This window comes from Trichosurus vulpecula, chromosome 7 (assembly GCF_011100635.1).
Source record: "Trichosurus vulpecula isolate mTriVul1 chromosome 7, mTriVul1.pri, whole genome shotgun sequence".
Lineage (NCBI taxonomy): Eukaryota > Metazoa > Chordata > Mammalia > Diprotodontia > Phalangeridae > Trichosurus > Trichosurus vulpecula.
This window is the reverse complement of record NC_050579.1, coordinates 128483829-128613079: the sequence shown is the minus strand read 5'-3', so window position 1 is coordinate 128613079 and position 129251 is coordinate 128483829. Positions and strand designations below refer to the sequence as shown.

The following is a 129251-nucleotide window of genomic DNA, read 5'->3' as shown; positions in this document are numbered from 1 at the left end:
TTTGACCTTATCTTGGTTTATGGTATGAGATATTGGACTATGCCTAGTTTCTGCCAAATTGCTTTCCAGTTTTCCCAGCTTTTTTTTTTTGTCAAATTGTGAGTTCTTACCCAAAAGCTTGGACCTTTGGGTTTATCAAAGACTAGATTACTATGGTCATTTGCTACTGTGTCTTATGTACCTAATCTGTTCCATTGATCAACCACTCTTTTTTAGCCAGTAACAGATTATTTTGATGATTACCACTTAGTAACATAGTTTGAAATCTGGTGTTGCTAGGGGCGGAGCCAAGATGTCAACTGGAAAGCAGGGACTAGCATGAGCTCCCTGCTGAGCCCCTCCAAAAACCTATTAAAAATGGCTCTGAACCAATTCTAGAACTGCAGGACCCAGAAAATAGCAGAGGGAAGCAGGGCTCCAGCCCAGGACAGCCTGGATAGTCTCTGGGTGAGGTCTATCCTGAACGGAGCTGGGAGCGGAGTGGAGCAGAGCCCAGTGTGGGCGGCACAGACCAACCAGACCAGGAGCTGGGTGGAGTGGGCCCTAGCGCCCTGAATCAGTGAGCTGCAGCAGTTACCAGACTTCTCAACCCACAAACACCAAAGACAACAGAGAAGGTTAGTGGGAAAAGCTGCTGGGGACAGAGTTATAAAGGAGTTTGCAGTTGGGCCACTGCCTGGGGGGCAGCAGAGGTGGGTCGGCTACAGAACTACAGCTGCAGTTGCTTCCAGCCCCAGGCCCACCTGGTGGGAGGAATTAAGTGGCGGATCAGAGCAGGAGTGAAGAGCCTGCTGAAGATCTAAGCCCAGTCCAGGTTGGGGGTTCTTGGGGAAGGAGGGGTGCTGGTGTGGCAGAGCTGGTGCATCCCCCCAGGCTCGGAACATAGTTCTCTTAACTCTACAAGCAGTTGTACTCCGCTGAAAAATTCAAGGGTCAATTTAGTTGGCTGGGAATATGGCCAGGCAGCAAAAACACACTCAGATTCAGTCTCAGACTCTGGAATCTTTCTTTGGTGACGAAGAAGACCAAAACATACAGCCAGAAGAAGTCAACCAAGTCAAAGAGACTACAACAAAAGCCTCCAAGAAAAACATGAACTGGTCTCAGGCCATGGAAGAGCTCAAAAAGGATTTGGAAAAGCAAGTTAGAGAAGTAGAGGAAAAATTGGGAAGAGAAATGAGAAGGATATGAGAAAACCATGAAAAACAAGTCAATGACTTGCTAAAGGAGACCCAAAAAAATACTGAAAAATGTACTGAAGAAAATAACACCTTAAAAAAATAGACTAACTCAAATGGCAAAAGAGCTCCAAAAAGCCAATGAGGAGAAGAATGCCTTGAAAGGCAGAATTAGCCAAATGGAAAAGGAGGTCCAAAAGACCACTGAAGAAAATACTACCTAAAAATTAGACTGGGGCAAGTGGAAGCTAGTGGCTTTATGAGAAATCAAGATATTATAAAACAGAACCAAAGGAATGAAAAAAATGGAAGACAATGTGAAATATCTCGTTGGAAAAACCACTGACCTGGAAAATAGATCCAGGAGAGATAATTTAAAAATTATTGGACTACCTGAAAGCCATGATCAAAAAAAGAGCCTAGATATCATCTTTCAAGAAATTATCAAGGAGAACTGCCCTGATATTCTAGAGCCACAGGGCAAAATAGAAATTGAAAGAATCCACCGATCGCCTCCTCAAATAGATCCCAAAAAGAAATCTCCTAGGAATATTATTGCCAAATTCCAGAGCTCCCAGATCAAGGAGAAAATATTCCAAGCAGCCAGAAAGAAACAATTTGAGTATTGTGGAAACACAATCAGAATAATGCAAGATCTAGCAGCTTCCACATTAAGAGATCAAAGGGCTTGGAATATGATATTCTGGAGGTCAATGGAACTAGGATTAAAACCAAGAATCACCTACCCAGCAAAACTGAGTATCATGCTCCAAGGCAAAATATGGATTTTTAATAAAATAGAGGACTTTCAAGCTTTCTCAGTGAAAAGAACAGAACTGAATAGAAAATTTGACTTTCAAATACAAGAATCAAGAGAAGCATGAAAAGGTAATCAAGAAACAGAAATTGCAAGGGACTTACTAAAGTTGAACTGTTTTGTTTACATTCCTACATGGAAAGATGATGTGTATGATTCATGAGACCTCAGTATTAGGGTAGCTGAAGGGAATATGCATACATACATACATACATACATACATATATATATACATATATATATATGTATGTATATATACGTATATGTGAGTGTGTATGTATGTATATATGTATGTGTATATATATATATATCTAGATATATATATCTAGATATATCTAGATATATATATATATATATATATATATGAGAGAGAGAGAGAGAGAGGGCACAGGGTGAGTTGAAGATGAAGGGATGATATCTAAAAGAAATAAAATCAAATTAAAGGATGAGAGAGGAATGCATTGAGAGAGGGAGACAGGGAGAGATAGAATGGGGTAAATTATCTCACATAAAAGTGGCAAGAAAAAGCAGTTCTGTAGGAAGGGAAGAGAAGGCAGGTGAGGGGGAATGAGTGAATCTTGCTCTCATCAAATTTGACCTGAGAAGGGAATACCATACACACTCAATTGGGTATCTTACCCCACAGGAAAGGAGGAAGAAGATAAAAAAGGAGGGATGATAGAAGGGAGGGCAGATGGGGGTGGAGGTAATCAAAAACAAACACTTTCGAAAGGGGACAGGGCCAAGGGAGAAAATTCAATAAACGGGGATAGGTTAGGAAGGAGCAAAATATAGTTAGTCTTTCACAACGTGAGTATTGTGGAAGGGTTATACATAATGATGCACATGTGGCCTATATTGAATTGCTTGACTTCTTAGGGAGGGTGGGTGGGAAGGGAAGAGGGGAGAGAATTTGGAACTCAAAGTTTTAAAAATAGATGTTCAAAAACAAACAAAAAAAGTTTTTGCATGCAACTAGAAAATAAGATACACAGGCAATGGGGCGTAGAAATTTATCTTGCCCTACAAGAAAGGAAGGGAAAAGGGGATGGGAGGGGAGTGGGGTGACAGAAGGGAGGGCTGACTGGGGAACAGGGCAACCAGAATATATGCCATCTTGGAGTGGGGGGGAGGGTAGAAATGGGGAGAAAATTTGTAATTCAAACTCTTGTGAAAATCAATGCTGAAAACTAAATAAAAAACAACAAAAAAAAATAAATCTGGTGTTGCTAGGCCACCTTCATTCACATTTTTTTCATTGAGCCCCTCAATGTTCTTGACCTTTTTTTCTTCCAGACGAATTTTGTTATTATTTTTTCTAGCTCTATGTAATAATTCTTTGGCAGTTTAATTAATATGACACTGAATAAATAACAGATAAAATTATCTCATTTTTAATATATTGGCTTAGAATACTCACGAGCAATTAGTATTTCTCCAGTTGTTTATATTTGTCTTTATTTGTGTGAAAAATATTTTGTAATCGTGTTAATATAGTTCCTGCATTTGTCTTGGCACATATTTTTTAATATATTTTTATATTGTCTGAAGTTATTTTAAATGGAATTTCTTGTGCTATCTCTTGCTGCTTGGTTTTGTTGGTAGCATAGGGAAATGATGATGATTTGTGTAAGTTGATTTTATATCCTGCAATTTTGCTAAAGTTGTTCATTGTTTCAACTAGGTTTTCAGTTCATCTTTGGTGATTTCAAATGTGGCCTGAAAAATCACAGTTTGAAGAAGGACTCTTTTAACTTTCAGCCAAAGGCTGAACTTTTTCTTATTAGTATTGTCAGACCAAATGGAACAGTTAGTACATGTTTTACAATCTACAATTATATATCAGAAACTAGAGATTGTTGTTTTTTTTTTCTTTTGAGGATACTGGTACTTAAATTTTATTGAGCTCCATTCTCTTCTTGTGAGAGGAGATCAAGCAGTCATAAACTCCTTTGAGAGTTTACACAGAGTTTTCTTGGGGGCCAGAAATGTGTGAGCGTATCAGGAAGGAGTATGTGGATGGTAATCTCTTCATTCCACACCTATAATTTAAGACACCAGACCTCTCTTTTCTACAAACTTTTTTTCTGCATACAGGTTTTTTGTTCAGGTTCTATGTGGCCAGAAAAATTCAAGTGATTCTTCTGTTATGGAAAGAAAAAAAGCCTCCAAGTGTATTCATGCTTCTGTATACTTTTATCTGTTCTGTGGTGAGCATGTTCTCTTCTCTGGAAGGAAAACATATCTCTTATTGTTCTCCTTTTCAGAGCTACCCTTTCCTTTACTTGTGTTCTCTCATTCCCTCCTACTTCTTCCTCCAGATTGTTGCTTCATGAACTAGCTAGCTATTCCTGTAGCTTCAAAATTTCCCACTCCTTTCCCTCTGTCCAAACAAACGCACATATGTATGTGTATGTGTATGTGTATATGTATATGTATATGTATATGTGTGTGCATATGTATATCATTTTTCTTTATCTTAAAACTAGAAAGGTGTTCCAGATCCTATTAATCTCTCGGCTATCATCCCATCTCTTGCCTCTCTTTACAGAACAACTTTTTGAACAACTATTTTATGCCTAATGCCTCCACTTCCTGACATACTCCCTACACTCCTCAAACCCTTATCATCTGGCTTCTACTACTCTACCCGTTCCTTAACCCCTCCCCCGCCCCCCACTGCACTGAAACAAAGCTCAAAGGTCACAAAACCATTTTCCTAGTCCTCAATCTTTTTGGACACTTTTAAAAAATTTGATATTGATTATTCCTTTCCTTGAACCTCTTCCACTGAATTCTTGATGAAATTGTTGTTATTGTTTATCCTTCTTTCTGGAAGTGGACCATGACAACATAGAGGTAATGCCATGGCATGCAAGTAAATTGGATTGAAGTGAAGGAGGGCTGTGCAAAGTCACAAACCTTACTTTCTCCTCCAGAGCCGTTTGGATCCAGTGGCAAGATATCAATCAGGATGACTGGAGACGGCCCTGGATACAGTGAGAGACCTAGGCCTTTTTAAGCTAAGGTCTTTAACAGGTCTCAGTGTTCAATGTTCATTGAGTGATGAAGGCTAGGTAAGAAATGAGGCAGAGAATGGCCTCTTTACCTAGTCAAAAAAATTCAATCTGGGAGGAGAAGACCCTCAGGGTTTCTGGCCAAAACAGAAACAATTTCTATTTGTATTTACCCTGAACCAGTCAGGGACCAAACAATGGTCAAGTGGGGCTTGGCCTGGGGACAAATAGCCTTTATGAGTGGGTCAAATAACTCTTAAGAAATATGACAGATGAAAGGTGAAAGGTCTTGACCAAACAAGGTGTAAAGAAAATCATAAGAGTTAGGATCACATAAAATTGAAATGCTTTTACACAAACATTAATGCAATTAGAATCCAAAGGGAAACAAACAATCAAATGGAAAAAAAAATTCTTTGTAGCAAATTTATTTGATAAACATCTGATATCCAAGATATTTTAGGAATGGATACACACACACACACATACATATATAATGGTTGTTATTATAAATATATGTATTCATGATAACAACTGGTCAAAGTCTATGAAAAAGGATATCTCCAAAGAAAAATGCAAATAATAAATAACCACATAAAAACCATGTTCCAAGACACTATAAGAGACATGCAAATTCAAATGATTATGAAGTTCTACAACATACCATCAAATTACCAAAAATGAGCAGGAAAAAGGGAAAATGACAATTGTTGGAGGACTTATGAACAGGCAGAAACACTGATGCACTGCTGGTGCAGCTTTGACTTGGCCCAAACATTCTGGTGAACAATCTGAACTATACCCTGAAAGCCATTAAATTGTGTATATACTTTGATCCAATGATATTAATACCAGAGATCAAAAACAGAGTGAAAGAATCTGTATGTACCAAAATACTTATGGCAGAACTTTTTATTATATCAAAGACTTGGAAACTAAATGAGTATGCCTATCAACTGAGGAATGGATAAACAAGTTATAGAGTAAGAATACAATGGAATATTATTATGCTATAAGAATGAAAGAAACAGATTCAGAGAAAAGTGGGAAAGCCTTCATGAAATGACAGAGTAAAGTGAACAGCACCAGGCAAATAATTTATGCAATAGCTTCCATATTTTAAAGTAAAACAACTTTGAAATACTTAAGAACTCTGAGGATTCAATGATTAATCACAACTCAAGAAGGCTCATGATGAAGCATGTTTTCCACCTCTTGGCAGAGAAGTGATGGGCTAAAAGTGCAGAAGGAGATTAAAGATGTTCAGACATGGCCAATATGTGAATTTGTTTTGCTTGGCCACAATTATTTGTTGTCATAAAGGGCTTTCTTTTGTTTTCTTTTTTGGATTTTTTTTGGAAGGAAAGAGAGTTGAGTAGGAGAATTAGAGGATATTGATAGTGATACCAAAGAAAAAAGAAGGAAAAAATTAAAATGCATCAATGAAACACTTAAAAACAGAGGGGACCAGAAGGAAGCTTGGAAGGGGAAACAGACAAGTGGAGCAATATAGGCAGCACTGTATTAAATTTACTATATACAACGTGTTCCAAAAACCTTAGTTCAATTTCAAAGTCTAATAGCTTAAATTTATTATCTTTATATTTATTTTAAAAACCAAGCTATACAAAATAGAGGAACACAGTTTGATTATAGCAAGCCTCTTTTTCTGTTCTTTTCATGTAGAATGATCATGGTTGCTGGTGTTTGTCAAGTTTATAATATTTTTTAAAAATAGTTTATTTTCCCTTAGATTCTAGGACAATATTCTCTTCTGGTTCTCCTCCCACTTGTTGCCATCATCATCATCATCATCATCATAGCTAAAATTTTTTTGGCACCCTAAGATTTCCAAAACAATTTCATGTAATCTCTTTAAGCCCTTACAACAACCCTGTGAGATAGGTACTATTACTATTTGCATTTCACAGGTGAAGAAATTGATGGTAAGAAAGGCGAAATGACATGACCTGAGTTGTACGGATAGCAAATGTCTGAGACTGAATTCAAATTCAGGTCATCCTGACTCCCAATTCAGGACTCTATACAGTATGCCAAGCTTTCTCAATAATTCCTTGTCTTTTCACTGATTTTTCTTCCTCCTCCCACAACCTAAATGTCTAAATGTTGGCTTCCCCTGCATTCTGTTCTTGTCTGTTTTCCCTCCACACTACTCCCCACCCCCTCTCTGGCTCTCCCTTTCTGTCTGCCTCTATGTCTTTCATGGTCTCTCTATCTCTGTGTGTTTCTCTCTCTCTTATTCCTTCCTTTTCCCTTGTCCTCCTTCTCTTATTGCTCTCAAAATAATTGTTCTAGAAGCATTACCCTTTACAAGAAGTAAAGGAGCTTTACACTTTGGAAGAAAATCATGAGGAGTCCCAATCCATTGGATGGTAGCAACAGAGGCAGGAAGAAAGAGAGCCTAAGATTCACCACTCCTGGTAGATTCAACTATAAGTCCTAAGTGCCACAAAGATTACTGGATGGGTCGTAGGAAGGATCATTTTTTTCCCCCTTTAAAGGTTGCAGGGAAGAAGAAAGAAAAGAGTCACTGAACCCTGAAGAACCAAAAGAGGAAAAACAGTCACATAGAAAGCTACATGCTAGGTATAGGTTAAAACATGCCTTGGATATTCAATTGTCACTCCAAATTCTGCATTCTGGCTTAAGTGGAAAATTGTAATACAAAGAAAAAGTAAGACTGCTCCAGTTCCTGCGCTTAGAGATTATGTTTCCATTCATTAGAATTACTGGCCATAAATTGAACTGGAAGAGAAACAGAATTAATAAAGGAATAATATTGGAGTCAGTGAGATGTGAGATCAAGTCTTACTTTTGGTAAATAATAGTTGTGTGATGTTGAGTAAGTCATATGCATTCTTAGCGGCCCCAAGCAATTATTTAACACTGTAAATTAGAGATGAGTTGGCACTCTGTTTTATCATGATTAGTAGAAGTTTTCCACAACAACAAAACAACTATTTCCTACTCCTAAAATGAAATAAGTTAGCAATGTTAAACTTTCCTTTTTTATGTCATCCATTTCAGTCTAGCAAATCTCTGCATTCAAATTTTATTCACTTATTATGAATTGTAGCATCATCACTATTTTCATTTAGTTTATAACTGTTATCTTTTGCACTGCTCCCATTAAAAAAAAATCTTTTTGGTTAATTTTAGCATTCTTGAGCAAGTTACCTAACATCTGCAGGCCTCAGTTTCTTCATGTATAAAATGAACTTATCGCACTAGAAGACCTGTGAGTTCCCTGCTACCTCTGAATTTCTGATCCATGTATTTCTTGGGAAAAAATCTGAACTGAAATATGAGAGAGAATGATGGTTTGTTTATTCTATGCATATGGATTCATTTATGGTGCTGATTGTCGAGCTTTGAAAAAAACATAATTGAAGCAAAGTAATATGAACATGTACTACAGTTTATATAAATGTTTGTGGGTCTCGTTATATTCATTAAAACAATCGACAGTACATTTTCTTCAACGTAAACAAAATTGGTTTTCCAATGTCAAATGTTGCTCTGACTTAGTCATCATAGCCATTCAAAGGGAGTTAGACCCTCTGATCCATCAGTCACTATTGTGCAATGTTGTTCTGAACTTAGTATTATGCGACAATTTCCAACAGATGTTTTCCCATTAGTTCTTCTTTTCATTAAAGATTACATTTCAAAAGGCTTCAAAGACAAGTTTGAAATTTTCCAGGTTGGTTTTTTTTTTGGTCCATTTTTATTTATCTTATTGCAGGCACTTGGCATTTTGCAACTCTTCTATGTTAACCCAATGACTATAAATAAATTTACATACATACGTATATACATTGCAGGGATGTACACACATACGCATACAGATAGATAGATAGATCCCTGCAAAGCTTAGATGATTTTGTAGATTAAATCTATATAATTTTTTCTACAAAACATGTTTTTGTTAAGGGTTTTTTCACTTAATTCAAGTTTGATAGTAACTAATATTAAGTTTTTACCTCAAAATGAAAGAAAAAGCATTTAAGATTGATAACCAGAAAAGGAAAATTTAGCTCACCATTCAAGTTTTCAAGTTTTGTTTTCAGGAGGAAAGAAAAGATCACTTTATGTTTAAAGTAAACTTTGTACCAACTTCTCTAATAAGTTTATTCTAGTTTTCCTAAGCAAGTTCAATTCTGTAAATCACCTTGGTCCCTGAGAAGAATGGACTCAGACTTAAAATGGTTTCTATGCACCATTGTTCCCACAAAGTTCATGTTCAAATATGACCTTGTGGTTAGAAGAATCTTTTCTCAGCTACCATTGGTTTGGGCCTCAAAGGTCAAAGATCACTCCGCCAGTGGAGTCAAACTAAGAGAATATACCCAACCAAGAAAAGAGGCTAAGAGTGACTAAGACCTTTTGAGGTGACTCTCCAAAAAAAAATTCTTATTTAGTATGCATCCACGGCTATGAGGCTGAGTCAACAAAATATTGCAAAATGTCCTAGGTTAAGATTAAGCCAATTTTTTAAAATTTATTTTTATTTTTAGTTTACAACAGACGGTTCTACATAATTTTGAGTTCCAGATTTTCTCCCCTCCCTCCCCCCTCCCTCCCCCCTCCCTCCCCAAGATAGCATGGAATCTCATATAACTATCACGAATGACTTCGCATTGAATTAATTTATACACTAGTCAAGTTGCGGAGAAGAATTATGACCAATGGAATGAATAATGAGAAAGAAAAAACAGAACCAAAAAAAAAAAAACCAAAAACAAAAAAAACAACCCAAAAACAAAAACAAAAGAAAAGAGAAAAAGGCTAGCATGAAGTATGCCTCAATCTGCATTCAAACTTCTTAGTTCTTTCTCTGGATGTAGATAGCATTCTCCATCGTGAGTTCTTTGGAGTTGTGCCTGCACCTTGTGTTGCTGAGAAAAGCGAAGTCTGTCAGGGTTGGTCCTCACAGAATCCATATATCTGTGGTTGTGTACAGTGTTCTCCTGGCTCTGCTCCGCTCACTCAGCATTATGTCGTGTAGGTTTTTCCAGGTTGTTATGAAGTCCGTATCATCCCCATTTCTTATGGCACAATAGTATTCCATTACCTTCATTTACCACAGCTTGTTCAGCCATTCCCCAATTGATGGGCATCCTTTTGATTTCCAATTCTTGGCTACCACAAAAAGAGCCGCTATAAATATCCTTGTACATATGGGTCCTTTTCCCGCTTGTGTGATTTCTTTGGGATACAACCCTAGAAGTGGTATTACTGGGTCAAAGGATATGAACATTTTTATAGCCCTTTGGGCATAGTTCCAAATTGCTCTCCAAAATGGCTGGATCAGCTCACAACTCCACCAGCAATGTAACAATGTTCCAATTTTCCCACATCCTTTCCAGCATTTATCATTTTCCTGTTTTGTTATTTTAGCCAGTCTGACAGGAGAGATGTGGTATCTAAGAGTTGTTTTGATTTGCATTTCTCTAATCAGTAGTGATTTTGAGCATTTTTTCATATGCCTATAGATAGCTTTAATTTTTTCCTGTGAAAACTGCCTGTTCATATCCTTTGACCATTTCTCAATTGGGGAATGGCTTGTATTCCTATATATAAAAAACTAGCAGAAACCATATGATCATCTCAATAGACGCAGAAAAAGTCTTTGACAAAATACAACACCCATTCCTATTAAAAACACTATAAAGCATAGGAATAAATGGAACCTTCCTTAAAATTGTAAATAGCATCTACCTAAAACCATCAACAAGCATTATTTGTAATGGGGATAAGCTAAATGCATTCCCAATAAGATCGGGGTGAAACAAGGATGTCCGTTATCACCCCTACTATTCAATTTGGTACTAGAAATGTTAGCTGTAGCAATAAGAGAAGAAAAAGAAATTGAAGGAACTAGATTAGGAAAAGAAGAAACTAAATTATCACTTTTTGCAGATGATATGATGATTTATTTAGAGAATCAAGTAAAAAACTACTTGAAATAATAAACAACTTTAGCAGAGTTGCAGGATATAAAATAAACCCACATAAATCCTCAGCATTCCTATACATTACTGACAAAGCCCAACAGCAAGAGATAGAAAGAGAAATTCTATTCAAAGTTACTGTAGACACTATAAAATATTTGGGAGTCTATTTGCCAAGACAAACCCAGGGCCTATATGAACATAACTATGAAACACTTTTCACGCGAATAAAGTCAGATCTGAATAAATGGAAAAATATCAGTTGCTCATGGTTAGGCCAAGCTAATATAATAAAAATGTCAATTTTACCTAAATTAATCTATCTATTCAGTGCCATACCAATTGAACTACCAAAAAATTATTTTACTGAGCTGGACAAAATTATAACAAAATTCATCTGGAAAAACAAGAGGTCTAGAATATCTAGGGTATTAATGAAAAGACATGCTAGAGAAGGTGGCCTAGCCATACCGGACATTAAACTGTATTACAGAGCAGCAGTCATCAAAACTACCTGGTACTGGCTAAGAAACAGAGGTGTGGATCAGTGGAATAGGATAAGAATACAAGATGGAGAAGTCAACAACCATAGCAATCTACTCTTTGATAAACCCAAAGAGGCCAGCTTCTGGGCTAATAATTCACTATTTCACAAAAACTGTTGGGAAAATTGGAAAATGGTAGGACAGAAACTGGGCATAGACCAATATCTTACACCATATACCAAAATAAAAGTCAAAATGGGCTCATGACTTAGGAGTAAAGGCTGATACTATAAGTAATTTGGGAGAGCAAGGAATAGTTTACTTATCAGATTTATGGAAAAGAAAAGAATTCATGAACCAACAAGAGATAGAGCATTACAAAATGCAAAATGGACAATTTTGATTATGTTAAATTGAAATGTTTTTGTACAAAAAAAGCCAATGCAACAAAAATTAGGAGGGAAGCAGAAAATTGGGAGAAAATCTTTACAACTAGTATCTCTGATAAAGGCCTCATTTCTAAAATATACTGGGAACTGATCCAAATATATAGGATTAAGCCAATTTTTAAAACTGCTTTTGTCTAGTGCTGATTCAAGGTGCATGAACTTTGGGACTTTGAGTTAAAAAATTCCTTGGAATCCCTTCAAATTCCTCTCTCTTTTCATCTGTCTTTTGCCAACTCTAGCTTCCTTCAAATCCTAAATGAAAGCCCACCCTCTAAAAAAAAGTCGTTCCTGCTCTTCCATAAGCATAATGCCTTCCTCTCTGTTGATTATTCTTGTATGTATTTTGTTTGCATGCTGTCTCTCTAATTAGACTGTGAGCTCCTAAAGATCAAGGACTGGTTTGTTTTTTGGTTTTTGTTTTTGCCTTTCTTTGTATCAGTTAGCATAATTCCTGTGACATAGTAGTCACTTAACAGATGTTTGTTCATTGACTGACTGACTTACTCCATCCCAAAAACTTATTTCAAGCACTTTATCTAGAAAACACTCCTAAATATCTGAGTGGAGCATGGGGCACAGTTGTAGGCTTTGCTATCAAGATACTCTGATAATTTTGCAAATGAAGCCTAGAGAAGCCAAGTTCATATTCCTATCTGAAATGGGTGTATGTATCAGCAACAAAATCTCCTTTTGAGTGTGGTGCTTTGGGCAGCTCCAAACCTGGCCATCTCCATCTTATTTCAGTTTTCTTATTTGGTCTTTCAAATACATTTTCATAAACATGTTGACTGCAACTTTCAACTTCAAAATATGGCAAAAGAACTTCTTAAGAACAACATAGAGGATTTTAGAAAATAGAAAAGGTGAACAATGCCATTCTTTTTTTCTTTTGGAGAGCCCTTAAAGGTAACAACCAATGTCAGGCATGGAAAATATAGTTACCATTCAGTTTTAAATCAACATTTTCAGAAAATATAGTTACTATATTGTTACTTCTAAAAATATAGTTACCATTCAGTTTTAAACCAATACTTTCAGATAGATAGAGATAGAGAGATGATAGATAGAAAGAAAGAATGCATTATATGTTATATATTATTAATGGAGGATGAGAAGCTTTTTGTTTTGCATATCTTTTTTTTAAGACATAAGACTAAATTGAGTATTTAATTTGAGTTTTCAAGTCCTCGGATGATTGCTGTCCTGTGCCTCGGGGAGAAAAACATGTCAAGGCATTTGTCATGCCTGGAATGTGACTAAGGTTGTCTTGCTAGTGAAAAACACAAACGTTCTGGCAAGGAATTAATGTGTACAAGTGATTGTGGGAGGTAGTCAACTAATATGGAAAAAAGCCTGAATGCTTCCCTTTGTAGGTAGAGATGATGCTACTGATCTTTCTATAGCAGATCGTATGCTTTTAATTACTTTTTAAAAGGTGATGATGGATTTCTGTCATTTCGCTTAAATGCCAAACCCACATCCGTATTTATAATTTGGCCAGTTGAAGCTAAGGATACAAGCAGTCATAAAACCAGGTTAAGCCATCTCTCTCCACTGAGAATCAGCTTGTGACTTTAGTATTATTAACACCAATCTCCAACTAAGCAAATAATTGCCCATAGCCTAGAAATTAATTTACTCTTCATCTCACTTTGCTTTCAAAATGTTGATTTCCCTTGCACTAGGGCTGATTTGCCAGGAAGACACACCCTTGCCTAGTCATTCATGTATTAAGTTTGGTAAAACTTATAACTTTTTTTCTTTTATTTATTGAATTTATTTAATATATTTAGTTTTCAGCATTGATTTTCACAAGAGTTTGAATTACAAATTGTCTCCCCATTTCTACCCACCCCCCCCACTCCAAGATGGCATATATTCTGGTGGTCCCGTTCCCCAGGCAGCCCTCCCTTCTGTCACCCCATTCCCCTCCCATCCCCTTTTCCCTTCCTTTCTTGTAGGGCAAAATAAATTTCTATGCCCCATTGCCTGTGTATCTTATTTTCTAGTTGCATGCAAAAAAATTTTTTTTTGTTTTTGAACATCTGTTTTTAAAACTTTGAGTTCCAAATTCTCTCCCCTCTTCCCTTCCCACCCACCATCCCTAAGAAGTCAAGCAATTCAACATAGGCCACATGCATATCATTATGTAAAACCCTTCCACAATACTCATATTGTGAAAGACTAACTATATTTTGCTCCTTCCTAACCTATGCCCCTTTATTGAATTTTCTCCCTTGACCCTGTCCCTTTTCAAAAGTGTTTGTTTTTGATTACCTCCTCTCCCATCTGCCCTCACTTATATCAGCCCCCCTTTTTTATCTTCTTCCTCCTTCTTTCCTGTGAGGTAAGATACCCAATTGAGTGTGTATGCTATTCTCTCCTCAGGTCAAATCTGATGAGAGCAAGATTCACTCATTCCCCCTCCCCTGCCTTCTCTTCCCTTCCTACAGAACTGCTTTTTCTTGCCACTTTTATGCGAGATAATTTACCCCATTCTGTCTCTCCCTATCTCCCTCTCTCAATATATTCCTTTCTCATCCCTTAATTTGATTTTATTTTTTTTAGATATCATCCCTTCATATTCAACTCACCCTGTGCCCTCCATCTATACACACACACACACATATACATACATATACACACACACATACATATATGTATTCATATATATACATACACACACATATACATATGCATATGCCCTTCAGCTACCCTAATACTGAGGTCTCATGAATCATACACATCATCTTTCCATGTAGGAATGTAAACAAAACAGTTCAACTTTAGTAAGTCCCTTGCAATTTCTTTTTCTTGTTCTTTTTCTTGATTACCTTTTCATGCTTCTCTTGATTCTTGTGTTGGAAAGTCAAATTTTCTATTCAGCTCTGGTCTTTTCACCATGAAAGCTTGAAAGTCCTCTATTTTATTGAAAATCCATATTTTGCCTTGGAGCATGATACTCAGTTTTGCTGGGTAGGTGATTCTTGGTTTTAAGCCTAGCTCCATTGACCTCCAGCATATTGTATTCCAAGCCCTTTGATCTCTTAATGTATGTTAACCTGGATGTTGGTTAAAGGAAACAACGGACTAGATAATAAAAAAAAATTGTATTACATATATATTAATTCCCATAAGCATAGCCAACAGACATACATGTATGAGATTGAGCCAGAGAATGTCTGACTGACTTGTACAGAAACATGAACAGGTTTTATATTCATTAGAACAATCACAATTCAGCATGTTACTTAAATTTATGATTCTCAGGTATGTTTGACCATAAGACAAGGATTTTCCTTAATTGAATAGAGTTGTAAAGGATGTTGACAAAAGTCAGTTGAAACTACAACCTAGCATCTCTGTGTCTCATTACATTCCATAACATAGTATATACCAATAGAATATTAAGCAAGGTGATATCTCTTGGGATTAGGGTCTCATCCTTGATGACTAACGAGGGTCAGCCTAGTCTGGCTTTGTTGACAGAGATAAGGGTATTTCCTGAGCAAACTTTTAGAGAGAACAAAGAAGCCCAGGTCCTGGATCTTCATCCAGTTACTCATTAATTCAGGCTCTGGGTCTACTTGAAATTAAAAATGATATAAAATAGTATAATATTTTCCACATGTAGAAGCTGCTAGATCTTGGATTATTCTGATTATGTTTCCATAATACTCAAATTGTTTCTTTCTGGCTGCTTGCAGTATTTTCTCCTTGATCTGGGAGCTCTGGAATTTGGTGGCAATATTCGTAGGAGCTTTCTTTTTGGGATCTATTTGAAGAGGTGATCTGTGGATTCTTTCAATTTCTATTTTGCCCTGTGGCTCTAGAATATCAGGGCAGTTCTCCTTGATAATTTCTTGAAAGATGATATCTAGGCTCTTTTTTGATCATGGCTTTCAGGTAGTCCAATAATTTTTAAATTATCTCTCCTGGATCTATTTTCCAGGTCAGTGGTTTGTCCAATGAGATATTTCGCATTGTCTTCCACTTTTTCATTCCTTTGGCTCTGTTTTATAATATCTTGATTTCTCATAAAGTCACTAGCTTCCAATTGCTCCAATATAACTTTAAAGGTAGTATTTTCTTCAGTGGCCTTTGGACCTCCTTTTCCATTTGGCTAATTCTGCCTTTCAAGGCATTCTTCTCCTCATTGGCTTTTTGGAGCTCTTTTGCCATTTGAGTTAGTCTATTTTTTAAGGTGTTGTTTTTTTCAGTATTTTTTTGGGTCTTCTTTAGCAAGTCATTGACTTGTTTTTCATGGTTTTCTCACATCATTCTCATTTCTCTTCCTAATTTTTCCTCTACTTCTCTAACTTGCTTTTCCAAATCCTTTTTGAGCTCTTCCATGGCCTGAGACCAGTTCATGTTTTTCTTGGAGGCTTTTGATGTAAGCTCTTTGACTTTGTTGACTTCTTCTGGCTGTATGTTTTGGTCTTCTTTGTCACCAAAGAAAGATTCCAAAGTCTGAGACTGAATCTGAGTGCATTTTTGCTGCCTGGCCATGTTCCCAGCCAACTTACTTGACCCTCGAGTTTTTCATCAGGGTATGACTGCTTGTAGAGTAAAAAGTACTTTGTTCCAAGCTTGAGGGGATGCGCTGTTGTTTTCAGAGCTACTGCAGCCAGGTCTGCCACATCAGCACTCTTCCTTCCCCAAGAACCCCCAACCCAGACTGGACTCAGATCTTATGCAGGCTCTGCACTTCTGCTCTGAATTGCCACTGAATTCCTCCCACCAGGTGGGCCTGGGGCCAGAAGCAACTGCAGCTGTAGTTCTGTAGCTGCACCACCTCTTCTGTCCCAGGGGTGGTGGCCAAACAGTGAAGTCCTTCCACTCCCCACAGCTTTTCCCACTAACCTTCTCTGTTGTCTTTGGTGCTTGTTTGAGAAGTCTGGTAACTGACACAGCTCACTGATTCAGGGCGCTAGGGCCTGTACCACCTGGCTCCTGGTCTGGTTGGTCCACGCGGCCCAACCAAAAGCTGACATTTAATCACCATTTATGGTTAAAAAACACTTTAAGAAAATACATTCTCTTACTTAAGACCCACAATATCTCTTTGATGTATTTAGGTAGAGTATTATTAAACTCCATTGTACAAGTGAGGAAACCAAGTCTTAAAGAAATTAAGTGACCTATTCTAGGTCACACCGTGAACAAGCATTCAAGCCAAAACTCCACTTAAATCTTCTGAATCCAAGTCTTGGCCTCTTTCCATTACTTAATACTATCTCCATAAGATAGTAGAGAGGCAGATAAACCATCTAGGTGGTATAGTGGATAGAGCATACGGCCTGGAGTCAGGAAGACCTGAGTTCAATTGTAGCCTCAGACACTAGCTTATGTGACACCTTGGAAAAGTCATTTAATCCTGTTTGCTTCAGTTTCCTCAGTTGTAAAGTGAGTTGGAGAAGGAAATGCTAAAACCATTCCAGTATCTTTGCAAGAAAACCCCAAATGGGGCCACAAAGAGTTGGACATGACTGATCATGCTTTCAGGATCTATAAGTCTATGAAACTAAATATTCTATGAAGCCAAGATTCTAAATTATGATTTGGTTAGTACATTAACATATCTTTATTGATGAAGTCAAGGAACTATGTTTTTAGGGGTGCTCAAGACCCCAAAATACCAACACACTGGGTCCTGCTTGAATGAATTGGACTCAAGCCTTCTCACAGCCAAAGAGAAAAAGAGTTTATTACAGATTTGCCATATTGGATTGTCTTAAGAAATCTCACCATTTGTAATGCTCCTTTCCACAAGTGGGTTAGATTCCATCTGAGGTAGATGGAATCTGAGCACTTTCATAGGGGCAAGATGAAACTTATATACAAAAGATTGTGGGAGGATCTAGGGTGGTCCTGGGATGATGGGAGGAGGGGTTTAGGGAGGGTCTTGAGGAAGAGCTTGATGGGACCTGGGTGAGGTCAGACTCCTGCAACCAAGAGAATGGGATTAAGGGTGGCAAGTAGCTGAAGGCTACCTGGAGATAACAGACAATGTAGGGCTAGGCTAGTTTAAGGGTAATCTAGCCTAGAGATTTGGGCCTAGAAATAATGAAAGGCTTATGGCCTCAAGACAAACACCTCATCTAGTGGGAAGATTCAAGGGGAGTTCAAGGGGGCTACCATAGTCTAAACCCCATCAAGGAAAAAACAAGAATATCAAAGACCTATGTAACTTGCAAATAGAGATGTCCAGGAAGAAAGATGAAGAATACTGAATGAAATGTTCCACTTATCCCACTTTCCCCATTTTCCATTTATATTGGCAAATTACAGCCCCCACAGGAAAAAAAAGTCTATATCTTACTGGTACAGAAACTGGAAACAGAGATGGCTAAGACTCTAAGATTCTGACTGGTTTCCTTATAGTTATTGACGTACCAAAAAGGACAGCTCAGTGAGAACAAGAAGTGTGTGCCTGACCTTTCTTTAAGAAAAAATACTTCTTAGCTAGGATATGTAACTCTAAAGCAACCTTGTCCACTCTTGGTTCAATTTGAATGGTGATTTATTTCTAAATCATCTGACCCTTCACATTAATCCTAGCTCTGACTTCTGGAACATTCAGAACAAGCATATTCCCTCTTCCTCATGATAACCCTTAAAAATTTGAAGATGGCTGTCACATTCCTCCTGTCTTCTTCTCTCTAAACTAAATATCCCTCCTTTCTTCAATCATTTTTCCTATGTAGTGAACTCCAACACCTTTATCCCATTTTATTTCCCTCTTCTGGACACCATCTTCTTAGCTTCTTTTTGTGTTATCTTCCCTCAGTGGACTATAATCTCCTTGAGGTCAAGTACCATGTTTCTTTTTTTAAATATTATTATTTAGTGCAGTGATAGTACAACGACTCATTGTTGGACAAAAACTGTTGGGAAAATTACATAGTAGTACAAATGGACTTGAGGACATCAAAAATCAACAATTGATAAAAATTCTCTAATCATGAAATAAAAAAAAATGTCTCACATGATTTTTAAAAGAGGCATACTTACAGTAGAATTGCAAAGAAAAAATGCTTTTGAATTTGACAGCAAAATAAAACTATTAAAAAACTATACCAAAATTATCTGTATCAGTGGCCTCCAAACTTTTTTGATCAAACATACCCCATCAATAAAATATTTTTGAGTACATGTTCCATACATGCAAATATATTTATAAATTATATACATGTACTATTCTAATACATTTTACACATTTAAAAATGTATACAAAATGGAATTTTAAAAGGATGAGATAAATCTTAAAACATTTGAACATTTCTTTAAAAATCGCTTATTAATAGTACAAGAAATCTTTTTTAGCTCCCACTAAAGTGCCAAAAAGATCAATTAATCAGCAAATATTTATTAAGTGCCTACTTAATGATGGGCAGCTAGGTGGCACAGTGGATAGATTGCTGGGCTTGGAATTAGGAAGACTCATTTTCATCAGTTCAAGTCTGGCTTCATGCATTTACTACCTGTGTGGCTCTGGGCAGTAATTTAACCCTGTCTATCTCAATTTTTTCACCTTTAAAATAAGCTGGAGAAGGAAATGGTAAACCACTTCAGTATCTTCACCAAGAAACTCCCAAAATGGCATCAGAAAGAGTCAGACATGACTGAAACAACTTAACAACAATAACAAAAAGCACCTACTGTGAGCCAGGTGTTCTGCTAAGGGCTAGAGATTCAAAAAGAAGCAAAAGACCATTCCTGCCCTCAAGGAGCTTACAATGTGATGGAGGAGACAACATGCAAATAAATGCATACAAAGTCAGCTACACACAGGACAAATAGGAAATAATTAAGAGCAGAAAAGCAATAGAATTAAGAAGGACTGGGGAAGATTTTCTGCAGAGGGTGGAATCTTAACTGAGACTTAAAGGAAGCCAGGGAGGTCAACAGTAGGAGAAGAGGAGGGAGAGTATTCCAGGCATGAGGGACAGCCAGAAAGAATGCCCAGAACCAAGAGATGGAATGTCTTATTGGTGGAGGCCAGTGTCAGGGTTCAGATCGGGAATAAGGTATAAGAATACTGAAAAGGTAGGAGGGGGTTAACCTATTTTGAATGCTAAACACAGAATTTTGTATTTGCTCCCAGAGGCAATAGGAAACCACTGGAATTTGTTAAGTAGAGCAGTGACATGATTGAACCTGTGTTTTAAGGAAAATCGCTTTAGTGGCTGAATGGAAGACAGGTTAGAGTGGAGAGTCACTTGAAACAGACTAACCCACAAGCAGGCTATTGCAAAAATCAAGGTACGAGGTGATGAAGACCTGCACTAGACTGGTGGTAGTGTCAGAGGAGAGAAGGGGGCATATTGAAGACATGTTGCGAAGGTGATATCAACAGGACTTGGCAACAATTTGGATATGGTGGGTGAGAGATAGTGGAGGAATCTAGGATGACTCCTGAGCTGTGAGCCTGAGGGAATGCTTTCTACAGTAAGGCAAAAAATAGTAGGGTTGGGGGGAGGTTTTTCAGGGAAGGATAATAAGTTCTGTTTTGGATATACTAACTTTAAAATGTCTACTAGAAGTCTCATTCAAAATGTCTGAAAGGCAATTGGAGATGTGAGATTGGAGGTCAGCAGAGATTGGGGCAGGAAGGGTACATTCGAGAATAATCAGCATAGAGATGGTAATTAAATCCATGGGCGCTGATGAGATCACCAAATGAAGTAGCATAGAGGGAGAAGAGAAGAAGGCCCAGCAAAGAATCCCAAGAGACACCTATGGGTGGTGGAAGGCACCATCTGGAGAAGCCAGCAAAGGCGACAGAAAAGGATTGTTCAGAAAGGCAAGAGGAGAACCAGGGAGAGTGATGTCCTGAAAACCTAAGGAGAAAAGAGTATCAAGGAGTGATCAAGAGCCTCAAAAGCTGCAGAAAGATTGAGAATAGGGACTGAGGAAAGGTTGTTGGATTTGGCAACTAAAAGATCATTAGAAATTTTGGAGATACAGTGGAATGATAAGGTCAGAAGCCAGATTTAAGGGGTTAAGAAGAGAGTGAGAGGAAAATGGAGGCACCTATTATAGACAGCCTTTTCAAGGAAATGAATAGAGAAAAGACAGAGCCCTGCAGTATACACAGCTAGTGGATGAGATACGTAAACTGGAGAAAGTGTCAAATAGAAAGGAGGAAAATCAAGAGAGGAGTATCCCAAAAACCCAGAGAGGAGTATCCAGATGAGGGAAGTCAGCAGCGTCAAGTACAACAGAGAGGGCAGAAAGCTCCTTTCTCCTTTTTTGGAATCTTCTTAATTCAATTCAACAAGGATTTATTTAAATATCTCCTATGTGCCAGGCACTCTGCAAGGCCCTGTGAATGTGAGTACAAAGAATAAAACAAGCCCTAGTCTTGAAGAGCTTATGTTCTCCTGTCCAAAGAGGAACAATATGTATTCAAATAAACAAGGGCAAAAACATAAATAAAGTAAAAATGCAAAATACACAGAAAATAAATAGTGAAGGAGTGTAGCATAGTGGGCAAAAAGCAGGCCTCAGAGTAGGAAGGCCTTTGACACATCCCAGCTGGGTAATTCTGGGTATGGTGCTTAAATGCTCACTGCCCCAGGCAACTCTTTAAGCTTATACATTTCAGAGAAAGGGCTAATTTGCTTTGGTACAAGAAGTCCCACATTTAGAGATGCCTGAAGAAATCACAAGTTTGGTCAAAAAAAGAATTCCATAGTAGTTTTGTGGGAAAATTAAAAAATTGAGGAAATCAGGAAAAGATTCTCATAGAAGAGACATCTAAGCTGAGGCTTGACTGCAACTAGAGATTCTAAGAGGTGTTGTTGTTCAGTGATGTCTGACTCTTCATGACCCTATATGAGGTTTTCTTGGCAAAGATACTGGAATAGTTTCTCATTTCCTTCTCCAGTTCATTTTACAGATGAGGAAACTGAGGCAAACAGGGGTAAATGCCCAGGGTCACACAGCTAGTAAGTGTCTGAGGCCAGATTTGAACTCAGGTAGATGAGTCTCCCTGATTCCAAGCCTGATGCTCTATCCACTGCACCAGCTGCCCCTATTCCAAGAAGTAGCAGTGAGTTGGTATATCAGTCTAGGCACGAGGTCCAGGAGATGAGATGTGCCATATGGAGAAACTGTAAGTAGGTCAGTTTGTCTGGAACATACAGTGGGTGAGGGGAAGTAATGTAATCAGCCTGGAAAGATAGGTTGCTCTTTGATTGTGAAAGGCTTTAAATGACCAACAGAAGAATTTGTATTTTTTTTTCTGAAGGTCTTGAGGAACCACTGAAGCTTCTTGAATAGCAAAGCCGGACAGTCAGACTGGTGCTTTTGGAATATCAATTTATCTGGGGGATAAAGTTGGGGGGGAGGGGAGGATGATGAAGATAGACCAATTGGGTTTCCCTCACAGTGGCTACACCATTGTTGTACTTCTTCCTTTTTACGATGAGAGACTTCTTTCTGGAACTAGAAAAAAGTAATACCTTGAGATGATTCTGGAGTCCATCTCATGAATATTTTCTCTACTCATAAAGAATGAGCCCTCTGTTTTAAAGTTTCAATATCATTCCAAAGGAAAACAAAGAGAATTATGGGTCATGTTCTTGGCTAAGCAAAAGTTTGTTGCAACATGGGGGATTCTCAAATTACTGAGGAAAAAATTTGGGCAGAGACCAGAAAGTGGTTTGAACAAAGTAAAAAGACTACCTCTGATTTAGGACAAGACAAATCTTAACTGAAACAAAGACCAACACACAGGAAAAATGCCATAATACTTGTAAGCATATACAATTATCTTAATAAACTTCCATAAATCTCTCATAGTGAAACATTGGTGAAATATCTGAATAAGGGTTACTTTCATGGAGATTAAGAAATTTAATTTGGCGATGTGAAAATAAATGAGTTGTAGTCATACTATACATTCATTCCTTAAAATTATGCCTCACTAACTGCGGCACCTGGATCTGGGCAGGGAGAAAACAAAGTTTCCAGTTCCCCATTGAATTGTATTTTGGTTCTTTGCTCCAAATGTCAATTTTGACAAAAAGTATCTATTTTGACCTGAAAATTCTTAATAATCTGTCTTTCAACTGGTCACGTCACTTAAAAATAGTAATATATCCTACTCTTCAATTTGTATATCTATTTACACTTTCTTCAATATATTTTTCCTTTCTTCAGAAGATACATATGAATTGTTTGATGTCTTAACTTGTCATTACACAGAAAAAGGAATCAGCATTAGTGAGCCTTACTTGTAATTTAAATAATTACTCTTAAATTTTCTAGAGATGAGTCATAGGGTTTGGAGCTAGCAACTACATTTCTTACAATATTTACTGTAAACCCTTAAAAATTTGTACTTAGGGCTGGCCAAAGTGGGAATTAATACCCTTGAACATTTACTTAAAGCCCCAGTTTAGTCCTAGAAGCTCTCCTTCTAAAACAAATCAAGGTTTTCTTCACATACAGAGTGCACAGGAAATTGGGTTTACTTTCCACCACTTACGTTGGACACAAAAAATGCCTTTCCTACACAAAACCAACAAGAAGCCAACTCTCACTAATTAACTGACCAACCTCTTAAGAGTTTGCCAGGAGCAGTGGTGCCTGATTTTTCTTTTTTTAAAAGAAAGTATAGTGTGTCAGTTATTCAGTTCTAACAGTTTTTTTGGATCTACTACTAAGATTTTGTGGAGAGAGCAGTACTGATATGAAGTTAGTAGTAGATTGTAGCTGCTATTATAATTGCAAAGTGTGAAAAAAAATGTCATTTTTGGAAGGTGCAACCAAAAAATTGAATTATGTATTTTGCATTCCAAAGGGTAAGTTGATACAGTATTTAACTCTGAGCAAGATTGAATTGCCATTGGCTATCACAAATATTTATTTCATTTCATCTTGCTTAGGCAAAATGAAAATATATCTATTTATTTTAAGATGTTAGCCAAGGGGAGTTAAAATAATACTAGGTGTGTTTTGCCAACAACTTGTTCCAATTTCTCTGCCTGTATATTTTTGTGCATGTATTTCAAAATTCGATGTAGCAATGCTATTCCTGGTCCCTAATACTCTACCTACTACTCTGAAGACTCATTCGGTAAACATGGGCTCTAACCACCATGACCCTCCAAGCCTAAGTTCTGGCTCCTGCCTCTAGATAGAGCTGGAACTAATATAGAGTAGATGGCCCCTTGCCCATAAGATCCAGCATCTAAGGGGAGTATTGTTTCTTCCTTGTAGTTACTTCAGGAAAGAAATGACCATTCAGTTGTAACCCCATGCCTTTCCTCACAATTTTCTGCTGTTTGGCACAACTACCCTCCAATTCCATCACCACAGTACCTCTTTCAAGAGTACCTTATTTTCTCATTTTCCCCACACTACCCATTCCTTGGAGGGACTCTATCATTATTCACAATGTTCGTCATGCCCCACTTCCTCAACTGTTTTTCCTTAGGTAAAAATATGGTCCAAGTTATGGTCTTTGTGGTGGGTCAGTTGTTGCAGTTAGTAAGACCCAGACTTTACACGCAAATTACCATTTTAGAGAGAATTAATCAAGTCGAGGCAACAACTACATTTTGATTTGTTATATGGAGAGAATTGGGCCATCAAGGTGGCAGTAGCAGTGTGACCCTGGGCAAGTCACTTAACCCTATTTGCCTCAGTTTCCTCATCTGTAAAATGAACTGGAGAAGGAAATGACAAACCACTCCAGTACCTTTGCCGAGAAAAAGCCAAATGGGGTCACAAAGAATTGGACCTGATGGAAAAATGACTGTACAATAACAAATGCTGAGAATTAAAGCTTTTTCTGGAGAGAGGTATACAAAGGGAAGAACTTTTCACCCAAACAAGCCTCAGGTCCCAACGCTTCAAGGCCATGAATTTGCTTTGGGAAGGGGCTTTTGATTCACAGAACTATAGAAACTCAGAGCTGGAATGGACCTCAGAGGCCACTTAACTAAGCCAATGCATACTCGAACCCAATTCCCTCTACAGAATTTCCCCAAAGTAATCATCCCAGCCTTTGTTTTAATGACTGCAGGGAGGGGGGGAACCCTTTTCCTCCAAAGGCACCTCATTCTACTTTTGTATCCCTCTAATGGTGAAGAAGTTTTCCCTGGCTTCAAGATAATATTTGCCTTTTCGTAACTTTCACACATCATTCTTACTTCTGCCCTCAGGGCACAAGAAAAAATAAGTCTAATCCTTCTTCTAGATGACAGCCTTTAAATACTCGAAGACTGCTATCATGTCCCACTCTCCAGGTTAACCCTGAACTCAAAGTATAAATATTTCTCTTAATGGGAAAATTGAATTTTGATTTGGATCTCGAAGTAAAGAACATATCTTAGTTTTGGCCACATAGCTAATACAACACCATGGACTCTGTCACAGCTAACATAATTACAAAGTACGGGAAGAGGACATTAAGAAGAACAACATATCTCAAGCTATAGACTTCAAAATCTAACTCTATATGATGAAAAGATCACCTCTGGGAGAAAAGAGCGATATACAGAAAACAATTATGGAATACAAGACTGTGTCAGTCAAAGTTGGAAGGGCAGAGAATCACTTCGTCTGTTTTAGGATCTCCACGCTTCATGTATACAAATCCAGTTTCAAACACTTAATAGCTGTATAAATAAGAGAAAGTCACTTAACTTCCCTGAATTTTCTAAACCCTAAAATGATTAATTTAATACGTCCTACTTTGTAGGGTTTGTTGTAAGGTTCAAATGCATGTGAAGTGTTCTGCAAACCTTGAAGAGTTCAAAGTTGGTGACTGCAATCATGTGGGTGGATTATAGGATTTTGAAATAGAAGGCACCTTACAGATCACTAGCCCTGCTTCCTCATTTCGCCAATGAGAAAACAGACACGTACAGGTTGAAGGGCTTCCCTAAGATGACCCAGTTATTTGCACAGTAGAGACTAACACAAAGGTACAAAAGTTCTCAGATAATTTTTTTTTTCCAGGGGAGAAGGCAGGGCAATTGGGGTTAAGTGATTTGCCCAAGGTTGCACAGCTAGTAGATGTCTCAAGTGTCTGAGGCTGGATTTGAACTCAGGCACTTCTGACTCCAGGGCCAGTGCTCTACTCACTGTGCCATCTAGCTGCCCCTACTCAGAAAATTTTGAACCCAGGTACTCAAGGTATAATAGAGTTGGAGCCCTATTCTGCCACTAACTTCCTGTGTGACCTTGGACTTAATTAACCCTTCTCTTCTCACTTTATCTACAGAATAAGGGGATTGGACTAGACCAAGAGTGGGGAACCTTCAGCCTCGAGGCCACATGTGGCCCTCTAGGTCCTTGTGCGAGGCCTTTTGACTGAGTCCAAGTTTTACAGAACAAATTCTTTTACTAAGGGTTTGTTCTGTGAAGTTTGGATTCAGTCAAAGGGCAGCACTTGAGGACCTAGAGAGCCACATGTGACCTTGAGGCTGTAGGTTCCCTACCCCTGAATTATACTGAGGTGAAAGGTTCCTTCCATTTCTAAATTTTTGATCCCATGATTCTCTCATTCTAAAGTAATACTTCCTTCTACATCATATGGTGGCTGTTGTCCCAGAAGGTCCTATCCAGGACTAGAACAAGTACTTCTAGGGCCCTTAGGCATCAAGTGTTGGGGGCATCTTTTCTTGTAGTTTAGTTGCCCAGGAGCAATGGCAAAAATAGGAGAGGAGAAGGTGTAACTTCAATGAAGCAGAAAAGGGAGCTATCAAGAAAAGCATCTGTATCCATATGCAAAGAGAGTATTTTGTTAACATTTTCTTAAAATTAAAATTGCTTAATTCAAATAATGAAGAATTTATAATTTTACATGACATATTTTTAAAATTTTAATACTTTTATTTATATTACTAAGTTTAGAACTTTTAAAAATAGAGAGAAGGTAGTATCATGCTCTTTTTAACTCCTAGTCATCAAAACCCTAGGGATCACAAATCTGCATGAAAGGGAACAATGTACAATAAGACTAGAAAAGAGGGTTAGGTCCAGGTTTGAAATGCTTTAAAAGCTAAATGAATGCACTTATATTTGCTTTCAGATGCAAGAGGGAGCTACTGTAGTTTATTGATTAGGAGAATATGTTCAAACCTGTTCTTTGGGAAAAATCATTTTGGTGGATGTGTGGAGTTGGATTAAAGTGGGGAGAGATCTGAGGCAGTGAGACCAATTAGAAGAATACTGTAATAGTTCAGGCAAGAGATGATGAGAATATGAATTAGGGTGATGGCTATGTGGGTGGAAATGAGGGCATATCAGTCAATGGAAAGATAGTGGTGCTCTCAAAAGTAATAGTGAAGTTTGGAAAAGTTTTGAGGAAATGATACTGAGTTCTTCTTTAAATATGCTGAGTTGGAAGTGCCTATGTATCATCCAATTCAAAATGTCTGGTAGGCAGTTGGTGGTATAGAACTGGAGCTTAGGAGAGAAACTATATATGTGTATATGTATACATGCACACTCCCATACCCACATATATATATATAATATACATATATATGCATATAAAATAAATATCATCCAAACAGAGTGGACTAAACCCATAGGAGTTGATGAAGTTACCAAGAGAGATAGTATAGTGAAATAAGCAAAAAGGAATCAAGCTGGAGCCCTGGGGCACAGCCATAATTAGGCAGTGATAGCTATCTATGGATAGAGATAGAGAAGTCTATATCTCTATTTCTCTCTATCTATCTAATGATCAAAGAAACTGAGGAAGAGCAGTCCAGCGGTTGAGAGGAGAACCAAGAGAAAGCAGTCTTGATAGTACAGAAAAGTAACCAGGAAGTAGTCATCAGGGTTAAATGTGGCTGAGAAGTCGTGAACGACTGAGAAGTGAGAAAAAAGCCATTGGATTTGGCAATCAAGGGATCACTGGTAACTTTCAGTTGAGCGAAGAACTCAGAAGTCAGATTTCATGGTGTTGAGAAGTGAGAGGAGAGGAAAAAGAGGAAGCAAAGTATGCACAATTTTTGTTCTAGGAGTTTGACTGAGAAAGGAGGGAAACGGAGAACACTAGTTTGAAGGGCTAGTGGGGACTATTTTCTTAAGAATAAGGAAGAAAGATTGATGTGTCTGTAAACATGAGGGAATCAACAAATAGAGACGGAAAAGAGGGGGGATGATTGTGGGGGTATATGGCTGGAGTATATGGGTGTTAATGTCAATTAAGTGGGGGAAAGACAATCATCCATATGTTGTCAAATAAATAAAAAATATAAATGAAACCTCATTATTCAGAATGTCTCTGATTTAGAATTTCGTCTATCGAGGCTGGGTATTTGATCTATCTTCTACAAAGTATTTGCTACGCAAATTAATATAAAAAAAGATTTGAGATGAAAATATTTACCCAAAGAAAAGAATATTTTAAAACAATTTAACAATATTTATTCAATTCTAGGGAAAAGATATTAAATGCTCAGGGTACTGTGCTAACCACTGGGAACACAAAGATTAAAAAAGACAGTCTCCAACTTCAAAGAGATCAGAGTAGGGATGAACATACATGTATACATACACACATATACATACATATATGTGTGTATATGTATCCCTACTCTAAGAAAGCAAATTCAACATGTGTAGAAAGTAGGAACAGTTTATTCCAAGCACAGGAGAGAATTTGCACAAATATATGGGACTAGAAGAGAGCAGGAGGTGACTGGGGAATGACAAGGAGTCCAGTTTGGGTGATATAGAGTATGGGTAAAGGGGAGTTTTCCAAAATAAGGCTGAAAGTGAGATTTGTATACAATTCATTTCTGGGGACAAACTAGTTTTATTTATTAAAAGCATGTATTGTGGAACCTCTTTTGACAACACTTGGTGATTTGAGTTATTTTATTTATTGGAAAACAACTGTATTTTTTAAGAAATACTATACTTCAAATTATCTCCCCAGTTGTGAACTGCTTTACCCTTAATTAATTCAAAATAGTGAAAGGGTTTTATCATGTGCTTTAAAAAATATTTCCAGGTAAACTGAGACTATAAATAGAATTTCTATAAAATAGGAATATTATACTGCATCCATTTTATCTTTAAAGAGTAAAAGAGTTAAAAAACTGAATCCAAGACAATTTAAATTATCTTTATTTTGACTGCATAGTTACATTTCACTAAATTAGATAATTTTATTTGTTTCCAATTAAAGTCTCATAGCTTGCCATGTAAACAGTGCATTCACTATTAAACTGCTGTACAAGAACATTATAAAATACAGAATCCGAATAGAAAGAATCCACTTTACAATATTTCAGATAATTGCACTAAAACAACATTAATTAAAAAGGCTAGTGGGTTCACTGGCAAAACACCCAATCCCCATTCTAATGAAGGATGGTACAAAATGGCACAAACAAGAAAGAGCAAAACAATGAAACCAGGGCAAACTAGCCAGTGTGTTAATTAACAATGGCAATTTTGATCCATGAACATAGTGACTTCCCCATTACGAGGGAAGGTAAGTAAGAACCCACCAAAAAACTTGGGTTTCTGTTTTCAGTGTAGTCAGTCACACGAGTTAAGCTTTCTGGAATCCAAAAACTATCAGCTATAGCATTTTTATAATTTTTTCTCCAATTGCACAGTAAACATTTACAAAGATTATACTTCTCCAGATAGAATTAAGAGCTAAATACAGCCTATGTTATCACCATCACCCTTCACTGTAGAGGTATTTACCAGACACGCTACAGCAAATGCTTAATAAATACAAGTCAGAAGTATGAGACAAATTAAGATCGTGTCCATATATTGTTTTTCAGGGTTGATACAGGTATCAAAAGAAGGAATAACCCGAGAAAAAGCATATTGGCATCTTAGTCTTGAACTAAGCAGCACAGAGATCTGTTAACCAATTTTTTAAGCTGTTTGACAATATTCCCTCCACTAGCCCAAACTGAAATTAAAATCAGATATTTTCCTTGGGCCAAAAGAAAGTTAGGTACAAGTATGTACAGCAATAGAGATGCACACATGACACAAGAGTTTTTAATGACAAAAACTAAGTTAACAGTCAACAACTTAAACAACGGACCGATAGTAAATTTGAAAATGGACAAAAATTCAGTAACTGCTACATTGAAGAATATGACAAGAGCAGAAAAATTTAGAAAACATTTCAATATTAGAAAATATTGTATTTAAACCAAAGGAAGCTTCCCCTCAAATAAAAATGACAAGGTATGGAAACCATAATTTACTCAACAGCTATACAATGATAAAAACTACAATTAGAGGAATTTTCCTACATAATTTAGATGATGTAGTGCAACACTGCCTTCCTTTTAATTTCCTTTCAAAGATCCCCAAATGATGACTCCAAGAATCACCAATCCAATGACAACAATAAAAATGATGATGCACAGAGTTTTTCGGGACTTGCGCTGCAGGTAGGAAAAAAAACACAAAATGAAAATGGTCATCTTGTACTTTATCTTTGTAAACCTAGCACATAGTCCTTATATTGCAACTAACAGAAAAATAAACCTCAGATGTCGATTAAGCATATAATTCTTATGTTGTCTGACGGATAAATCTCAGATGTCAATTCTGTCTTATTTGGAAAAAAGACAACTTTTTTTTATATCTTCAAATAACATTTTGAGTAACTCTCTTCAATTTCTGTATTGCTATTGTTTTATCCAAAGAATATGCTTCAATTAAAATTATAATCAAGTTTCTAGTTTTTAACTGCAACAATTTCTTCAAATTTACTTGTATTCTAAAATTTACATGTTGGTTAAAAAACATAGGAACAGACATTTGCTTAATATAATAAATATTAGACTCTAGACTAATATTATCTGCAATGGAGAAACACTAGACCTCTCCCAAATCAGGCGCACAAAGGAAGGGTGCCCATCATCAGCATTACATTTGCTCTGGTTATAGAAATATTAACTATAGTGATAAGATAAAAGGAATAAGCATAGGCAAAGAAGAAACAAAATTACTGCCATCTGAAGACAATATAATGGTGTACTTAGAGAATCCTAGATATGAAATGAAAAAAAAAATAACTGAAAAAATAACTTCAGTACTGTAGTAGGATATAAGAGCCCCACAAAAATTGGTAGTTTTTTTTTTTGTGTGTATTACTAACAAAATGCTGGAGGGGAAATAGAAAAAAAATCCATTCAAAATTACTGCAAAATCTATAAAATAACCTAGGAAATCAACCTATTAAGGCAGATTTAGGACTTCAATGAATAGAACTACAAAAATTATAGAAGTAAGGGAAGATTTAATAGGAAAATACTATGTGGCTGGACCACATCAATATAATAAAAGATAATGCAGCTACACAAGGAGTTGCTTTAGAGAACTAGGTACAATAACCAAATTCATCTGAAAGAAAAAAAGATCAAGAATTTTTGGGGGAAGAAATAAAGTAGATCATTGGTACAGATTAGGTATGTGAAGGAAAGCAACACTGAAAACCTTCATAACTCCAATCAATGCTGTGAATAGTCAAGACTTCATTTCAAAAGATGAGTAATGAAGCGTTTCTCCCATCTTTTGGGAAAGATGTGATAGACAAAGAGTACCGAACAAGACATACATTTTTAGAAATAGCCAATGTATTCAAGGAGTTTGCTTGACTATGCTTGTTACAAGGGTGGGTTTCTCTTTGGCGTCAGGAGGTGAATTAGTAGGAAGTGATAGAGTTGCAAAGAAAAAAGATATCAATAATATGTAAAAAAAATGGGTGAAAAAGTTCAGAGGGTGACAAGATAATTTTATTACTTCCTTGTTAAATGTAATGCATACTTTTATAAAACAAAATGTGTATAATAAAGGCTCATGGTTTCATGTACAATCATTTTTATCCACATTTGTATATTGTTATGTTTCTGACTGCTAAGGGCATTTAAAAAAAGAAAATAAAAAATTAAGTGTTGTCATTAAATACTATTATAAGATCTTGTTAATTTTTAAAATTTAATGTTCTTAAGAAACTACTTGGGAAAAAGTGTTTTTCCTTAAAATATTAGCATTTCCAGAAAGGGCAGAGAGAAGGATGGAATGATAGCACCATAGTGAATCATGAGAACCCAGGGGCCTCATTTTTTTCTAATTAAGTATAACATGTTGGTCAATATCTTTCCTATCAATAGTACAGAAGCCAGGTAAAAAGTTGCAACCCCCGGATAAAAGTGTAAAACAAAAAAATTTCTGGATGATACATTAGACAGCATAAGCTGGCATTATGGGGCTGCCCTTTTCCATGTCCATGGGTTAGGAATTATGTTCCATTTCTTCAATCTAGAGTCAGAAACAGATTTACACATTTCTTCTGTCTTGAAACATCATACCAATATGGAGAAGTCATTTTTCTTATTTTTAAAAGGAATAGAAAGATTTGTTAATGTACTCCAAAGGGAACAGGAATACCACAAAGGCCAAAGATAAATCTTTAAAGTACAAGGACTTTCAGAATTCAAAAGACACAATTACTTCTCCCTTCTCCTCTGCCCCTAAAAGAACCAGAGGCATTAGATTCAGTGACATCTCCAAAATTGTGTTATTATCTTTTGTAAAATTCTATCTCTTGCTAAGATCATAGAAATGATGAGCCTATGTGAATAAACAAAAGTATTTTAGGAGATAATGGTCCTAAACTTACACTCATTTAGTCTCAGTTTCTCTCTTTCGGATCCTAAACTTATACTAAGCTTCATGACTATTGAACAAGTTTCTGTTATATTCCTAACTTCACTAGGGAAAGTCCTTGGCTACTATTGTAATAAGGATTTATAGCAAGTTCCAAATCATCTGAGAATAGCTTTCACAGCACAGTAGGTTTAAAATCAGGCTCTAATGAAAAAAAAAATGAAAAGCCTTCTCCTTCCCATGTTCAATCTACTGTAGTCACCTCTCCAGAATGTTGTTTTTTTTAACCTTCCTGATAGAGAATATCTTCCTAATATCTTCTACCTAACAAACTGCTTTACTCGAGATCACTAGAGCATGTTTGTTGTTAAATAAAAGGACAGTTAGCTTGAACCCTAGAGTTTTGAGTGAGGCATTGTAGCAGATGAACTTAAGGAGAAAACCTCCAATCAAACAAGTACGGCCTTCTTTCCAGCCACTTTTTAGAATCCTCTAGGACCAAAGCTCTCCTGTTACAAAGTAGCTCTTTGTATATGTATGGACCAGAATTCAAGCCCCTAAGTTCCAATGATTCACTGAAGTTCTATTCTTCCACCTCTGATTACACCTTCTCAGGGACTCTAGAGTCAACATAGCAGTAATTTTTTTAAGGGGGAGGTAGTGGTGGTTAAAAATGAACTAGTAAAATGTCTGCCATTCACTAACCAAACTAATAATACTTGGTTAGGTACTACAGAGCTTACCTGGCTATCTGTCTGCCAGTGAGTAACTCTAGGATAGAGAACAACAATCTCTTTAGTCCCTCAGGCTATTAAATAAAACTGTGGGTGTCATTATTAGGCCCAAGGAAACAGACAAAAAAAGAGGAAGAGAAAAAATAAAAGTAGAAAGGAAAAAGGGGAGAGAAAGGGAAGAGGAGAAAAGAGAGAAATGAAGGTGATTCATTGACAGGGAGTAGTGGAAAGCCATTTGCTATAGTTAAATGAGCTACCCTTGCCTTGAGTTATAAAGGCAGTTCAGCTTTGTATTCCAGCCAGTCTCTGATTGTTAATAACTATGCCTCTACTTTGCAGTCATGCTGATGGCATGAAAAGAAATTAGTTATGAAACTTTTTCTATCACATTAAACTCTAAATCTCCAAACCCTGCCACTCCCTTTTTTAGGATTTTTGCTTTAAAAAAGGAAACCAAAAATATAATTAGAAAGATTAATATTAGATACTATAACAGAGATATGTGAATTTGTATCATTACCTGATAATTTGCAGCCCTTGATAGCTGCTGGTTCGCCTGCTGGATATGTACCTCAGTATTTTCTACATTGGCTTCTATGCTGTCTTTAGAAAACACAGACATGTATCCGTTAATTAACATCTCCAGATGTGCATTTTCCAATTCTAGAGTGGCCCCAAGCATTCCTCTTCATTCAACCAAGGTCACTGATATCTTCAGATATACTCAAAGCTGACCTAAGTTTAAGGTGATCTGAGTTTCTGGTTTTCAAAATCTAGCCATTATGGTTTACCACTGACATGCCTCAAGGCCAATACTGAATAAAGTGAAGAATAAAAGTATGATCATTTAGCCTTGTAATGGAATCCTAGTTTTCACTCTATCACAATCTCCAATAACCCCCACAAAACAGAATACCAAATATGGTAATTAATATGAAGATTCATCACCCCGCTAGAGCCGAACAATTTATTCCCATCATTGAAGTCTTTATGGAGTAGAAATGAAATAACAATTGATCCTTCCCAAGAATGATACCTCATTTAGGACAAAGAAAATATGGATACCAAATGTTTAATTGGACCAAACAGCAAAATCTGTACCACTCCCTGGTTTTAATAACAATAATAGCTACAATAGTTAGCACATATATAGCACTTCAAGATTTGTAAAGTGCTATGCATATGTTATATGATTTTAAGGACTAAATGCCCATTAAATGTGATCTGTTTTAGATTATGTTCTATTTAGTTTTCTCTCTCTCTCTCTCTCTCTCTCTCTCTCTCTCTCTCTCTCTCACACACACACACACACACACACACACACACACGCACATATATCTTTAATAATTATTATTTAAGATAAAAGAAACAGGAAATTGTGTCATTCACCAGCCTCAGGACTAACCCTATAAATTCTTGGGATTTTTCAGTGTCCTGCTGAGGTAGCAAAAGGGAGCTAAGGTGACTAGATTTAATCTTTTTAAGTCACACAGCAAGGGTTAAAGTTGAATAATGTGACACCCAACACAAATGGGATCTGCTTTTGGATCATACATTGGATTGAAGGTTAGAACTGGAACGGACCTCAGCTCATTTAGTTTCATCCTCTCACTTTGCAGATGAGGAAACTGAGCCCCCAAGAAATAAAGAGACTTGCCAAGATCTCTCATGTAGTGGCTCCAAATCTAGTGTTCTTTCCTCCACAATCATGTTACATCTAATATATGTCTTTCATATGCTGGAAATATGCCAGTTCCAGGACTTTCACAAAAATAGCTCAATTAAAAAAAATCATTTGAAGGCAAAAAAAAATCAGTTGTTTATTTTTAAAAAGACAAATGTTACTTAAAAGAAAAAGGAAAAAAAATGCACATATATTAGAGAATCTTCTCAAAAGAAATTCTGGATTAATCTACCAAATCCCAGGTTTCCAGTAGACTCTTGGTCAGGGAGACTAGAACTAGTTGAATTCAAATTCAATAATTCAAACTGAGGTTGGGATGGGGGAAGGGGCTAGGAGAAGAACCAACTCAGAGCTACTTAAAGTCGGTTAAGATTGTGCTCTTTTAGAAGTAGCAGCAGCAAAAGGCTTCCTCACTGGGTATCCTGACATCACGATGCCTTTCACTACCGCCAGCAATAATCACTTGTGCCTCCAGCAAATGCAAGCCCAAACAAGGTCTGTCCCCATACGTGCAAAGTGCTGGAACTAAACAGCACAGTCAACATAAAGTCCTGTGAGACTGAGGAATGGTGTTGATGTATGCCCCCAAAGGAGCCAAAGGAAAGTGAAAAAGTAAAACCCCAGGGAGAAACCATTTGTGAAATCAACTTTATGTTGATGCATCTAAATTACATGTGCTTACCTATCACATCTCCTTGTTCATGGATCATCATTCCTAAATCCTTAAATATTTCATTTATATCCATAATATCAGCCTGATGGGGAAAAGAATATAGTAGTTGGTTAGTAGCAGAAACTAAGACCTCACACCACCCATTCCTACTATCTTGCCTCATCCCCATAAAATACACATAAACATACCTTTGTGCATTGGTATATACCTCAAATCTGTAATAATATAGATAATTCCAGGGGAAAGTTACTATTATACTGAATAATTGAGAAGCCACTCATCACCAGAGCCCATTCTCTAGAGGTATGGTTTATGGTTTTTACCATGTTGTACATACCATGCTACTACCTATGAAGGAAATTCTTGGGACTCTGTTTAATACCCATTGCTTCCTTCTTCTCTATCATTAAGAAGTTCTCCACTTATCTCCAAATTCCTTCCTCAGCTTGCTCACATTATGCTCTAAGTCCTACACTATTTGTTCCTCTCTTCCATTTTCCCCTTCCATTATGCTCACTGGAATGTCTATTTTGTGATAAACTAATATCACAAACTTTGTCCATGAGTTTCAACTCCATTCCTTTGCCTTAACTAAAATCTGGCCTTCAGTAAAGAAAGACACCACTCCCATCAGTCCACTCCATCCTGTCGCCGGCACAGTGGCAGAAATATAAGGTCCCACTACTCCTTTTTCTTTTATACCCCTTTTAGAACTTGTTTTTACCACTGTCATCCAACAACTTTGCCCTCTTTGGAATCCATGCTTACTTATATTAACTCTCTTTAAAACCTCACTATCAAATGACCTCCTCGAAATACCCCATTTCCTACCACCATCCTTACTGATTTCAGCAACTATGCTGATGGCTCTGATGACAAGCCTCTCTCAGTGAGGGTACATTTCTGGGACATAATAAAGAACATGACAATTTTTCTGAAATGGAATAACCAGTACCCAATTTGATGACTCACATGGGGATAAGTGATACTGCCAGAAGAAATTTGGAAAGCACTATTAAGGGATTACAAAGTTATGAGGAAGAAACCAAGATTATAAGGTCACACAGGTGGTGTTTTCTTCACCACTGCCAAATGAAGACAGAGGGTTCAAAAAAAACTTGGTACTTTATAAAGGGAACAGTTAGTTAAGAATATGTTGTCTGAGAACAAGATTTGGATTTCCTGACCAGGGTGTGTGACACATTTGGGTTAAAAACAAATCACTTGCACAGTGAGGATGGGGAAAGCACCGTCAGATGACAGTTCATGTGAAAAAGATCAAGGGTTGATTTTTTTGTTTGTTTGTTTTGGAGGCATTGTAAGCCTAGAATAAATCAATAATGTAAAAAGAGAGCTCCCCCCCAACCCCCACAAAGTGAAGTCCATCTTTGTTTCCAATCATTAAAACATAGTATCTAGAACTGAACCTCTTAACCTTTTTGGCCTCAGAATACCTTTACACTTAAAATTATTGAGGACCCCAAAGAGCTTTCCTTAATGTGGGTTATATCTATCCATGTTAACTATATTAATGCTAATGTCATATATATACTCTGCACATGTACAGCAAGGTTCTGATTAGTGTGAATAATTAATCCCCTCGAGCAGTAACATTATTTGAATTCACACTGCATATTTCCATTGGGCTTGAACCAATTGCTGTATTTTACATAATTATAACTTTAATTAATGTACATGCAATTAATGTACATGCAATTAATGTACAACCATTTCAGAGGATTCATTGTTTGCACAAATAAGGACCTATAGATATCTTGTTTGTATATAATTGTTTGTATGATTTCTCTTCCATTAGACTATGAGCTCCTTGAAGGCAGAAATTATTTTTCCTTTTCTTTGTGTCCCCAGTGGTTAGCACATGGTGGGGGTTAACAAATGTGTCTTGTCATCATTGTTGTTGGAGAGGCAAAAGCAAACAATCTAGGATATGATCTATGTGGGAATTCTCTCTAAGAACACAGGTTGTTGCTTATCTATGAATGAGATAAATCCTAGACACAAAGAGACTAAATGACACATCCAGGGTCACAAAATTAGTAACAACAGTACGATTCGAATCCAAGTCTTACTTAGTCTTAGTCCAAGTCTTAGCTGCCTCTATCATGAATTAAAAATAAAGCAATAGCATCTGTAATTATTTTAAATTAAGTGATTTTAAAGTAACTGGTATATTTAAAACATAAAAGTTCATCATAGGATCATAATAATAATGATCCTAATAGTTCAGATTTATATAGATTTACAAAATATTTTGGGTCTAAGAGGAACCTTACAGATCATTTAATTCCCCTTTGTATTTTACAAATGAAAAAAATAGAGATGCAGAAGATAAATGGTTTGCCCAAATTCACATGGGGACTAAGTGGCAGAGATGAGATTTGAGGCCATGGCCTTTGATTCAAAGTACAGTGCTCTTTCAACTATACTATCCTCTATGTAAAGTACCTTAGTTACTTATTATTAATAAAATTAAGGCACCAAAAAGTCTTTTGATCTCATCACAGAGCTATAAAACGTCCCATAGGATAATCCATTCCTTTTTAGTTGTTTAAAGTTTCCAAACAAGAATACTTATTTTAGTCCAGTAGAGGGCACCTAAGCTCACACACTGCCTTCCTTAAAAAGATTTAACTCAGATAAAAGTTCGTCCAGGAGGTTTCTCCTAAGGCAGGGGTGGGGAACCTGAGGCCTGGAGGCCACATGTGGCCTTCTAGGTCCTTGGGTGCATGTGGCCTTTTGCCTGAGTCCAAGTTTCACAGAACAAATCCTTTTATTAAGGAGATTTGTTCTGTGAAGTCTGGATTCAGTCAAAGAGCTGCACTTGAGGACCTAGAGGACCACCTATGAGCCCCCCGAGGGCCACAGGTTCTTCACCCCTGTCCTAAGTCTCTCCCTATCAGATTTTCACCTTCTCCCTCTTCAAAACTCTCATAGCATTCCCTGGAACTTTCTTCTGTCTCTATAATGTTCTACTCTGTATCACATTTATTTATATAAATGCCTTATTCTCCACCCTGCACCCCAATTTGTACTTGAAAATAAGCTTTTTGAGAATCAGAACTATGTAATTTTTCACTTCTAACTCCCCAGTACTTAGCACAGTGTTTTTTCATATAGTGAGTGATTAAAAAGTGTTTGGAAAGAATAACTGGGTCACTAGTAGAAGAAAAATAGATTCTACCAGAGGCCGCTTAGAAATTTTTATATTGTTGTACCTAGTTAAGTTATATACACATATAAGACACCATTGTACTAAATAATTTGCAGTATCATAAGGAAATACGTGTATGTGTATATATATGTATGTGTGTGTGTGTTTAGTAACAGAAGAATTATATAGTTCCAGATTGTAGGTCATGTGATACTAGGGAACCACCCAGAATCCATAGACTCTTCTTGCTTTTTATCTATTCCCCACCACAATTATTTTCTTGTGTTTCTAAATCACTAGGGGCTATTGTGCTCAGCTGACGAATATCCAATAACTGGACCCTTGCCTTTTTTCCATAAATGTCCTATGGCATTTCACCTCTTGTTTAAGTACAGCTTTCTTTTCTAAGAAAAACAGTCCATTGTTTTCCAAAAAGGAATAATTTTAATGTCTATACTTTAAAGGTGACTTGCTTATGATTTTCCCTGACATCATCCTGCATCCTTTCCTCTCAACTCACTGCTTATCTTTAAGGCAATAAACCAGCCCGGGGAAGACCTTACTTCAAGTAGATTTGGCGGGGAAGACCTTACTGCAAGTAGATTTGGCTGTTATAGATGGAGGGGATAGCAGAGCTTACTTCAAGTTGCCTAATGGAAGATTCTCTCTCTTGAATAAGGCGGAGATCATCTTCTGTAATGTCTTCATCCTGCAACTGAGCTTGGGGTTGGGTTTGACTGGAGAAAGAGGGAGGTAAAACACAGGCTGGATTTAGTAGGAAAAAACTAATTAGACTCATATTTTATGGATGAAGATTTACTGGTTTAGAATTGCTTTTGTAAACGTTTTCTTAACAGAATGTATACATTAAACATGCCAAATTAATCTCTCTACCGACAATAGATTATGCTATTTTAATCCATATTGATCTTAATCTCATTTTTACAATTCTAAGAAGTATATTTGAAAATTGAATTTTTTTTTAGGATTCAATTCATTGTAGATTTCGTATTTTTTTTATTAAAACAAAAAGACCAGTTACCAGTTGTCAACAATAATTTATTTTGGTCTCATAGATTTCCACTAAACCAAAATACTTTTCATCCAAGTGTTTTAAAGATAATTGTTCTGAATTTTTTCTCTAAGGAATGAATGTTGAACACTTGTCTTCAATTTATTATCATTTTTGAAAGATGTTACGTTGAAAGTTTTAATTTTGGCTCAAAGGGTTTCATTTCACAACAACAGTTACAAATTTGAACCTATCTTTTAATTAGTGTAATGGCAGAGCTCTTACCTACCTTTCCCAAGACACAAGATTCCCATCTTTAGAACCATCTTCAGGAAAACCACCCTATGTGATTTAATGATAAGATGGAATGTGAAGGGGAAAAAGAAGAGAAAAAAAGGAACAGGAAAGAAAAAGTTATAGTTATTTTATTAAAATTATGAAAGTTATTATAACCAGATACTTTGTATATAGACTGTTATAAACCAGAATTTGTTTTAAATTCACCATTCTATTAAAAGAAACACAAAAGGCTTAACTTAGTAATGTATTCATAACATATGCTACATAGAACAAATGAGAAATACTAATCTGCTAAATATAGAGTACTTCCTTGGAACCGTTATCATCATTGATAAAATCACTTCTATTCCTTTTCTAACGCAATTTAAAATCAGATTAACTCTGAAAAGTTTGTGGTTTTTGTGGTTTTATTTTGGATTCCCAATCTATCAAAAACATTCCTCATGATTATATTAATTTTATTTGTATCTATATAACGTCTTTACCCAATTTACTTGAAAACTTTTCATCATAATCACACAAGAGTGACGGAACCCACAGAAAGACAGAATGAAACAATCTTCTGGTCCAAGACAACTTAGAAGGTTGGCAGAAAATGTCTGTTGCACCAGGGTGAGAGTGGGAATGTCGTTCAGAGCAGGCCATGCCAGTGCAGACTGGGCCCAAGCAAAACGGGAGCAGGTTTCATGGTGACTGAATCAGTGGCAGCAGTGGCAGTTTCCAGAATTCTCAGCCAACAGATGGTAAGGGGATCAGATAATAGGTCAGAGGGAGATTTACAGGAGTCCCTTTGCTGGCACCAGGGGCAGGAGGACTCTGTTGCATTGCCTATACTTGGATCTGGGTTGCAGTCCTGGGTCTGAGTTCCAGTTCGAGGAGGAGTACTAGCACAGCAGAGTTTGCAGCCCCAAGGGAGCAGGGACCCTGGTCACAGTTCCAAGGTTGAAAACCCCACGCAAAACAAATCAGTGCACAGTACAGGAGTGTAGCAAAAACACCTCTCCCTAGATCAAACCACCTTGGAAGAGCCAAAAACTTACAGGTCCCCATAGAATGACCTCTGCAAACTCCTGCACAAAAAACCTGAAGCTCAGGACAGTGCCTCTTCCACTTGGGAAGCAGAGCCCCACTTTAGTATAGAGTTAAAGTCAAGAAATAGGCTGGAAAATGAGCAAACAGAAAAAAATTCTGTTCATAGAAAGTTACTATGGTGACAAGAGAGAGCAAAACATACACTCAGAAGAAGACAATAAAGTCAAAATTCCTGTATACAAAACCTCAAAGAATAATAAATCACATAACCAGAGAGGCAAATATTAGCATCATTAGTTACATGCAGAAAATTCCACTGTGAAATTCAAGTTTTGGGTTGGACCATTTCCAAGAAGGAGGTGCTCCATGAAGGACAGGCTATTTGAAGAATTCCAAAACATACTGACACAGGAACAGACATAGTAATTATAAAATGCATTCTATTCTCTTGATTCTATAATTAGGTAGGGAAGAAGAAAAAATAAAGGAAGATGAAAGGCTTCTACTTTCAGGATATACTTAGGCCACATCCTTCAGAATTTAACAACTTGCAAAGAATAGATTCACCAAAATCTTCACTTTGCACATGGTAGGTACTCAATAAACATTTTCTGAACAAATGAATTTTCTGTCAAACACAAAATGACTAAGAATTGATATATACACTAAGTAATCCTTCAAAAGGATCATGGTACTTTTATTCTAACCATGAATTTTCAGATACTTACTCCAGAGACTCTGGAACTGGCTCTTACTCTGGCAACAAAATCTTTCTCTTTTTCCGCAGCTTGTCTTTGGACCTTTTGGAAGTTTGTTAGTGAAGTTGTGAACTCAGCAACTAGGCGATCTTTCTGTATTTTCCTTTGACGCTGCAGAAAAGAGAAATAGGTTTGCTAGAATTAAGCTGTCCAGTCTACAAGATGTGCTAACATCTTGTTTTGTTTCATTTTTCACTTTTTCCATGTTCATATTTAGTCACCTAATGAAGCAACTTTCCATTGGCAAAAGACAAAGTAATTCTGAAGAGCATGAAGTCATTGTTTAGCTTTGAAATATCCCCAGCACCTACTATATTACTTTGCACGTAGTAAGAATTTAACTATTGAATGAAGAAATGAATGAATGGTTTTTTATTAGCATCCCCAAGTGCTATGCATTTCCAGGTTGCTGGATTTCTTACCAATGCTTACTATGCAGCTAGGTGTAACACTGGACAGAGTGCTGGGCCTGCAATCAGGAAGATTTAAGTTCAAATCTGGCCTCAGACACTTACTATCACATGACTGTGCATAAGTCATTTAACTTCATTTGCCTCAGTTTCCTCAACTGTAAAACAGGGATAATAACAGCAAGATTGTTTCAAGGATCCAATGAAATAATATTTACATAAATGCTTAGCACAGTGTCTGGCACACAGTAGGCACTCTATAAATGTTTATTCCCTTCCTGCTCCTTAGGCAGCCCAGTGGATAGAGTTCTGGACTTGGAATCAGGAAGATCTGAGTTCCAATTTTGCCTTAGACACTTACTAGCTGTTTGTTCCTGGGTAACTTACTTAACCTCTGAGGTCTCAGTTTCCTCCTCTGGAAAATGAGAATAATAATTGCATCTACCTCACAGATTTATTGTGAGGATCAAATGAGATGACTTGTAAAAACTCTGCAAACTTAAATTTTCTATGCAAAAGCTAGTTGTTAATTTCTCGACTATTACAAAATGGTTTAAGCACCTTTTTCCTAAAGATGCACACACTCAATAACTTATCATGGTGACACCTTCCAAATTCCACATTATACAGACAAAACAATATAGAAAAAAAAATTAAAGAATACCCTAATCTGTAGCGCTTGAATAACAAAGTGTTTGGAGAATCAGGAGAGGAAGCATCATGCCTATGGTTAATTATGGATTAGGGCTACTGCTTAGAAATTTTTTTTTTCTCTGTGAACTAACCTGCAACAACCTTAAAAAACTTGGTGGCCAATGTACGATTAAAATACATCACAACACAATTTAATAATTTATTTTATCGTAAACATATTACCAATATGACTAAAAGCTTAATACCTGTTCACTTGGGGTGGTGGGCAGAGATCCAAACTCTTTTATGTACTTATCTGTTTCTTTGGCAAGTTGGTTTGTATACTGTTGCTTCTGTTGCCTAGTGAGAAAACAAAATTATTATAGCCAAAGAGTCCAGGAATACATTTAAGTCAACAACTGTGCCCAAACCAACTCCAATTAATTCTTCTACAGAAGAATTGTTTAAAGATGGCCCTAAAAGACTGCAGAAAAACATACTACGAAATCTACTATATGATAATTACTGAGCGGCTATTCTGCTTAAGGTTATTAATCACTGCAAGGTGGAAATAAAAACTAATTAGTCACCTGAGGATCATAGAACACCAGAGGTGGCAGGGACCTCCGAGTTCACCTAGACCAGCTCTGCCACTTTACAGATGAAGGAACTAGGGGTCGGATAAGACAAGTGACTGACCTGAGTACAAGCATCTTGTTAGTAACAAAAACCTGGACTAAAGCTAGGCCTCATGACTCACTGTTCAATTTTCTTTTTCCTACATGATTTTCAGAGGAATTGTCTAAGTTTCCATTTTATTTGTGTAATATTTGCTAGTAACAAAGACTGCATTAATGTTATCTGCATGTAGGCATTGATAAAAGTAAAATATAACTTGTAAGGAGATGAGAATTCGGAAAAAGAGCACATGGAACTGGAGATTGGTTGTTAAAAATGCACATTTAAGTAACCTTTGGACCGTTCCTGGGAGTTTTTCTTGTAGCTGGCGAATAGTTCCTAAATCTTGGACCTCACAGTTCAATTTGCCAGAATGAAAACATGCAGGAAGTATACTGAATTTCTAAAGGCTAAATTAATTGGAATTGGACAGCAGTTCTAATGGAAATCATTATGGTACTCATGGACTCAATGTTACAACTTTCCTGCATTTCTAAAGACTAAATTATTTGAGTTAGACTGGCTCAAATGGAAACCATAATGATACTAGAAAATTCAAACTCATGAGTGCCCAGTAACTTTTCAATATGTTTAAGGCCTTAGCAGCTGTCCATGGTGCCAGGGAAGTATTCCAGTTGGCTATAACTGGTTACTTGGTGGTAGGAATGATGATAACTGACCTAAGGCATTTTAAAGTTTGCTAGAGTTTATATACATTGTCTCAATGCACCTGGGGGAGTCTGTACTATTGATATTAAACAAATGAATAAACTGAGATTCAAAGAGTCTAAATGACTTGTTCATGGTCCCACAGACAGTGTCAAAGGAAGGATTTGAATGCAGGGCTTCCTGACTCTAGGGCAGCTAGGTGACACAGTAGATAGAATGCAGAGCCTGGAGTCAGGAAGACCTGAGTTCAAATCCAGCTTCAGAGACTTACTAGTTGTGTGACCCTGGGCAAGTCACTTAACCTGATTTGCTTTAGTTTCCTCATCTGTAAAATGAGCTAGGAAGGAAATGACAAACTGATCTAGTGTCTTTGCCAAGAAAACCCCAAATGGGGTCATGAAGAGTTAGACATGACTGAAACGACACAACAACAACAGCAACTTCCTGACACCAGATCTAACAATCTATCCACTACACCACATTGCCTCCTACTTCTCAGAAGTGGCTATCCAGCTTTTGTTTAAAAACCTCCAGTGAGAGTGAAACTACTATCTCCAGGGCAGCCCACTTTTATACATCTCTGCTACTAAGTTTTTCTTTACATAGAACTAAAATATTTTTCTCCAAACTTCTATCACCTAATTGTTTCTTCTTCTGCATTCTGAGGCTAAGAACCCTCTTCCACATGACAGTTCTTTCAATACATGTAGAAAGCTGTCATGTCCCATCTTAATTTTCTCTCTTCTATTCTTCAATTAAAGAATGTCCCATTCCTTAAATTACTCCTTAGGTGGAATAATCTTGAAACAATTCGCTATTTAGACCATGCCTTAAATTATCAATTCCCACCCCGCCCCCCTCCCCCCAAATGTAGTACTCAGAATGGAACATAACACTGCAAATATAATCTGACCACAGCAGAGTCTCTATCACCTTCCCTTCCCTACCTGGATACTATTCCTCTCAATGCAGCCAAATGCAAGGTACTTTCCCTGTAAGATACTGCCTTTTTCATTTGGAATAGTTTAGTGCTAATGGGGGCAGAAAAAGTGTTTTATTAATTGCTAAAGTAGATATGTCTATCATTGCTGAATATTCTGACATCTGAAAGGAGTAGGAAAAGAATTTAGTTTAATAAAAACTATGAAATATATATATGTAAATACACACACACAAACACATATATATGAAGAAAATATTCAGAGATGATTTAAGCAGTTTTGGAAGAAAATTAACTGTGGTATAAAGATAAAGACTAAAATCACCTTGTGAAGAATGTAAGATGATGACTAATATTGTGGTTCAGGATAACAGTGGAACTATGGAGGCATGAGAGAACTCATTCCCCCTACATACACACTCTAACAACACTAGTCAGGACTATTATAAGCAAGGAAGTTTTGGTGCTTATGTAGGGCAATCAGGGTTAACTTCTCCACCACAGAGTTTGATCTCAGACCTAATTCTGGACTCGTTTGACAAAGACAGTATAAAAGTAGTTTTTGAAACATTGGCTAGGGGCACCTGAGACCCCAGCGAACCTCCTTGTTGATTGAGATAATATCAAATGCTTTACTGAAGTTTAACATTCACCTGATCTTCCAATCAAATACTCTCATCAACTCTGGAAAGGGGACAGGGTCAAGGGAGAAAATTCAATAAAGGGGGATGGGTTGGGAAGTAGCAAAATATAGTTAGTCTTTCACAACATGAGTATTGTGGAAGGGTTATACATAATGATACACATGTGGCCTATGTTGAATTGCTTGACTTCTTAGGGAGGGTGGGTGGGAAGGGAAGAGGGGAGAGAATTTGGAACTCAAAGTTTTAAAAACAGATGTTCAAAAACAAAAAAAAAAAGTTTTTGCATGCAACTAGAAAATAAGATACACAGGCAATGGGGCGTAGAAATTTATCTTGCCCTACAAGAAAGGAAGGGAAAAGGGGATGGGAGGGGAGTGGGGTGACAGAAGGGAGGGCTGACTGGGGAACAGGGCAACCAGAATATATGCCATCTTGGAGTGGGGGGGAGGGTAGAAATGGGGAGAAAATTTGTAATTCAAACTCTTGTGAAAATCAATGCTGAAAACTAAATATGTTAAATAAATAAATTTTAAAAAAAAGATAAAAAAAAAACAAATACTCTCATCAAGGGAATGGGGTTGGTCTGGCCTACCTTATTCTTGAAAAAGACTTAATATTTTCTCTAGAGGTTCATTAGCCATTGGTTCATGATTTAGGAATAAAGGCTGATACTATAAGCAATTTGGGAGAGCAAGGAACAGTTTATCTGTCAGATTTATGGGAAAGGAAAGAATTCATGACTCAACAAGAGATAGAGAGCATTACAAAATGCAAAATGGATAATTTTGATTATGGTAAATTGAAAAGCCAATGCAACAAAGATTAGGAGGGAAGCAGAAAATTGGGAGAAAATCTTTACAACCAGTGTCTCTGATAAAGGCCTCATATCCAAAATATACAGGGAACGAAGCCTAATTTATAGGAATACAAGTCATTCCCCAATTGAGAAATGGTCAAAGGATATGAACAGGCAGTTTTCAGAGGAAGAAATTAAAGATACCAATAGTCATATGAAAAAATGCTCTAGATCACTATTGATTAGAGAAATGCAAATCAAAACAACTCTTAGGTACCACATCTCTCCTGTCAGACTGGCTAACATGACAAAACAGCAAAATGATAAATGCTGGAAAGGATGTGGGCAAAATGGAACATTGTTACATTGTTGGTGGAGCTGTGAACTGATCCAGCCATTCTGGAGAGCAATTTGGAATTATGCCCAAAGGGCTATAAAAACGTGCATACCCTTTTGACCCAGCAATACCACTTCTAAGGCTATATCCCAAAGAGATCATACTAGTGGGAAAGGAATCCATATGTACAAAAATATTTACAGCAGTTCTTTTTGTGGTGGCAAAGAACTGGAAATCAAGGGAATGCCCATCAATTGGGGAATGGCTAAACAGATTGTGGTATATGAATGTAATGGAATGCTACTGAGCTATAAGAAATGAAGAACAGATTGACTTCATTATAACCTGGAATGACCTATATGAACTGATGCTGAGTGAGGGGAGCAGAACCAGGAGATCATTATATATGATTACAGAGACATAGTATCTGTAAAGACTACCTTTGATAGGCTTGACTCCTCTCATCATCTTCCTTTTCTTTGTGTCTTGCTCATTCTTGAGAGTTTCTCATTCTTCCCAAACTAACATCCCTGGCAAAAATTCAGCACAAGGTCCCTCCCTTTTCTCTATTTGAACATTTTGAAAAAAAAAACTCCCATAATCCAGGGTGAATGTAACTATATTATATCTGTTAATATTATATCTGTATATATTCTTCATCCAGCACAAATTCTAAAGTGAAATGGCCTCTTTCCTCATCTATATTGTCATTAACATCATCCCCACCAATTATTTCCTCCTTGTTGAGAATCAAACCCAGAATAAAATTACTCCTAGTAGATAATCTTCTATCTTTGGAGGGATAAAAGAATCATTCAGGAAATTCAAGTAATTATTAGCTATTCTGTTGCTGGTAATGAAAGTTTCAGTGAATTACAGGTAACTGAAAGTCTACCATCACTTACTGTCATGCCTCTCTGTTGGCCTTATGATCTGTTTCCTGAACTCACCTATTTTTTCTGTCAAGATACGTATGTGTCCAGACAAATGTGTTCATGGAATTATTGAATTTCTTGGAATTTTATTTCTATGAATTTCTAGAAATCACTAATGAATTCTCCCTACAGTTTTCTCCTTCCTCCTTTTTCAGTTTAGAAACTTTCTGATTACATTTCAAGGCCCCAGGGTAAAAATTCTTGGGAAAGATTTCCACTCATTGTCACATGCATAACTAAACACAAGACAGGTGATTGATGAATTGCTACATGAAAATGTTAATCAACTTGCTGAAGTTTTTTTTAGCATTTCCTAGTCATGCCAAGAAAGCCCAAAAAGAAAAAAAAGATGAAAGATTGCTTAAACAATGTCTAAGAAGCATATAATCAAATATTTCTTGTCACTTGAATACATTTTACTTGTGTGGTACTCCAACACCTTACAACCAGATGGTGAATTTTTCTGATCCAGCCCTAAATACTGCTTTAGACAGTAGATGTGAAAGCATTTTTAACTAGCTGGAATATATGTTCAATGTGAGTAATCCTAAGAGAGCTGCTGGGTTAATATTAGTGTTTTCAATACAGTTAATTGCATGTACAACACGAATTTTCTGATTTGAGATAGAGCACAGGGAATTTACTCTGTACATACTCATATATAATTGTTATCTTCCCCATTAGAATGTTAGTTCTTTATGGGTAGGGACTATTTCATTCATTGAATTTTTATCCTTAGTGTCTGACACACTTCTAGACACTATTCACATTAAAATTCCTGATAAAACTGAGAAATTATAAGAAAACCATCTCTCTCTAGTGATAGTTGTAGGACATAATTGGATTTGGAAGACTTTAGTCATAATCTTGGTTTTGCTACTTATTCCCTTTGTTATCTTGGACAAAGCATTTGATCTTGCTCAGTTCCCTCATCTGTAAGATGAAAAGGCTGGCCATCTTTAAAACTACACACAATAGATTTGCATATATGAATTGAATGGAAGGGGTGAAGTCTAATCTTGATTTAAATTCTGACTTCATCTTTCAATTTTTAAAAGCTACAAAATTCTGTAATTTGTTAAAGATTCCTTGGAGATCAATTCTAAACATCAAGACTGCAGTTCCTTACTAACTTCACTGAAACAGTTTTAACCATAAAATGCATCATTTCCATTAAATTTTACTCTGTTTTCATGTTGTTCAGTTGTTTCAGTCGTGTCTAACTCTGTGACCCTGTTTGTGGTTTTCTTTGGAAAGATATTGGAGTAGTTTTTGCTATTTCTTTCTCCAGCTCATTTTACAGATGAGGAAACTGAGGCAAACAGAGTTAAGTGACTTGCCTAGGCTCACACAGCTAATAAGTATCAGACGCTAGATTTGAATTCTAGTTTTCCTGACTCCAGGCCCAATGCTTCATCTAGTGTGCCACCTAGCTGCCCCTTTTTTTTCACAAGATTTCCTCTAAAACTTCAAACTTGCTTTACATTCTTTCTTTTCTGCTGTCTCCACCTCCACCTCAAAATACCTTTGTGTCTATTGTGAATATATTTCATATTTAATTTTCAACATATATTCTGTTTTCTCTCAACAAAGTTTAAGTTTCTTTTGGATGGGAATTATTTTAATTTTAATTTTTTTATTGTGATTCCAGCACCTATTATGGGCCCTGGCACAGTCACCTCTTACTAAATATTTAAGATGATAGTGTTGAAACAGGTGACGGTCAAATTGTCAAGTCACACTTGGCCCTACTGTTTATCCTCTTCTTTTTCTCTGTCTTATAGGTTTTACTTCTTTGTCTCAATGTTGGCTATGAAATGCCAAATTTACTTCCTTAAGATTGTCATTCCTCTGAAAAATCATTTCTAAAATTACCTGAACTCTATAAAATCTTATTAGAATCATGGAACATTAGAATTGGGAGGGAACACAGAGGTTAGATATTTCATTTTACAAATGAAAAAACTGAGGCCCAGAGTAGGGAAGTGATTTATCCATGGGAATTATCAAGAAAGAAAAGGGACAAGTATCTTGACTCCCAGACTTGGACCCCATCCATCAATCAATGAATAAGTAATTGTTAAGTGCCTAGTATGTGCCCACTGGGAATAAAATTACAATGAAGGACACAATCTCTACTCATAAGGACCTTACATTTGTTATGTTTAAAAATTAAGGTAAACTGAGGCAATAAAGTTCAGAGCATGTTCATTTTATTGGTAAGACTAGTAGTCAACAATAAAAGGGTCTTGGACTCCAAGTCAAGACCACAAGATGGGGCTAACTAGCCTTCATATAGTTTTTGAAAACACAACAAAGAACAGGAAGCCACAGATGGAAAACAATATGATTGGTTACAAAGTCTGAAGTGTCATAGATGATGGAAAACAATATGACTGGATGGCAGTCTGGAATGCAGGGCTAGCAATAATGCTTCCTTCTATCTTGTTATGGAAAGCTCACTGGTGGAGTCCACCTGCATGGTTGGCGTCCTAGAGATAACAGACCACGCTTTCTTGAAGGACAGCCAGTGTTGCAGAGATAATAGACCAGACTTCTTGGCATCCAACTGTACCCTTCAAGGACAACAGATTTCTTTTAGTTGTCAAGGGCAGCTAGTGGTACAGAGATAATGGTTTTCTTTCTGTTAAAGAGATTTATAGGAAAACAACTTTTAAAACTCAATTCAAGAGAGGAAAGCTGAACTTCTGGACTCATGAACTTCTGAACTTAACTCAGAGACAAAGAAACATGGCTTAGTTACAGAATAGAGAACCAATTACAGAATGGAATCAAATATAAAATCAATGTTTGATTTTCTCACATGTCAATATAGAAGACAATAAGTATGTATATGAATATATACAGAATGAATCCCCCATTATCTATCCGAAATAGTGTTCTATATATAATTCACTCTTTTGAAAACACTAATAACATTAAACCAGAAGTTCTCTTGGGATTATTCACATTTAATATGTTTCCAACTAATTAAAAATTGGGTGACTTCTAGTATGAAAAGCAACATTTTGGGGTAGATCAAACCCATGTAGTTGTAAGGTGATGTAGTATCACAATAATAAAATGTATGAAGGTGGCAAGAAATGTTTAAGGGTATAATTAGTGAGATGGCCACCAGCCACTCCCTACCCCTCTTTGGATATGAAGAGGGTAGAAGAAAGGAGCCACTTACTCGCATTATCCACTGAGTGCTGCCATTTGACCTTTAGATTCTTTCCCAGTATCTAATTTCTCCCCATCAAGTCTATAGCAGTCTACATAGATAGAGCCTCTTCAAGCATAATGGACTTCTCTGGGACCTACCAAAAGTCTTCTAGATGATTCTTCAAAGCAGTTCCAGGACTAGATGAGAACTTGCCCTGGAGGTGACCCAAGATGCCCGTGGTTCTACTATAAGAGCCTGAAACCACCTGTTTCAAAAGCAAAGGCCTGCTAAGGTCCTTGGGTATCACAATCATTTGTTAAGACTGCTTATCCTAAAACATTTCCCAAATATAAACTTTGTAACCAATTTTGGAATGATGCGATTTTAAAAAAGAGCAATATACTGCAAATAACACGCTATATTGCAAATAACACAAAATATGGATTTTTTTGGTTATTATGGAAAAAAAAAACACTTACAGTTGTTGCCTCAATTCAGGTGAGTCTTGAGGTGTTCCAAGTTGATTCAAAGATCTTTGTATTTCCCCAGCTATTAGAAAGAATGAGGGGAAAAAAATCCAAGTCAATAAATTCAATAAATTATTTTATGTAGAATATTGCTTTATTGCAGCAATAAAAAGCTTTTCGTGTAATAGTTTCAAAGTATTATATCATAGTTATCAAACAAATGACACAGTGAGCCATATGAAATATTCAGTGAAATAAATGTAGAAAGGCCATGCTGTGCTGGGAATTCTCTTTCAGGGAGGTCTCCATTTCACAAATAGTCCAGCTGCTAGTTAAGAAATGTTACTTCAGATTCGCCTGAATCAAAACTATTTTTACTAGTATTTTTAATACATGCAAATTTAGCTATGAACTATATCTCAGCAGGCAGGTTTTTATGCCTGAATCATTACTCAGAGCTAATTTTCCATTAATCCTAGATCTGTAAGCAACTCTGGAATCTATGGAGTCCACTCTCCTACTCAACTCCCCATCTAATCTCTCTGTCTACCACCTTGATTCCATTTTCTTCCACCTTTTGGGGACCTAGCTATAATACATATATTCTCATTCTCACTCTCTCTCTCTCATACACACACATACACACATATGCAAAACTTCACTCTCAATTTCCACTATTTCCTTCCTATTTTCTTATACATACACTCTTTCCTGGGATAGGGGAGAATTTTCTTCAACCATTCTATGATGTCAGTTGGCTGTCCCACTTCTTTCTTTCTATTTGATGCTTCCACATCCATACCATTCATTTAACAGTTTGACTTTCAGTCCCCTCCCCCACTCTACTGAACTTATTTTCTCAAAGATCACCAATGATTTCTTTCCAAACAAATCAATAGTCCTTTCATAGTGACCTCTCCTGTATTATTAAACACTGTTGAACAACTCTTTTTCTTCAACAATCTTTTCCTTTCTTCCTGTGACTACAAATTACCAGCTCTCACTCTACTGTCTCCAACTACCCCTTTTTTTCTCCTGTTCATTGGTTCCTCTTCCTGATTCCTTAAGTCAGGTGCTCTAAGTCAGGCTCTAATCTGAACCCTTTCCTCTTCTCTCTCTATTTTTTTTTTGGTTGCAATTTCATCTGCCAACTGCTTCAACCACTAGCAGTGCCTCAAATTTGACATCTGTACAATGGAACTTATTATGCAGAGCTAATTGTTAGGGTCCCCCTCCCACACCCCTTTCTTCAAGCCTAAATCTGTCTTTCTGGAGAGAGAATGAATCCTCTTGCATTAAACAGAATGAATCCAATTCCTTTAATGCATGAATGACAGCCCTTCAGTTACTTAAAAATAGATATCATCCTGGCTCTACCACTTACTTGATATGTGACTTGGACTTTACCTTTCTAAGCCACAATTTCTACATCTACAAACAAAGCGATACAGTAGAGCAGAAAGAACACTGGATCAGAGGCTGCAGGTTCAAATACCAGCTCTTTCATTTACTAGATATCTGACCTCGATCACACTCTCTCCATCTGATTTTGCCCCAGGTAAAAATATTCCTAGTTACTGTTCCACTGCCCTAATATTTCATTCAGTTACCAGCAGATTCACTGAGATTCCTATACTTTACAAATAGTGACCAAATGACAAGGAAAGCAGGTTTTCTTCTTCCCAGCCTGCCTCATTTCTATCACAGCTGGATTCCATTGCCCTATTTCTGTGCTGTTTTGTCATTCCATTTGTGAACTCTGTGATCCTATTTGGGGTTTTCTTGGCAAAGATACTGAGTGGTTTGCAATTTTCTTCCCTAGTGCGTTTGACAGATGAGGAAAGTGAGGCAAACTCACTTAAGTGACTTTCCCAGGGTCACACAGCTAGTAAGTATCTGAGGCTGAATTTTAACTCAGCTCCTCCTGACTGCAGGACCAGCACTTCCCTGCCCTATTTTACTAATTTTTTTAAATAATTCAGTCAGCAAAACAGGCTCCAAGGCTGCCAGTGCTCTTCCATTTATTAGCCGTGTGGCTAGTCCCTCAGCCTCAGCTTCTTCATCTCTAAAATGGGGATAATAATACTTGTGCTGCCTCATAGGGCTGTTGGAGAATCATGTAAAAAATTGTGAGTCATAAATATATTCTACCACTTAAGGTTGGACAAGACAGAGAGATGAAATTTGATTCTGTCCATTTTGCTATTTTTTAGCATCTCAATTCTTCTGTGTTATAAGGAAAGAATTTAAAACTAATGGGTAAAAGATTTTCAGGTCACTGTGGGTTCAATTTCTTTGTTATACCTCTATCCTAACAGAAATCTAAAGATGACAGATTGGAACTATGAAGACTCAGACACATTTCTTATAAACTTTCTTCATCTCTTTCACATTTTTTTTTTGCTTAAACAGAACTTAAAACAGACATTACTGGGCAGTAATGCAGAACTTATGGTAATGGGAAATTGGAATATGAATTCTGCAGCTGAGGCAAATAGTTCAATGCTTCCATAATTAATACCAAGATTACATAATATGTAAATAAGCCAATCCTACCAAAGTAGTTACTGCTTTCAATGCTTGTTTACATCCCGTGTCTTACTATGAAAGTTAAACAGGGTAAGAGAATTTAAGTTAAAAATAGCATTATGCTTAGGTACCTATAGTTTACAATAGCTCCACTAAAGACTGTTGGCTGTCCAGTAAAGGGAAAGCCTTCCAGTTTTACACGTGCATAAATAAAATGTCAAATGGAAATGAGCTGTTAAAATCATCTTCAAAATAGTGAGGTTTCACTCATTTCTAAGAGAAAAAAAGATCCTGTACCCCCTTTTCCTTTGAAATGAGTGATTTATTCAAGGGGCTTAAATATTTTGCAACAATCATCATCTATTTGTTTATTTATAGGATAGAGGGAATGATATTCTAATTCCCAAGGCAATTTTGGAAATTATTCTACAAATTATATTTCATTTCTTTATTGGCAAAAGATGATGCAGTGAGTTCTGTTTCCAAGCAAAGATTGAAAACTATGACTACTGGCAGAAAACACACACACACAGAGCTCACAGTAACTATTTCTATATTGCTCGTTTCAAAAAAAAAAAAAATCAGACCGTTTTTTATAGTTCATTTTGCTTTCCCTCTCTGAACACAGGGAAGAATTTTCTATTTTTGACCTATTTTCCCATTTTTAAAAATTAATTTACTTATTTTTAGTTTTACCATTCACTTCTATAAGACCCTGAGTCTAGAGCCTCTAGACAGAAGTTATCTGAACTAGTCTTTCATCCCCACATCATTCTTTTTCTTCTTGGCTTATAAAATAATCATTACCCACAGACAAGGCAAAGGCTATATATAATTCCTTTCCAGAAAAAAAGATTCAAAAACAATAAAGGCTAATACTTACATAGTACTTCAAAGTTTGCAAAGCATGTAACAGAACTACTTTAAAAGGATACGATGTTTCCTTTGCCACCTCAATCTTCCTTCTTGTTAACCAAAGAATAAAAGAGCTCTGTGGCAGTACACTGATCGAATCAATTTAACATTTATTAAATGGCTACTGGGGCAGCAAGGTGGTGCAGTGGATAGCGCACTGAGCCTGGAATCAGGAAGACTGATCTGGACCATAAAAAGCTACTACTACTAAGGTGCAGAGAGCACCTATTTCTGACATAGACTATTCTACCTGGACAAATCACTTAACCTCTAACTACGCCAGACAATTAACTCTTTAAGCTTATAAGGTAAAGAATACTTGCAGATAAACTTTGGTTAAAATAAGTTTCCTCACCTGAATCAACCTATACTGGTTGAAATCACAAGCCCAGGAAAAATAAATGGAAAATTACAAATAAATACATTTTAATAAAGAATGCAGAAATAATTAAATAATTGTCATGGATGAACAATTTATAAATATATTTTATAGGTACATAATTATAAACAATTTATAATTATGGAAATAAAAATAAATGGAATTTAATAAGTAAGACCACTTAGTAGTAAAAATTTGCCACAGGTCAGCACTTGACAATAGATTGGTGTTTGAAAGAGTTGGTCTATGGAAAGAAAACTGAAATTGGAATCAGAGGATGGCTCAAGATGCAAGTCTGATACTTACTAGCCACACCAACAGGAAGCAGTTATGATCCCTCCGAGCCCTGGCTTATTTATCTATAAAATGGAGCCAATAATATCTGCACTTCCCACTGGATTGTTGTGAAAAAGGTATTTTGTAAACTATGGAGTACTATGTAAACATAAGATATTATGAATTCCAGAACAGACCTGTTCAAAGTATTAGTGAAAATTCTAATGACATCTAAGAAAATACAAATTTGCAAATAAAAAAAATTCTATTTATTCCTGTGGCAACAAACAATCTTAACCTTATAGGATTTGCCATTGGATTCTTTTCATTAGGAAGCTCTTCAATGCATTTATGTAATCCTCTACAAAAACTAGGACAATAAATCTAATTTTTATAAGTCACTATTTTGTACCAGTCACATGACTACTTCCTTTCCATTAACAGGAATTTTAAGAATTTGCTTTGTAAATGGAATCACTGAAAGAACATTTTTATAATCACAAAGCATTCCAGCATTTGCTACATTTTTTTAAAACCAGCATTATCTATATGACTGGATCATTTAACTTGGGGTTCACAGATCCCTAAGCTGTATCCATGTGAAGATTTTCAGGAGTTGGTGAATTTCAATAAAAAAATACATCTTTATTTCAGTATAACTGTGTTCCTTTGTTACCCTATGTATTTTATTTTAGATATTTAAACATAATATTCTGAGAACAGATCCATAGGCTTAATCAGACTGACAAGGCAGGGCTAAGACCCCCCAAAAAGGTTAAGGCTATGTTTTAAGATATAAATTTCACTCTGATTAACTCAAATCCATATATCCAATAATCCATAAAAATATCATTTTGCCACCCTCTAATACTTTTAGTGAACATACTGTTCAATGAAGAAGAATTACATGGTTTTATACTATTGACTATTATATTATTTCATACTATTACACTATAGACTATACTATCATACCATTAGATTAATACTTTTGTGCGTGTCTTTGCTGCCACCTGGTGGCAAAACTAAAAGAAACATCATGCTGGTTGACAAAGGGACCATTTGCTACACTAATAAAGGTTACTATAGCAAAAGCCCCCAGCACATATTCCTAAAGTACATAAAATCCCTAGGGTGTATTGCCCTCATTTCCACCAAGGTCTTGCTGTAATATACATTTTGTACTGCAATATTGTAATTGTACAATTATGATGTTGTACACCAAAATGGCATTAAGTTGTAGGGGAAGTGAACAGCCCTTCCCTATAGTACCCTCCTGTTTGTACCTGACTGCCAACCAGACCAACTCTTGTATTAAGCAGACACATGCAAGCAGGATTTTGTCTTTAGAAAATTCCAAAAAAGTCTATCACAAGGTAAGAATAAGATTTCTTCAAATAACTAGGAGGGTATACTAATCATCTTATCTACCATATCTTAGAGATTTGTGAGGATCCAATGAGAAGAAACAAGCAAAGGCCCTTGGCAAACTCTCAAGTATTACAGGAATGTCAGTTATCAGCAATGCCCCTAGTCCAGAGGGAAGAGGGTTAGCCGTGCCTTGATAAGATCTCCAGCAGCTTTCAGACACTGGTATTACTACTGGTAATAACACCAAGCTAGGAGTCAAAAGACTTAGCTCCCACCATATTAATCCCCATTAAAAAATAACAATAACAGCCTCATTTTCACTTCCAGTCAGCTCTCTAGAGGCAGGTAGGTAACTCCGTGGATAGAGCGCTGGGCTTGGAGTCAGGAAGACCCAAGTACAAATTCAGCCTCAGACACTTACTAGCTGTGTGACTCTAAGCAAATCACTTAGTCTCTGTCTTCCTCAGTTTCTTCTACTGTAAAATGGGTCCCGGCTTTCACTATGAACTACATATTTTAAGTAAATCACCTGAATTCTGTTGGTTTCTTCATCACAACCCACCTTCTGTTACCTCTCTCACAGTGTTATGAAGATCAGGAGATAAATGTCCTTGAAACTACTTTGAAAAATACATAAAATGAAAAATATTAATAAATATTAATAATAAAACCAAGCATTTTATATGGCACCTACTCTGTTGTGTTAAGTGCTTTACAAATATTATCACATTTGAGCCTCACAACAACCATGACAGATGGGTTGTTTTTACTATTCCCATGACAGATGGGTTATTTTTACTATTCCCATTTTACAGTTCAGGAAACTGAGGCAAACAGAGGTTAAGTGATCTGTTAGATGGCACAGTGGATAGAATGCCAGGCCTGGAGTCAGGAAGATCTGAGCTCAAATCCAGCCTCAGATACTTATTAGCTATGTGACCCAGGGCAAGTTTTAACCCTGTTTGCCTCAGTTTCCTCATCTGTAAAATGAGTTGGAGAAGGAAGTGGCAAACCACTCCAGTATCTTTGCCAAGAAAAACCCAAATTGGGTCACAAAGAGTAGAACACGAGTGAACAGTAACAAGCTAAAATTTGAACTCAGGTCTTCCTTATTTCGGGTGCAGAGTTTTGTCCACTGTGCCACCTAGTTGCCTCAAAATACAAGTCATCCTTAAGAGTAACTTTACTAACACTAAACTTCATGAGCAAGTCCTGAGGGTTTTATCTAAGAAGAAGGGAAAGGAATAAGCACTTATATAGTGTTTACTATGTGCCAGGCATTGGCTAAGGGCTTTAATATTATTATCCTATTTGATCCTCACAACAACCTTTGAGGTTGGATGCTGTTATTATCCCCATTTTATGGTAGAGGAAACTGAGGAAGATAGAGACTAAGTGATTTGCCCAGGGTTACACAGCTGGTAAGTGTCTGAGGCTGAATTTGAACTTAGGTCTTCCTGACTCCACGCCCAGTGCTCTATCCACTGAATCACTTACCTACCTCTAAATAGCTGAAATGAAAGTGAGGCTGTTACTATTATTTTTTTAATGGGGATTAATATACACTAAGGCTATAACAACCCAAATAAAATCACCATGGAAAGGCAACAAAATTCCGGTCAAATGTAACATTAGTACAAAAGTATCAAAGTTAATGGACATGTCCGTTTTTTGTTGTTGTTGTTAACAATTAACTACACTTTTCCTGAAATATACTCCATAAAGGGTCTTGTTATTATAGTTTCTCTCTCCTCACCAGCCTCATAAAATTTCTAGCTTCCTTGAAAGCAAAGCTCTGGTGCCCACTCCAACAAAAGGCCTACGTCTACTCCCTCCCATTCCCTTATTAGTACTCTCTCCCATTTGAAATTACTTTGCATTGTTTTGTATTTACTGTCTTGTGACAGGTTGTATCCCCTGGTCCCAAAACCCTTAGAATGTAATTATCTTGAAGAAACCTAGAATAGTAACAGGCATAGTAAGTGCTTAAAAAAAAATTGAATTAAATTTGTTAAGACCTATCTATTCTATAAAAACATGTGTATCAAGTTAAAAAAACCAAATTAAATGAAGTTAGTATTTTAAAATTAAAAAAATATTCTGGAGATAAAGCTAAATTAATAATTAATTCACATGTGAATTTAAGAGAAATTCATTCCATTTTGGAAAAAAAAAACTTTACAAGTAGAAAAACTTTTCAAGACCATAGGAGCATTTGTTTAAAAAGTCTAAAAGCTTGCTATTGAAACAACAGTAATTCCTTCAATACTATCTCTATCCCATGATCGGTCTTGTGACATTATCACAGAGCAATAACTTAGCATCTTTATATCTCAAAGAACTGGCCTGACTTGCTTAGTGATTAAAAAAAAAAAAAGGAAGCTTAAATAGGGAAGAGAGTAGAGACTTGAGAAATCCCAGCATTCAAATTCACTGAATTACAGGCTCCCATCTAACATGTTAGACCTCAAAAGGAAACATCTAGCTCTTTATGGAAATAGAATACTACAATACTCCTACCTGAGCCCTGCTGTGTCCCCCCCCCCCCCCCCACTTAAGCAACTTAAATTTTGTTACAGGCTTCCAGTTTAAAGTTACTTGATTCCTTCTAGAAATTCAGGGTGGGGAAAGAGGTTACCAAAAAGGAATTTTTTTTGAGGTTTAAAGTTACTATGTGTTAAGACAAGAGGCAGTATGACATAGTGGATACAGAGTCGGCCCCTCAATCCTGTCAGGAATACCCTGGGTTCAAATCTTGCCCCTGACCCATACAAGGCAAACTGCTTAACCTCCCACTGTCCCAAAGAACTTTGTAAGGATATAAATTACAGATCTGCAGATCTGTGCTGGTACAGGGAGTTTCTTAAACCAATGGAATTACAAATCTAGGTAAAATAAACAATAAGAAAAGAACAACATGATATGGTAGGACTGAGTTCATTAGGAAGCATATGTCAGAACCCAAAATTATAGATAATTGAGGTTTCCATAGAAAAAGTCACAGAAAGCCAGACAAATTGGATGTTCATATATGATGACTGCACTTCTTTCTAGAATGGACATTCCAATTCCAATCCTGCATGAGGCCAACTTTTGGAATCTATTGCTTAGTGGAGAGGAATAATCAGGAAAGGTTCAAGAAAAGATATTGGTTGATTGTTATTAAGAGGTCACTTAGGTGACTTAAACAGATGATTTAAAGGATGAGTAGTAATGGATACATGATTTACACATAAAGAGTGATATCATAAGCAAGTTAAGAAAGCATGGAATAGTTTATCTGTCAGATTTATGGATAACAGAAGAATTTAGGACCAAAGAAAATATACAGAGCACTATAAAATGTCACATAGATAATTCTGATTATATAAAATTTGAAAGTTTTTTTGCATAAACAAAACCAATGCAACCAAAATTATAAGAAAAGCAGAAAACTGGGGGAAAAATTTTTCAACAAGTATCTCTGATAAAGCCCTAATTTCTCAAATATATAAAGAACTGAGTTAAATTTATAAAAATACAACTTATTCCTCAATTGATAAATGGCCAAAGGATATGAACAGGCAGTTTTCATACAAAGAAATTAAAGCTATCTATAGTCATATAAAAAAATGCTCTAAATCACTATAGATTAGAAAAATGCAAATTAAAACAACCCTGGGGTACCACCTCACACCTCTTAGATTGGATAACATGGCAAAAAAGGAAAATGTTGGATACTGGAAGGGATGTGCAAAAACTGGGACACTAAGACACTGTTGGTAGAGTCGTGAACTGATCCAACCATTCTGGAGAGCCATTTGGAACTATGCCCAAAGAGCTATAAAACTGCATACTTTGATCCAGCAATATTACTGCTAGGTTTATGTCCCAAATACATCAAAAAAAAAAAAGGTGAAAGGACCTATTTGTACAAAAAAACTTATAGCAGCTCTTTTTGTGCTGGCTAAGAATTGGATTGGAGGGACATCCATCAATTGGGGAATGGCTAAACAACCTGTGGTATATGATTGTGACAGAATATTATTATGTTATAAAAAATGACAAGCAGGAGGATTTCAGAAAAACCTGGAAAGACTTACATGAACTGATGCATAGTGAAGTGAACAGAACCAGAAGGACTGTATACACAGTAACAGCAATACTGTTCAAAGAAGAACTCTGAATGATTTAGCTCTTCTCAGCAATACAATAATCCAAGACAATCCTAAAGGACTAATGATGAAGCATACTATCCGCCTCCAGAGAAAGAACTGATACTGTTTGAATACAGATTGAAGCATGCTATTTTTCATTTTCTTTCATTTTTCTTTTATTTGAGTCTTCTTGCATAAAATGACTAATATGGAAATATTTTACATAATTGCACACATATGACCTCTATCTGATTGCTTACTATTTCAGGGAGGGAAGAAAGGAGGGATAGAATTTGGAACTCAAAAATTTTAAAAAAAATGTCTGACATATCTGACAGGAGGTTGTTATTTTTAGGGTTTAGTATCAAAAGCTACAGAACTAAAGTAGTAAGACAAATAGTAAAGCAAAGGAGTAGGTGTGATTTTTTGTTTCTTTGTTCATTTTAAGTGCCTGGTAACCTTCAAGACAGCATCAGGAAAAGCTGTCAGATCACAGAGGGGTTATCACCAATAGCTCTAAATAAATCAATGCTCCTATAGAACAGGTGGCCATGAAGTAATGACAGAAGGCATAAACAAGAAAGAGGGCTGCTTCAGTGAAAGAAAAGAATGAGAAAAGCTCTCATGAGGAATTTCAGGGCTTCTAGGAAGGTTTAAAACAGGAGACACCTGAAGACAGAGTCTGCAACAACAAAAGATGCTAGTGATGAAAGGAATAAGCACTAATACCTAAATTGTGGATAAACAAATTCCTCTCAGAGAGCTATGTAGTCTCCAACATGGCAAGAATGTCTCCTGGCTCTCTGTGGATTTCCATGCAATTTATTTCTATCAGTACGAATCATTTTTCTAAATCATCATTTTTATGTCAACTATTGAAGCACAAAATTTCAACAGCCTGCTACAACAAATCTAAATTCCCAAGCATGGCCACTTACTAATTATACACATCCCTTTTGCCTGACTACTATTCTTCAGTACTGTCTGCTTCTGCCAAGCATCAACACACTTAGTGCCCTTATGACCTTCTCCATCCAGCTTCAGAGGCTGACCATATGCCATCCAGTTTGTTTAAAATGCCTTCCATAGCTTACAAAATCTATGAGCTGGAAGGGAACTAAGAGTTCATCTGGTCCAACCTGTACCTGAACAAGAATACCATCTGTCACATCCCAATTACCTCCCAAGGCTACAGATACCACTTTGGAATAATTACAATTGGAAGTTTTTCCTGGCCTTCAGCCTAAATCAATTGCTGTAAAAACTCCTACCTACTGGTCTCAATTTTGCTCACTGAAACCAAGCATAACAAGTATAGTCCCTCCTCCACAAAACAAGTCTCCAAGTATCTGAAGCACCATCATCCTCAAGGCACAGCACGTGGCTATGGAAGTAATGCTAGCCTGAGAAACAAAGCACCTAAGTTCAAATCTCACTTCTAATATTTGTTAGCTATGTGACCTCGGACAAATCTTTTAGCCTTTTGGGATCTCAGTTTCCTCATCTGTGAAATTGAGAAGCTTAGGCTAGATGGCCTTTAAGGTCCCTTCCAGCTCTAAATTAATGATGCAAAGACCCTGTGATACTGTTATGTGACATTTAATCTCTATTTTGTATGAAAGCTTCCTGAGTTGTTTAAAACCCAAACATTTGTTTATATATATTCACATGGAGTTACAGTTTAGATTTAGTAATATAATCCAAATTCAGATAATTTTTAAAAGTTTCTCTACCTAATGATTGATAAGCCCAGATAAATGTATTTTTTAAATTCCATGAGACATGATCAAGCCAATCACAGGACAAAGGAAGTTCTCTTAATTCACTAGAACAATGCTTCCTAAACTTCATTCTATAAAACCCTTGTATTGTTGAACAATAGTAGGAATTATATAACTAACATTTATATAGAGCTTTAAGATTTGCAAAGTACTTTACATATTATCTCATTTGATCCTACTAATAACTCCCCTATGAGGTAAGAATTATTAATATCCCCATTTTTTTCAGGTGAGAAAATGGAAGCTGATAGCTTAATTACTGGGCCAGGTACACACAGGTAAGAAATACCTAAGGCAGAATTCAAACTCAGGTTTTCCTAACACCCAATCCAATACTCTACCCACTCTATCACCCAGGTGTCTCTGAACAATGCGAATTGTGGCTCCATGAGAAAACTATGTGAATGAAATCTTTCCCCTCTAAAATAATAAATGTAGAAATTATGCGTACATCAAAGTGTTTACTGCATACACCATTTTTGCTCAGGATAAACTTTCTTTTTTCCATAGTTTCAAATTTTCTTCACTACCCCCTCTATTCCAAGGCACATTCCATACTCTTTAGACAAGTATCTATAAGTCCTGTAAATGTTTTTTTAAGCTGAAAAAAAATATGTTCCAGAGCCAAAATGGCTTGGGAAACAATAACCTAGAATTTTCAAAGAAACGAAGTGGATAGCTCACCAGAGTTGGAGAGTAGCACAAGAAAATAGCTCTGATGAGGTAGAGATAATTTTGTTTTTTGTTTTTTCCTTGCTGGGGTGGGGAGGTTGTAAAATTTTTTAAGTCTAAAATTAAATCAGTATATAAAACTAGATTGAGGTACAATTAGACTTTCTTCTCCCATCACTTTTTAAGAGGAAAAAGGCACTGTCATTTTGAAATGTGTAATCAGATTGCCTTGCAAATCCAACATAGAAAGTATGTAACTGGCATTTTAAATAAAAAAAAAACCATCTCATTATCGCAGTGAAATTAAAATTGCATTAAGAACAGCTCATAATGCTGAGCTGTAAGCAATTTCTGAAGAACCTAAAGTATAAGGCACATTTATAGAAAATCACTCTTAAATACTCCATTTAAGTCATTTGATGAAATATCCAATTTGCTAAAAAATCAGATCACCACTTTCACTTTAAATTTTTCACAGAATTAAGATAAGAGCCATTGTTTTGAGGTGTATTACACTGATTAAAAGACATTGAACTAACTAAGCAAATAACAGGGAATCAGGATAATTGGAAGTCAAATTCTACTGGTACTCTCTCAGTATAAATGAGCTCTTTAGCCCATCGTGAAATCTACAAACTGAATCTTATTATCAATTTGCTGTTGCATTTGAGATACAATGAACAAATCAGACAAACAAAAAAAATATATTCCATGTTATTGTATATCTCCCCATTAAATTTGAGTATTTTATAAAAGTTAACATGTCAACATATCAGTGAAACCTTGGTCTCATCATACCCACTTCAATTTATGTAGAATACTACCAATCCATTTATTCTTATCCTTCATGATTCTTGTCTCATGTCTTTCTACTAATCTTGGTTCTTGGTGAATCAATTCCTTAACCACTAGACAAAAATGCACATTGCAAGTAGCAATCATTAAACCAACGGCTGTAGATGATCTAAGAACCCAGTAGTTCTTAGCATCCTGGCGCCCACACTTTCTCAATAACACTACCATAACTGCAAGACTATTAAAGAACCCTAAGAGACTGAGGGCCATTTTTTATGGTTGCCTGTTTTAGTCCTTCAATAAGTATTTAATAAGCACCTGCTGCATTCCAGATACTATGCCAGGTGTGAAGGATAGAAAGAGAGAACTGAAACTGTCCCTGATCTCAAGGAGCTTACATTCTCTTGGAGGAAGCAACATATACAAAGAAAAGCAAATAGAGTTTGGTTTTAAATGTGATATAAAAGAATTTGTATTTTATTCTAGAAGCATAAGGAAACTAATGGAAATTCTTGAACAAGGGAATGACTTGGTCAGACCTATGCTTTAGGAATACAAAGTTGGGGATATCATTTTGACAGTTATGAGAGGACGACTTAGAGAAAGGAGAAAATGGGGATGAGAAATCAATTAGGACGCTCTTGCTATAGTGCAGGCACCACATAAAGAAGACAGGCAAGTACAGGAATGAATTTAAGTCATGGTGAGAGTGAAAAGAGTTCAAGAGCTACCAAACAGTGAGAATACTTACCCCATTGTTTATCTGTCGAAGTAAAAAAATTAATGAAAGAATTAAATGCATTTATAAATAATATGTCTGCTAATATAGTTAAGATGTGATTCAACTCAAACATACGACTGCTTATACTTCACTGCTTCACAAGAATAGGTCTATTTCGTCTTCTGATAGAGAGGTGATGGACTCAGGATACAAACTGAGACGATATTTTTGGATTTTGCTAATGAGGGAATTAGTTTTGCTTACTATGTATATTTGTTACAAGGTTGTCTTTTTTTTTCCTCCCCCCAGTGGGGAGAGGAAAGGTAGAAGGAAGAGAAAATAGATTTTTTCTTAATTAAAAAAAAATAAATTTCAAAAGAATAAGTCAATTCTGTAAAGCAATATGCACCTACATAACAAATGCCTCAGTTAAAAAAACAATTCAGTTTTTAGAGAAATTATAAAACATCTAAGGTAAAACTCTCCTCTCCGACAATTCAATAACTTATGACAGTTAATACTCTTCATGAACAGGATGGACTTTGGAATGCTTTCCCCCTCCTCAAATTACCACAGATTCATTAATTTTTGTATGTTGCATTCTCTCTTCCTGCCAGTAGAATGTACTCTCCTTGATTTTGTTTTCATCTCTACAATCCCAGTATAGTGCCTTCAACATAGGAGACAATAAATGTTTGCTGAATTGAATCAGAATCTCAGAGCTGGAAGGCTTAGAAATTATTCAGCTCAACCTTTTCATTTAAGAATAAGAACCCAGAGTTTTTTCACCGTCAAGGTTAAATGCTTTTTAACAACTTAAAATAACAAAGTTCCTTGGAGGACCCAGGTTTAAATCTGGCCTTTGAGTACTTGTAGGATGTTGAACAAAACAATATACCTCCGTAGGCCCCAGTTTTCTCACCTATAAAATGAGGGGGTATGACTAAATGGACTCCAAGGTTCTTTCCAGCTCTAAATTTATGGTCCTCTTTGATCCCGTGAATGAAAGATTCTGCCACCCTTCTGGGTTGTTGTTGTTGCTATTTGTTCTTTGTTCTCAAAGAGGACCAAGACATCATAAAGGTGATGCCATAGTTTGCAAGTAAATTGAATTTAAGTGAGGAAGGGCTGTGCAAAGTAACCAGCCTCAGTTTCTCCTCCAGAGCCATCTGGGTCCAGTGGCAAGATATAGATTAGGATGACTGGAGATTCCCACCCCCACACCAGCCCAACTAGTTCACTCTTGTGGGAGATAAAGCCTATAAAGCTAGGTCGAGACTATAATCTAAAGGGAAAATTGGGGAGAGGGAGTGGTTTATATTACCTATGTTAAGAAATTTATTTTCATGCCTATCACTGATCTGAACCAGCACCTGTTATTAGTCATGAAGAAAATCCTACCCATTGAGCCAATGAAGCTGTTTAATTAATTACTGCTCCTTCCCAAAGGAGATTTAAAAATCCAACCAGTATTTTCAGAAGTAACATCCAAGGTAGGTTATTCGGAAGGAAGTAGTATATTTTTTCAAAATCCTTTACCTAACCACCTCTCTCCCACTTTTTATTACTGACCTACCCAAGGATAAACAACTCCACCTCTATGGTACATATGAAGTTTCACCAACTTTTCTAGGAGGGAGGGGGAATAGGTTCAGTTGTGTTTTTTGTGTGGTTTTGTTTTGTTAATATTATGAGAATCTGGTGACCTGAGCTTTTTTTGTGCAAATATGGAGTGAAAGACATGTTCCCTCTTCAAATAGGAGTTTTAAAAAAAATTTATATAAAGGAAGAAAAAAAGAAAAAAGGAAGGAAAGAAAGAACAACTACAGTTTTAAAGCAGCTCAATTAGTTTCTGAACTTGCTCTGTAGTCTTATGGACACAGTAGCTACATGTTAATCCCTTTATGTGCTAATCTTACATCTCAGATTTATAAGGATGATATATATATTTTAATATTGGCTAAGCAATATATAGAAATACTGACTAGTATTTTAATGCTAAGTGGGCCTAGTCATCCTAACTAATAGGCCCATGACAACTGGTCATCCTAATGTTGGAAGACCATTTCAATTCATTAGATGTCTGCAATCCACAAGAAAAAATATGTGAAAGGTAAAATATATGTTCAACACCATTTAGAAATGTAGATATTTATTATTAACTTTTAGCCTTCCCAAGATGACAACCAAAAATTGTTTTTAAAACACTAAAAATAGTTGAAGCCAAAGCAGATTACAAAGCAGAAGTGAAAAAGGAGGGTTGGGAGATATGTTTTATCACTTGAACTAAAGTGGTTTTTTTTTTTAAGCATCACACTCTACAGCAATACTTTAATGACTTCACTATGTGAAGCAGTAGAACATTATCAAGTTTCACAAGAGATGATCAGATGATCTCCAATATTCTACATGCTGAAATCCTCCTGCATACAATCTATATTATGTATTTTGTTCAGTTCACAAGAATTCCAGTATATAGCCACTTTGTTTTTTCTCTCTTTCAGCATCCACCTTCAGGAGAAGAAAGGAAAAAAGAAAGGAAAAAGGAAGGGAAGGAGGGAGAGAGGGAGGAAAGAAGGAAGGAAAGAAAGAGGGGAGGGAGACATAGACAGAGAGTATTATCTGCCTTGTGCTTTGTACACAACAGGTATTATACATGCTATTTCTTCAGGTTTCAGTGTCCAAGAAACCCAAAAATCTAATATTCTTGGACAGAAGCTCTGCTGATTTATCCCCATGCAGCCTAACTACACTATTACTTCTACATAAACCAGAGTGGACAGAAACTTGAGAAAAATGATACCAGTTGTCATATGCCTACTAAAAAGAATATGAAAAGTTAATTGGTCTAACTATAATATTTAAAATGACTGAGTTGGAGTTCATCAAAACTCTATATGATACTTAAAGGACTAAGAGGTTTTCTGTCCCATATAGTAGAATTAGGCAAGTTTGGCTCAAGGAAAAGCTTAATAATAATTCATTGGAATGATCCTTCTCAGTAGGGGGTGGGTTCCCCCTCCACTGAGCCCCCTCAGGAGGGGTGGGTTGCCCTCCACTTGATGTCTACAAACAGAGGTTGGATGGCCCTTTGGGGATATCATGGAAAGGATTTTTGATCAGTCCAGGATGGATTAGATGGCTTTAGAAACCCCTTCCCATTAAAATTCTTTGATTCACATCTCCAACCAAGAGTTCATTATAAGGATAAATAACATCCAAATGCCATTTTCTCTTCAACTTTCTTTTATAAGACTGTTAATTCACAAGGGCTCAGAAGATACCTTATGAAGGAGGCACTTTAAAAGTTCTGAGGTATTCATTATTCAAACACAGAAAGTGCTATTAGGATTTTTTTCCCCAGAAAGTGAAGTGAAAGTTCACACTTCTGTCTTTCATTTCCACAAGGTTTCTGCACTGAATTTATGCCACATGTTCGACTACTTACTATACTCCAGCAAAAAGCACAGTGCTTTGGCACACAATAATCAATTAATAAGTGATAACTGAAAGACTTATCTAAGCCTCCTTCACAGACTCAGCTCTGGTACATGTTGTAATTGAGAGGTGGTAAATAAGAGAGAAATCTCTCTTGTGGCTCCGGGTGTATCTCACAGGATATTTGGGCTTTGGTGGCTTAAAGACAGTTCTGAAACTGTTCATCTTCACTGGTTCAGAAACTTGCTTTTTCCACTTCACTAGTCAGTGAACAGGCTCTGGGCAGGGTGGGAGTGAGGGTATGAGGGGTGGGGACTGAATGATGCTAAGCAAACTCATAAAAGACAGATTTGTTACCCAGAATGCTAATGTACGATGGAGATGATAATAACAACAATTACCACTTATTTAATGATTTGAGGTTGTCGTGGCATTTTGCATGTTAGTTCATTTGATTCTCACAAAAACTCTGTGAGGTGGTTAATCTGGTTCTTATACTCATTTTACAAATGGGAAAACTGAGGCTAAAAGAGTTTATCTGCTGTACCAGTCACTAGTACTTTGGTCTACTCAGGAAACCAAAGTAGGACAGAAGTTTGCTTTGGGGAATACAGAGTTAGAACCAAGTTATAATGGATGTTACATTTTCATTGAGATAGGTAATCTGCTGAATAGCCCTCCTGTAACTCTAGGTATAGGCAGCTAGGTGGCACAGTGGATAGAATGCCAGGACTAGAATCGAATCTGGCTACAGATGCTTACTAGCTGTGTGACCCTGGGCAAGCCACTTAACCCTGTTTGCCTCATCTGTTTCCTCATCTGTGAAAATGAGCTAGAGAAGGAAATGGTAAACCACTCCAGTATCTCTGCCAAGAAAACCCTGAAAGGGAGTCACAAAGAGTTGGACACCATTGAAAAAGGACTGAAAACTCTAGGTATGTTGATGTGTAAGTTCCTTAAGGGGAAGGAACTAGCATGGTACCAGCCACTTAGTAGGCACTTAATAGATGTGTGTGAATTGATTGGATTACCAGTTCTATTGAACAGAATTGGAGCACTCTTCCCTCTGAATTACAGGATGTAGAGCTGGCAGGGACCTTAGGAATCATTGAGTCACAATCCCTCATTTTATATATGAGACAATTAAGGCCCTCAAAAGATCAAGTCACTTATCCAAGGTAACAGAAGAAGGAAATAGTAGACTGAGAAACATATAACAGTAAATATATTTAGGTGTTAAGCCATATAGTACACAGTATCTACAAAGTAATTCAATGGAAGGAAATCCACTCATTTCTGATTTCCTTTCCACTGCAGATCAGTCCTTACAATCTGGAGTTATGTTTACTCTAGACTTCTTGAAAATCATCAGTGGTATGATCTTAGCCAAGACTAAGGTTATAATTAATGAGATTACATCTTATCTTTTGCCAATTTTTTTTTCTTTTCTTTTTTTTTTTTTTGAGACTGGGGCTCCCTGAGATGATAGGTAAGCTGAGTTTGACTTGTTCAGTTTTTTACTGTGGCAGGTTCCCATCTCCTCAGGCAATCCTGTTGGCCTCCACTGCCAGAGACTCACCATACTGGTGCTTGATTTAGCATGGACACTGGATTGCCTTTGGCCCACTGCAGCTCTGAATTATGGAGCTCAAGCAATCTACCAGCCTCCGCTTCCCAGGGAGCAGAAATCAAAAATAGTATGGGGCTTGTACCATTATCACACCAGGCAGTTCATAACTTATCTTAAAATTATGAGCTTTAGAATTTGCCATAATCTTATCACCAAGAATATACTCACAAACCAATCCCTCAGGATGGGGTTGTTTCTATAGCATTTCATCCATTTTATGTTAATTTCAGTTAGTTTCAATTTCAGGAGTCTAACAGTTATCTTTCTTCAAATTCTAGGTTTTCGAAGTCATAAGCCTCTTACATAGTGATTATAGTGATAAGCACGATGGCAAATATCTTCCTAGAAACATAATTACCACCCAATTAACTCTCTCCCTTATGAATCATTATTTAATGAGAAAACTCCAAATATGCTCCTTTCTAGGACCTGCCCCATACACAATTCCAACATATTTCAATTCAATTCCAACATATTTCATATACCCAAGTGCTTTCTTTAATAATCTCATCTTATATCATACTTCCTAGGAGAACACAAATTTTCTCTCTGGGAATTCCTGAATTGGGAATTCTCCCTCCCAATATAGTCATTTTTCCACCAATAAAGAAATACCACACTTGGGAATTCCAGTTGGCTTCCCTTTTTTTCCCCACATGATTTGGGCCTCACCACTAAATTCCAATATATTACAGCTAAATAATAAAAATGATATCCTACCCCAATATCAAAATAAGCAAATATCAAAATAACTGAAGCAGTTATTTCTATTGCTAAAGAATAGAATGGAAAGTATAAGGAAGATATTTCTCTACCATCATCTACTAGACTAGACTGAAGGGTGGAAAGAGGGGATGAAATCAGGGCCAGAACACAGACTGTAAATTCAGGTCCACAAATATTTATCAAATGGTTTCTCTATGTAAGGTACTGGGTTAGATTCTAAGAATAACAAAATCAGAAAAAGAAAAAAGTTCTTATGCTTGACAAGCTTATATTCTGCTGGAGAAATGTAACATTTGCACAAATAAATACAGTACAAGGAAAACTGAAGGAGGAAAGAGCACAACTAACTTAGGAGTTTAACAAAGGCTTCAGAGAGATGGCAACTAGACTTGAAAGGAAGATAAGGATTCTGGTAGGGAGAGATGAAAGGGGGCACTGCAGCCATCACGGATGGCTTGTGTAAACGCACAAAAGCAGGTAACAATAATATCAAGTTCAGGCAACAAAAGTCACCTTCATTTAGAAGAAAGTTTGGGAAGGGTATGATATGAAAAAAGTCTGGAAAAGTAAGATTTTCAAGAGCCTTATGTGTCAGACAAAGAAGGTGCATTTGATCCCATATGCAGTACTGTGGAAGGTTTTGTGACAGGAGAATAATATGGACAAACTTGTCCTTGGAAAGATCATTTTAGCAGCTTTGTGGAAGATGGATTGGAGAGAGAGTAACCAAAGGGATAGAGAGCAGTCAGGACACTATTAAGACAGTCCAACTGAGAGGTTGGTCCCCCTGTAATACACAACACAACGAGAAAGGGGCCTGAATAGGACCAAGTCTTTTCCTACTTATCCTAAGCAGCCTATGTTTATGTCTCTGCAGTCACCAAAAGTACTAACTGCTCTATTAAATACATCCATTATCTCATCTAAATCACAGAAGCATGGCAAAAGCTAATATTGTTCACCAAGTTGAGGGTCATCATCTTTAGAAATCATTCTTTGGTAATATGAAACCTACACGTGAATAGATAATCAGGAAGTAAGTATATTAACTCTTTCCACCTACTAAAGTAACCTTTAATGAGTATTCTAGAGAACTCAAAAATGCTATTTCAGTCTCTAGGAATTAACATATCATTTAAATCCCCAAACCTTACTAGCAGAAACTAGTATACTCTTGTTAAATTCTTATCCTGAATGATTGCCCATTGAGATGGCTCAAGAGCTCTCGTCTGTTGATGCCTCCAACTGTGTCGCTCAGTTATTTTTCAGTCATGTCTGATTCTTCATGACCCCATTTGGGGTTTTCTTTGCAAAGATATTGAAGTGGTTTGCCATTTCCTTCTCCAGCTCATTTTACAGACGGGGAAACTGAGGCAAACAAGGCAAAGTGACTTACACAGAGTCACACAGCTAATAAGTGTCTGGGGCCAGATTTAAACTCAGGTCTTCCTGACTCCAGAATGAATGCTCTGTCCACTGAGCCACCTAGCTGCCCCAGCACCCTGCCTTCCCACCCCCCACATACCTTAGCCTTACTCTAAAATCCAAAGCTAGTGTCCTAGCCTCCTATTTCACTAAAATGAAAGAGGCTATCAGAAAAGTTAACTCAATCCCCTCGCATATTTCTCTACCACGCATTCTCTTCATTTTTTTCCAGTCTCTACTTATCACTAAATTAGGCTTTAACTTTAAGCTTAGCCTTAGCCCATACCACCTAAGAGCTGTATAATACTTAAATATGAGTGATTATCATAGTGATCATTACAATCCCCTCCTACAACCTCCAGGAATTTGCTCCAAAAACTACTCCTTCTCTCTCAGACATTTTCATTCTATTTCATTTCATTTCATTCACTTTCCTATGATATATAAATGTGTTCAGGTCTCCCCAACCCTGAAAAGCCTTCTTTTGACTGTTCTACCCCATCCACCATGAGCAAGAACCTCTTGGTTCTGGGCTTTTTCTCTGGTTCCCTCCCATGCCTAGAATGCTCTCCTTTCTCTCTGCTCCAACTACTGACCTCCCTGACTTCCTGAGTCCCAACTAAAATCCCACCTTCTATAGGAAGCTTTCCCTAACCCCTCTTAATTCCATTGCTTTCCCTTTTATTTCCTATTTATCCTGTATATAGCCTGCTTTGTATTTGTTTGTATGTATGTTGTCTCTCCCATTAGACTGTAGGCTCTTTGAGAAAGGGACTGTATTTTGTCTTCTTTTGTATTCCTAACACTTAACAGAGTGCCTGGCACTTAATAAATAGTGTGGTTTTTTAAAAAATTATCAACCCATCTTCTCTTGGTTCTCCATTTTCCACATGCATCTTAATTTCTTAAAAGCTGTCTACACACGAATCCTCTATTCCATACTATTTCCTTAATCACTTAATCTCAGTTACTAAATGACCCAATTAATGCCAAATCCAAGGACTTCTTTTCAATATTCATCCATATCAACTTCTCTATCATTTGGTACTGTTGAATATCCCACCCATCTGGATATTTTCTTTTCTCTTGGCTTCAGAAGATATCACCACATCCAGTTCTCCTATCTCTTTAACTGCTACTTCTTTGTCTGGTTTACTCCTTTTCCTTTTCCTAACTCTACCAGATGCATGCTTTGCAGGGTTCTTTGCCTTGGGATTCTGTTTATGTATGAGTTGGATCAGCTGGCCCCTGAGGTCCCTTACAACTCAAGTCCTAGCTAAAACTCTCCCTTTTACAAGCTTTCCTAATTCCTGCTAATGCTAGTGCCTTGGAAGGCTTAGCATAGTGCCTAGCATATAATAACCACTTACTAAACACTTATCACCCACTTGCCTTCCCTCTGTGATTATCTCCAATTTATCCTGTACATAGTACCCCATCCCCATTACCTCTTTTGTCAGGCGTGATCTTCCTAAAAGCAAAGATTGTTTTTGTCTTGTTTTGTTCTTAACCTTTCTTTATATTCCCAGCACTTAGCACAGTGCCTGGAACATAGTAGGTGCTTAATAAATACTTATGATTCACTGAACTAGATGATCTTGGAGGTCCTCAAATCTAATATTCAGTGATTCCCTCTATCTCTCTTGTCTCCCCACTATCTCACTTGGCAAACTCCTTTGCACCAACATCTTTATTTATCACCTCCTAAAAAAAATTCCTGAGCTACTGCACTAGCTTTGGCCTCTCTATTCTAGCACCAAACTCAAATCTCATATTGCTGACAGGACATCCTGCCTACTGGATATTTCACTATAATTTCCAATTACAAGGGAATACAGAACCTATTTCTGCACCTCCCTGCACCAACCCCCACCCCCTTCTTAAGCCTAATTACTTTATTGTGTAAATGGCAACATTACTTACCCAATTCCCTACTGACCTGCTTGAAAGCTTTTCTCTTACCTGTCATATCTTATTTGCTACCAAATCCTATTGATTTTCCTTATGCAATAATCCTTATATTTGTCTCTTCTCTATTTCATTATCATCACCCTAGTATAGTCCCTCTTTATGGCCTGACAGGAATATTACAATACAGTGATCCCTTCCACATCACAGAGTTGGGGGGGGGGGAGGAAGGAGTAGGGGCATGGCACCCTCTCAATCTGGAAAATCCCTGTAAAATATTTTAGCCTTCCTTTCACACTAGAGAAGAAGTCTGATTTTTTTATTCTTTTATGGGGTGTTCGCAGTACCTTATTGTAAAATCTGGGTTGATATATAATACTATACATATATTTTATGCATTTCTGAGTTTCTAAACATTTTCTGTGTTATCTGATACACTTCATGGATCATCTGCAGCTTCTGTAAAACACCCCCCCAAAATTGCTATTTAATTTCTTATGCTGACCCTTGATATACTGAAAGCACGATGGGCAAAGTCATGATGTAGAAGGGAAAACTGTATCTTTCTAATTGGCCATTGTCCATACACTCTCTTTCCTTTCCAACCATCCTTCATGTTGGTTTGTCTTCCTTATGAAGAGGTATGAATGCATTACTCCTCTGTTCACAACCTTTCCTTGATTCCTTGCGTCCTACAGGATTACTTTCATACTTCATAAACTTGGGGTTTAAGGTGATTGACAATCTGATACTGCCTAGTCTTTCCAATCTTCTTGCATAGTACTTCCAGCTAAATAGGAGTACTCCTCATACCTGGTACGTATTCCATATTTCCTTACCTTTGTGGCCCTGTTTCTGTTATTCTCTATGCTTGCAATGCCCTTTCTTCCTCCACTGCACCTCTTGACTTTCTGCTCATCCTTTTAAGCCCATTTAAATGCCATTTCCTCCAGGAAAGCTTCCCCTGAACACGTCTGTCGGTAATGCTCCTTTCCTGCCTTTTTTTCCCTCTGCTGATTTGTTCTTGAGGCCCGTTGGACCTCACCTCACATGGTACCTCCATTAGGCATTTATCCTACATTGTAGTTATATGTATCCTATCTACCCTAATAGGGTATAAGCTTCAAAGGGGCAGGGACTTTCATATTCCCAGCACACAGTAGTATGTTCTTAATGGTTGCTGGATTTTATTTTTCCATATATATGTATGCATATATGAATATACAGATATATGTGTAGGTTTACAGACATATAGAAGTTGTAAAATGATACTAAAACTACTCTTAAGAATATCAAAATGTTCTATTGAATCACTCCAATGTCAGGGACACAAGATAAAATCTGGCCTCAGACACACTAGCTGTGTGACCCTGAACAAGTCACTTAAACTCTAGTTGCTTCAGTTTCCTCATCTACAAAATGGTGATAATAATAGCACCTACATCCCAGGGTTGTTATGAGGACCGAATGAGACGGTAATTGAAAAGCATTCAGTACAGTGCCTGGCACATAGTAAGTGCTACATGCTAGCTATCATCATCATCATCATCAATATTATTATTATTATTACTTTCTGGCAGTATTGCCAAGGAATAGTTTAGTGGGAACCTTGTCTTACATTAACATCAAGGTTGATAAATAGACATAATTATATAAATATGTTTACTTCCTTCTAATAACCTTACATATCTATGATCCATGAGTTCATTAAAATGTTCCTTCAAACTCATCATACATTCTTAGTATAACTCACACAATGTATGTAGTATAACTCACAAACTCACCTAATTCTCAGTATAACGCATTTCAAATGCATACTATATCCTAAAGGAATATTTCATTGCATTTGTCCTAAACTTACTTCTTTTGAAGGGAAGCTTATAATTAAAAAATTATGATATTGAGTATATTCCATATTCATTCCATCCAGACCTTTCACAATTGATATCTATGCATTTGTATCCCTTCCTCAGATTTTATTTTTCAAGTGTGTGTAACAGATATTTTAGTATTTTTTCACATGCTACACGATACCATCCTCTCAATCATTTGTTATCCTCCTCTGAATCTCTTTCTATGTGGTTAGCAATTGAAAACAAAATGGACAGCATTTTAAAGATGAAGCCTGGAATATTACTACTGAACCATAAAAAATGACATGAGGAAATGTCGAAGAATCCTAGGTGGTAGGAACTAATGCAAAGTAAAGTAAATAGAACACTTTATATGAGGAAAGCAACAGTGTGAGGGAAAACCACTTTGCAGTGTTAACTTTTATCAATGCAATAACCATGTTTCCAGAAGACATGTGATGAAATATGTTAACTACCTTTTGACATAGTACGGAAAAAGACATACATTTTTTGGTCACGGCCGTTACATATAGATTAATTTTGCTTGACTATAATCATTTGCCACAAATACTTTTTTTTTCCTTTCTTTCTCTTGGTTTTGCATTGGATTTGAATAATGGGGAGAAGGGGTTGAGGAGGTCAGGGGAGTTATCTATAGTGATGCCAAAAACAAAGCCATTAAATGTTTTTAATATATAGAACAGAAGGACATTAGAAGGAAGCACAGATAAGCAGGACTATTTCAAAAGTAATGTGTAGAATGTATTCTATTGTAAATGGAGAATCTTCTTTTTGTATTCTTCTGCGTAAAGGGAAATGTTCCCCCTTTTTGGTGTTTAAGTTAATAATAAATGTTTTAAGTGAATTCCAAAAAAAAAATTTTGCAAATTCTAACTTACAACATTGTGTGATCTTCTGGATATTAGAAGAGATGCGTTGAGCCAACTGGGCTGGGTCACCACCAATTCCTGGAGTATAAGACATAGCTGATCTGTTCATCGACCAATCTCATCAGATGGGAGGGGAAAGATGAGAAGTTTTCTCTAAATGATCACCTAGAATAAAAACAAAACAGAGCTGCATGATTACATATGAGAATAATTCACTTAGAAATTGACATTTTAAAAGCATCAACCAGAAAAATGAAACCGATATCCTCAAATTAGCTTATAGGGCAAGTATCCAGAAATGGTGAACAGCTAATAGCCTGAACTATGCAGTCATGCCCAAGTACCAAAAAAATGTCAAAGAAGAATAAAGGATATTGGCCTTTAAAAAAAGCATCAAATGAAATATACATTCAAGCAAAAGACTTCAAACTTTTGTCCCCACTAAGTTGTGTTTAAAGACAAAGTCTTTTTAATATATAAGGTTAGTGATTCTTTATATTTGTAAGGGAAGGGTATCTAAGGCAAAGGATTCTTAGTTAACATTAGGAAATTCATACAACCCAGTCTGAATGAGCTGACCAAATATGGTCACCAATAAGCACACAAAAAGCCATCAAATCTGAGATGTTCCTCATATGCTACACTATTTCCTCAATCAATCCAGATTATTACATATGGATAGAGTGCTTAATGCAATGCTTTCTCAGCCACTCTGGTCTTGTGCTCTATGCCCCCTTGTAATCTACCTTGGTAAGACTAAATTTACTGAATTTGCATTAAGACATGAAGTGTTGGGATAAAGGTATGGACTGCAGTATTGGCAAAGATGGGACAAATTGAGACAGGACATGGTGGCTATTTCCAGGGAATGAAAGGGATGAGTCAAAGACGAATTTAAAGTTTCAAGATTGTGGATCAGGAGCCCAGTTTTGCCATTAATAGGAACAGGCAGGCTGCTAAAGGGGAAGTCTTGTTTTAGAAGAAGATAATTAATAATTTTTGACAGTCTAAGTCTGATGTTATAGCAGGCTGCTCATGGAAATGTCCTGGAAGCAGTCGGTAAAATGGTATTAGAGTAATGTCTAGGCTGGAGCAGTAGCTTTGCTACTTCCAAGTTTCAGGAAGAATTTAAAAGATCAATACCAATGGCATATAACAAAAAAATTTGAGTTTTCCCCCTTTTTTATTCTGTTTCTACGAAGAATTCTTTGAAATAATAAAAAAAAATACAAAAGACATTGGTAAAACTGGTGTTATAAATGATAATAAAAATATTCTAAGATGGAAAAATAATACACTCTAATTTGATAAATGCATGATTCAACTAGAAAGTCAAAGGGTGACTTCTGTAGATAATGGGAAGTGAAGAAGAGAAGGAGTGAAAAGTAAGGACTGGAAACATAAATACAAGTGTCATTTACACATGGGTGGTTAACTGGAGTCACACTGGATGAATGTAAATAACATGTAGAAGAATTTGAAAATAGGGATAAAGTTTTCACGTTGGGAGACATTCTAGATGAACTCTGGGAATAAAAGACCATAGGGACACATAAGTAGGAAAAACATTAGTAGATATGGCGTCCCCAAAATCAAGCTTAAAAAGAATGTTAGGAAGTGAGTTCTTGACAGTTACAAAGAAAACAAATGCTGGAAATTCTGACTAGAAAAGAAAATACTAAATTTACCCGAGGTCATCAAAACTAAAATTTTACATAAAGTCATGATGGAAGTTCATTTTTTTTCAGAGATCAAATGTTAAAAGTAAGAAGTAGCAGAGACAAGATTGTTAACAAAATAAATATTCAAAGAGTTTAGATATGAATCAAATAAAAGAGGTGAGAGTACGTTCCATCCAACCTGATCCATGGTTATTTGGGAAGAAAGTCTCTGGCTAGCATGCCTTTAGCTCCTGGGGGCATAGTTGTAATTCTCTAAGGACAAATCTACCAGGCATCTAATAAATAACAAAATCTCTGGTGGAATATAAGCATATCAAAACTGATAATTTGTACAGCATCTGAGTGAGTCAATTGTGCTCATCTCACTACATCTGCAAGGCAAATCTAAATCTTCTTCGACCCCAGGGTACTAGGCTAGTGTCAGTCCTGGCCAAAGTTCTGCAGTGTGTAGAATTTTTGTTGTAATGTGTACCAAGTTGGCTACATCATCATAGGGGCTATTTTTCTGCCTCCCCAGTGAAGCTGGTATGGGAACTATCTTGGAGATTTAGGGTGACTGCTCAGCAGGCTTAATTAGGTCTACTGTACATTCAAAAGGTATCAAATATCCCTGGCTATTTCTAGTTGAAGAACCAGAACCACTTAGAGGCAGCTGGGTCTGGAGTTGGGAAGACCTGAGTTCAAATCTAGCCTCAGCCATTTCTTAGCTGTGTGACTCTGGACTAGTCATTTAACCTCTGTCTGACTCAGTGCCTTCAACTGTAAAATGAGGATAATGATAACACAAAATCTAAAGGGCTGTTGTGTAAGGATAAAATGAAATTTTTTTTAAAGCACTTAGCACAGTATCTGGCACATAGCATGACCTTATTAAATGTTTATTCCCTTCCTTTTCCCTCCCCACTGAGGTTCAGTCAGAAGAATTCTGCTATTCCACTTCTTAAAACAGTGATAAGTTATTTCCCGAAGCCCATCCCCTTCCCAGTCATTTCTCCAGCAGTCTAGATGTAAGCTCTTTTCTTCTCCCAAATTCTTTCTATACCCTTGTCCACACATCATCAATATCTTTTCACAATCTCCTCTCCCACTTCTAACATCCACACTACTAAGACCACAGACTTGCCAATATTCTAGGCTTGTAAACTTGGAATTAAATCTCTCTTTCCTACAAATCCATTTTTTTTAAACCCACATCTCACAGAATCTCCTAAACACGATAGCATTTCTCTTAATGTACAAGCTCACAGGACAAATCTAGACATTAGCTACATCATAACCAAACTCCATTAAGGTCTTTCCTCAGCTCCTTTCAAGCAGTAGCTCTTTCCTTTGCACAGATATGTGCACAAGGTTGCTGACTTCAAAGATTCTGCCCTTCAGTTGGAGAGATAAGACTAACCAAGTAGAGAACAAAAGAGAAGACATAACTGAATGTTAATGATGTGGTGAGGCGTATACAAAACTGGATGGTTCTGGGGGAATGCCACAGTTGGAAGCTTCAAAGAGGACCTGAGATTCTAGCTTGAGACCTGAAAAATAGGCCTTCCTAAGTAGGAATTACAAAGGCAGAAAGGGGACAGAAATTGAAAAGAGCATGAGCTGGGTACGGTTCATTCTTCAGACAAAGTCTATGTTGGACAATTATGAAAAATAAGTATCATTTTACAGAGAGAATTTTATTCAAGCCCCTCTGAACCACTTGTTGGTAACCCTATGTTGATTCCCCAACAAACACATTTAACATAAAATTTCAACTCTTGACCTCAAGATCTGTATCAATTCCCTTGTCTTTACCACACCCTGTCCTTTAAAAAAAAAGTTATTTGAAGCTAATAGGACACAATGGGCTAAAACAGGGGTGGGAAACCTGCGGCCTAGAAGCTACAAGCGACCTTCTAAGTCCTTCGGTACAGCTTTTTGACTGAGTCTAAGTTTTATAGAACAAGTCCTTTTATTAAGGTGATTTGTTCTGTGAAGTTTGGATTCAGAGTCACTTTTGAGGACCTAGAAGGCCATGTGCGGCCTCAAGGCCAAGGTCACAGGTTCCTGGTCACTGGACTAAACAAAACTAACGGGATTCAGAACAAATCCATGGCTAATAGTGATACAGAATGCGAGAACACATAGCTTAGAGGATCACAGGCAAGTCATCTAAACTAACTTCATACACTTGCTTCTTTGCTTAAAAATAGGCCCCCAAACTTACATCACCATATGACACAGTCTATTATTGAATGTCTGCGTAAGTTCTCACTCCATAAAATGCAGTGGTTGGTCAGAGCAATTTTTACCTAAGACTACTTTCTGAGATTTTTTTTTAAAGCCAAATGAGCCATCAGCAGGAATTTAAAAAAAAAAAAAAGCAAAAAAGGGGTGTGTGTGTGTGTGTGTGTGTGTGTGTTTTGAACTAGAGTGAGAAACAGTACTAACAAAGAGAACAATCAAATAAAATGTGCTCTTTTCTTGATAAATATATGCGTGCATGTGAAAATTTGTATTATATTATACTATGTTAATTATTAAAGTGTGGATAGTGTATGGGAGCCAGGATGTGCAGTGTTCCAAATTGAAGCACTGAGACCATGAATAAGCAATTGTAGCAGTTGATATTTACATAGTCCTTTATGATTTTCAAAGCACTTTATGAGCATTAGCTCACTTGATCCTCACAACAACCCTGTGAGATGACTGGTAGAGGTATATGATTCCCATTTTACGGATGAGAAAACTCAAGCACAAATTGAGTGAGGATCACATAGCTAATAAATTGCTGAGTCAGGATTTGAACCCAGATATGATTCAAAGGAGGGAGATAGAGAAAAGAAAAGGAGAGGAGAGAAGGGAGGGGGGGAGGGGAAGAGAGAAGAAAGGGAGAAAGGAGAAAAGGGGGAGAGAAGAGAGAACAAGCGAAGGGGGAGAAGAGAAAGTGGAGGGGGAAACAAAAAGGGGGAGAGAGAAAGGGAGAAGGGGAGAGAGATAGACAATGACAGAAAGGACAAAAAGAATTCCATAAAACCAATGCTGCTACCATCTTCAATTAAGAAACAGGATCATTTATGTCCAGTGGCTTTTAGAACAGCAGGATGTACAAGGGTTGGTAACCATTATAAACTACTTATAAAAGTTTCTTTGGTCTATCTAGCTTGCAAATATATATTTTTTTAATTTAAAACTTTTCCACTTTTTCCTTTGTGGAAAATTTAGATGGATATGGGAGACAGAAGAGGAAGTTAGAGACCCATAAGAGACCATATTGGACAGGAGTGGAGATTGAAAAAAAATCTTTTTTTCCCTCAAATATTCTAGGCCATGTTATCCCCTAAAGTGGTTGAAACCTCAGCCAGTATGGACATCAAGAACTCTAAGCTCTTAGGATCTATTTTTCTGAGCTTACAAAAACAAGAAATTACCCATTTTTATATTCAATAGCACAATCAGTAAAGCCCCACCCCCAAGCATCTTTCCTGAGGGAATTACATATTAGAATTCCAAAGTAACAAAGTATCACATAAAAAGCACTTATCAGATAAAGCCAGTTACTGGGTGGAGGATAAAGTTACCAAATTAGTTGACAAAAGAAACAGCAGATGTAATCAATTGAGGCTTTAGTAATATGTTGTATCAAAGCTTGAGAACAAGTTTCCTCTCAGACAGTTTAACTAGGTCATATTTTTAATTTGGCTAAAGGTCAAGGTCATGAGTGATTGACTAGGTAAGCAAAAGGATGAGAAACTTGGCACTTTGTTGAGGGTCTACTGCACTAAGCTGATGTTCACAACGCATAGCATAGAATGGAGCAAAATACAAGCAGGTGCCATTTAGTTTCACCTCATTTCCTCTTTTACTGTCACTGCTAATGCAATGAATGGGGATTGTTCGTAGATCTAAGTTGTCGTTGTCGGATGTTATCTATTCCCTAGTTACTGTTCTTTGAACTGTTCTCTTTGTCTTTACAATAAAAGCAAAAAAACTGATCATCTCAAAATAAGAGTGATGGGTGGAAGAGGCAAGACCCATAAAAAAGAAAAAGGAAAAAAAAGTTTAGCACAGAGCAAGCACCTGCTCAAATAAAATTATGAAATGGTGATAAAAATCGAAAAGATCATAAATTTCTGTGAACTTGAATATTAGGAATTCAAAAAGCTGGAACAATTTCAGGGTAGAATATAAATGACAAGAAATGATTAAATATATTATATAGAGGGATTAGAGAAACAGTTACTTTTAGAGCTAGCCTAAACAAAGGACATTGTGATCAGTGCATAGAAGTCAGTACTTTGCCAGTTAACTTAAAATTATGATGACATGCATAGTATACCAAGGCTGGCACGTGAAGTTCAATTCAAAAAGCATTTACTAAGCACCAACTATGTGCTTGAGAGAAGGAAATACAATGATGGGGGTGAGGGGGGAAGCTCCTATTGTCTCAGCCACCAGAAACCTTAGGGTCATTAATTTCAGAGAGAAAAACCTTCAGACTTAGAAATTTGTTGTTATTTTTCTGAGATGACTTTTGGAAACATTTTATTTAGAAACTGGATCTCTTACGACAAATTCATCAGTTTAGGGAACAGAATTTTCTGCCCCAGACCCTATAATTAGGGACCTTGGAAGTCCTCTGATTTCATCTCTTCATTTTAAGAGATGAACATTTAAATCAAGGCCTTGGAGAGGTTAAGTAACTTGCTTAATCTGGACTGAAAAACTGGAGTCTTGAACCTAGGTCCTCTAACTCCAAATCGAGTATTTTTTTTTTTCAAACAAACTTGAGGATATAAAGATGCCAAAGAATAGACTAAAGAGGTGACAGAGGTTTCATGCTTCAAATAACAATCTTGGCTCCTTTTTTCCTTAAGTCATCTCTAAAGAGCATTTTAAAGATAAATTAAAACTAGATTTTTCAAACAAAAGGCATTTTACTAAACAGTACCCCTCAATTATTAGACATACATAGTTTTAAAGTTTGGGTAAAAGTATATTTATGGTGGGGTATAAAATTTGCATGGGTACTTCAATTCCGAAGCATTTATTGTTTACTAGGTGAAGTGCCACCGTTAGAGTCTTATTCTGAGGCATCACCATGATATCAAGATGATCCTAGGTTTTTAAAGGCCATGCCAGTATAATATCTTGAAAGGTTTTTGGAATGGGCCTGGGGACAGACTATATGTCTACTGGATGAGAAAAAGCCTATTTAGAACCTTCAGGGTTGTCACTGACATTTACTGGAGGCAGAATGGTAAATTGTTTGACGACAGAAACTCATGAAGACTACTAAGGTATAAAAGACTTGTGACCAATGACAGCAGAGAGAATTATTATACCAATAAAATTCTTGATCTTCTAAACACTGAAGCACAGCAGTGCACTAGGCTAGGTGCTCAGTTACAAACATAAAAAAATGTACTCAAAGGATCTTAAACGACAACAAATCAATCTCACTGATTTCTTAGATTCTAGCACTCTGGGGCCTGTTATTATTATTATTGTTGTTGTCATTATTCTAGTATGCTAGCACTTAATACAGGGCCTGTCACATAGTTAACACATAATAAATGCTTGTTGGTTTATTTCAAAGTCAAAACCATAATGAAGGTAGGATTTATGTGCCCCTTCCCTTTTAGGCCACTGAATTTGTAGCAATTATAGAAGGATAGCTACCAAAGCTAGGCAGCCTGGCGAAGTGGATAGAAAACTGGGCTTGGAAACAGGAAGACTCATATTGAGTTCAAATCTAGCCTATAGGTGTACATAATGGATTTGCAGTTTCATGGGCAATCATCATTTTTAAAATATCATACTGTGTTATGGAAATGCTTGTTTTATTCCACAAACTAAAAATAAACTAAATTTTAAAAAATTAAAATCAAACCCAGCCTCAGACACTTATCAGCTGTGTGACCCTGGGCAAGTCACTTAACCCTGTTTGCCTCAGTTCTTCATCTGTAAAAATAAGCTGGAGAAGGAAATGGCAAACCACTCCAGTATTTTTGCTAAGAAAACCCCAAAATAGGGTCACGAAGAATTAAACACATCTGAAATGACTCAAAAACATAGAATGACCAGAATTTAAGAATACCTTGAAGGACCAAACCCTTTTATTTGATGAATTTGGTTCTGATAAGTAGAACAACATGTTTTGTTTCTTTTGTTATTTGAAAAAGCTTTGGAATGTTAAGGAACACTGATAACAAACATAGAGAGAAAGGCATGAAGTATGATGTAGAAATACCTAAGCTTTATCAAGTTTTAAGTGTCTTTTTAAAAAGCATCAATTGTGCCTGGTTCTTCTAGTGTTTATGATGGTTGTTACTGTGGTGGCCTGGTGTAGTGGATAGACCTGGGTTCAAGTTTTGCCTCTGATATACACACCCTGAACAATTCATTTAATCTATCACTGTTTTAGGCAACTTGATAAAACTATAAGCACCTTCAGGGAAGGTGCTGATAGGCATTGGTAGAAGCAGCTTCCACATCTGGACATTCCCTGTATCAATGAAATGACAGGTTCAGTATCTATCCCTTATTGTTATTATTCAGTAACAAAAGGCACTTGACGAACTTGTTCCCCGGAATGGAAGCTATCATAGACTATTTGGGGATTTTCTCTCTAGACCTTTTTTTAAAAAACATTTACTTCAAGGCTCTTCTAGCATCCAAGTCCTTTTCAATCTCAGCTTACATTATCACAGGGATTTTTTATGTTCACCACAACCGACAAGCACCCAAATTTCGTATCAATTAGAATCCCATATTTAAGTTAACACTTACTTTTTTCACATCTGTACTACTTGTGTGCACCAATATTTGGAACTTAGAGAAAACCAAAATCTAGAGTTTATAGGATTTGTGTTATAAGGAGTAAAAGTAAAGTGACCAGAGGTGAGGAAAAAAAAATGATGGGACAGGGTATTAGTGAGTTGATATGGTCTCTTGTTAACTGATGTGGAAACTAAGAATCCAGAACATAGTCCTGCAGAGTCACAAGCTTGAAGCAACATGCTACTGATTCCATATCACAAGACATAAGTCAGGACCATTACCAATCTTTGCACAGGTGTGGCATAGGCTAGCCCAGAAGGGTTGCCTACTAAGCTATCAGGACTTTACAAAACTGAGAAGTATTTCACAAACCTGCAAAATGATTTGCTTGAGTCTACATATAGGCAGGAAATTGTTCTGAACAAGCCTAGCTGGAATATGTTGGAGGCAGTGCAAACAAAACCAATCTCAATATATTTAAGATACTATATTTCAATTTAAAATAACTTGAAAGATTAAAAAAAAAAATGTGGTCTGACCTGGACAATGGATTTTTCTATTTACAAGAAATGCAAGAAAAAAAGTGACTAGGAAGAACCTGGAAGGACTCTGTTTTCTTTGTTTGCAAAAACTCTTGTTAACTATTTTTTTAAAAAAGTAATTGAAAATTAAACATTTGAACCAAAGCCAACAAATGAACTTAACCCAATGTGTGACTTCCTGATAACATAAACTATGGTTCATTTATTTAAGTACATTATTCTATTTTTTCAGTTCCTGAATGTTCAGAAAGGATATTTTGAAACTTGTTTATTAAACACATGAGTTGAAAAGAGGAAGAGGTCAACTCCATCCCTTAGGGGCACAGTTATGAATTTCTGGTTCATCTCATCAGCTAACTCCACCGGGGTTTGGGGCACTGTTTCCCAGCAGAACTTTCAATCACTGGAAAGTACACCAAGAGCTATTTCCCTACCTCCTGACTTCACGTGTGAGTTGTCTTTGTGCATGGTGCTTATGCCCGGATGAGCTAAGAAAAAAAAAGACTCGGGAGGGCTCAGGTAGGGATAGGAGTGTTACACTATATTCATATTCCCCTGGTGCCCTCATGGGCACTGACTTTACTCTCCAGTGTCCTCTCTGAGCAACAAGTTCAGGTGGCATGGCTTTGGGAATACAGAGGCAACAGGAACGAGAAGCACACGGGGACATCTGGGAACATAATTGGGGTTAGCGCCGGCTCACCCACAGAGGGAGAGGCAAGTCGGCAGTCCCGGGGCCAGCTGAGCTCGCCGGGAATGCGGAACTAGAGGCCCCCCATCCCCCAACATACCCGGCCTTCTGTCAGGTCAGGAAAAAACGCCCCTCAGCCCCAAAACTGCTAGAAACTGCTCAGGCCTCCTCCGCCCCAGCAACCGGGAAGGGGGAAGGGAGGCGGAGAGAAGTAGCGCTCTCTCTGTGACTGCGACTCCCGGAGGCTCAGACTGCCCTTTCCGCAGCTGCGGCAAAACCCAGGGCGGCGGCCAACGGACAGAACACTACACAAACAAGGAGGAACGCTGCAGACCCCCGCAGACAGCAGGCAGGCCGCAAAGGCATCGGCACCGCTCCACGGGCGCGCTGACGGCCGAGGGGCCCCAGATGTCCTCTTACCGAGACCTCCACCTTTTCCTCCTCCTCCTCCTCCACCGGCGGCCACCCTTAAGCGTCCCGGAAGGCACCCGGCTGAATTTCTCAGCTGATGGGCGGTGGTTCGCAGCAGCCACCTCCCTGCTGCGCTTGCCCTGCTGCAGAGCCCAGGAAAAGAGGCGGGGCCCCGACCTCTCTCATTGGCCCCGAACACTGAGTGACACCCACCCTTTCCTTCCCCGCCCCTCCCTTTTTTTCTGTGCGACCAGAGGGCAGGGGAGATATATTAGCCCTTTAGTAGGTGTGTACTGTAACATATTTGCCAAAAGGAGCGAGATTACCTGTCTGTCACCTTTACCAGGTAGAAAGCCGCCGCCGCCCTAGGCGGATACAAAAGACCCTAACCCGTTTGTATTAATCTTTGGTATGATTAAATTGCGTTTCATTTCTAAAAAATCCTTTTTCCACGGACTCTTTTGATAGTTACGGCAATAAACACATATCCAGAGCTTCCATTCACAAACTCACCATTAGGTAGGAAAGACACTGAGGCCGAGGGTGGAGTCAGAACCCACCCTCTCTGCTCATTTTTCTCCGCCTATAAATGGGAAGAAAGCTGCTATTATTGTTTTTTGACTTTGTGCTGATGGAAACAAAGATTTCACAGTTTTGGCTTGAAAATGTAAGGGTACACAAGAAAAGTAATACCCAGAATGTGACGGTAGTCAGTCAATAAGCATTTATTGTGCTAAACGCTTCGGACACAAAGGCCACCCCACCCCAACCCCTCATCCCCATCCAGCAAAAAAGTTCCTGATCTAAAGGAGCTCAGTCTAAGATAAGGTGGGGTGGGGAAGACAACATGCAAATAACTAGGTAAATATAAGATATATATAGTATACATTTATACTTTGCATACAGCAGATATACAGTATATCTGTATACATCTTATGTTTATCTATATTACATATGTGTATAGACACGCATATTTACCTACTAATGGGGTGTTTGGACCCCACTTCCAACATCATCTCCCTAGCCTCAAAACACTGTCCCTAACAGTTTTCTCCTCAGTCCAAGGACACTATGCCTAGCAATAACTCATGAGTGGGCCTCAGCAAGACAAACTGTCTTTCCCAGTTACAAGAACAAGCTGACTTCTGTAGAATCGACCTTGTAAAAACAGGACTATCTTGTACCAGCAGAATTATCATGTATTGATTCCCAAAGTTATCATATACAATCCAGAGGTTAAGCTATAGACATCAACTCTCAAAGCTATCTTGCTTCAGGCCTAACAGACCAAAAATACACCCCTGAGAAACCCCTTCCCCTGGTTTCCAGTAGTGATTAAGGTTGTATGTTATCACCTAATTAGCATATCAGCCAGATAATACACTACTTTTCCTTTATAAGTTTTAGCATCATTCCTGTTAAGTGGCAAGTTCCTCAGGGAGCTCTGCCCACCATATTAGCATTACAGTAAACTTTTGCCAATTTGACTTAAAGATTGCTTGAGTTGCTGAATTCATTCCAGATGACCCTCTCCTGTTTTTAGTCCTTGAGGGGTGCCTGATCATCTCAAACTGCATCATTACAACACATATATTTACACATAAGTCTATTTACAGTATTATATTTCCATGTTACACATGTGTATATATTTACATATATGTAACCTGAAAGGATATTCTGTGTTAGCAATTGGAAGTAACACGTAAAGCCCCCCTCTAGAAAGCAGAATTTAAAATGAGTCTTGAAGAAGGAGGCGGGAAGAGGGGGAACTAAAAGATAGAAGTGAGAGGGTAGAGCATTCCAAGCATGGGGGAGACCCAGGGCAAAGGTATCAAGATGAGAAACAGAGTCTCCTACTTGAGGGTATGTAGTAGTCCAGTGTAACTGGGCCAGGATGAATGGAGAGAAGTAAAATGTCAGAAGACTAAAAAGGTATAAAGGGGTCAAATTGCAAAGGGTTTTAAATGCCTGGAGAAAAGCAAGTCTTTCTAATCCTAATGTGAAAGTATTGTAAAGTCAGAAAAGCCAGACAAACTTTTGTTGTGTTTGAGAAAGCTGTCTGAAACAGAAAGATAATAGATACTTTGCCTGAAGTAAATAGAAAGTAGATGGTTGATGAGAGGATCCACTTGGAAAGGTTACAGGGGTGAGGTCATTGTTTGGACTCATTGTGCCTGTTAGAAAAATATTTTGATTGCCTTTTTCCTTGGAAGGTAAGATATACCCCTGGACACCTTATTGTGGCCATTGATTGATAAAGGGAGCAACAAGAAACAATTTCCTGTTTGGTACCAGGCCCTCTCATCCTAAAGTACACACAGTGAGCATAAGCAAAATTAATGAATTAGAACAAACAACTCCATCATGAAGATTTGTACTAACACCTACCGTAGAAAATGAAGTAGATGAGGTGGAAATATACATGCATACATATGGTATATGCATGAAGGTGAAGAAGGGAGAAAGGGAGGGAGGGAGGGAAGGAGGGGGAGAGAGAGAAAGAGAGAGAGAGAGAGAGAGGGAGAGAGAGAGAGAGAGAGAGAGAGAGAGAGAGAGAGAGAGAGAGAGAGAGAGAGAGAGAAACAGACACAAAGACAGAGACAGAGAGAAAGAGACAGAGACAGAGACAGAGATTGTTTTGTATCAACAATGAATATATCTATGGAATGAGTCTCTGACTTCAAGACAAAAGTGGATACAACGAGAATGGTAGAATAAGATAGAGAATATTGTATAGTAATAAGAAGTCAAAAGGCACAGAGGCTCATAGACTACTCAGAAGTTTCATGCTCATATGCTAGGAACTCTTTCTTAAAGAAGCTGGAAGAATTTTTTTTTTTTGGTGAGCACCTTTTAATGGCCAATGAGGTGCCTTCCAACTCTCAAGTTCTGTAATTCTGTGAAACTGAATCTTAGCAGAAAGGAAGTGACTAGTCATTGTCACAGATTTGTTTCAGAAACAGCTGTTTCCTTTAGAACAGCTATTCTGAGTATGATGTGAGTATTCCTGCAGATCCTAAAGAGACCTTTTCAAGTGGTCTGCAATGTCAAAGCTATTTTTACAATAATACTAAGATGTTACTTGCTTTTTTCACTCTCCTTTCACAAGTGTACAGTAGAGTTTTCCATCGATATGTGAAATGAAAATTTGGTTGCAATAATAAAGACTATCTTGTCTACAGAATTGTATTTTTGTTTTACAATTGGACAAATGTATGAAGATGGCTAAACTTGATGTTTTGCTTGTATTCATCTGGTAGCAGCAAATCACTGAAGAACTTTGTGTGAATTCTTGACAAGAAACACAAATGGTGCTGATATACACAAAGTGTTGAATAACTTTTTTCAATCTCCTGATGTATCCTGGAGCAACTGTGTTGGCTTTTGTGTTGATGGTACAAAATTCTGAATAAAACTCCTAGAGCCATAGCACAAATCAAGGGATGGACTCCAAATTGTACTAGTAGTTATTGTATTTATCATCCCCATTCACTTGCAGTGGAAAAAAAAGTTTAACTTAAGAATGTCCTTGATGAAGTAATAGAAAGTATTGATTTTATTAAATCTCAACACTTCAGTAATGTCTTTTTAACTTTCTGCGTGACAAAATGGGAAGTATACATAAATCTTCTGCTGCAAACTGAAGGGTAATGGTTGTCTCCAGGAAGACTACTTGTGCAATCATGTGAGTTGCCAGATGAACTAGCACTTTTTTCATAGATTACCATCTTTACTTGAACAAATGACTGGAAGACACACTGTTATTCAGACTTGGATATTTGGTAGCAGCATTTTTTTTTAGCAAAAATACTCATTTATCCAAGTCAATAGCAAGGTAGTAATCATAGAAGGTGTGCATAGGACAATATAAGACCATACATAGTCAGCCAAGAGAGTCCTAGATCTCATTCAAAGGGGAAATTTCGCAAAGTCTCCAGTGTAGCAAGCTGGGGATAGTGAGATGATAGAGATGGCCAGATCTTATAGCAGCTTCTCCCTAGAGTCTTATTCTCTCTTTAGCAAACTGAAGTGGGGTTGACATCATCCACCTTCTCTCTAAAAGGTGGAAGCCAGTGGCACTCAAAGCATTTGCATAGATGGACAAGACAAGAGACCTGAAGAAACTGCAGAACCCGCAGGGACTGCTTAGACCAAAGAGACTTCAGAGACTGAAGAAATTCCAAGAGATTCTGAAAAGATTTAAATAACTACAGCTCTCTTTTTTTCCACTCTCTCTAATCCCAACCACTCCTCACACAGGGAAGGGCACTGATTTCCAACAAGAAGAGTTTCCTACCAATGGACTTTGGGACTCCTATTCCATTCCTCCCCTCAGCCAGAATCCCTTGCAGTCCCTCCCAAAGATCAGCTGGGGCAAGTCGAAAACCTGTACCTATAGAGATAAACACAAACATCAGCATTTTATACAACAAAGATGATTTTGCTGGTATCACAGGGAACCCCCGTTTGGTACCACTGAAACTGAAATATAACAAGGCACATTAACAGCACATGCAACACACAGCACTATACAGAGCATGACCTGCAAGGATATAACCATGTTAACATTCTTAACTATATGCAGGCCATAACACATGCAGATTTCAAAAGTACACGCACATCCATAGTACACAGCAATCAATCATTTACTAGCAAAGTAAAGCTAACCAGCTACACCAACAAGCTTATCAATAGGCTCATGAGTAAAATAAAATTTCACCACAAGCAGCGGCATAAACACAGAACAACTAACAGACATCGTCTTAGCATGAACATAATACAAAACACAGACCAATGAACGTAAGAGTAAATTAAGAAATAAGCATATTCAATATCCAGTAATTCACATGTACAGCAGTAAACACATGTAATTATATGCAAGGCATTTATCGCATGGGCATTCTCCAGTATCATTGCCTAGACAGGTATGTAACTATATTCTCAGGTTTATTTGTAACATCATAACTTAGCCTAATGACTGGTCTCATGGCCTTAGTTCTCAGGTCACTGACTAATCTCTCTGCTGCTTTTATCCCAGAGCTAGTATTGGTGTGGATTGACCATCACGATCATTATAAACTTCTTTGTCTACACCTGGGCTGGCAGCCATTAGAAAGCTTTTTATCAATATATTCCTGTTCTACAGATATGTTTGGTCAACATGGGGAAGTCCTTGAAAGGCCTTTGGAGCATGTACAGACCTGCCTGGTTGGGGCACAGTGATGACAAAGCTCCGGACCTAAAGGCAGGGGAGCTGGGTTTGGCTCCTAGTATGGTTTCATACAGCTTCTGTGACCTTTGTCAATCCCCTAACCTCTCTTCCCTCTGGGTTCTTCTCTGCAAAACAAGGGGGTTAGACTGGATGGCTTCTTCAGACCCTTACAGCTCCTTATCTGTGGTTCTCCAATATAACGGCTTCTGTCTCCTCTATCACATGGCTATTTGAGAACTTTGATTTCTCTGTAGTAGAGTTTCTTACGGCATTATGTACAGCAATATAAACCACCATCCCCAGCCAGATAGAGATAATAGTTTGATGAGGCATGAAGTATAGGGGAGACAAAATTGAGATTGGTTAGTGGTAGAGGCAGCCAGGTGGTACAGTGGATAGAGCACCAGAGTTGGAGTTAGGAAGACCTGCATTCAAATCCTGCCTCAGCTGCTTATTATCTGTGTAATCCTGGGCAAGTCACTTAACCTCTGTTTGCCTCAGTATCTTCATCTGTAAAATGGATTCCCAATTATTATCCAATAATAGCACCCACCTCCCAGGGTTGCTGTGAGGATCAGACGAGAGAATAATTGTAAATTGCTTGGCAGAGTGCCTGGCACATAGTGATATGTAATTGTTAACTGTTACTATTGTTATTAATTATTATTACCTGCAAGCAACTCTGTATATTATCTATGTGCCCAGTTTGCATATTTCCTCTCCAATTAGAATGTATTCTCTTTGGTGGAGGGACTGTTTTTCCCTCTTTTTGTGTCCAGAATTTTAGCTTGAGATAGGCTTTTTTTTTTAATTTGGCATATGGTGCACACAGCGTGTTTATTACCTAACATGGCCATCCTCTTCATATGATCTATGTAAAAATGAAATGGAATGAGACTCTCTGGGCTACTAATATATTTAAAATATTGTGGAAATAAAAATGTTTACTGAAATCATAAAAATAGCAATACTCATGAAAATTTCTCCCAGAAGTTAATACCAAATTGGGTAAAAGAAAACACAAATCCAGAACCAATAATTTTGGAGGTTTTGGAAGGAAAGTGTCCTTCAAAGTACCCAGAATTAACCTTTTCTTTTGCTACTTAGGAAGGAGATTTCAATCCTTTTTATGGCTTTTGATTGTTGATCTTTGTATTAGGGACTCTCTTCCTTTACCAAAGAGGTTATAATGCTAATTTAGAGTGGGACCTCTTCTTTTTTTATTTAATATTTTTAGTTTTCAGCATTGATTTCCACAAGATTTTGAATTACAAATTTTCTCCCCATTTCTACCCCCCCCCACCCCAAGATGGCATATATTCTGATTGCCCCACTCTCCAGTCAGCCCTCCCTTGTGTCACCCCACTCCCCCCCATCCCTTTTTCCCTTACTTTCTTGTAGGGCAAGATAGATTTCTATGCCCCATTGCCTGTATATCTTATTTCCCAGTTGCATGCAAAAACAACTTTTTTTTTTGAACATCTGCTTTTAAAACTTTGAGTTCCAATTTCTCTCCTCTCTTCCCTCCCCACCCAACCTCCCTGAGAAGGCAAGCAATTCAACATAGGCCACACATGTATCATTATGTAAAACCCTTCCACAATACTCATGTTGTGAAAGACTAACTACATTTTGCTCCCTCCTATCCTGTCCTCCTTTATTCAATTTTCTCCCTTGACCCTGTCCCTTTTCAAAAGTGCTTGCTTTTGATTACCTCCTCCTCCTTATCTGTCCTCCCTTCTATCATCCCCCCTTTTTATTCCATTCCTCCTTCTTTCCTGTGGGGTAAGATACCCAATTGAGTGTGTATGTTATGCCCTCCTCAAGTTGAATCTGATGAGAGCAAGATTCACTCATTTCCCCTCACTTGCCCCCTCTTCCCTTTCAACAGAACTGCTTTTCCTTGCCACTTTTGTGTGAGATAATTTACCCCATTCTATCTCTCCCTTTCTCCCTCTCTCAGTACATTCCTCTTTCATCCCTTCATTTAATTTTATTTTTTTAGACATCATCCCTTCATATTCAACTCACCCTGTGCCCTCTGTCTATGTATATATATTCCCTTCAGCTACCCTAATACTGATGTCTCATGAATTACATGCATCATCTTTCCATGTAGGAATGTAAACAAAACATTTCAACTTTAGTAAGTCCCTTATGATTTCTCTTTCTTGTTTACCTTTTCATGCTTCTCTTGATTCTTGTGTTTGAAAGTCAAATTTTCTATTAAGCTCTGGTCTTTTCACTGAGAAATATTGAAAGTCCTCTATTTTATTGAAAACCCATATTTTGCCTTGGATCATGATACTCAGTTTTGCTGGGTAGGTGATTCTTGGTTTTAATCTTAGCTCCATTGACCTCCGGAATATTATATTCCAAGCCCTTTGATCCCTTAATGTAGAAGCTGCTAGATCTTGTGTTATCCTGATTGTGTTTCCACAATACTCAAATTGTTTCTTTCTGGCTGCTTGCAGTATTTTCTCCTTGACCTGGGAGCTCTGGAATTTGGCGACAATATTCTTAGGAGTTTTCTTTTTGGGATCTTTTTGAGAAGGAGATCGGTGGATTGTTCCAATTTCTATTTTACCCTCTGGTTCTAGACTATCAGGGCAGTTCTCCTTGATAATTTCTTGAAAGATGATATCTAGGCTCTTTTTTTGATCATGACTTTCAGGTAGTCCAATAATTTTTATATTTTCTCTCCTGGATCTATTCTCCAGGTCAATGGTTTTCTCAATGAGATATTTCACATCATCTTCCATTTTTTCATTCCTTTGGTTCTGTTTTATAATATCTTGATTTCTCATAAAGTCACTAGCTTCCACTTGCTCCAATCTAATTTTTAAGGTAGTATTTTCTTCAGTGGACCTCCTTTTCCATTTGGCTAATTCTGCCTTTCAAGGCATTCTTCTCCTCATTGGCTTTTTGGAGCTTTTTTGCCACTTCAGTTACGCTATTTTTAAGGTGTTATTTTCTTCAGTATTTTTTTGGTTCTCCTTTAGCCAGACATTGACTTGTTTTTCATGGTTTTCTTACATCACTCTCATTTCTCTTCCCAATTTTTCTTCTACTTCTCTTACTTGCTTTTCCAAATCCTTTTTGAGTTCTTCCATGGCCTGAGCCCAATTCATATTTTTCTTGGAGGCTTTTGATGTAGTTTCTTTGACTTTGTTGACTTCTTCTCGCTGTATGTTTTGGTCTTCTTTGTCACCAAAAAGAGATTCCAAAGTCTGAGTCTGAATCTGAGACCATTTTCGATGCCTGTTCATGTTCCCAGCCAACTACTTGACTCTTGAGTTTTTTGTTGGAGTAAGACTGCTTGTAGAGTAGAGAGTACTTTGAGGGGCTGCACTGCTATTTTCAGAGCTACTTCTGCAAGGCAAGCTCTGCCACATCAGTACGCCTTCTTCCCAAAGTACCACCAACCAGGATTGTGACCCAGATTCAGGCAGGGCAAAGCAGGTTTTATACTACCCCTCTAATCCACCACTTAACTCCTCCCACCTGGTGGGCCTGGGGCCAGAGGCAACTGCAGCTGTAGCTCTGAAAGCAGCCTCAGAGCTGCACCACCTCCGAGGCCCCGGGGTTGTGGCCAACCGCAAACTCTTTTCACTCTGTCCCAGAAGATTTTCCCACTAACCTTCACTGTTGTCTTTGGCATTTGTGGGTTGAGAAGTCTGGTAACTGCCACAGCTCACTGCCTGTTCCACCCTGTTCCCAGTCTGGTTGATCCTGGCATGGCCCACACTGGGCTCTACTCTGCTCTGCTCCCAGCTCCATGAGATAGACCCTTCCCATTGATCATCCAAGCTGTCCTGGGCTGGAGCCCTGCTTCCCTTTGCTATTTTGTGGGTTCTGCAGCTCTAGAATGAGCCATTTTTTTATAGGTGTTTGGAGGGACCTGGGGGAGAGCTTAAGCAAATTGCTGCTTCCTGGCTGCCATCTTGGCTCCCGGGATCCAGCATTTTTTTTTAAATAAATGCAATGAACTGCTTACTTCAAGAAAACAATTGATAGAATTTGTTGCTAAACACAAAATTTTAAATTTCAACAACAATAGAATTTTGGAAAATATGTATCTACCACCATGACTTTGACAGTTTTCCAACACTTTAAGATTTTTCTGATGAGATCAGGGGTGATATTAATGAATGTGGTTTTTAAATGTTGTATAATGAAATGCATCAACATTTGTAAGTTATATATAATTCAGTGAATCAATATTTTCCAAATGACCAAAGCATGATGTTATAAAGCTATGCATGGGCAAAGGATCCATTCAAAGTGCAAGATGGAACAATGACTTTTAATATAATGGTATAAAAACTTTACTGATAATGTTTTAGATTCACAACTAACCTTTGTCAATTACTACTAAGTTTGTAACCACAACTCATCAAGTTTTGGGTAGCACCAAAGAAGAATGTTCGCAATTATTAAGTACTTCTCTCTTTTCCAAAAACATCTGTGTGGGGCTGAATTTTCTTCAAATGCTTCAACCAAAATAACATCTAACAATAGACTGAATCCAGAAGCAGATATGAAAATCTGCTTGTTTTCTACTAAGCCAGATATTAGAGATTTGTACAAATATAAAAAAGGAGAGAGTGGAGCCAAGATGGCAGAGTAAAGTAGGAACTAGTCTGAACTCTCCCAAATTTACCATCAAAGAACTAGAAATAACACCTCAAAACAAATTCTGGAGCAGCAGAACCAACAAAAGGACAGTGTGAAATAATTTTCCAGTGGCTGAAATCTAGCCCAAGCCAACTTAGAAGGTTGGCAGGAAAGTTCTGTCTTGTTGGGTTAAAGGGGAGCATAGTCCAGTGCAAATGAGAGCAAGCTAGCAGCAGGTCACACCCCTGCAAGCCAGTAGCAAGAACCCAAGCCCAGGGACTGGGCAACAGTGAGACCCTGTGCAGGAAGCATGGGGCAGTGCCCACCCCAAGAGTGGAGCCCAACTTTAACAGCAAGTTAAAAGTCATGAAGTAGGCTGGGAAATGAGCAACAAAACAAAAAAAACACCTTACAATAGAAAGTTATTATGGTAACAGAGAAGATCAAACACAAGCCCAGAAGGGGACAATAATGTCAAAACAGTTACATGTGAAGCTTCAAAAAAAATGTGAATTGGTTTCAGATCCAAAAAGAATTCCTGGAAGAGATCAAAAGTGATTTTAATACTCAAACAAGAGACATAGAAGAAAAATTTGGGTAAAAATGAGAGTGATACAAACAAATCATGAAAAAAGAATCAACAGCTTCATAAAGGAAGCACAGAAAATGTAAAATAAAAAAAAGTAAAAAATTCATTGAAGAAAACCATTCCTTAAAAAGTAGAATTGGCCAAACAGAAAAGGAGGTATGATATCTCACTGAAAAAAAATTCTTCTGAATTAGAATTGGGCAAGTGGAAGCCAATGACTCCATAAGACATTGAGAAAGAATAAAATAAAATCAAAAGAACAGAAAAAAAAAGAAAATGTGAAATATCTCATTGGAAAAATAACAACTAGAAAATAGATGTAGGAGAGATAATAGAAGAATTATTGGGCTACCCCTAAATTATGATTTTAAAAAAAGAGCCTGGACATCATATTTCAGGAAATTATTAAGGAAAACTGCCCTGATACCCTTGAACCAGAGGGTAAAATAGAAATTGAAAGAATCCACCTATAACAACAATTTGGCTTGAACCAGAGGGTAAAATAGAAATTGAAAGAATCCACCTATAACAACAATTTGTTGTGGGGTATAAGACCCAACAAGAACAACAACAAGAGCTGCCAGCACAGGTTATTTTGATCTTCCATAGTAAGGAAAGCAACGTTAAGGTGTTAACAATCTTACTTCAATCAAACATACAAATATCATTCACTTAGTTCAGGAGGAAAAACTGGCACCCTGAACTTCAGAGCAATTACAAATATATTACAGACATCAACAGACAGACCTTGTCTGATTCAAATCACAACTCATAGTTACCAGAGAATCACCAACATCTATCTGGGTTACAAAGCTGGCGGGCAGTTATGGCTTGCCTAGAGTCTCAACACTCCTTCCATGAGTGTGCCTCCAAAGTCAAACACCAACCTTCAGGCACTTGATTACCTCAGCGCTGAGAAGCACTCAAAGAACAGTGAAAAATCCCATTTAGGTTATGGGAAAATTAATCCCTAGTACTACCATATAGGAGTCAGTGATTCCTGATTGTTGTAGTGCTGAGAAATATCTCAAGACAAGATCCTACTTTATCTGCCCCCATTCAAACAAAGGCCAGAATCATTAAAGGCACTTAAGAGAAGAACAGCAAAAAGTCCCACCTTAATTATTATTACACCACTCAGAATGAAACCTTCCAGATATATTATAGCCAAGTTCCAGAACCCTCATGTCAAGGAGAACATACTGCAAGCATCCAGGAAGAAACATTTCAAATACCATGGAGCCTCAATCAGGCTAACACAAGATTTAGTAGCTTCTACATTAAAGGACTGGAGGGCTTGGAATATGATATTCTGGGGGGCAAAGGAGCTAGGACTACATCCAAGAATCACCTACCCAGTGAAACTGAATATAACGCTTCAGGGGGAAAATGGGTATTCAATGAAATAGAGGACTTTCAAGCATTCCTGATAAAAAGACCAGAGCTGAACAGAAAATTTGATTTTCAAATACCAGACTCAAGAGAAGAATAAAAAAAGTAAACAGGAAAGATAAAACAAGGGATTCAATAAAGTTACACTGTTTACATTCCTATATGGGAAGATTATACTTGTAACTCTTCAAAATTTTATCACTCTTAGGGCACTAAGAAGGAGATTACATAGACAGAGGGCACAGGTATAAATTGACTATAATGGGATTGAGTGAGAAGGATAATTTGTGAAGACTTCACAGGGTAAGAATATAGGGGCTACTCTTTTCTCATATTTCTGGAATGGAGAATGTCTGAGGGAGTAGGAGAGGCTTGAAGTTTAACCTTGTAGTGACTTAGCTAACTTCTAGAAAGTCAGGGCCTGAAGCTGCAGGTGCCCCTTCCCTTCCCCCTCTCTTAGTGCTAGCACAAGAATTTTACCAAATAGGGAGATAATGGACTACCTGTGAGCTGTTTGTTCTGTGCTCCAGGAAGGTGCCCCTCCCCTTCCTCATTCTTTCTCTTTAGCTGTATCATCACCACATTAGTAGCCCAATAAGGGAAGTATGTATGGATTGGCTCTATATTTTCACACCTAGACTATAATGCCACCTCCCAGCCAGTGGTGAGAAGGGATAGAGGTAGGTGGGAATCTTTGCATCAAAAGTATATCTAGTGCTGCACTTTCTTTGTACTTTGCTTCCCTCCACCAGCAACTGGTGGAGGCAACACCCAAATCTCATGAGGTTTGTAAAATAAATTCACTTTGCTTCTCCTAAAGATGTCTCTCCAATTATTTGATTTTTCCGTCCCATACAGGATGATATCCAGGAAAAAAAAAACAATTAAGGGGAGAGAAAGAGTATTTCACTGGGAGAAGAGGGAAGAGAGAGGTAGGATGGAATAAATTATCTCATGTGAAGAGGCATGAAAGACCAGTGGAGGGAAAGATGGGGAGGGGTGGTGGGCAATGCTTTACTTTACTCTCATCAGAATTGTCTCAAAGAAGGAATAACATACACACTCTGTTGTGTACAGAAATTTATCTTACCCTACAGGGAAGTAGGGGGATAAGAAAGGAAGGGATGAGTGATAGAAGGGAGAGTGAATTGGGGGAGGCACTGGTCAGAAGTAAAACTCTTGTGAGGAGGGACTGGGTGAGAGAGAGAGAGAGAGAAAGAGAGAGAGAGGATAGATGAGAAAGATAGGATGGGGGGAAATACACAATAATCATAAGTGTGAATGTGAATGGGATTGATGAGGTTTAGACTGTGGGAACCCCCTTGAACCCCACCCTGAATCTTCCCACTTAATCTGGCTTTTCAGGCCCAAATACCCTAGCCTAGCCTTCCATTGTCTGGTTACCTCTGGATTGCCTTCTGGCTGTTTCCCACCCTTGATCCTGATCAAAATATCTATATACTAGCTCTGTTACCCTAGCCCTCTATTGTCAGTCATGTCCCTGGAGTCTGACCTCACCCCAGTCCACTCTAAACCCCTCCTATAGCCATCCGAGACTACTCAAGATCACCCCTCAATCCCTCCCACAATCTTTCTGCATACGAGTTTCATCTTGCCTCCATGAAGGTGCTCACATTCAATCTAGCTAAGCTCAGATTAATCTGACCCACTGGCATTAGAATCATAAATGCTCAGGCTCCTTAAGAGTCTCCCCAATATGGCAAATCTTTATAAACTTTGTTTTTCCTTCCCTGAGAAGGCTCAAGTCAAATTCATTCAGCAGGACCCAGCATGTCAGTGCTTTGGGGTTTTGAGCACCCCTCAACCCCAAACCTCATTGGGATGAATTCACCCTAAAGTAGAAGTGGATTAAAAAACAAAATCCTGCAATATTTTGCTTACAAGAAATATATTTGAAACAAAGAGATACATACAGAGAGAGTAAAGGTAAGGGGCTGGAGCAGAATCTATTATGCTTCAGCTGAAGTAAAAAAAAAAAGCAGAGGTAGCAATCGTAATCTCAGACAAAGCAAAAGCAAAAATAGATCTAATTAAAACAGATACAGTAGGCAGTTACATCTTGCTAAAAGGTGCCATAGACAATGACATAATATTAATACTAAACATATATGTACCAAATGATACAGCATCCAAATTTTTAAAGGAGAAGTTGTGAGTTACAGGAGGAAATAGTAAAACTATAGTAGTGGGGGACCTCAACTTTCCCAACTCAGAACTAGATAAATCTAACAAAAAAAAAACAACAAGAAAGTAAGAAGGTGAATAGAATTTTAGAAAAATTAGATATGATAGATCTTTGGAGAAAATAGAATGGGAATACAAAGAGTATGCCTTTTTCTCAGTGGTACATGGCACCTACACAAAAATTGACCATATATTAGGCCATAAAAACTTAACAATCAAACAAAGAAAAGTAAAACTATTAAATGTGTGTGAGGTAAATAAAATGTGAAGACTTCACAGGGAAGATACATATATACTAAGAAATGTTTAAAAATCAAGAAAAAGGGAGGTGGAAAAATTCTGAGGCTATGAGAGTCTGATGGCTCAGCCTCTGGGAAAGTTTACCCTGAAGTTTTTGCTCTTTCTTCTGGTTCTGGTTTAAAAATTTGCTTAGTAAGAACAGGGTCATAATGACCTGTTTTTCTCTACTGTAAAGAATGGAGAGGATCTCCCCCTCCCCTTATCCTATTCTCCTTCTTTAGATTTATAGATATCACCTCAGTTGTAATCATTAACTAAGGGAATGGGAATTGGAGTTTCTGTGCCTCAGTTTCCCGGTTCTTTGTCTAGCTTTCATGCTCAGATTGTAAGCCCAACTCCAAGCCAATGGTGAGAAGGGTCAGAGGTGGGCAGGAATTCTCTTGTGTTAGGTATAATTATGGGTGCTTTGCCCCTTGTAAAGCACCTTCCTTGCTGGATTTGTTCTAGCAGGGGATGCCCAATTCTCGAGAATTGAATAAAATTTATTTCTGTTCCCACCCTGAGATGGCTCCTTATTATAAGTTTAATTGGTGAGGGTCTTTCATCCGACACAAATGCATCCTTTTCAGTTCATGATACAACAAAAATTACATGCAATAAAGGGCCATGAAAAGATAGATTAAAATAATCTAATGCTAAAAAATGAGTGGGTCAAAGAACAAATCATAGATACAATAATTTCATTAAAGATAATGACAACAATGAGACAACATACCAAAATTTGTGGGGTGCAGCCAAAGCAACAGTTAAGGGGAAATTTATATATCTACATGCTTACGTCAATAAAACAGAGAGAGAGCAGATCAATGCATTAGGTTTGCAAATTTAAAAAATAACCTAGAAAAAGAACAAATTAAAAACTTCCCATTAAACACTAGATTGGAAATCTTAAAAATCAAAGGAGAGATTAATAGAGTGGAAAGTAAGAAAATCATTGAACTAATAAATAAAACCAGATGCTGGTTTTATGAAAACACCAATAAAATAAATTAACCATCGCTTAATTTGATTTAAAAATAAAAAGGAAAGAAGAAAACTAAATTACCAGTCTCAAAAATGAAAAGGGCAAATTCACCACCAATGAAGAGGAAATTAAAGCAATTACTAAGTGCTATTTTGCCCAATTATCTGTATTGCGGTCCTGGTTGGTGGTTCTTGGGGGAGGAGGAATGCTGCTGTGACAGAGCCTGGGGTGATGGTAGAGTAGAAGTAGCTCTGAAAACAGCAGTGATTGGACCCTAAAGCTTGGGACAAAGTTCTCTCTACTCTACAAGCAGTCATACCCTGACAAAAAGCTCAAGGTCAAGTAGTTGGCTGGGAACATGAACAGGCAGTGAAAACAAACTCAGACTAAAACTCAAACTCTAGATTCCTTTTTTGGTGACAAAGAAGACCAAAACATATAGCCAGAAGAAGTCAACAAAGTCAAAGAGCCTACATCAAAAGCCTCCAAGAAAAATAAGAATTGGTCTCAGGCCATGGGAGAGCTCAAAAAGGATTTGGAAAAGCAAGTAAGAGAAGTAGAGGAAAAACTGGGAAGAGAAATGAGAGTGAAGCAAGAAAACTGTGAAAAACAAGTCAATGACTGGCTAAAGGAGACCCAAAAAATACTGAAGAAAATAACACCTCAAAAAATAGACTAACTCAAATGGCAAAAGAGCTCCAAAAAGCCAATGAGGAGAAGAATGCCTTGAAAGGCAGAATTAGCCAAATGGAAAAGGAGGTCCAAAAGACCACTGAAGAAAATACTACCTTAAAAATTAGATTGGAGCAAGTGGAAGCTAGTGACTTTATGAGAAATCAAGATATTATAAAACAGAACCAAAGGAATGAAAAAAATGGAAGACAATGTGAAATATCTCATTGGAAAAACCACTGACCTGGAGAATAGATCTAGGAGAGATAATTTAAAAATTACTGGACTACCTGAAAGCCATGATCAAAAAAAAAAAAAGAGCTTAGACATCATCATTCAAGAAGTTATCAAGGAAAACTGTCCTGATATTTCAGAACCAGAGGGTAAAATAGAAATTGAAAGAATCCACAGATCGCCTCCTGAAAAAGATCCCCAGAAGAAAATTCCTAGGAATATTGTTGCCAAATTCCAGAGCTCCCAGATCAAGGAGAAAATATTGCAAGCAGCCAGAAAGGAACAACTTGAATATTGTGGAAACACAATCAGAATAATACAAGATCTAGCAGCTTCTACATTAAGGGATGGAAGGGCTTGGAATATGATATTCCGGAGGTCAAAGGAGCTAGGATTAAAACCAAGAATCACCTACCCAGCAAAACTGAGTATCATGCTCCAAGGCAAAATATGGATTTTTAATAAAATAGCAGACTTTCAAGATTTCTCAATGAAAAGACCAGAGCTGAATAGAAAATTTGACTTTCAAACACAAGAATCAAGAGAAGCATGAAAAGGTAAACAAGAAAGAGAATTCATAAGGGACTTACAGAAGTTGAACTGTTATGTTTACATTCCTACATGGAAAGGTGATGTGTGCAATTCATGAAACCTTTCCCAGTATTAGGGGAGTTGAAGGGAATATAGACAGAGGGAACAGGGTGAGTTGAATATGAATGGATGATATCTAAAAAACTAAAATTAAATGAAGGGATGAGAGAGGAATATATTGAGAGAGAGAGAAAGGGAGAGATAGAATGGGGTAAATTATCTCACATAAAAGTGGCAAGGAAAAGCAGTTTTTTTGGAAGGGAAGAGGGGGCAGGTGAGGGGGAATGAATGAATCTTGCTCTCATTGGATTTGACTTGAGGAGGGAATAACATACACACTCAATTGGGTATCTTACCCCACAGGAAAGAAGGAGGAAGGGGATAAAAAAGGGGGGATGAAAGAAGGGAGGGCAGATAGGGGGAGGAGGTAATTGAAAGCAAACACTTTTGAAAAGGGACAGGGTCAAGGGAGAAAATTGAATAAAGGGGGACAGGATAGGAGGGAGCAAAATATAGGTAGTCTTTCACAACATGAGTACCGTGGAAGGGTTTTATATAATGATACATGTGTGGCCCATGTTGAATTGCTTTCCTTCTTAGGGAGGGTGGGTGGGGAGGGAAGAGGGGAGAGAAATTGGAACTCAAAGTTTTAAAAGCAGATGTTCAGAAAAAAAAGTTGTTTTTGCAAGGAACTGGGAAATTAGATATACAGGTAATGGGGCATAGAAATCTATCTTGCTCCACAAGAAAGTAAGGGAAAAGGGGATGGGGGGGAGTGGGGTGACAGAAGGGAGGGTTAACTGGGGAATCAGGCAATCAGAATATGTGCCATCTTGGAGTGGGGGGGAAGGTAGAAATGGGAAGAAAATTTGTAATTCAAAATCTTGTGGAAATCAATGCTGAAAACTAAAAATATTAAATAAATAATAAAAATGAATGTTAAACTTATTTTACATGGAATTGGGAAAAATAAATATTAAAAACAAATGTGAACATGGTTTAAAAACAACAACATTGGTAAAACAATACCACTCTACTTAAATTTTTTTTGTTTGAAAAATGCAGCTATTTTTATAAAAATGTTACATCACATAATGGTATTTGATTTTATTATTAATGAATCAATAAATATATTAATTATTCAGTTTTAATTTCCAATATGATAGATACTGGTAAACATAAGTTACATAAGCAAAAACTCTTTAAGGTTTTCAATAGTTTTTAACAATGCAAAGGGGTCTTGAGACCTAAAATTTCGAGAACTGCTCTGTTAGAAATGCTCTAAATCAAATTAAAAAAAGATAATGAGAAGATGGCTCCACACGATCCATTAAAAAAGCTATCAGTGTAGAAAAATGGGGAATGAATAAAGAATTGTGTTCATATACTTTTTGATTATCTTTAATTTCTTATAGGTTTTTAAATGAGCAAGACTTTATAAAAGTTATTTATAAAGTATTATAAAGGCAGCTTTGACAGAGGCACTATCACCTCACAAAACAATGTAAAGTTCTGGAGGAATATAGACCAAAATATCCACAGCAGCATTTGGGCCTCAAGGAGAGAGAGGTTGTAGAGAATAGTGATAGTAATACTAAAAAAGAACAAAATGACCAAAAAATGAATAAATTATTTAAAAGTAATAGAAGGGAACAGAAGGAGCTTATAAGTGACCAAAACAAGTTGAGCAGTATTGGAATTACCATGTTAAATATAAAATATAAAACAAAAACCCAACAAACTGTAATAGAGGGTCAATTTCATACTCAGTTTTTGTTTTTTTTCTCTACTTTTTGCTTCTATCTTCCAGTAGTCCCTCAACCAGTCAGCAGTCACATCACCCCATACATCGTACTGAAGGGCTGTTTTTGAGGGAACAATTAAACCTACCTGGGGGGGATATAGATATGCTTCACTGGCTACATAAAACATATTTGTCTATGTATACCTATGTAAATAGATGTGTGCATGTAATATACATATACACATTGTATATATCACGCATGTGTCTATACATGTGTGTATATAAATATGCATATACATGTGTATATTTGTATGCATACATGTCTATACAAATACTGAGAGAAGTGATTATTTTTCATTATATTAATAACCAATTATTAAATTAGGATTAAGGTTTTTCCTTTCTATTTTCTAACTATGGAGCAGCAGTGCCAAATCTTAATGGTTGAAATTGTAAGCCAGTTTACAAAGGGTTAAGAGTGATTGAGATGAGGGTAAATGGAAGCAGTGAAGGTAGACAGGTATTTCTAGGTGTTTGGCTGAGAAGAGAAAAATGGATAAAGGAATTCAGCTAGAGGCCTCCAGTTCTCCATTCTGCCTCAGCTATAAAATGGGGATAATAATAGCACCAATCTTGCAGGTTTGTTATGAGGATCACATGATATGTTTGCAAAAAGTGCTTAGCACAGTGCCTGACACATTGTAGATATTATATAAATACTTATTCTCTTCTCTTTCCCTCCCCTTCCCTCCCCCCCCCCGAAGTAACTGTTTCTTGGAGTAGGTAAAATGAAAAAAATTACTATAGGATAGTTATGTCTTGACATTGTTATATAGGTGTTTCATTGAAAACAGACTATATCTTTCATTAGCTCCACTTTATAATTCAGCAGCATTATAGCAAAGTAAGGACTTTGGAGCCACCAGATTAGGATTCTTTTCTCAGATTTGCCATTAACTCACTGTGTGTGTGACTTCTGGCAAACCATTTAGATTCTCTGGGTCTCTATTTCTTCATCTAGAAAATAGGAAGACTGGACTAGATAATGTAAGGTTTGTTCACTGCTCTGAGTTTTCCTTCCTTCCTTCTTTCCATCCTTCCTTCCTTCCTTCCTTCCTTCCTTCCTTCCTTCCTTCCTTCCTTCCTTCCTTCCTTTCTTCCTTCTTCCCTCCCTCCCTCTTTTTCCTTGTTCCAGCATGCTGTTTCACAGAGAACACTAAGGGGCACTAGAATATAAGGAAGTGCATGAGGAAAATGAAGTCAGTCAACAGAATTCTTATTTATCATTATTAGAATGAGAATGTGAAGTATATATTAAGCCCTGCTCTTTTAGTTTTAAAAAATAGACTATGCACAATTATCTTGCCTTCCTTGGAATAATTTTGTGCTTGTATTCTATTCTATTCTACATTATAGTTATTTTTATAGACTTGTATATTTGTGTGTGGGTCTTATCCTCCAGTAAAATATCTTTGTATCTCTCCTAGCACCTAGCCGAGTTCTTTGCAAATAATTGACACTTAGTGAATAGTATTGATTAAATGAATGAATGAGGAAATAATTTATCCACTGCTTTTGGGAAATGATCTTCAATGTCATCATGTATCACTCTACATTGCTATATAGTAATACTAAATGACATGTATTTAACACTTCATAGACAATATAGAAAAGTAGTATATAAAGGTCGGCCCTTAGACTCACATGACCTTTACCTTTATTTTTACTTCAGTCACACACAGGGATGGTGATACCCTTATTCATGTATTTGTATTCTAACTCCATGATCCAAAATTTAGAAATTCCTCCTCCTTCTTATCCTTCTCCTTCTCCTTTTTTTCCTTCTCCTTCTCCTCCTCTCCCCACTTCTCCTCCTCCTCCTTCTCTTTCTGTCTCTGTCTGCCTCTGTCTCTGAGTCTGTCTCTGTCTCTGTCTGCCTCTCTCTCTGTCTCTCTCTCTGTGTCTCTCTCTCTCTGTCTCTCTCTCTGTGTCTCTCTCTGTCTCTGTCTCTGTCTCTCTGTGTTAGTCTCTGAGTCTATCTCTGTCTCTGTCTCTCTCTCTCTCCTTCCCCCTTCTGTTTTTGTTGTCTTCCTCTGCCTCTGTCTTTTCCTCTCTGTTTCTCTTTCTGTCTCTGTTTCTTTCCTTCTCACCCCTCTTTCTCTCCTTCTACTTATCTTCTTCCTCTACTATGACCTGCAGTCATATCTTTCTATTCCTCCCTTATTCTTGCCATATTTTTCTTCCATTACTGTGACCTAATGTCACTTTTCTTTTCTCCATTTTCTCTGTCCATCCTTCTACTCTGGCCTCCTTTCATAGTCTCCAGACTCTCCAGGTAACCAGCTCAAATGTATACCCATACATTTTTTACTCCTTGAAAGCAGCTAGGTCTAGCATTGGATACAATGCCAGGCCTGGAATCAGAAATACCTGAGTTCAAATTCTGCCTCAGATACTAACTAGCTGTGTGACCCTGGGCAAGTCACTTAGCCTATGCCTTGGTTTTCTCAACTGCAAAATAAGGATAATAGCACCTACCTATTAGGGTTATTTTGAAGATCAAATGAGATAATATTTGTAAAATACTTAGGTATGTATGCCCTATGTAAATGGTTATTCCCTTTCCCCCATAGATAAGTCATTTAACATTTGTGAGTCTTGGTGTCCTCATTAGTAAGGGGAAGGGAGTAAGAGAAGGGAAATGTATTAATTAAAAAGCAAACCAGAGCTCAATGAATGTTATAGTATGTTTTGTTGATGGTTAAGCCTAGAATTAAACTTCCTTTCCGTTTGAGTTTTTTCCGCTATTATTATTTATAGATATGTCAGTTTTTAAGTTGGGATTTGACTTTAAATAAAAATACTTTTCCATACTGTTTATGTTTATTTTCATTAAATAAATTGTCTTAGATTGCTGACCTCCTTCCTTTTTTCACATGTGGAAAACCCCAAATTTCAGCAGATTATGGTCTCCTTATCCCAGACTTCCTCCTTCTTGGATTCTAGAATGATTTCTTCCTCTTTGTGAATATTTAAATCAAGGACAACATTAATTCTGCTTGATTCTTTTCTTCTAGGCTCCCCATATTTTCTGAGAACACAGTGAGCACTCAATAAATATTTCTTAAATAATGTTAAAATAAAGTTGACAGCATACGTGCCCCCAGACCAAATTGGGAAGTAGGTGAAGATTTTCCTTGGCATACCTTCTCCTATAAACTTCCACCTCTCATGCTGTCCCATGAGTTCTTGAAGCTCCCTATGCTGCCTTTCTGGAGCAAGCAACACATGTTAATCTCTTTTCCTTACCTCTCCTATTTCAGCAAAACCTAGCCATTCTATATCCCATTCCTTCAATCTCATTCTCTGCTAGCTGGTGGTGGGCTAATCACATAATCAAATCATGCTAACTTTCTCAAGCAATAACAATAGCTAACATATAACATTTTAAGTTTTGCAGACGATGCCACATATATTTGATCCTCATATTTCTGAGGTAGGTGCTACTATTATCCCAATTTTAATAGATGAGAAAACTGAGGCTGAGAAAAGTTAAATGACTTGCCCAGGGTCACATAGTAAGTGACTGAGGCAGAAACTAATATAAAATTTTCCTGCTTTGTAAGTTAGTCATTGTCAACTACGCCACCTAGCTGCATTAATTAAATAACTTAATGCCTTCATATAGTTAAAATATGTACTCTTTGAGAAAGTCAGTAACATTCAAAAATGATGAAAATTTCAGGCAGCATGACAGGCCAGGGTGGGAATATGTTTTGGGTCAGCTTGGTGTTTGACAGTTCTTCAGATTATACCACAATGCGATGGCCTTGGGAATGTGGGATCTTCTGGAGTATTTTTTTTTAGGAGATGTCTAGAGAACTAAGATTCGATAGTTGCTTCACATGTTTCATCTTGACCACTTGAGGAGAGCTCTTTGTCCTTCTGACTAGTTCTGAAAGAGGTGAGATAAGGAGGACTACACAATTCTTTAAGTTATTTTAGGTTCACTGAAGTTTAAATACCTGCCCGTGGTTTCATTTTGCAGTTGCTGTACTTTTCCTATATCTTAACCTTCTTAACTAAGTTTGGTTATGTGATAATCAAAATATTCTTTTTTATTGTAATAGTCTACAACCACAGATTCTAGATGTCAAACAACAATAGCAAAAACAAAACAAACAACACCTTTTGAATTAGCTTCCCTGTATGCATTGCTCTCAATGGGAGAGGGAAAAAATGAAGAAAATGATGTATGGGAGAAAAGAAGAAATATCAATAAACCTGAATTAATCTGAGTATAAGATAACAAAATATCCATAACTCTTTAGTATATTCAGAATAAGCTTCCTTTTTTTAGACTGGATCTGGATTTCATTGGTTTAGGGAACACCTAGTGAGGAATCCCCTATTGTTCCTACTTGATCAGTTAGGTTCCTGCTTGACAACTTATAGTTTAAAGGAGTTACTTGGGGCCACTTGGAGGAAAATGATTTCCTCAAGGTCAAACAGCCTATAAATAGTAGAGGCCACCTGTCTACTATATCTCACTGGCTCTTAAGAATCTTTAAGGAAAAAAAAAATTGGCAGAGTAAAAATAAAATCTCAGCCTATAAGTTTTCTGGTATAAAATGATTCTAGTGATCAAAAAATAAGAGAAATGGGTAGACTGTGGATATAGCAGCACGTAATGGAAAGGGAGCTGGATTTGAAATCAGAAGACCAGTGTTTGAAGTCCAGCTCTGTTATTTAGTGACCTTGTGACCTTGGGGAAATGACTTCATATTCCTGGGCCTCAATTTCCTCATCTTTAAAATAAAGGGGATATGTGTGAGGCTACAGGTGGGGAGTCAAGATGGCAGAGCAGATGTAGCAACCCAGCTGAACTCTCCCAACATTCTCCTCTAAATAACTTTAAAATAATTTCTCAAATCAAATTTTAGAACAGCAGAGTCAACAAAAGGTCAGAGTGAGATGTTTTTTTTTCCCAGCCCAAGACAACTTAGGAGGTTGGCAGGAGAGGTCAGTGACACTAGGGGCCACAGAGCACGTGTATTAGCAGCACCAGCAGGCAACACTTGGAGGTAGCTGTGACAACGGCAGCAGCAACAGCTCTGGGAGCTCTCAGGATGGAGACAGTCAGAAGGTCAGACGGTTGGTTAGAAAGAGATTATAAAGGACCCTTTGTAGGCACTAGGTGCAGCTGGCACTGACTGGCAACTTTATGGCTTATACAAAGTTCTGTGTTGCAGTACCACAGCAGAGAATAGCACTTGTGGTCAGTCAAAAGGGAGCAGGGGCCCTGGTTTCAGTTCCAAAGCAGAAAGGAGCACTAGTGCTTATGGCTGCAGGAGAGCAGGGGACCTGGATACAATTCCAGATCCAACAGGAATGCTAGCACTTGCTGCTGTGAGGGAGCAGAGGCCCTTCCTGGGTAAAGACCAGAGACCAGACCAGGAGAACAGTGACTACATACACCTCTCCCCAGAAACTACCATCTTAGAAGCACCAAAAAATGCACAGATCTCCAGAACTACCCTGAAAACAGCAAAAAAAAAAAAACTGAAGCTTGAGACAGTGCCTTTCCAAACTCAAGTGAGTAGAACCCAACTCTAACATAAGGTTCAAAGTCGAGAAATAGACTGGAAAAATAAGCAAACAACCAAAAAGGAACTTGATCACAAAAAGCTATTACAGTGGTAGAAAAGTCCAAGACATAAACTCAAAAGATAAGAATGTGAAAACAGCCACAAGCAAAGCCTCAAAGAAAAAAATGTTAACTGGATACAATTCTTGGAAAAGTTAAAGAAAGAGATGAGTGGTAGAGGAAAAAATAAGAAAAGAAATGAGATTTCAAGAAAATTATGAAAAGTGAATTAATAGCTTGGTAAAAAGAGAAACAAAATTTACAAAAGAAAAGAATTCTTTTGTAAGTAGAATTGGCCAAATGGAAAAAAAAAAGAGATACAAAAGCATATTGAAGAAAATAATTTCTTAAAAATTAGAATTGGGCAACTGGATGCTAATGGTTGCATGAGACACCAAGAAACAACAAAGCAAAGTCAAAAGAAGGAAAAAATAGAAGTAAATGTGGAATATCTCATTGGAAAATCAACTGACCTAGAAAATAGAACAAAGAGAGATAATTTAAGAATTATTGGACTACCTGAAAGCTACAATCAAAAGGAGAGCCTAGACATCATATTTCAAAAAATTATCAAGGAAAACTGTCCCAATATCTTAGATCCTGGGGATAAAAAAATCCATAGTACCTCCTGAGACTACAAAATGAAAAGTCCCAGGAATATCATAGACAAATTCCACAGCTTTCAGGTAAAGAAGAAAATAGTGTAAGCGGTCAGAAAGAAACCATTCAAATAATGTGGAGTCAGAGTCAGGATCACACAAGATTTAACAGCTTCCACATCAGAAGAGCAGAGAGCTTTGGATATGATATTCTGAAAGGCAAAGGAACTAGGATTACAACCATGAATCACCTACCCTGCAAAAATGAGTATAATCCTTCAGGGTAAAAATGTATATTTAATGAAATAGAGAACTTTCAAGAATTCCTGATGAAAGGATCAGAGCTGGATAGAAAATTAGTCATTCAAATGGAAAACTCAAGTGAAGCATAAAAAGCTAAACATGAAAGAATAATCTAAAGGCCTCAATAAAGTTAACTATTTACTTTCCTACATGAGATGATGATACATGTAACTCTTAAGAACTTTATCATCATTAGAGCATTTAGAAGAAGTCTATAAAGACAGAAGGAATGAGTGTGAATTGAATATGTTGGGTTGATCTCAAAAAAAGAAGGGCTGAGAAAGAAGGAAGCACTGGGAGAAGTCAGAAGGAAGAGAGAATGGGGAAAATTTTCTCACATAAAAGAGATACACAAGGAAGAATTTTTATAGTGTAGGAGACATGTGGGGGGTGGAGGGGGCAATGCTTGAACCTCACTCTCATTGGAATTGTTTCAAAGACTTAGTTGGGTTTAGAAAACTATCTTACTATATAGAGAAATAGGAGGGGAAGGGATAAGAGATATAGGGTGGAGGTGATAAAAGGGAAATTGGATTAAGGAAGGCAGTGGTCAGAATCAAAACAGACTTTTGAAGAGGGACAGGATAAAAAGAGAGAGAAAAGGTTAAGTAGGAGAAAATAGGATGGAAGGAAATATACAGTAGTCATATATGTGAAGGTGAATGGGATGAGCTCACACATAAAATGAATTGAGTTGACTTTTGGTCCAGGGATAAGATGTGAGTTCAAGTTCTGCCTCTGACACATAATGTCTGTGACTTTGGCCAAGTCACTAAACCTCTTAGTATCCACAGAGAGCTCCCCAAGATTACAACTTTCAGAGAAAGAATCAACCTGTATTGCTGGAGGGAGTTGTTCATTCGAGAAGTCCTTATGCCAGTGAAGTCATGCATCTGGTCTCTACCCAATTATGAGAACTAGATGGCTGCTGGGGTTTCTTTTGTGAGATTCTGAGATTTTATAGGTCTAAAAGAGAGTGACAAACATAGTGGGATGATTCAAAACCATGACAAATGAGTATAGGTTGAAGAAGGGGCTATTTAGACTGGAGAAGAGAAGATTTAGAAGGGGGCATGATAATTGTCATGGTATACTACCTGTTTATTCTCTAAACCCTTTGAAATCTAATCTCCCTGAGTCTAGGGTATATGTCAAACTATGCTCATCTTCTTTCCTTCTATATTCTATATCCTTCTATATTTCCTTCTATATTCTAATTCTAAATTCTAAGATGGAATGGCCACTACATCCAGAATCCCTACCTCCAAGGTTCCTAACATTTACACTGTAGCAAAAAGTCTCTCCTTGATTACAGAGGGTCAATAATGGACCATTTTATTCATTTTAGAGAGGTGATAGGTTTAGGGCACAGAAATACACACAGACGTTGTCTATACATATTTGTCTAAGGGAATTTTTTTTTCTCTTTTTGCCTCAATCAGGTAGAAATGTGGGAGGAAAGAGAAAACTATTTCTACATTGTCCACAGTAACAGCAACATTGTGCGATGACCAGCATTGATAGACTTAGCTTTTCTCGGCAATGCAATACCTAAGTCCTGATGGAAAATGATATCCACATCCAGAGAAAGAGCTAAGGAGTCTGAATGCAGATCAAAGCATACTATTTTCTCTCTCTCTTTTTTTTCTCATGGTTTTTCCCTTTTGTTCTGATTCTTCTTTCACAACATGACTAATGTGGAAGTATGTTTAATATGATTGTACATCTATAGCCTATATCAAATTGCCTGCCATCTTGGGGAGGAAGGAGGGGAAAGGGGGGGGGGGAATTTAGAACCCAAGATCTGATAAAAGTGAATGATGAAACTTAAAAATAAATAAATAAAAATTCTGGGTTTTCTTGTTTAATAGAGCATTGAGGAGGTGTTACCACTGGGAAATGTTTTATGACATTTTAGATGAGGTCAGTGATATTAGTACTTTTATTTAACTGTTTCACTTTGCTACAAGAAACATCTCAGAGAATGACAGTGAATTGTAAATTTTTGTGATGTTAAAAGAAAGCGCATGAATAAAACTTTAAAAAGAAAAAAAAAGTACTATTTAAGACAATTAAAAAAAAGAAGTTCCTCCTTGGTGAGAATCAGGTTCAGAATAGAATTCTCATTGACTCTTCCATCTTTTGAAGGATGAAGCCCTCTTTAAGGAAATCAACAAATTATTATTACCTCTACCCGATCATTGAAGTACCACATCATTATATGAGGAGGTGGGTATGAAGAGTCTTGTGACCCACACTTAATCCTCTTCTCAGAAACAGCAAATTTTGTCAATCAAGAGCTCAGCTCCACCTGTCATATGCACAACATAACAGCAGAGGGCACTATGGGGTAATTTTCAAGTTCAGGTATCTCAATTCTAGGCCTTCAGCAAGCTGGCTGCCTTTTAGTTGCTTAGCGCCTCTCTTTTCCTCCTATGAGTTTAGAGTTTGATGTGGATTACCTAGTCAGATCATGGAATGCCTGCCACCACTGCTATTTAGGATGAAGTCATCCTTTACCCCCTTTCCCATCATATTTCCCATACTGTTCTTTCATAGACATAAGTATACAGGTCTTACCCAGGGATAGCTCTTTGCTCATACCATTAGAAATGAATAAAAGAGAGCTAATATCAGTTCACCCAGGACACATTTTCCCTATTCTGGCATCCTTTACAGTAATGGTATCAACTACGCTGTCCCCTTCACTCCTAGGCTGGTCTGAAACTTGGAAGTTTATTTCTTCTAGCTTTTTCCAACAGTGTTTACCCAGGATTTCCCTCCTGCCCTCCCCATCCACACCCCCAATCATGGAATATTTCCACATTAGGTGAACATCTGGTCTGCTGATGTAACTGAAGGATGCATAGCAACATGCTGTCTCTCTCCAAGAATGACAGAGGCAGTTCTGTAAGCAGGCAGCATCCAGCATTAGGTGGCTCACTGGCCATTAGCGGCCTTGTTCTCTTTAGCTCTCTCAGGTGTATGCATTTAATTTGCATCTTTGTCCCTATTGTTCTGATAAGGGAAATTTCTCCACAAGATGCAAAGGGAAAAGTCATAAGGGAAAAGTGCTAGCTCTTAGCCGTGACTCATTGTTAGTTTTTCTCTCCCTTCCCATTAAAAATCAGTCATTTTGAATTGCCTATGCCCTTAGTTCTTGCTATTACCACATGGCTAAAGTTCTTCTCATTGACCCCTCTATTTTTTGAATGATGAAGCTATTAGTCAGCAAGTTATTATTGCTGTTCCACATCATTGAAGTCCCCCATCACTATGTAAAGGGGTGGGCATAGGGAGTCTTGTGACCCACACTTGATGCTATTCTCATTAAGAAACAGGGAGTATATTGTATCCCAGCTAATCTTGTGCCAAAGGATCTGTGGGAGGGACTTAAGTATTATAGCTATTATATTGTGCTCCCATGCCACACTGGTAAAATGTTTCTAGACCTCTTCTTTTTACTCTTTCTGTCCATGTTGTCTCTAGTATACCCTGATGACAATATCACTTCTCCTACATTTCAGTATCCATTATTCTTCACCCAAATGAGCTATGAAGTTTGTTGGGAAAAGGTCTGGGGATTGGTGAGAATTATAAACTTAAAATGAATCAATAGAGTCATATGGAAGCCAAGTAAAGATGTGGGATCATAGACTTCATTGAGATACATGATTTCTAGAATCATCCCATTATACTTGGTGCTAGTCAGAACACAAGTGGGTTAGTATAATTACTTTAGGGTCCCACATTTTAGGGAGGATGTTGATAAACTAGAGAGCTGCCTGGTGGGAAGGGAAAGGGCTTTTAGATTATGTCATATCAAGACTGATTAAAGAGATTAGAATTGTTAGCCTAAGAAAGTAAAGACTTGAAGGGATGGGGAGAGCTATGATATCTGGTTCAAGTATTAGAATGAGTGGTCTCTTGGAACTAGACTTATTCTAGAGAGCTGAACTAGGGACCATGGGTGGAAGTTTCAAATAGTTGAATTTAGTCTTGATATAAGGAAACATTTCGCAGTAATTCAAGATGTCCAACAATTGTATGAGAGAAAATGGGTTCTCTCTCACTCAAGACCCTTAAACAAAATTTGGGTGACTACTTAGTAAGAATGTTGCAGAAGATTGTTTAAAGATGACAATAGCATGTGACAATCTAGCAGAACCCCAAAGTACCTCTGAATTTATAAAGGGCCAGCTAGGTGGCACAGTGGATAGAGTGTCAGGTTTGGAGTCAGGAACACCTGAGTTCCAATCTGGCCTCAGACACTTACTACTGTGTGACCCTGGTGAAGTCACTTAACCCTGTTTGCCTCAGATTTGTCACCTATAAAATTATCTGGAGAATGAAATGGCAAACCTCTCCAGTATCTTTGCCACAGAAACTCCAGATGGGATCATAAAGAGTCATACGTGACTGAACAACAACAAAAATGTTCTTAAAAGGATACAGAAGGAACAATGATAAAGAAAATCCAAAACAACAAGGTTTAAACTCTTCCCATCTAGCCCAGGACTACACAAAAAGACTGCTATAATCTGGCAGAAATCCAGAGAGGAGATAAGCTGAGTTATATGGAACGTAAAGTACAAAGAAGCTTGGTCCCATATCATGAGACAGTGCCAGACTAGCATTTAGTGTGTCAAAGGACAACATAGGGGCCTCATCCACCTTTCAGGAAAGAAAAAAAAGCATGAACTAATGACTAGCACAAAAGGGAGCCCATGCCCAACCCAGCGTCCAGGCAACCCATTCTCTACAAACAACAGTTCATATCCCAACAAACATCTAGACAGGTTGGGCCTGAACCCCCACAGAAGGCAAAGTCAAGTAATACCTACAGAATGTGGGGCCTAGCCTTTGCCCAGGATCAGGTAGGGGCTACCCACACTATCCAAGAATATAGGAGCAAAATTTAAGCCAAGCACCAGCTCTCAATCCAAAGACTGAGGCTGGATACAGAAGTAAACAGAAAAAAAAAACCCAAAACACAAAACATTAAACAAAAGAACTGTCACAGAATGAGAGAAATCCAAGAGGGCTGAACCCAGAGGAAGAGAATAATTCCACAACAAGACCAAGTAGAACTTCAGAAAAAAGGAAGTCCTAGACACAAGGAATATAAATATTCCTGGCAGAAATGAAGCAGTCAGTCAATAAATATTTATTTATTAAGGGCCTAGTATATTCTAGGTGCTGTGCTAAGCTCTGGGGATACCAATAGAAATAAAAACAAAAACAATACCTGCCCTCAAGAAGCCTATAATCTAATGGTGGAAGAAAAGCTACAAAAGCAAACTGAAAGGGAGTGGTGAGGAAAAAGGAAGGTGTAAAAAAGGGTACTAAAATAACCAAAAGTAGTGTAGGGGGTAGGGAATGGGAAGAACAGTATTGAGTCCAATCTTTAACAGAGACCTGGAACCCATGTCTCTGCCTTTCCAATCAAAGAATCTAATCAGAGGGGCAAGAGGTACTGATGAAATGTGAGTACCAAGTAGATTCAATCTTGCCATATAATAAGGTTTCTCAATAATGAGACATGAAATGGAATAGCTAGGAAGAAAAAAAATGGGAAGGAAAATAAATACCTTAGAACACAAGGTGGAAAATCTTGTCAAGGAATTGAATTCCCTCAAAATTAGAATGTGACAAATAACAAGAAATATTAAAACAAAATAAAAGATTGAAACAACAGAAGAAAATGCAAAATGTATATGTATAAAAAATTAATGACCTGGAAAACAGAGAAGGAGAAATAATCTAAAAACCAGATTATCTGAAAATCATAACTCCCCCCCCCCCAAAAATATGTGGATACCACTTTTCAAGATGTTATAAACCTAGAATACCTATATGTCTTAGAACCAGGGATCAAATTGAAAATAGAAAGAATCTGCCACTAACTTCCTGAAAGAAACCCTGAAACCTGGACCTGGGCCTAGTAACAGTTTTTTTTTTTTTTTCTGTTTTGATGGTTCTTAGAAGAAGAAAGAAACAGGAAGGTTAGGGAACTATATTGAAGGATGGACGGAGGGGAGAAAAGGAAGAGGAAAAGGAAGGCATTCATCTCATATAATAGAGGTATATAAGATAAAGTGTAAACAAACAAGGAAGAAGGGATCTGTTTTTATTTACGTGGAAAGTGTTTTGTAAATATGTTTGTTTAATCCCTGACTGTCTGCACTCAAATAAAATGGAATTTCTCTTTCTGTCTCTTCTTGTTGGCTTTTGTTGGTAGCATATAGAGATGCTAATGATTTCTGTTGGTTTACTTTGTATCCTGCAACTTTGTTGAAGTTGTCAATTGTTTTAATCAGCTTTTTAGCTGATTCTCAAGGGTTCTTTAAGTATACCATCATATTATCTATAGTGACAGTTTTGTTTTCTCATTGACTATTTTTATTCCTTCAATTTCTTTTTCTTGTTTTATTTTTATAGCTAGCATTTCTAGTACAATATTGAATAATAGTGGTGATAATAAGCAATCTTGCTTGCCTCACTACTGATCTATTGGCAAGCAAGCTCAGCACTCTGCGTACTGTACTGCCTAGCTGTTCCCAGGCCTCAGATATTCTTTGTGTCTCCCTTCTAAATTTCCAACTACCAAACTGTTCTTAGTCTGTATCCATTTAGGAAAAAAAGGTTTTTAACTTGGATTTCAGGTGGTCTTTGGATTTGGATAAGAAAAAAAATGCATCTTTATTTTCACTAACCTTTAAATGAATTTAACATTTCCTTCGATTATTTAAAAAAATATTATTCTGAGAAGGTGCTCATGGGCTTTACCTGATTGCTAAAAGGATCCATGAAATAAAAAAAGAAAAAGAGAAACCTTTAAGAGTCCCTGTTTTAGAGGCAACCCTCCCAACAAATTGCCAAGGGTTCATAAACCTAGGTTCATAAACCTCCTGACCCTTCTCAGTTTCTCAACTTCTAAACTCAATCTCCTATGTAAATGAAAGAAAAGGAGAAAGCTTCAGGAACAAACACTAAGGTGGGACTGAAGCCATTTTCTCCCTGTTCGGTTATATTTTTGCCTTCATTATATAGCCAGAAAAACTTTTTAGGGCCTTGAGTATACCCTAAGCACATGTAATTTTCTTAATTACAGTCTTACCAACACTGTCAGGGGTTTATTACTTGGACGGCAGGCCCTAATAGAAGATATTCAAATGGTTATTACTAAAGCTGAGGGCTAGATGTGACATACTCTGAACCGCTGGAAAAAAAGATTATTTTATATCAAATTCATACAAGGCTTTAGACTAAAGAAATTGTCTCTTGCTGGAGAACTTGCGACTATAAAACATAGAGATTCCTCTGAGGCAGGAGTTTCAGAAAGAGGGAAAAGAAATATGAGAAGAAAGTGGCCAAACAAAGAGGTTTTTCCCAGTAATTCCATGAGAATTTGTGGACCATGTATTTCCTCCTTTCTCTTGGGCAGAGACAGATTTCGGACTCTATGCTGCCATGTGCTATTCACCCAAGTCAATCTGGCTACTGATTACTTAACAGTATGCCTGTGCTAATCAACAAATCTCATTCAAATATCAAGATAACCTTCCTGGTTATCAGTGAAGCAAGTTTTTACTCCATCATATTATGTAAACATTGGACCCACAGCAGCAGTGAGGAGTCCTGGTCAGATCACAGGACTGACTGGAATGTAGCCTGCATTAAACTGAGGACGATCAATCATTGGGAAGATGGGAGGTGATTTGATTTGGGCCATTGTCATTTAGAATCTTTTGAATGCATTTTCCTTATTTTACCCCAAGTTTTTTTTAAAGGGGAATTATACTCTTCCACCACCACAATGTAGTATCATATGATTAATAAAATGAGTAAGTCAGTAAGAAGAAATACAGAAGGGACGGAATCTTGAAACATGAATGAGAGTAGATATGAAATCAAAATGATTTGTATAGAACCTGAAACAGTGGGTTATTATAATAATAGCTAATGTATATCTATCCCTGCCTCCCTTTGCCCATTCTGTTCCCTTTGCAATAGGTACTTTCCAAAGTTATAAACGAATCATAGGACATATCAGACCAAGTTTCAGTAAAGTCTATTATATCAAATTTGTCTCCTTTTGTTGAGACCTTTAGTTCACTTTGCTTCATGCATTTGTATATTGAATGCTAACATTGATGCAGCGTTTTAAGGTTAGCAAAATGCTTTTTGCTTATTATCTCATGTGACCCTCACAGAAACCTTCTGAGGTAGGTGCTATTATTATCTTCATATTACAGATGGGGAAACTGAGACTGGGAGTTTTAGTGACTTACTCAGGATCAAATAACAAGAAGCCCTGAGATGTGATTTAAGCCCAAATATTCTTGACTCTAGGTTCAGTGCTCTGTCCCTTATGCTATGATCCCTCATGGTATATTGAGACATGTGATACCATGGGTCTTATTGTCCTTTGTCTCTTGTGGATTTCTGAGAATCTCATCTACTATTCTTTCTACGTTGTATCTATTCTCCATGGTTCTAGTTTTGTGGATACGATAGGGTGTTTTCTTCTCTCCTTTTTCTCTTTTAGTTAAAAGTCTTTTTTAAATTAGATTTGTCGTAGAGGCAACATAATACCTTGGCAAGGTCATTTAACCCCTCTGTGCTCTAGGCATCTCCCTAAACGGCAGGTTGCAGAGAAGGAACTAATCTGTATTGGTGGGGACTTTTTTCATCTAAGAATTGTCTATACCAATAAAATCAGAGGTCCAGTTCCCATCCCTTCTCCTTGTAAGACTCCAGACAAATAGATTCTTTACAGTACTACTTAGATAAATTTCATCTTTAGCAAGAATCCCATTATTCTTTTATTTTAACAATATCATACAAATTAGCAATAAAATCATCAATATAGGTAAGTTTGAGTCAGGCACTTTGATTCAGAAGGAGACAAAGCAAATGTATTATTATTTATACTTTGTTGGAATTTTGATTGCAAATGTTTTCTTCATTAATTAAAATATAAATAGTTTAATTTTTAAAATTTTCATTTGGGAATTTACTCTGTCTGGTAGTATTTATACTTAACATTATTTATGATAATTAAGATAGAGATACAATAAAATAAACCTTTTGCTTCAACATAATTATTTTCTAAGTAATGAACAAATCATATCAATTTTTAAAACCAACAAATTGAAATACATGGTACTCAAAAATTCTTGTTAGGTGTTTGCTTCTTAGCACTCACACCTCTTCCCTAAGGGAACATGTCATATGGGATGATTGTTGTCTGCTTTAAACTTTCTGGTATTATACTTTGGAGAGACAGGAAGTCCTTTGGAGAGATGAGAGGTTGTAAAAAAATAAGTTAAGCAGAAAAATATAAATACACGTAAGGTACTTTCGGTGATTAATTCAAATACTGCTTCATTGGGGAAAATAAGGTTTCATAAGACAAAAGATAAGGTGATTCAAAATGATTGACTTCTAATTGGTATATATTTTGTTTCTTTCTAGTTCCGTTTTATTTTGTTTTGTTTCTTTCTAGTCCCACAAATTATTCCTTTCTGATGATTTTGAAAGGCAGTATTTATACAGATTAGACATTCTGTATAAGTTTGGCCCTCTCAAAGCAGCATACCCAAACCCCAGGAATGGCATAGCAGGAGAAAATGGAGATTTTTCTTGTGTTAAAAAGATCTAATAATCTTATCTTAACTTTTGAGTCTTAAGTTGGACCTGGCTTATTTGTATCATTCTAGAAACTAGAGAATTTGAAATCAAGAGAATTGCAAGAGAAAAATATGGCCTCTACCAACCAACAAAGTGAAGAGGTTCAGTTCTGCTTTTACAACATCAGTGGTTCCTGTATGAAGACTCCATGGTCTCTTGGCATTCAGACCAGTCTCTATTGCATCTTGGGCTTCATCACAATCCTTACAGTAGGTGGAAACCTTCTGGTAATTTTTTCAATTATGTATTTCAAACAACTTCATTCTCCTTCCAATTTCTTGGTTGTGTCCTTGGCCTTTGCTGATTGTTCTTTGGGATTGACTGTTCTTCCCTTCAGCACAGTAAGGTCTGTTGAAACATGTTGGTACTTTGGGGACAGATTCTGCAAGTTTCACTCTAGTTTAGATATCTGTTTTTGTTTAGCATCTATGTTTAACTTGTGCTTTATCTCTGTTGATCGATATGTGGCCATTACTGACCCTTTGCTTTATCCAATCAGATTCACAGTATCTATGTCAAGGGTGTTCATAGCTCTTAGCTGGACATCTGCCTTCTTGTACAGTTTCTCCTTACTGTACACTGGTGCAAATGAAGAAGGACTGGAGGAAGTAGTGCATGCTCTCCATTGTGAAGGAAGTTGTCAAATAATGTTTAACAAAACTTGGGTAATTATATCTTCTCTGCTTTACTTTATACCTTTCCTTATCATGATATGTTTGAATAGCAAGATTTTTGCTGTAGCTAAACAACAAGCTAGAAAGATTGAACAAATGGGTAACAAAATGTCTTCAGAGGGTGACAAGGTATCGAAAAGAGAGAGAAAAGCAGCTGTGACTCTCGGAATAGCAGTAATGGCTTTCTTGGTATTCTGGTCCCCTTACTTTATCACTGGAACGATTGATACTTTTTTCGGTTACATAACCCCACCTCTTGCTTTTGACATTATGATTTGGTTTGCATACTCGAACTCTGCCATCAACCCTCTGATATATGCTTTCTTTTACCCTTGGTTTCGGAAAGCCATCAAAGTGGTCTTAAGTGGCAAAGTTATCTGGATAAATTGTTCCTCCATGAACTTATTTTCAGAATGAAAAATTGACTTCACTTGAAAAAGTCCTGGATTTGGAGTCAGGAAAGCTGGGTTCCTTGCTATGCCTCTTACTAGCTGAGTGAGCACAGACAAGTCATTTAAATTCTCCATGTCGGTTTCCTCACCTATAATATGAGCGAGTTGGATTATATGATCTCCAAGGTTCTTTACTGCTGTAACATTCTATAATTCAGTGTATATCTCATGTACAATTTTTTCTTTTGTTTTGTTTTTCGAAACCTGAGACTTTAATAGTATCGGTAACTCCTACTGAGATCGCAAATCAGCAGCTATTCCAAAGTTTATAGTCTTGTAGTATTGAGAGGCTAAGTGATTGACTCATGATCATACAGTCAATATGTATCAGATGTGGGACTTGAACTCAGACCTTCCTGACTCTGAGGGCAGTTCATTATCCACCACAGCATACTGAGTTTTCTTAGCATATGTTTTTATTTTATTTTATTTTTTTGAGGCAATCAAGGTTAAGTGACTTGTCAGGGTCACAGAGCTAATAAGTGTCTGAGGCCACATTTGAACTCAAGTTCTCCTGACTCCAGTGCCAGTGCACTGCACCACCTAGCTGCCCCATAGATGTTATAATAATATCTGCCCTACCCACCTCACAGGGTTGTTGTGAGATAATCTACATGAACACACTTTGTAAATTTTGAATCACTATGAATATTATGATTTTATATTACTATTATTACAGATATTTCCAATAACTTTGGCAACAATTATCAGCACTGTTTCTTTTGTATATACAATGTTGAAATATTTACTGTATCATATCATTTATTATCTCTATCCTATTTATTCATTGTTACCAAATGTCATTTTTAAAGCATTAATTATGGTTTTTGATGTATTCTGTAAAATGTCAGTGAATAAAGTCAAGAAAAAAGTGAAATTTCTCTTCATGTACTTTATTACAGTAAGGTTAATGCTAATAAAGTTAATTTGATATTTTTAGTCACAAAATGAGTGTCTTTAAATTTTAGTTCGCTTTTCAGATCAAAGAGTAACACAACTGTTAAAAGAATCAAGTGAGGTCATGGAGGTAAACATGTTTTGAAAAGTATAATACAAAGTGTAAGAGTATATAAAAAGTAGAAAACAAAGTATTATCATTATCATTAAATTGATAAGCATCTTCTTCAGTTTTTCCCTTTACTTCCCATTATACAAAATGAAATCTTCCTGTCCCCATCTTGCCGAACTCCTCTCTCTTCCTACACACACAGGTAAATATGTGTGCATGTGTATATACTCACACACATACGTATATATAATTTATGAAACTGATTACTAATGGTTACTATTAAATAACTCAGTTCATCTATTTTTCCACATAAGAGGATTGACTGCTTTATTATGAATGAAAAGACTATCCTGCTACATTCCCATCTTCAGCAATTTCACAAACCTATGTTAATTTGGATTCCTGCACACAGAATTTGATAGCAATGAAGCCAAAGCATGCATTAATCTAGTAAAGATTTTCAAGTTATTTTTTTTTCCCTGTTCCAAGTTCCCTGACCTCTCTGCACAAAAAAGGGTCAAATGACATAGTGGGAAAGAGTCATGGGTTTAGTGTCAGAAAATCAATTAAAGATTTAAATGTATCCTAGTATATCAGTGAGCAAAATCAGAAACGAAGTTCTTTCTTCATTTAGAATCCTGTCTATGCCACTTATTACCTGTGTAGATCACTCTGAAGTCCCTTCCACATTCTCTGGAATGATTTCTAGAGTTGAAGTTCTGTTAGCAGCTGAATATCACTGCCTTTGGAAATGTTTATCCTCTGGATTCAGGCAGAGAAGTAGTAGATAGCAAAGGAATATGCGGGCATTTAGGATTATGCGTTCATGCCTTTAGCATCAGCAGAACAAAAGGGTGAGAAATAAAGGACAGCAAAGGAGGAAGGAAATCAATTTCAGAAGAGAGTGCTTATATTTTTTCCCCTAATTTAGGATAACAGATTTCAAGCTGGAAAGGAGTTCAGAGGTCATTGCATCTAAATTCGTTATTTTACAAATGAAAAAGCTGAGGACAAGAGAGGTTAAATGACTGCCCTGAGTCACAAAGCTAAGTGTCAGAGGTAGAATTTGACCCCAAATTTTCCTGTCTCGCAGCCTAGTGCTCCATTTAATATACCAGGCTGCCAATAACTATCTAGTAATACAAACACATTCTGAATAACATAATAGGAGTCAATAGAAAAAAAAAGTATTTGTCATGTGGAAAATAGCCTGGTCATGGACAAATTTTCAGCATTACATTTCTTTCAAGTACTGAAATGTAGTGACCCTCCAGTCTGCAGCTTCTGTCACACACAGGGAACTTTTTCCTTCTTATGTGGGTAAGAAATTTTGTAGGATGTTTTATTCCTAGCCCATGTGCACTGGGTGGTGGGTAGGGATCCTTCTCTACTTCCTCTCATCTATCCTCACACAGTTATCATTTCACTAAAGGGTTAAAGAGAGAGTGAGATGGGTAAATATTAGCTATTAGACATAAGTGATTGAGTAATTCCCAAAATAAAGATAGTGAGTGGCCATAATATCTTGGATTATTGTAATACTTGTTGCAACGTTCTCCTAGAGCAAGGATGTCTTTCTATAACCTCACATCCCACACATCTAAAAGTCAGATAACTAGTTTGTGTCATAAAAATTGTATTTCCATCTGTAGTCACTATTTCTCAGGATACCTGAATTGGAAGGAACTTCGCCAGTCACTTCCCCTATTCCCCCAACAAAATGATTTCTAAAACATATCTGACAAATGGTCATTCTGCTTTTTCTTGAAGACTTCCAATATGGGCAATCAAATTATCTCCTGAGGCAACTCCATTTTGGTATAACTTCAACTGTTAGGACATTTTTCCTCCCATTGAATCTAAATTTGTGTCTTCATATATTCTATCACTCTCTATTACTCTGCCTTCTGTATCAAATAGGATAAGTATAACTTGTTTTTTCACAGGATCGTTCAAATATTTGAAGAAAGCTTCATGTCCCCATGAGTCTTCTCTTCCCCAGGCTGAACATTCTCAATTCATACAACTGATCTGTATATGGCATGATATTGAGGCCTCCCATTCTTTTGCTTGTCTCTCTTCTGGGCACTCTCTATCTCACGAACATCCTTCCTAAAATGTGGCATCCAGAACTGAACAAACAACTCCAGATGTAGTGTGAGCGATGTAGAGTTCAGTGGGGCCAACCTTTCCTAAGTCTGGAAGCTATATCTCTGTCAAAGCAGGTCAGGATTACATTGGATTTTTTCTTGGCTGCATGTGGGTCACACTGTTGACTAATATTTAACTTACTATTTACTAACTCTTCAAGACCATTTCCAGACAAGCTGTCCTCTAACCACTCCTCCCTAATCTTGTGGTGGGAAGACAAATTTATTGAACCCAAATGTTATACTTTACATTTTTCCCTATTAAATTTTATCATGTTAGATTCAATCCAGTGTCCTAGGGTTGTAAGATCCTAATGGAGCCTGACTGTCATTAGTATGTTAGCTAACCCTCCTAGCTTTGTGTTGTCTACAAATTTGATAAAGATACCATCTATGTTCCTAGGGAAGTCATTAATAAAAATGTTAAAGAGCACAGTGCCCAGCACAGATTCCTGAGGTACTGTAGACTTTCTTTCTAGATGATATTTAGCCTTTAGTGATCAATATCTGAGTTTAACCATTCAACCAGCTCTTGGTCTATCTCACTGTACTATTGTCTGTCCCATTTCTCCTCACTGAGGCAGGGTGGTATGATGGAAAGAGTGTTGGATTTAGAGTGAGAGTATATCAGTTCAAATCCCAGTCTTGTCACTTGTGTGTAATTTATGTGAGCATAGACAGGTAACTTCACCATTGTTCATTTCTTGGGGCATCAGTTTCCTTATGAGTAAAATGAGGAAGTTAGCTGATCACTAAGGTTCCTTTTAGCTCTAAGCCAATGATCTTATGATCTGATTCACACACACACACACACACACACACACACACACACACACACACACAAACATACAGAAATGAGAGATGTTAGCAAGCGCTAGATCTTGATAAGCCATAAAATAAACAATGTCAATAAGCAATGTTTACACCACTCCCTGATCCATCAGTTCCCCTGTCAAAGAAAAGAAATAAATTTAGGCTTAAATGAACTGTTCTTCATCAGCTATTCTGGATATTTGTGCCTTCCTTTTTAGATGTTTAATACAGATCTCTTTACTAATGTATTCTATAATTATTGCCTAGAAGAGAAGTCAGCAAGTAAATTTTATTCCAGTCTCCCTATGGCATTCTCATTTACCTTGTATTCCATGTTTGAAGCCTTGGAGTAATCCTTGACTCTTTTCTCATTCTTGCTTTTTATAACCAATCAGTTAATAAATCCTATAAATTCTACCTCAACGCAATCTCATATGTTCATACCTTCCTCTTTGTTTCCATTGCCATCACCCTGGCAATTGTACTTATTACTACCTTCTTGGACTATTACCTCTTAATAATTAGCCTCTTAATAAATCTCCCTGCACCATTCCTACCCTCCAATGCATCCTTCAAATTGCCAGCAGATTAATCTTCCATTGGCACATATCTGGTCACATTAAATCTTCTACTCAAAAATATTCAGTGATTTTTCACTGCCTACTAAGTAAAGTTTGAACTCCTTTGGCTGCCATTGTTTGAAAGCACCTGCTCCCACCAGATACTGTTCTAAGGAAAATCGAAAAGGTAGATCCTGATTAAACTTCTTTGGTCATATAATCTACACCAGAAACTTATTCAAAATCACCCTCTTTCTATAATTCATTGGAGAAACAGTAACTTGCCAAGAATTTATGAGGCACCTACTTTGACAGAGCACTGAGGAGATTAAAAAATCTAGATAAGATCCGAGCTCTGCCTTCATATAGTTTACAATTTTAAGGGGGGGGCATAATAAATACAAAACAAAGCTACAATATAAACACTGTAATGTAAAGCAATATATCATAAGTGCAAAAGAGAGATGCCAACAAACTACTTTGTAAGATTCTAGGAAGGAAAGATCATTACTAGATAAGAAGAAATCAAAAAAAGGCTTCATAAAGGATATCATATTTACATTTGGCTCTAAAGGATAGATATGATTTAAAAAATCAAGAACAGAGATATATGAGAGTCATTTCTAGGCAGAGAGAATAGAATGAGCAAAGGTACAGTATGGGAAAGTCCAAAGTTCATTGTGTTTGGGGTGGGGGTAGGAAAGGGTAAGGGCACATTTGGCTGAAGCATAGAGTGTTGCAAAAGACTACACTGTGTGAGGTAAGTCTGGAAAACTAATGGGAGGCAGGGGACTGACTTAGGCTAGCACCTGATCCATTTAGCTTTGGTTTTAGAATGAAACAAGATACTACACAGGTCACAGGTCATTTACCAGTTAACAAAAAGAGGTTTATTTATCCATAACATAGAAAGGATAATCAATACAGATACTGCAGTGCTTAGAGTCAGCATATACATCATCACCATCCCCTTTTGCCTTCATATAGAAATGATTCTGGTCAGCAAGTGACTCAGGAGGCCTTAGGATATCTGCCATGTAGGTGCCCATGAAGCTACATCATTATGGCCAAAGCTACTAGGAAACTTCATTGATGGAGGAACGGCCTGAGCCCTGGGCTCCTGGGCCAATAAAATCCTGGAGATAGCACTGTCACCTTTCAGGGAAAAAAAAACAGACTAATCCTGATGACAGTGGTCCTATCAGTTAGGAGCCAAGATGGCAGAGAAGCAGGAATTCTTCCACAGTTCTTCCACAAAGACCTAGAAAACATACCAGAATGAATTCTGATAAGGAAATCAAAGAAAAACATCAGAGTTCATCATATTTCCAGTTCAGGTCAGCCCAGAGAGACAGACAGAGAGGGAAGGGTATACTGCTTGGAGCATTCCAACAAACTAGAACCAAAAGAAGGCTAAGGCTATGCACTAGAGCAAGAACAGTTCCCAGACCCACACAGGAGAACTCCAACCTTGGAAGGAGGCAGAAACAGGTTTCAACTGGGAGTTCTGTCATTCACTGCCTAGTCCTGCATTACAAATCCAGGGCAGACTAAGGAGGAAACCTGTGTCTAGGGGTAACATTCTGAGGGGAAGGGAAAGGAATAGTAAACCAAAGTGAGGAGTAGTCACAGGGCTCCCTGAAAATTACAATGGACCAAATAAAAGCTAATGTCTCTATGACACAAGAAATACTCAAATAAAGTCA

General features: G+C 37.2%; 2 protein-coding genes across 2 annotated transcripts; one reads left to right on the top strand and one right to left on the bottom strand.

The window, feature by feature from the left end:
- Positions 1–29006: 29006 nt before the first annotated feature.
- On the bottom strand, positions 29007–87286 carry STX7 (syntaxin 7). Its single transcript, XM_036768573.1, has 10 exons — positions 87132–87286; positions 77044–77199; positions 51605–51674; positions 43227–43320; positions 41888–42028; positions 40117–40169; positions 39456–39552; positions 35653–35725; positions 33807–33889; positions 29007–30322 (listed from the first exon to the last, which is right to left on the bottom strand). The coding sequence occupies exons 2-10, from the start codon at positions 77141–77143 to the stop codon at positions 30224–30226; spliced, it is 810 nt and encodes a 269-aa protein (XP_036624468.1). The 5' UTR covers positions 77144–77199; positions 87132–87286; the 3' UTR covers positions 29007–30223.
- Positions 87287–121958: 34672 nt separating this feature from the next.
- On the top strand, positions 121959–122978 carry LOC118855896 (trace amine-associated receptor 7a-like). The gene has a single exon (XM_036765935.1). It carries the CDS (start codon positions 121959–121961, stop codon positions 122976–122978), a length of 1020 nt encoding a protein of 339 aa, XP_036621830.1.
- Positions 122979–129251: the final 6273 nt, after the last annotated feature.

Excerpts from the sequence above, each read along its gene's own strand:
- STX7 (XM_036768573.1), bottom strand. The coding sequence starts at position 77,143 with ATGAACAGATCAGCTATGTCTTATACTCCAGGAATTGGTGGTGACCCA. Across the intron at positions 39,553-40,116 it reads AATCTTGTGTCTTGGGAAAG|TCAAACCCAACCCCAAGCTC; the intron begins GTAGGTAAGAGC and ends CTCTTTCTCCAG. Across the intron at positions 33,890-35,652 it reads TGAACAAGGAGATGTGATAG|ACAGCATAGAAGCCAATGTA; the intron begins GTAAGCACATGT and ends TGTTTTCTAAAG.
- LOC118855896 (XM_036765935.1), top strand. The coding sequence starts at position 121,959 with ATGGCCTCTACCAACCAACAAAGTGAAGAGGTTCAGTTCTGCTTTTAC.